General features: G+C 43.2%; 7 protein-coding genes, 1 long non-coding RNA gene and 6 other non-coding genes across 15 annotated transcripts in view; 11 read left to right on the forward strand and 3 right to left on the reverse strand.

Moving 5' to 3' along the window:
- The first annotated feature begins 16,065 nt into the window (after positions 1-16,065).
- Positions 16,066-16,285, forward strand: LOC138963367 (small nucleolar RNA U3). Its single transcript, XR_011454828.1, has one exon. It is a non-coding gene; the product is annotated as a small nucleolar RNA U3 (small nucleolar RNA).
- Positions 16,286-21,289: 5,004 nt separating this feature from the next.
- LOC138962797 (tetraspanin-33-like) lies at positions 21,290-35,139 on the forward strand. The gene is made up of 7 exons (XM_070334759.1): positions 21,290-22,059; positions 24,997-25,188; positions 25,627-25,812; positions 26,242-26,421; positions 27,773-27,928; positions 30,954-31,070; positions 32,076-35,139. The coding sequence occupies exons 2-7, from the start codon at positions 25,027-25,029 to the stop codon at positions 32,145-32,147; spliced, it is 873 nt and encodes a 290-aa protein (XP_070190860.1). The 5' UTR covers positions 21,290-22,059; positions 24,997-25,026; the 3' UTR covers positions 32,148-35,139.
- Positions 35,140-36,978: 1,839 nt separating this feature from the next.
- Positions 36,979-40,301, reverse strand: LOC138962805 (uncharacterized). The gene is made up of 2 exons (XR_011454604.1): positions 39,728-40,301; positions 36,979-38,962 (listed from the first exon to the last, which is right to left on the reverse strand). It is a non-coding gene; the product is annotated as an uncharacterized lncRNA (long non-coding RNA).
- A 4,986-nt stretch (positions 40,302-45,287) lies between these two features.
- On the reverse strand, positions 45,288-64,508 carry LOC138962799 (zinc finger protein 76-like). The gene is made up of 10 exons (XM_070334761.1): positions 64,283-64,508; positions 62,333-62,473; positions 61,094-61,173; positions 58,787-58,937; positions 57,612-57,743; positions 57,010-57,083; positions 51,525-51,635; positions 49,895-50,001; positions 48,793-48,886; positions 45,288-48,248 (listed from the first exon to the last, which is right to left on the reverse strand). Exons 1-10 carry the CDS (start codon positions 64,489-64,491, stop codon positions 47,404-47,406), a joined length of 1,944 nt encoding a protein of 647 aa, XP_070190862.1. The 5' UTR covers positions 64,492-64,508; the 3' UTR covers positions 45,288-47,403.
- Positions 64,509-64,645: 137 nt separating this feature from the next.
- Positions 64,646-79,830, forward strand: LOC138962804 (small ribosomal subunit protein eS4-like). Its single transcript, XM_070334765.1, has 7 exons — positions 64,646-64,721; positions 65,008-65,088; positions 65,616-65,796; positions 70,299-70,396; positions 70,641-70,812; positions 79,012-79,141; positions 79,614-79,830. Exons 1-7 carry the CDS (start codon positions 64,719-64,721, stop codon positions 79,735-79,737), a joined length of 789 nt encoding a protein of 262 aa, XP_070190866.1. The 5' UTR covers positions 64,646-64,718; the 3' UTR covers positions 79,738-79,830.
- Positions 66,055-66,189, forward strand: LOC138963323 (small nucleolar RNA SNORA16B/SNORA16A family). Its single transcript, XR_011454788.1, has one exon. It is a non-coding gene; the product is annotated as a small nucleolar RNA SNORA16B/SNORA16A family (small nucleolar RNA).
- Positions 67,176-67,310, forward strand: LOC138963324 (small nucleolar RNA SNORA16B/SNORA16A family). The gene has a single exon (XR_011454789.1). It is a non-coding gene; the product is annotated as a small nucleolar RNA SNORA16B/SNORA16A family (small nucleolar RNA).
- LOC138963326 (small nucleolar RNA SNORA16B/SNORA16A family) lies at positions 68,029-68,164 on the forward strand. The gene has a single exon (XR_011454791.1). It is a non-coding gene; the product is annotated as a small nucleolar RNA SNORA16B/SNORA16A family (small nucleolar RNA).
- On the forward strand, positions 68,831-68,966 carry LOC138963327 (small nucleolar RNA SNORA16B/SNORA16A family). The gene has a single exon (XR_011454792.1). It is a non-coding gene; the product is annotated as a small nucleolar RNA SNORA16B/SNORA16A family (small nucleolar RNA).
- Positions 69,110-69,240, forward strand: LOC138963325 (small nucleolar RNA SNORA16B/SNORA16A family). The gene has a single exon (XR_011454790.1). It is a non-coding gene; the product is annotated as a small nucleolar RNA SNORA16B/SNORA16A family (small nucleolar RNA).
- A 3,161-nt stretch (positions 79,831-82,991) lies between the features above and the next one.
- Positions 82,992-102,961, reverse strand: LOC138962801 (uncharacterized). Of its 2 annotated transcripts, none has more exons than XR_011454603.1 (13): positions 102,854-102,961; positions 101,938-102,000; positions 98,772-98,942; positions 97,867-98,017; positions 96,297-96,597; positions 93,956-94,070; positions 89,664-89,803; positions 88,699-88,860; positions 88,192-88,344; positions 87,055-87,225; positions 85,835-86,012; positions 84,384-84,546; positions 82,992-83,916 (listed from the first exon to the last, which is right to left on the reverse strand). XR_011454603.1 is itself a non-coding variant. In XM_070334763.1 (13 exons), exons 1-12 carry the CDS (start codon positions 102,930-102,932, stop codon positions 84,467-84,469), a joined length of 1,764 nt encoding a protein of 587 aa, XP_070190864.1. In that variant the 5' UTR covers positions 102,933-102,961; the 3' UTR covers positions 82,992-83,916; position 84,466. The 2 variants fall into 2 exon arrangements, 1 of the variants encoding a protein (XP_070190864.1); XM_070334763.1 differs by having other exon boundaries at positions 84,466-84,546.
- A 146-nt stretch (positions 102,962-103,107) lies between these two features.
- LOC138962798 (uncharacterized) lies at positions 103,108-111,811 on the forward strand. The gene is made up of 6 exons (XM_070334760.1): positions 103,108-103,230; positions 103,515-103,666; positions 105,147-105,531; positions 106,706-106,888; positions 107,570-107,828; positions 110,997-111,811. Exons 1-6 carry the CDS (start codon positions 103,218-103,220, stop codon positions 111,076-111,078), a joined length of 1,074 nt encoding a protein of 357 aa, XP_070190861.1. The 5' UTR covers positions 103,108-103,217; the 3' UTR covers positions 111,079-111,811.
- A 4,353-nt stretch (positions 111,812-116,164) lies between these two features.
- LOC138961257 (uncharacterized) lies at positions 116,165-118,224 on the forward strand. The gene is made up of 2 exons (XM_070332858.1): positions 116,165-116,298; positions 116,845-118,224. Exon 2 carries the CDS (start codon positions 116,845-116,847, stop codon positions 118,222-118,224), a length of 1,380 nt encoding a protein of 459 aa, XP_070188959.1. The 5' UTR covers positions 116,165-116,298.
- Positions 118,225-119,051: 827 nt separating this feature from the next.
- The window catches only part of LOC138962800 (tubulin--tyrosine ligase-like protein 12), a 35,287-nt gene continuing 11,620 nt past the window's right edge, over positions 119,052-142,718 (forward strand). The window contains exons 1-11 of the mRNA XM_070334762.1: positions 119,052-119,332; positions 121,898-122,013; positions 132,259-132,423; positions 132,927-132,963; positions 133,902-134,055; positions 134,444-134,583; positions 135,247-135,437; positions 136,409-136,624; positions 137,141-137,252; positions 137,785-137,936; positions 138,443-138,521. Coding sequence (XP_070190863.1) covers positions 119,177-119,332; positions 121,898-122,013; positions 132,259-132,423; positions 132,927-132,963; positions 133,902-134,055; positions 134,444-134,583; positions 135,247-135,437; positions 136,409-136,624; positions 137,141-137,252; positions 137,785-137,936; positions 138,443-138,521 — 1,518 coding nt within the window. The 5' untranslated portion in view covers positions 119,052-119,176. The remainder of the gene's footprint in view (positions 119,333-121,897; positions 122,014-132,258; positions 132,424-132,926; positions 132,964-133,901; positions 134,056-134,443; positions 134,584-135,246; positions 135,438-136,408; positions 136,625-137,140; positions 137,253-137,784; positions 137,937-138,442; positions 138,522-142,718) is intronic.

Consider the following 142,718-nt stretch of genomic DNA (forward strand, 5'->3'; position numbering starts at 1 on the left):
TGATGTTTTACCGGGAAAATCTACCGGTATCCTGCCAGCTGTTATATTGCCGGCCTGATGATTGATGCTGATAAAATCGTTTATTTAACGTCACTCTGGAAAACCACTGGCGACATTTGTCGTAGGGCTGATGATGGATGATGAGCTTCCTTCTCAATGGATAATTTTTAGAAGAACAAAAATACCGGTATCTCGATCAGGCTCTGGCTTAGGTCATACCCGGTATTGTTAGGAAAGCATATCACACAACTCCACTGATACCGATACATTGCTTCCAGAACGACATACTTTGCCAGTAAAAAGAAAAAAGAAAAAGTCAGCGCTGGCTCAGTTCCACAACGTAAGGGGTGGGGGAGGGGGGGGGGGTGGGGGGAGCCGTCGCTATGGCCGCTAAACCGGTATTGTTAATTAACTTGAGAGAGAAGATCAAGTCCAGAGATACCGGTATGCTACGACTAGGATTCTACCGGTAAAAAGTCAGCTTCAGCGTTCCATAAGAACTAGCATTCTAGTCGTATTTGGATAAACCTATAGACACGGATAATTATAACGCGCGAAAACAATAGCGAAACTTATTAGGTCATGTGAAGAGAAACCAGACGGTGTCCGCATCCTTGTGTATGCTACGACTAGGATTCTACCGGTAAAAAGTCAGCTTTAGCATTCCATAAGAACTAGCATTCTAGTCGTATTTGGATAAACCTAGACACGGATAATTATAAAGCGCGAAAACAATAGCGAAACTTATTGGGTCATGTGAAGAGAAACCAGACGGTGTCATTCTTCCCAAGATTGGCCAATTAGTGCTAAGAGGACTGGCGTCAAACCCAACCGGTTAATGCGGGCAGGCAGTGGGGACCAAAGGCCGATCGAAGATGGCACCCAGCGGAGACAGCTTTGGGACCCGTTACCGTTGTTATCTCTATCCATGGGTACAGTGAAACCCCCCCCCCCCCCCACCCCACCCCCCAATTTAAGACTTCCTCCATTTTAAGACCTTGCTATTTCAGATATTTTGTTCATACGCTCTATAAATATACCACCATTTTAAGACTCCCTCTTTATTAAGACCTGGTTTTCTCAGATTTTTGAAGGTCTTAAAAGGGGGGTTCCTCTGTAACTCAGTGGTCCAAGTCTGGTCCAAGTCTGGTCCAAGTCTGGAGAATAACCTTCAGATGCCTGCATGTGGTGTAGTCCTAGCCGTTGTCTCGGACGCGGTAATGACATAGCAACACTTTTCCAGTCTAACCACACACGCTAATGGGTGACGCCCAAAATGGCAAATTCAGGAGATGGAAGTGAGATCGAATGAGAGTTCTTGCGTGGGTATAAATTGGGTGTGTACTTCTTTAGTGGGTAAATGTCAGAATAAATCTTCGCCGTGAGAAATATATGGTCCAGTTTACATCTGTGTGTGTGCCGGTGTGTGTGTTGGTGTCAGTGTGCATGTGTGCGTGTGCCGTGCGGGCGCGGGCGTGTTTGACTGTGTGTTAGTGCATTCGTGCGTGCGTCAGTGCGTGCGTTTGTGTGTGCCAAACAAAATAGAATCTAAAGCTAACAGCAATGCTGGCATTCCTCTGGATACTGTTGAAAAATTATACTGATTCAGTGTGACAGGTTGAATACCGATGAGACGTCTTACTTTCATACCGGTGTAACACCCCGTTCTGACCCTCACCTGGAAGTGTCCCCCGGGGGATTGTTTGCGTTATTGAAGCGTCCCCCGTGGGACCACTTGGTCTCACCGGTTGGTTTTGGACACCAAAGTGCCCCCCCCCCCCCCCCCCCCGGGCTGGATTTGTCCCTTACTCAACTCTCCCCACACATTTGTTGTTCACGCACACAAACACACACGCATAGACACTCAGACAGACAGACAGGCACACACACACACACACACACACACACACACACACACACACACACACACACACATACACACACACACATTCTCTCTCTCTCTGCCTCTCTCTCTCTCTGCCTCTCTCTTTCTGCCTCTCTCAGTCTCTCTCTCTCTCTCTCTCTCTCTCTCTCTCTCTCTCTCTCTCTCTCTCTCTCTCTCTCTCTCTCTCTCTCTCTCTCGCTCTCTGTCTCTCTGTGTAACCAAATCGATTGTCACTGGGAGTAATTCTTACAAACGCAAATAGGCACCTCCAAAAAAGCACAGTAACTGTTTACAATGGAAGTTGGCAGGTGTGAATAACGTCGAATGAAATGAGCAGAGTTCACTAGCTGACAGTGACGAATAATTTTGTTTTAATGCGCTCATGCTCTACAACGAGGGCTGAATGTTAAAGTACACATTTTCACTTGTATTTGGTCGTTTTATCGATTGGAGAACATTTAAATTGCTCAAACAAAAACGACAAAAGTCATTAATACCTTTTGTGTCAGTAACGATGATGTTTTTCGAGAGTGTCTTTTCAGAGACACGCTAACCGTTCGGTTTCTAACAAGATGTACCGTAGTCACCTGGCAAATTTGAGAAAGGCATTTTGGTGGGGTATTTGTTTCTGACTAAGAGAGAGCATAGAGGGGGCTCTGTCAACCCTTCCTAAATCTTTCTCCCCTGCACCCATCTCACAGAGACGGATGGGAAGGGATGGGTAGCTCCCCTCTAGCCATGAGATCCGAGAGAGGGGGATCTGGCAACCCAACCCCTCCCTTTGCAAAGGGTTGGTGGGCAGAGCCCCATTTCCTTGGACGCCCCTCCCCACCCTCTTCCTGATAGAGGGCTAGGAGGGGTTTGTAGGGGATGGGGTGTAGGGAATGGGGTGTAGGGGATGGGATGGGGTGGATGGGATGGGGTGTAGGGGGTAACAACAAAAATAAAGAATTACTTTCGTAAAAGGCACTATATAGTGTCTTTTTCGGAAATGAATTCTTTAAAAAAAATCCCAGCTCACGACAGAAAGCAGTCAGGGTGTTGGTATTTGGTATGTGACGAAGTGAAGGGATGGTCTTATCCCATGTAAACTCCTGGTCAGATCTGAGATGGCGATCGAGTCGAAATGTTTTCACTGGAAGGACTATGCCTTTGATGGCCCCCTTTTCTTTTTTTTTTTTTTTTTTAGCTTTAGTGTCCGTTTATCGATTAGTACGTGCTGTGACAGAGGCAGGCGAACATTTAACTTGGTTGTCCCTCCCCCCCCCCCCCCCACCCTCCTTCCCTTGGGTTGAATTTCACGTTGTGAAACGCTAATTTATTGAGCAGTCCCACAGGCTCCGAAATCATTTTAAGGATATTTAATAACTCCTTAAAGCTCAAATGTACAAAACAGCCCGGGGACTGCCGTCTTCAAAAGAAATAATATTGATGAAAAAAAATGGTAAAAATATGAAACGAAATATAAAATATAATTTTTTAAAAACTGCTTAGACTTGCGTTTAAAACAAATGGCCACGCTTGACCTATCACGCCGAGAATCGACAGACCGGCAGCAATTACGTACATACGGGAAAAGCTTTTGTGTCCGTTTATCGATTCGTACGTGATGTGACAAGGGCAGATAAACTCAGCATTTAGTCTAGCCAGCGTTGTCTCCCGTCGCGTTGAAGTCCAAGGTGTTGAATGCTTAAATAATGTATTGAGCTAATAGAAGGTTCGGTTGGTCTCACGGGTTCCGAAATCAATTAAAGACTCCTCATTACTTCTTAACTTTCTAACTCGTTTACGTTTGAGCGTGATGGGTCAATACGTGCGTAAGTCCTTCAGGGAAGAATTTTCTTTCTTTATTTGGTGTTTAACGTCGTTTTCAACCACGAAGGTTATATCGCGACGGGGGAAGGGGGGAGATGGAATAGAGCCACTTGTCAATTGTTTCTTGTTCACAAAAGCACTAATCAAAAATTTGCTCCAGGGGCTTGCAACGTAGTACAATGTATTACCTTACTGGGAGAATACAAGTTTCCAGTACAAAGGACTTAACATTTCTTACATACTGCTTGACTAAAATCTATACAAACATTGACTATATATATATTCTATACAAGAAACACTTAACAAGGGTAAAAGGAGAAACAAAATCCGTTAGTCGCCTCTTACGACATGCTGGGGAGCATCGGGTAAATTCTTTCTCGTCCCAATATGGGACACCCCCTAACCCGCGGGGAGGGGGCGGGGGGGGGTTCAGGGAAGAAAAGCTTGACTGTAACCTGGTTTTCGGGGTTGAACGTACAATTCGGCTCTCAGTCCCGTGTAAAGTAAGAGTAGGCTTGTTGTTTTATAAATGTATGTACACTTTATGTACAAGTAAGTGGACATAAAACTCAGCTTAAACCAAGAGTGTACACTGTATACACTTGAACGTGTCTTTAACGACCACCCAAGAAACAAGCCAAAGGTGGTCGTTATAGGCAGGCGGTCGCTATGGAAAGGTGCGTTTTAACTCATTTGGATCCTTTCGGGTGGTCGTTTTGGGCAGGTGGTCGTTATCAAGAGGTGGTCGCCAGGGCAGGTTTCGCTGTATTATAGAAGAACAACTCTGTTGGGATCCTTCAGAGTGGTCATTGTGGGCAGGTGGTCGCTTCCGAGAGGTGGTCTGTGGTTCGACTGTACCTTCGTCAAGAGCATCGTGGGTCCCAAAGAACCTTCCCTGGTAACCATCAGGCGAAGACATTTGGCGTTGTCTGAACACGTCATGAGGAACACTGCAAGAAAGTCGAAGGAGGAGGCAGGTGCGGGGGACAACGCAAGACAACATCCTGAACTCGTGTCGACGGCCATGCAGTAACAGGACAGCCTGGAGAAAGGTGTCTGCAACTTCTGCCTTCGAGATCACCCCCCACACACACACACACACACACACACACACACACACACACACACACGATATCCCCCCCCCCCTCCAACCCCACCCGACGACTGTCTCAGTCAATGATGATGATGATGATGATGATGATGATGATGATGACGATGATGATGATGATGATGATGCTACCGCACATTTGTCAAAGCTACTACGTTCTTTCACTTGGGCACATAATTAAAATCAAATCAAATGATTGTTTTCTGTTGAAAATGGAGATTTTGTTTGTTTGTTGTTGAATCTGTATTTCACTAAGATATTATGGGGTGCTTTGTTTGGGTAAACTCCCTGCTCTGCAGCCGGCCTGTTGATCTTTGACATGTGTCTTGGGCAGAGAATGTTCATACTTCTTGCAGAAGCCTGGGCATATCCTTGGTGGTGAACACGACTGTTTATACGGGAAGGACAGTACCTTTGAGCACGCAATCAGCTCTTGCAGCGTGTCAGTCCAGCAAATATGAATTTTTTTAAATATTCCCATTCTGAGTCATGCTTTATCATATCAACGTCATTTCTGTCAGCATGTTCGAACCGTATAAAGAATACAGGCTATTCACTCGAAGCATATGTGTATAATGCCCCCTTCCAGCCCCTCCCGCAAGCATGCACATATGAACCCCCTTCCTACCGCCCTGTCCCCTTCCGCTCCGCCATCGACCCCACCCTGTCCCCACCGCCAACTTGAAGTGATTGGTCCCACAAATATACATAGTGCACATAAGCAAAGGAACGTGGAGTTTTGGCTTCAAGTTTCGGGGGAGGGGGGGGGTGATAACTTGCAGACTTTTTTGCAAAACGGGTACAGTTGGTAAAACTGATATTTCAAGTACAAAACATGTTCTTCTGCCTCCCTTCAGAACGAAAGTGGGCTCAGTCGCTCCTTCATGCATGCCCTCACGATACACCCCCCCCCCCCCCAAATAGCACCTCTTTGTATCTTGCGTGTCTCCTACGTCCCTATGACTCGTATACGGAAGCCAAATAAAAAAAATTGAGAGGGGGAGGCAAAACTAAAACAATCATTTCTACTTTCGAAACGGAGCAGCCATTTCCAGCTCGGAAAGCTTTTTTTTTTGCGAAAATGCAAACCTCAACCACCACCACCACAACAACACAAAACACCACCACCAATAACAACAAAACCAGCAAAAACAGATCCAAAAACAAAGAGACTGCCAACGTTCCAAAATTCAGAATAAAAAACATAAGAAAGGTAGGTTGTTGGAACGTTTTGTTATTGACAAAACTGTCATATGAGCGTTGATGCGTTGAGCTGTCGTTATGCGCCATACATGGCCCAGCCTCATCCGGCTTCAGCGTGTTTTTATATCGGAGTGATCCTTCTCCTAGATTGGTGGCTTTACAGGGCTGTCGAGTCCAGTCTACCCGGCTATTTGGCCATAGCTGGCTTGTTTGTTTATCTGAGGTGACCTTCCCCAGGGCTAGAACTTAAAATGCGGCTCTTGTTCGCATGATGCTCCCGTCATTGGACACCTGGGGTATTTCTTGAGTGTAACAGTGCCACCTGTTACCCCGCCCCATCCTGTTGGAAGCACCGCCAGTTGGTCCGCGACTGCTTATTCGTCCTGGCAAGCCTGGCTTATTTCGCAGCTAACCTCCATATCTGAAGGCCATCACACTATCCGCCACCTGTGAACGCGCCTGGTTGGGGGTGGTCGCCCCTACTGTCCCAGGATTGACAAAACAATACATTCACAAATATATCGACCCAACGGTCTTTGTGCACAGACAAACAATAACGAAAACTTATCTGGCCGATTTTTTCTTCCACCGGCCACGAAGCCGCAAGCGAATGAATTTTTTTGAATTCGCAAGAGAATGATATATTTGTGAATGCATTGTTTTGTCAATAACAAACGTTCCAACAACCTACCTTTCTTGTTTTTTGAATCAGCAAAAACAGAGTTAAATTCCGCCTGTATCCCAGTGACATTCGTCCTACTGACACTACAATGAGAGAGCAGCTCTTTTTGGACCGACCTTTGGAGAGCTTCTAGCGTACAACGGCATTCGTCAGGGCCTCCGGAGTTGCTGTATGAGCGAATATAGAAAAAGAAAAAAAAGTGAAACCCAAAACAAAGGTTGCTTATGACCTCATAGCGGACGTCAGTGTGGCTCTGTTTGGTTTTACTACTTTTAGCATGCTTTTCTAAAATTTCTTTTGTGATGACGACGATGATGACGACGACGACGACGATGATGATGATGATGATGATGATGATGATGATGATGATGATGATGATGATGATGATGATGATGATGATGATGATGATGATGATGATGATGATGATGATGATGATGATGATGATGATTTTGTTTTGAACATGAAAATGATGGCTTACAAATTCATCCGACATCAAAGTCAAAATAAACGCTTTTCACCACGGTTTTGCCTCATTTTCAACAAAACGAACATTTTCTAATTTGGCATGTCAAAATTAATACTGTACCTCCACAGTCAAATTTTCCAGACCCCGCTTAATGTATCAGGCAGAAAGGTTTTAAAGCTCACCTCGAATAACAACGACTCATTTGCTTGTTTTGAAATTCAAACTTATTTTGTTGTCATGAAGAGAATTATGTTTTCATACATTTTTCTGAGACTGAGCTAACACACACAGTAGGTAAGGGAGGGGGGTCCGATTTTAGGCATGTTCCTAAGTTGGGACCACCGCCTCTATTCACACTCTTCAGAGAGAGAGAAAGAAGTTTCTTTATGAATGCAAAAAGCATCTCGATTCGAAGAAACAGGAGACACAGACGGAATTAATTTCCCAAGCAGGAAAGCGGCCACTTTGCCGATATCGTACAACTTCTCGGCCTGTCTGGCTCTACCCTGTTAAGATTGCTCTCTCTCTCGACTCTCTCTCTCCCTCCCTCCCTCTCTCTCTCTCTCTCTCTCTCTCTCTCTCTCTCTCTCTCTCTCTCTCTCCTTCCCCATATGTTTGTCTCTCTGTGCGTACTTTCTTTGTGAAAACGAGAGAGAGAGAGCACTGAGAGAGAGAGAGGGAGAGAGCGAGACAGTGAGAGGAAAGTTTAGTGCAAGGGAGGTAATTCTACAAAATGATAAATTCGTGATAGTGATGAGTACGTTACTGCCCTTATTAGGAGCTTTCAGACACGACAACATACGCACGCCCACACACACGCACGCACGCACACACATATATACACACGAACACACACACTAACACACACACACTGACACACACACTAACACACACACCACACACACACACACACACACACACACACACACCGTCACACACACACACACACACACACACACACACACGCCGCGCACCATATGTGTTCGATACATGTTGTCGTTGACGTCATATCCGGCTTTAAGTTGGAGCGGCACTGTCACGCCCTCAATGTTCAATCAAATTGAAAAGTTGACACGAAGTCTGTAATGTTACTAAAAAGAAGCCTGTGTAACTTAAGTGTAGCTGACAAGTTGCATCTGGTATTTGATATTTTGGACATTTAACTATCCTTGCAGAATTTCCTAAAGAAAATTCTAATGGCTTTCACAGGTGATAACGGGCAGCAACACAATCGCGCTACTCAGTCTTTTTTGTCACAGTACGCATCTATATATATATATATACTAGAGGAATACCCGGCTTTGCCGGGTGAATCGCGAAACAGAGACAGACAGCGTCAGTGGCGGTTCGCCGTCTTAGAGCACGTGTGAACATTTTCATCCACCAGTTTGTGCCCACTCAAAGGAAGGTGCAGGCAGGTTTCATGGTATTAGGCCATTTTGATAGTCTCAGATTTGCTTAGTCTTTTAAATCCATATCTGTGAGAATCTGCTGTATTTGTTGTATTAACATGCAAACTAGTTGTTGTTTAAATACTTTTTTGAAAATAAAAGTTGAAATTTTTGATAATGTGTTTATTTATGTGCGTGTGAATGGTGGCGATCGTCAAAATACGGACGGATGAATTTACTTTTGCCACAGCATCACTAAACAAAGAACTAAATTCCAACACACACATGCACAAGTATCAATGCTGTGGTGGTTGAGAGTGCCAGAACACATTGAAATGATTGTTTTTCAACAACAATCGATATCCATAACACAAATTCTAACTTATACTAGCTCCGCAAAAAAAATGTATGGGGATTCGGATCTGTCCGTCCGCATAGCGATATCAAGAGCATCGAAACTAATTGTGATTTCACAGGACAAAAACACAAGTTTACCTAATTTTGTATACTGTAAATACAAGTTTGTGCACCCTTGAAGTGAGTTATAATGTTGCCGAGGTCAATTTGCCCTTGATCGACGCACGGTGACCCGAGTTTCAAAGTTGCGATCCAGTCCGTCTAAACAATGTAACGATCGCCACATTTTTCTTTTCATTCAAAAACTAACCGTTTGGGGAGGAAGTGACCTCACGTTGTTTTACGTTGACGCTCGCGCTCGACAGAAAAAGACCGCAACAGTTTTTCAGTTAAAAAAATCGCAAAGTAATTACATTTTCTGAGGTTTTCTAGTGTCCGTCTAGTAACAATCGCCACTCTAACGATCGCCACTGAGTGTTGAAGTCACATTTAACTCCATTTTCGACTGTTTTAAGAAACTATTTTGACGCTCAATCGTCACGTTTCAGTGTCGAAACACGTACTGTGCATTTGCAATCAGCCGGTGTGTCCAAACTGAAATGCGAGTGATGCCTCGATTTGTGGCGATCGCTCACGTGGTTGACGGACAGAAATACCTTCTTAGGGGGTAGGGGAACAGTTACTCCTCCATACAATAATGGTGTTTACAAATGATTGCAAACTTGTCTCTTTATAAACTGTTCAGACATGTCTTCTCTTCAATAATTTTCAGTTTTGCTCGGTTTGTTAATCAGGAGCACCCTGCAGTAAATGTTTCATCTGTGACAATGCTCGAAATGTTGACGTAATTCCAATGCCCATATCCTTCTCTTGTTACCTCATCTAGCCAAAACCATTGAAGATAGAAAGACATTTATTGAACAAACTAGATGCACAACACCAGTCTTAACACGTTTTGGTCTTACATATGTATATGAAAATATTGATGGCCAAGAAATGGTTTGAAAAAAAAGACGGTTTTTCCCTTCAAAACGGTCTAGGTCTGCCGGAAGTCGTATTTTTTCAAACCATTCATTTGAGAATCAATATTTTGATATACATACAAGAACAAAACTTGTTAAGAATGATGTGGGGCATATTTTTTGTTCAATAAATGTCTTTCTATCTTCAACGGTTTTGGCTATATGAGCTATATGCATGCATAGGATGACCGTATTGCTTTTTTTGCGTTTTCAGGGTATGCCGCTTTGCGCCTGGTTTTTAGATATAAATAAGGACCAGGACTATAAAAAAATTACTGTTTTTAGTTGTAACAAACTCACTTTGTTGGAAAAACATGTCCTTTGAATTGTGTGCCAACATTTATTTTGTAGAATTTGAGTGTGTAAATAGTAAATTGCTGAACACAATACTGTGAAACCTGCCTGCATGTCTTTACAGGGCGACGGTAGTCTCCCTGTCACACTCGACCCCCTTTGAATGAACTTTGTCCCCAAAGTTCCCGCCAGGTTGGTGGAATGGGAAGACTGAGCACGAAAATGATTCACTGAGTGGCCTGAACATTTCATGTCGAGTCCTATCCCTGTCGACGACGTCAAATGTAACCGAGTGCCGAAACACCACAATTACCTTTGAAGGCAAAGTCCTCTCAAACGGGATTGAGACTAAGCCCTATAATAACTGTTATGGCTTCTCAAAGGAAGGCCAGAACATACAGTGAGACAAAAGCCGCCAGACCCCATCACAATCAGAACTCTACAATCCACAGGTGTTGCCTACACACACTCACACACACACACACACTCACACACACACACACACACACACACACACACACACACACACACACACACACACACACACACACACACACACAGAAGCCGTATATATCTATGTATATATACTGTGCAAAAAAAGTATCGCATAGTTAGTTTGATGAATACTTTTATTGACATTTCATTCTTTCGAACACACAATACATAAGTCGGACAGAAAAGTTTTTGAGCTTTTTCGATAGCACAGATGCATGTCTTTATTTGCTGGACTTTGCAGTTATTCATTGAGCGTGACCTTCACACAAACCAAGGTCAAAGTCAGTAACTCCAGTTATTTGTGACAATGGGAGGTGACAATGAACTGGATTTTCCAAAACTCCAAACTAAACTTAACAAAAATCATCGAAAAACATGTTCCATATGCACTTTAGCTGAGTTTATTTTAGCATTTTCAGAGCTTACCTCGGCAACTTCGTCCATGTTTACAATCGACACCGGATATGACATCCCCCTGATTTCTGAAAGGCCATGTAAGCGTCATCTTGGCCTTGGCAGGGAACGATTCAAGGGGGGGCAATCTCAGTCATCTCAAAGAGGGAAATCCAAACGTAATCCGCCTTGTTCGATTGTATGGGCTTGGACGATAGAGAAAAATAAGAAAAGCAAAAGCTGGAGTCAGTCTGGACGAAATTGCTATCAAGAACGCAGAATTGATTTTTTCTGAGTTTTTTTTTTTTTTGCCGTATGCGCCATGTTTATCGGAGCAGGAAACTCTTCCAGAGTGAGGCCCCTTGTTGGTTTCACTGCGGCCGCATTGTGAACAGCAGTTATGAGAAATTCAGTGCTTCAGTACATGGCGCTTACGGCAAAACAAAAACTCAGAAAAAAATCAATTCTGCGTTCTTGATAGCAATTTCATCCAGACTGACTCCAGCTTTTGCTTTTCTTATTTTTCTCTATCGTCCAAGCCCATACAATCGAACAAGGCGGATTACGTTTGGATTTCCCTCTTTGAGATGACTGAGATTGCCCCCCCTTGAATCGTTCCCTGCCAAGGCCAGTTTCAGTACTGGCCGGGTGTCCAAGATGTGTAAGCGTAGGTTCCTAAATGCGAGAGGCCGCTACCTCGTAGTAGAGAGAAAGAGCGGAGAGAGAGCTAGTTGGCGGTCCAGGATAAATGGTCTGTGCCGGACCATAGAAGTGGATGAAGGGAAATGCTGTGGAGGGGTTGGCTGGCGTTTTGTAGGTTTTTGGCATACGGCGGCCCACTGCTCGTGTTTGTTGTAACAGTTGGTTAACTGTATCTCCAGTCTTGAGTCGAGCGTTTGAAAATGCCTGAGCCTGAAGGCGGGTGTATCAGTATCAGTCCGCCTTAGAGATGAGGACGACAGTTGGCCAGATGGCCAGAATAGCGCGCTGCATTTTCCTGCATAGAACATAGGCGCGTCTGCCGCGACGGTGCCTGAGCTAACCATTGGCGGGCACGGCACACAGCACTGTAAACATTCCCCGTCCAGTCATCTCTCTCACCACCATCCGCCCTACCCTTGGTCTCATGCCTGTCTCGGCGATACCCCCAAAAAGCACACAGGGTCATCGTTTCGTTCCTACGAGGCAGAAGGAAGGCTGGGTTGGAACCGAGTCGATGAAACGCCATGGTACCGCCTGTCCACTGGAGTATGTTCCTGTACCTATCACAAAAAGGCAATTAACACACAGTTAATACACATGGCGTGAAAGGGAGAGAAAAGACCGAAAATGAGAGAGAGAGAGGGAGAGAGAGAGAGAGAGAGAGAGAGAGAGAGAGAGAGAGAGAGAGAGAGAGAGAGAGAGAGAGAGAGAGAGAGAGAGAGAGAGAGAGAGAGACCATAGTGGAATGAGTAAGGAGAACCACAGTAAGCCCGACAAAGAAAGGCACCCGCCGCCATCGTTCTGGTTTCAGGGAGCGTATGACGTCTTCGTAACGTTGCTCCGTGTTCAGCACGGCCAGGGTGTCTCCGCGAAGCACACAGAGGTCCGACGCTGCCCTCCAGTCTCCCTCCTCTTGTGACCACTCAACGGTCAGGCACGCGTCTCCTGCCCTGAAGTAGCCAAGGGGACAATGCTCGTAGTGCGACCCTGTCAAAGTCAAATATAATTTATTTCCAACAACAAAGAAACCAACATTATCCGACCCGGCCTGTCAAAATCAAAAAATGTATTTCTAACTACGAGAAACCAACATTATCCGACCCTGTCAAAGTCAAATATGATTGATTTCTAACTACGAGAAACCAACATTATCCGACCCTGTCAAAGTTAAATATAATTTTTTACCAACAAAAAAGAAATCAAAATTATCCGACCCTGTCCCTGTCAAAATCAAATATAATTTATTTCCAACAACTAAGAAACCAACATTATTCGACCATGTCAAAGTTGAATATATTTTTAACAACAGAGAAACCAACATTATACGACCCTGTCAAAATCAAATATAATTTATTTCCAACAACAAAGAAATCAACATTATCAGACCCTGTCAAAGTAAAATATAATTTATTTCCAACAACAAAGAAACAAACATTATCCAACCCTGTCGAAATTAAATATAATTTATTACCAACAACAAAGAAATCAACATTATCAGACCCTGTCAAAATCAAATATAATTTATTTCCAACAACAAAGAAATCAACATTATCAGACCCTGTCAAAGTCAAATATATTTCTAACAACAAAGAAACCAACAGGAAACAAGGAAAGACCCTACTTCCAAAAAAAAACATGACACGAGCGGCTCGTTTGAAAGAGACAGAAAGGTCGAGCAGCAAAAGACGAAAAACATGGACCGAGTCACAACAACAAAACCATCATAAAGTCACGCACTACGCACAATCACAACCAAAAGATTTAGAGCCAACACAGGCGCATACGTCATACACAAACATGGCAACAGGGGGAGAAAATGCGGGGAGCAGAGAGAGGGAAGAAGATAGTCAGACAAAGAACGTGGACACTGGTCGCCTCACTGACCGTGCTAATCTCGTCAAGTAGGAAGCGTCGAGTGGCGGTGATTTCCTTTAATAAGGGTGTTTGTGCGCATGCGAACAGGGGAAGAAGCGAGGTAACACACTCATTATCTAAAGGGGTTCAATAATGGTCTCCTGTATGCCAGTTAAAATCGAAAATAACACCGTAGTAGCTAAAACGGCTTCAGCATCTGAAACCACCTCAAATATTTAATTTTCCTGTGTACCACTCCTGGGCGCCTCGAGGGGAATAACCGGGACAGGGATGGACAGAGAAAAAAAGACTATAGCCGTGAAATCTCCACATGGCTACATTAACATTGTTGGTTGTATCGAAATTTTTACCAACAAAACGCCTTTTGATTTTGAAGAAAATTGTTGATTCTCCACTCTGCACCCTATGTCAAATTTATGAGGATACCTCGCAACACTTTTTGTGGGACTGTATTAAAGTACAACACTTTTGCAATGATCTTTTGCAATGGTTGAAGCAACATTTTTTTGCATTGTGCACAAGTCGTGTTTTCTAAGAAATTGATTAATTTTAGATATGCACAGAATGTATATACCGATACAGTCTTTGATTTGATTTTGTTATTGGCTAAACATTACATCTACACTGTTAGATTGAATGATAAGGTCCCGAGCATGTCTGTTTTTATGATAATTATGCACCAAAGATTTCAAGTTGAAAAATATAATGCATAATACTCACAATGTCCCCAACAAATTTTATAGTTATTGGAAATTATACCTATCTTTTTTGAAGATCAATAATTAGGTTTGGTAAAAAAATAATTTGTTTGATAATGCAAATTTATCCCCACTTACATCCCGGCTTTGTGTGCATATAATTATATAGTATCATATATATATGATATAGAACGGGGAATAAAAGGGCTAAACCGCACAACAACCTAATAGAGTCCAACACAAGTAAACCAACCTATAAACTACCGATAACAAAAGCTTTTATTAATGTGTATGCCACCAGTTTTATGGTTATGTGTGAAACTGCGTGTGAGAAAAGATTCTTTACTTGATTTCTGCCATCCAACAATATAGCTATTCTGATGGACACGTGGGGGAATTCGGGGGCTGTGATTGGATGGTCTCACACATCCCTTTTCCGATCATCAAAGCATAACGATACAAAAGTTGGCCATTTTTGCCGATATCCAAACGATATCGGCAATAACAAAGACGCGTGGTTCCGGTTTCTTCCACGTGTATAAAGTACACGCATACCTCGCCAGGTTTGTTTCTGTCACTCTGTGACTAGTCGACAGACGATGCCATTTGCTTTGTGTGTGTTTTTGTTGTTGCTTACTGTACATGACATAGGCCCTACATTACGTGTAAAATCCAGTTCTTTAACAGGCAACAAACCTTGCAAATTTCCAGAAGCTGCAATCTGAAGCGACCTATCTCGGATTCTAGCAGACGATCTCTCCAATGTTTAACACAAAATCAGCAAACTCTCCTGTCACATAGAACGTCCATTGTATAGTGCAATGTTGAAATGAAGTTACCGGTCTGAAACATTTCGTCGTTTCTTCTGAGACAATCCTTGTTCTCTTATCATCTACAGATTTACCGCTGTCTTCACCACGCGAATTCCCAACACAAGTCAGACTTTCGAACATACAATCTACGTAGGCAAGCATGATACGTCATGACGTCATATGATTCCTAACATATTGACGTAATGCTAAGCATCCGGTTATCTCGAGTTTTCTCCGTAATACATGTCCGTGGGTTTTTCAATGTTCGGTTATTTCCGTGGCTTCATGCGGAAAGGGAACCGTCGTCTGCAATCAACGACATGGACCATTCTGGTACTTGTCGCTGACAAAAACATGATTCTAACACAGAATTTAATGTCAGAATAGCTATATAAACGCTATTGTGTTTTCAGCGTAGCAATAGGGTCCGATATTTAGACTCGAACAAGTATAATGCGACTCGTCTTCGACTCGTCGGCATTATACTTGTCTCGTCTAAATATCGGGCCCTATTGCTACGCTGAAAACACAATAGCTGTTACTGAGGCGAATTTTTTATCTTGCCAGGGGAGGCAACAATTACACACAAATTCGTGATCCGGAGCACTACAGCACGAGTCTCAACCCTTGTTACTTTACCGAAAGGTTTTATATTTAAAGGTAATGTAACCACAATACTCAATTTGCGTGTTTTTTTAAATAATGGACATCACTAACAAATATATGTTATTATCATTTTAATTATAGATTACAACTGTTGTTTTTAAAAAAACATGTAAAACTTGTTTCTCTATCATTTAAATTGTACATACCATTTTAAAATAGAAATATCCCTGAATTGGGGTCATTTTTATCCCGAAAGTAGGTAAGATCATACTTTTAGGGATCACTTCAAAAGTATGTTCTGCCGAGACGTCAGGTAAAACTGACAGGACCGTAACCCGCGAGGACGAGAAGCAGCCTCCCCTTCTGAGCGCGAAGCGGGCATGGCTGACTGCTGGCTCTAGCGGTTGGCTTGTGCCATTGATGAACGTTCCTCTCCTCCCTTCTGTGGGGAGTTGGAGGAAGGGATGGCATTCTGAGCGGTTACGGTTCAAACAAACAACTGTTTTACAAACAAAACGGCAATTTATTCTACCTCCACAGCATTCTAATCGCTCACGGTTAAAATCTTTTTCTCTCAACCAAATGGCATTTGCAGCGTTACCACCTTCCCAACCCAAACTGTACAACTACCTCGTTCGTTATCCTCAAAGTTTTACAACTCGGGATACTGTACAGACACAAACTTGTTGGGAAACACTAATTATGTTCATGAAATATCTTTGATAAGGGGGAGCGTACAGACCTCCATGTTTGCACAAGAAATGCGAAATGTTTGTCAATAACGTTAATTGAGTTTGTGTGATTGTTCTAGAGGAAATCAGTTTTTACTCCATTTGCGATGTGGTGTCAAAAGACAAATTTCCATGTTTTATGTCAAATAAAAATGAACAAAGTTTTCTTATTTTATCTTATTTTCATTTCTGTTTCAACAATGTCAATATTAATAGTAAAGATAGCTTGAGGAAAAGGCAAACCCTTCCACCTGTACCAATTTCTGCAAATTGCCATTTCCTCAATCTTCATCCATACATTCATTGCACACAGAAGGGGGGGGGGGGGGTAGGGAGGGAGAGTGGAGGGGAAGGTGGCGGAGGAAGGAATGATATTCTGAGCGGTTACAGTTCGAATGCTGAAATACATTGTAAATTATCCTAATCTTAAAATGTATCCTAATTTACATTGATGCATTCAATAAATGCACACTATGCTGGTAAAACTCCCTGCCACCTTACTTATTTTGATCATTCCTCCGTGCCAATCGATTGAGAGGTGGGTAATCAACCCCCCCCCCCCCCCCCACCACCACCACCCTTAACACCAGTTCTTTCCCTTTCGTACTGAGGAGGTGTATTCAAATAATAAGTTCGGTCAGCCACGTTAGCATTAGTTGTGTCTGATAAAATACCGGACATATTGAACATGTATTTGTTCTTTTATTGGTATCTGGTTGCTCACACACCCACACTGAACGATGTGTAAAAGGATACTATGAGTGTTGTTTAAAAGCTTTTGTTGGTATGTGGTTGCTCCCCGCCCAACAAACACGCACACACACACGATTGCACACACACACACACACACACAAACATATACACACACACACACACACACACACACACACACACACACACACACACACACTGCGCGCACTCTGTTTCCTCCGTATTTCTACGTCAAATGCCTGTGTATTAACAACCTCAGACGTTCAAATTTGGTAATAAAAAACAACGTGAAAATATCGACAAAGTCTGCCCGAGGACACACAACAAAACGTGCTGCGACCACGGGGAGGAACAAGAGGTTAAAATGCAAAACAAAACGCAACGAAACACTCAAGAATGATTGCGAGACCCCATACTGGAGTTGTGCCCCTCAAACAATTTATTTGTTTAAATCTTTTGAAAAAAATAGCTTCAACCCTACCCTTCCCCTTAACACATGTATGTGCTGTTGACATTTTGTCAGTTAAACCCGTCTGATTTTCCGATTACAAAAGGTAGATGAGTGTGGCACTAACGACAGCAATCAGTTTGTCGTCTTATTGGAGTTACCAAGTGTCCCCCTCCCCGCCACCCCCCCCCCCCCCCCCCACCCACCCCACCTTTTTTTTATTATTGTTTTGGTTACTCAGTTATATGCAACCAAACTGTTGAAGATACACAACCATGACAACCCCAACAGATCTGTCCAAGCTTTTACATTGAGCCGTATAAGAGCAACCCTCCATTTCGACACATACCGAAAATCAACATGCCTGGTTATATTCGTTGCACGGGGGTAATCTTTGCTGAATAGAATTATCAGATTGACGGGCGCAGTGGCGTAGTGGTAAGACATCGGCCTCCTAGTCTTTCGGATGAGACGAAAAACCGAGGTTCCTACGTGTACACTACATTGGGGTGTGCACGTAAAAGATCCCACGATTGACAAAAGGGTCTTTCCTGGCAAAATTGTATAGGCATAGATAAAAATGTCCACCAAAATACCCGTGTGACTTGGAATAATAGGCCGTGAAAAGTAGGATATGCGCCGAAATGGCTGCGATCTGCTGGCCGATGTGAATGCGTGATGTATTGTGTAAAAAAATTCCATCTCACACGGCATAAATAAATCCCTGCGCCTTGAATAAAAATTGAAAAGAAAAAAAAATCCCTGCGCTTAGAACTGTACCCACGGAATACGCGCGATATAAGCCTCATATTGATTGATTGATTGATTAATCGGAAGGTCGTGATTTCAAATCCCGGCCGCTGTCGTCGGTCTGGTGGGTTCAGGATGGAGATTTGTCCGATCTCCCAGGTCAACTTATGTGCAGACCTGCTAGTGCCTAATACCCCTTCGTGTGTACACGCAAGCACAATACCAAGTGCGCACGGAAAAGATTCTGTAATCCATGTCAGAGTTCGGTGGGTTATAGAAACACGAAAATACCCAGGATGCTTCCCCCGAAATCGGCGTATGGCGGGGGCAAAAACGGTCATACACGTACAAAATCCACTCGTGCTAAACACATGAGTGAACGTGGGAGTTTCAGCCCATGAACGAAGAAGAAGAGGAATAGAATTATCAGATTGATATTGCACGGTGTAACACAATTAATTTAGCCCCCTTCCCCCGAAATGTCAACTCTGCAGTGAAAGCTGCCAGACTGTAGAATTTGGGTATGAGTCCAAGTGGAAGGCTGCTCTTACCCTATGGCATAGACCAAATAGCCTGGACCGCCAACTCGTCACGTGACCCTTCGAGGTTACGACGCTCGACTTCAGTCAGGGGCGCTTAGCGTCCGGTTTGAAAGGCCAGCGATTCGAAGACAGTGAAAAGAAAGCACGCTCCAGTTATTTGTGACAATGGGAGGTGACAATGAACTGGATTTTCCAAAACTCCAAACTAAACTTAACAAAACTCATCGAAAAACATGTTCCATATGTACTTTAGCTGAGTTTGTTTTAGCATTTTCAGAACTTACCTCGGCAACTTCGTCCATGTTTACAATCGACACCGGATATGACATCCCCCTGATTTCTGAGAGGCCATGTAAGCGTAGGTTCCTAAATGCGAGAGGCCGCTACCTCGTATAATAGACAAAAAGAGCGGAGAGAGAGCTAGTTGGCGGTCCAGGATAAATGGTCTATGCCTCGGGTAAACCCAGGACGGATCGAGTGTAATCTACAAAACTGTTAACCTTTTACAGAAATGTGTTCACTTCTGATTAGAGTGCTGATGCCTTTCATCAGTGCACTGATAAGAGACGACTCAATCTGCACCTGAATGATTTGAAATTCTGGTCGTAGTTTGCTTCGATTTAAGAAAGAGGCTAGCTAGCATCCTGAACTCAGGTCAAAATGAGTTACTTACCGTCTTCGGGTCTTCATTTATCAGAGCGATAGCGTGGACCGATGAGTATCAGAATGGCTAGCTAGCTGCTGCTTCATTCAATTTAATCAGGTAGTAGGAAAGACTGAGCTACCATTACGTGTTCCGATGTAATCCTAGTGAATTATTTTTCCTTGTTCCGGTGTGATCCTAGTCTTTTTACATTTAGTCTTCAAGTTTTGACTAAATGTTTTAACGTAGAGGGGGGAATCGAGACGAGGGTGTGGTGTATGTGTGTGTGTGTGTCTGTCTGTCTGTCTGTCTGTCTGTCTGTCTGTGGCTGTGCGTGTGTGTGTGTAGAGCGATTCAGACTAAACTACTGGACCAATCTTTATGAAATTTTACATGAGAGTTCCTGGGAATGATATCCCCGGACATTTTTTTCTTTTTTTCGATAAATGTCTTTGATGACATCATATCCGGCTTTTTGTAAAAATTGAGGCGGCACTGTCACACCCTCATTTTTCAATCAAATTGATTGAAATTTTGGCCAAGCAATCTTCGACGAAGGCCGGACTTCGGTATTGCATTTCAGCTTGGTGGCTTAAAAATTAATTATGACTTTGGTCATTAAAAATCTGAAAATTGTAACAAATTTTTTTTTTATAAAACGATCAAAATTTACGTTCATCTTATTCTTCATCATTTCCTGATTCCAAAAACATATAAATATGTTATATTTGTATTAAAAACAAGTTCTGAAAAATAAAAATATAAAAATTATGATCAAAATTAAATTTTCGAAATCAATTCAAAAATACTTTCATCTTATTCCTTGTCGGTTCCTGATTCCAAAAACATATAGATATGGTATGTTTGGATTAAAAACACGCTCAGAAAGTTAAAACGAAGAGAGGTACAGAAAAGCATGCTATCCTTCTCAGCGCAACTACTACCCCGCTATTCTTGTCAATTTCACTGCCTTTGCCACGAGCGGTGGACTGACGATGGAGGGCCCCAAAGGGTTTAAAATCGTGATCGTGATTGGCGTTTTTTGACCTTTCTGTGACCGTGATTGCCGAAATTTCCATTTCTGTGATCGTGATGGGACTTTGCCCGTGATCCGTGATGACAAAAAAATCAAGTCTCGTGATCGTGATCGTCATTTGTTTTTATCATTGGCTGCGGTGATCATTGACAAAAATCAAGGTAACTGTGATCGTGAAAGCTAAAATTTCCCTTCCCGTGATCGTGATGATACCCCCCTTTGAGGCCCTCACGATGCTACGAGTATACGGTCTTGCTGAAAAATTGCATTGCGTTCAGTTTCATTCTGTGAGTTCGACAGCTTGACTAAATGTTGTATTTTCGCCTTACGCGACTTGTTTTTACATTAATTTTAGTCCATTTTGATTTTTTTTCTTTTCTTTCTTTCTTTCTTTCTGTCTGTTTTCTGTTTTCTTTCTTTTTCTTTCTTTCTTTCTTTCTTTCTTTCTTTCTCTCTTATGTAAAAGACGCCGCAAGAAGCCTGCAAGCGCAAGTTTCTCTTTCTCTATTGCTTCGTTGCTCTTGCCCGTGTCAGATCTTAACCCGACCAAGAACGACAACAGCTGCGCGGAACTCAAACATGTATCCGGCATACACGATCATCGATCTTTCTGCCCGCTCAGTATAGCTCGGCTCATTTCCACTACCGGAGTTGCAAAAGCAGAGCGTCGCTGATCGATTCGATCACAGCGCTGCACGGGTCTTCCTTTAGCCATCAAAGCCAGTGACGAGCATTTCCCCTCGTCGTTAATCGTGTCTGGTGATTATGACAATAGGATGACGTGCGCATAGACGCAAAAGGCGTTATGGGGACTGAATGTGTGATACGTGATTATATCCACCGCATAGATTGGGGCTTCGATGATAGACAGTTTTGATTGTGTACTGCAATTGTTGACAAGAAGACGCCGTCCGCATAAGACTGACGTGAGGTGTGTTACTTACTGAGAGTGTGAAATGTTATTATATTCACCGCACTGATTGCAGGCTTCGATGATCGACAGTTTCGATTGTCTGCGGTGATTAGCCTACTGTTGTAGCGGTGACAGTTTCCCGCTTGCAGTTTAAGGTGACTTAGTGTAATCGTTTCCTTTCATTCGCTGCACCTGCCAGACACGAGAAGCGTCAACGAGCAAGTATAAGCCTGTTCATTGAGAAGGCGAAGGCTGCGTCATGTACCCTTGTCCTTGTACAAGTATAAGCTTGTTCTTTATTGGATGATAGATTCGATTTTTAGATGTTGGACGTTAAGTCGAGATATGTCCCAAGCTGTGCACAGTCAACACTACCCGAGGGAAACACAGTGAGAATGAGACTTCACTGATTCATTTTCGACATGCTCAGTTGTTCCGTACTGGGACTGCATGCGGATTAATTGAGTGTTTAACTACACAGGTAAGCATCCATGACTGTGGTTAGTTAAGTTGTGTTGCTGTTGTAGAGGTTACATGCCGAGTCTCAGTGATTATTAAAAATAATGGTCGAAGTTGGCGGATCATGAAAAATGCGAGCTTCAGCGAGCTTTTTCATGACCGCGAACTGAGACCATTATTTTTAATAATCACTGAGACGAGGTGTGTAACCTCTTTATTCCTCCTTTCTTCAGTTATTCAAAGAAAACAGGAGTTTTTGTGCGAAAGTTTGATCGAATCCGAATTACTCAACCAGTCAACCTGCGCAGGCGATCGATTAATGCGCGGTTGTATAGTTCCGTGCAAATCATTCCATTCTGTTAACACTTCTTGTCAGTTTCCCTGTTTTAGACTAAAATCAAGTACACAGATATGCTGTTATTCTGCTGTGGCGGTAAAGGCAGATATTGTGTGTTCTGTTTATGTTTTAGTATCGCTTAGGATAATGTTCTTTCGTCAAATGGGACTAGCAGACGAACTTTTGCACCCGTGTTCCAACGTTAATTACTGTATGAAGTTCAGTTTTCTGGGGAAAATAGTGTATGAAACCGCTTAATGTTGTTTAAATTGATGAGATGTGTGCATTTGGTTGCGTGTGATCTGTTTATAAAATGAAATATTGTTGAAAACTGACCGTCGGATTGCAGTCAGTGTTGTCGAAGAAACTGCGTTAAAAGAAGGGGAACTACTCTTGTCGGCAAGAGTATGAGTTACTTGCCTTGGAAATTTGCTTAGTGATGAACGGTGTGTGCACGGCAGATCTAGATTCAGAAAACAACCTAACTCATGGATTTTATATGGAGATTCATGTGTTCAGGCCTGTAGTTGTTAATTTAAATGCGGTATGTTTGTATTGTTTGCTCCAGAGATGTATATTTCGTACGTATAGAGCGTTCGGAACTTTTCAGTCGTAAAAGTAGTACCAAAACAGAACAGCTTCTCAACCCATTGCACTATCGAGGATTCAGGCTGTTGCTGGCTCGTTATTTGTTTGGTTGCTGGGTCATTATCGAAAAATAACTAGCTCTACAAGTTTACAGAGGTAAAGAAGCAGAGGGGGGAATAAGTGATGTTATTGGCTACTCTGGTTAAAGATGTTGCTTAAAAATCCCGACAGATACGCCAGCTGTAAGTATTCGCTGGTGCCATTCTTCTTCTTCTTCTTCGTGCGACGGTTGTGTCAGACTCGGAATCTGGAGGATGCCATGAACATGGACGTTCTTTCCAGGTCCTCCAGTGCTCCCCACATTTTGGTCCTCAGATCTGTTTGGTCAGGCCATGTCTGGATCCGCAGTTGGTCGAGGAGGGGACATGCTTGGAGAACATGTTCTGGAGTCTGATCTCCCTCTCCACAGTCACATGTGGCTGGTGCCATTAAAGACACAGGCCTTCCCGTGTAAACAACTCGACTAGCCAGCTGTAAGTGATCGCTGGTGCCATTAAAGACACAGGCCTTCCCGTGTAAACAACTCGACTCGCCAGCTGTAAGTATTCGCTGGTGCCATTAAAGACACAGGCCTTCCCGTGTAAACAACTGGACTCGCCAGCTGTAAGTATTCGCTGGTGCCATTAAAGACACAGGCCTTGCCGTGTAAACAACTGGACTCGCCAGCTGTAAGTATTCGCTGGTGCCATTAAAGACACAGGCCTTCCCGTGTAAACAACTGGACTCGCCAGCTGTAAGTATTCGCTGGTGCCATTAAAGACACAGGCCTTCCCGTGTAAACAACTGGACTCGCCAGCTGTAAGTGATCGCTGGTGCCATTAAAGACACAGGCCTTCCCGTGTAAACAACTGGACTCGCCAGCTGTAAGTATTCGCTGGTGCCATTAAAGACACAGTCCTTCCCGTGTAAACAACTCGACTCGCCATGTCAGACTCTGGCCAGGCTTTTACATCGAATAAGACCGACCCTCCCCTTGGACACACACAAAACATCAACAGCCTGGGTGCTCTGCGCAGAAATTGGGTGGGGGTGTATGGTTGAAACATTTCTTAAAAAGACACTGGTGTCAATTTGCAAAATTATTTCATCAAAAAAGTCAACTCTGCACAGGAAGCAGCCACGCTGTTAATTTTTCGTATACAGTGGAACGCCCCTTTTAAGACCCCCCCCCCCCCCCCCCCCCCCCCCCAATTTAAGACACACCCCCACTGTATGGGTCCAAGCGGAACAACGCACTTATAACATGTGTAAGCATGGACATATCTGAGATAGTGAACCGAAGGACTGCACCTTTAAGGGTTTTGTTGTTGTTATGTTATTGCTATTCAGGTTAAACGATTTTGCTTCAAAATGACGGTGCGCCAGCTGGTAATGTGTGCTGATCCTGTTAAGCAAGTTAAAGACGTGGGATCAATAGTCCAATACATAAACAGGACCTACTCGATGGTCTCCGTGTTTGCATTGACACGGCTGTACGTTGTTAGCTTAGTTCGATAGATTTGTTGCGATAACGTTGTTTTTTTTTTTTTTTTGGGGGGGGGGAGGGGGGGGAAGACGCTTAAGCGTGCCCTTTTAATCGATAAACAATAACATTATATAACACACTTGGTATCTGTATATTTAACTGTACGTTAATCTGTGGCACAGAAAATTTAACATTTACTTTTGGCGCGAATTCTTACAGTCCATAAATGGACAAGAATGTGATAACGTTTATGTTCCGTAATACAGTGGGACAACCCTCCCCCCCTCCCCCACCCTCACCCCCCCTCCCCTATTTAGGACCATCAAGTTTTAGACTCCATCCCTTTTTAGACCTTTTATACGATAAATACACAGGGTAATGACACAAAATCAGACAGAAGAAAAACGCGTTCAAAATATAACTCGACAACAATTTTTTTTTCTTTTTAAGTGAGAGAGAAAAGCTTTCTGTCACCCCCAAAAGTATTTAACACATCTTTATTTTTGCAGTCGCGAACCAACGAATACAACGAAACCAAAATGGCATCCCACAGAGAGAGGACTACCTTACCACGTCAAAACCACGTCACAGAAAATGACGCCAGGGATTCCATCGTGACGTCATTCACGAGTTCACCAAAGTGCTGCTCCAGAGGGGGATGCGCCAAGTATGGTCTCTTCGTGGTCAACTTTCTTGTGTGGGTGAGTATATCAATGACATCCTGATCAAAATTGTACACAGATACTATTGAAGGCAGTACATGTATCTGTGATGTAAAGCTATTTCGTTGAGACGAGAGGAACTTCTCAGTAAACGACATCTTCTCTTGTCAATTTGACTATTAACTTTAGCAAAACGTACCTGTCATGAAAGGACACCTGCAACATGGGGACACTTCTGCCTTACCCCACTCACGGGCATCACAGTACATCATATAGGTGAACATGACTTTTCAAACCTGTTTCCGGTTTGATGTCACAATGCCCATTTAACTTTTAAATGCGCATTTAAATTTGAAATACCCATCTAAATGTTGAATTCCCATTTGAAATTTAAATATCAATTTTACTTCCAAATATCTTTTTTTTTTTCAAATACCAAATATGATTACAAAAATCCATTCTCATATAAAATTTCAGGTGGCGGGAGGAGCTTTAATGGGCGTGGGCACGTGGTCACACATTCAGAGAACGTCATTGGCTGCCTTCGATCACGTGACTGTCGACATAGCCTACCTGCTGATCGGCATCGGTGCCGTCATGTTTGTCGTCAGTCTGTTTGGCTGCGTGGGTGCTCTCAGAGAAAATCTCTGTCTTCTCAAATCGGTTAGTATGTGCGTCTGTCAAGTCAATCTTTGTTTTCTCAAAATATGTTGAGCATTTTGTAATAATGTACACCACCAGAAATCTGTAGAGTACAGGTTGTAACATACACTTCGTGTACCTTTGCACTTAAATAGTATGCAACGATGTTGTTGTTGTTGTTGTTGCTGTTGTTGTTGTTGTTGTTGTTGTTGTTGTTACGATATAGCCTACTACAGTGAGGAACCACAAGCAACGATCATGCACCTTCCACTGTGTGTTTTACTTTTTAGTTTTGCTATGTGTTTCACTGCGTGTTTCCTTGTGTGTTTTACTATGTATTTTACTGTATCATTTCGTGTTTCAAGGCTGTGTTTCACAATGGGTTTCACAATATGTTTCACTGTGTGTTTCACAATGGGTTTCACAGTGTGTTTCACTGTCATGTTTAAGTTCATCATCGCCGTGGTGATCGTGTTCGTGGCCCAGATGGTGGCCGGAGTGCTGGCATTCGTCCTGCTGGACACGGTTGAGGACAACATGATGGACTTTGTGCAACGGGCTGTGACCACCTATCACACTCCGCTGGCTGACGACAACGTGGACACTGCTATGGATACATTACAGAGAGAGGTGGGTGTGTCTGTGTGTGTGGTGTGGGTAGGGTGCTGACGACAACGTGGACACTGCTATGGATACGTTACAGAGAGAGGTGGGTGTGTCTGTGTGTGGGGGGTGGGTGGGGTGCTGACGACAACGTGGACACTGCTATGGATACATTACAGAGAGAGGTGGGTGTGTCTGTGTGTGGGGTGGCCCGGGTGGGGTGCTGACGACAACGTGGACACTGCTATGGATACGTTACAGAGAGAGGTGGGTGTGTCTGTGTGTGTGGGGTGGGTGGGGGTGCTGAGGACAACGTGGACACTGCTATGGATACGTTACAGAGAGAGGTGGGTCTGTCTGTGCGTGTGGGGTGGGTGGGGTGCTGAGGACAACGTGGACACTGCTATGGATACGTTACAGAGAGAGGTGGGTCTGTCTGTGCGTGTGGGGTGGGTGGGGTGCTGACGACAACGTGGACACTGCTATGGATACGTTACAGAGAGAGGTGGGTCTGTCTGTGCGTGTGGGGTGGCCCGGGTGGGGTGCTGACGACAACGTGGACACTGCTATGGATACGTTACAGAGAGAGGTGGGTCTGTCTGTGCGTGTGGGGTGGGTGGGGTGCTGACGACAACGTGGACACTGCTATGGATACGTTACAGAGAGAGGTGGGTCTGTCTGTGCGTGTGGGGTGGGTGGGGTGCTGACGACAACGTGGACACTGCTATGGATACGTTACAGAGAGAGGTGGGTCTGTCTGTGCGTGTGGGGTGGCCCGGGTGGGGTGCTGACGACAACGTGGACACTGCTATGGATACGTTACAGAGAGAGGTGGGTATGTCTGTGTGTGGGGGGTGGGTGGGGTGCTGACGACAACGTGGACACTGCTATGGATACGTTACAGAGAGAGGTGGGTCTGTCTGTGCGTGTGGGGTGGGTGGGGTGCTGACGACAACGTGGACACTGCTATGGATACATTACAGAGAGAGGTGGGTCTGTCTGTGCGTGTGGGGGGGGTGGGGTGCTGACGACAACGTGGACACTGCTATGGATACGGGTTACAGAGAGAGGTGGGTATGTCTGTGTGTGTGCGGGATGGGTGGGGGGGTGGGGTGGGGTCGGGGGTTGGTTGTGTGGTGTGTGAGTGTCAGTGTAGTTGGGTACACTCGTTGTAGAGCAACGGAATAGACGTTGTGCAATGGGCAGCGACCAAATAACCACGCTCCATTGGCCGACTTCCACGTGGACACCGCCATGAATAGCGTAAAAAGCGAGGTGCGCCGGTGTATGTGCGTGAGTGCGTGCGTGCATGCGTGTGTGCATGAGTTTGTTGTTTTATTTTAACAAAAATGTTACCGATATTCATGGTTGTTTACAGTACTCATGCTGTGGGGGTGCTTCGTACCGTGACTGGGAGGCCAGCCCACTGTACAACTGCTCATCCCTCTCCTCCGTCACGGCCTGTGAGGTTCCCCCCTCCTGTTGTCTGGAGAAAGGGGAAGTCTGCAGCGGTAACAGAGTCAGGCAATACTCGGTGAGTTGGATTGGAGGAAGGTGGGTGGGGGAGAGGGGAGGAGGGGGAGGATAGAGTGAGACCGAGAGAGAGGGGGAGGGCCTGTGAGGTGCCCCCCCTCCCCCTCCTGCTGTCTGGAGCCAGGGATAGTCTGCAGTGCCAGTGGTAACTGAGTCAGGCAGTACTATTCGATGAGTTTGATTGAAAGAAGGAAGGGGGCTGGGAGAGAGAGGGGTCGGGGGGGGGGGGGGAAGAGACAGGGGGCACACTGCCCCGTCACGGCCTGTGAGGTCCCCCCCCCCCCCCCCTTCCTGGTGTCTCGAGTCAAGGGAAGACTGCAGCGGTCGTGACAGAGTCAGGGAGTACTCGGTGAGTGGGTGATGGTTTTGCAAACCCGGTTTGTCCTTACAGGTGCTAAGTGTTAACATTGTAAAAAAAAATCCACAAAATAGGACAGTCTCCGTTGTTTCGTCTCTGTCACCTTGTCTGCCTCTTCGTCTGTATGCCTGTCTGTCTGTCTGTCTGTCTGTCTGTGTCTCTCTCTTTCTCTCTCTTTCTCTCTCTCTCTCTCTCTCTCTCTCTCTTTCTCTCCAGTTATGTGCAATCCTATTTTACACATGTTACGAAGAGGTATGGGTCTCAAAATTTACTTCCTCCAATTCCTCGTATAGATCTTTATAAATCCAGCTTAGCTTTTTCAGGATCATCTCTGTGGAATTCTTTGCCAATAGAAATCAAACGATCCGCATCCTTAAAGGCCTTTAAAAGGCAGTTGCACACACATTTGATCACACTATAAACTGCCCCTGATGTTTAGTTTCCATTGTGTACTCGGATAATGTATGCAATGCTCTTAAGTGTTTGTTTGTTTTTTAAATATTGTATATGTAGTTAATCTGAATGTGTAATCCCTCGTCCCCCTCCCCCTTCTTCTTGAAACTTTAGCTGCCTGTATATGGCCCTGTTCGGCAATACATTGCTGTACTTTTTTAAGAAATTTAAAAAAAACATTTACGTTTGTTTGTGTCTGGTTTTGTTTTATATGACTTTGTGAGTCCAATATTTTTTATGTTTATACTCGACCATTATTTTGATGTTTTATTAGTTTAATACTTTGATGAGGTATGTGCGCAGTCTTTGCTTTTGTTTACAATTATTCTCTGTATATGTTCCAAGGACAGGTTGGAAGATTAGGCTAAGCCTAAAACCTTTATCCTTATGTAATAAAGTTCTGAGTTCTGAGTTCTCTCTCTCTTTCTCTCTCTCTCTATCTCTCTCTCTCTCTCTCTCTCTCTCTCTCTCTCTCTCTCTCTCTCTCTCTCTGTGGTGAAAGCAAGTACCAGCTCAAGGCGAATATCTTTAAGATAATGTCATTCTCATTAACACTCTACGGTTCTTCTTCCTGTTCGATAATGTCTGCTACGAAAGCGCCGGTCTTAGAAATAGCCTTATACTGGTTGCCATTAAGGAATACCCGAGATCGACAGACATAGGCTGATGTTTTTGCCTGAGAGGTCGGCAAACCAACCATCCAAATTTAGAGCTGTAATGGCCATCCTCAGACACAATCACAATTCCTTTCGGACAGCAATAGTCTATTTTAAGAACATATTTATTTGGCACGATTTTCAAGAGCATTTGCCAAGCCGATCAACCTTACCACGGTCAAAGGGTGAGGTCTAGTGGCAATATTTAAATGGGTCATCGCGGCCTTGAGGCTAACTTTTTTTTTCTAAAAGAATGCAGAGGAGAAAGAATGTTTGTTATGGTACGCTTTGCACCGACAATTATGCATAAACTGTGCAGATAATGGTGTCGACATTTAGAATTTCTTTTGAAGTAATCTCTGTACTCAAAAAAGTGACTTTCTGTGTCGTAACAGAACCCGTTCTTCCTCAGTTTAGACAAATTATTTGAAAGCGATCAAATGTTACACTTAAATCTAAAGCATGTACACTGTGAACTAAGATTAGCGTTTCTCTCATTTTGGCTTGGAACCTAAGGAAATTTGATCGATATAAAGCACCACTCGCATATATATCTCAACGAATGCTTGGACATACATGTAATGACCTTCGGATCCTTCAAAGTCTTGATTTTCCAGGATCCATCGAGGCGACCCCATCAGAATGTTGTGAAAAAATTTGGGGCACGGTAGCCCAGTTGGAGGCCGGAACACTAGACTTGTGATCCTTTTGCCACGGATTCGAACATGGATCGGGACGGACGCGAGTCAACTTTCTGTCCACGTATCCACGTCTCATCCTCAGTCGGGGTGACTCTATCAGAATGTAGTGAAACAAAATTGTCGAACGGTAGCTCAGTTGGAGGAGCACTGCAGGACTCCTGATCTTCGAGTCACGGGCTCGACTACAAGTCGGAATGCACGCGGGACAGTATTCTGTGCAGACTCAAAGACGGTATCCATGTCCCCTCCTCGGGTCACCGCGTGAAAACCCGATCATTCTGCCCATAGACCATTTATCCTAGACCGCCAACTAGCTCTCTCTCCGCTCTTTCTCTCTACTACGAGGTAGCGGCCTCTCGCATTTAGGAACCTACGCTTACATGGCCTTTCAGAAATCAGGGGGATGTCATATCCGGTGTCGATTGTAAACATGGACGAAGTTGCCGAGGTAAGTTCTGAAAATGCTAAAATAAACTCAGCTAAAGTGCATATGGAACATGTTTTTCGATGAGTTTTGTTAAGTTTAGTTTGGAGTTTTGGAAAATCCAGTTCATTGTCACCTCCCATTGTCACAAATAACTGGAGCGTGCTTTCTTTTCACTGTCTTCGAATCGCTGGCCTTTCAAACCGGACGCTAAGCGCCCCTGAAAGTCGAGCGTCGTAACCTCGAAGGGTCACGTGACGAGTTGGCGGTCCAGGCTATTTGGTCTATGTTCTGCCAGAGGAGCAGGTGGCTGATTACACCAGTAAACACGCACACTCCCCGGTAGCGCGACTCTTGTTGCTGCTAGTTTTCCACGCGATAGAATAACAAAGAAATGAAATAAAAAGGTGTTGTTTTTTGTGCCATATTTTCAGGAGCAGTTCGCCGAGCTGACCATTCACACACGGGGCTGTATTGGAGCCCTGATGTCCATCTTCAAAGACAATCTAATCGTCATTGGTCTCATTGCCTTTGCTGTAGGGTTCTTGCAGGTGAGTTGTTTTATTGGCCTCATTAGGAGAGGAGAGGTGGGGTGGGGGGGGGGGGGGTGGGTGGGTGGACTTTTCCTTAAATCAATGGATTTGAGAGATCCTTCAAGTACCATGGACCTCTTGTCTGGGAGAAAATCCCCCGGATCATTAGGGATTCCCAGTCACCATCTGCCTTTAGAACAGCCCTCAAAACACACATGTTTAAGTTAGACCTCTGAAGGAGATCCCATGATCGGTGAGTCATTGGCGCTGCCACGTGTATTATCTACTAAAGTGTGGCGTTCGTGAAGATGTGTATGTGCCTGTGTGTGTTGTACTAGTATAACGTATGCGTACATGGAATGACATTGCGGGTTACCTGAACATTGACAATGACGAAAGAAAGATTGTGTGTGTGTGTGTGCGCGCGCGCGTGTGTGTGTGTGTGTGTGTGTGTGCGTGCGTGTGTGTGCGTGCGTGTGTGTGTGTGTGACCATGTTTGAATTTATTCGAATTTAGTTCTCTTTCCTTGTTTGTATTATGATTATGTAAGTGTAAAGCGCTCTGGGCTTGTCACCACGAGGGTTTACGCGCTATATAAGTAATCGTTATTATTATTATTATTAAATCGAAAAGAGTCCACATATACATTTTAGTGCACTGATGAAATACTCCCCCCAACTGTGAAGTGTTCCAAGATTATAATATATTATAGCCTACCTCATCAGTTCCAATTCACTCCCAGACGTTCATGATTACGTTTGTCGATAGAAGATGTTCGGAAATCGGAGACAACTCGGGTGTGTAAGGGTTGTGAAAGAGTTATTGCTCTTGCTTCTGTTGAGTCAAACTTTCCCGACCACATGATATCATATATATGCCAGCCCCTACACGTGGACAAGGAGCACGTGTTGAAAGTTTGCCTCGCTGAAAGCAAGCGTATATATTCACTCTTTCAAAAACGCATACAAACCCGACAGAGAACTTTCTTTCTGGAATGTGTCTATAATTTGCATTGTGTTTCAGGTGTGTTCGCTGCTGATGGCTCACTGTCTGATGAGGTTCCTCGTCACAGATGGCAAGCTGTCCTCCTCGTGATCACCGCTTGGTACCGGGTGTGCATTCCTACCTACCCGTGTAGACGATAGTGTCAGTCACCATATATAGACCTTCATACACTCAATCAATCAATCAATGAGTCTTATATCGCGCATATTCCGTGGGTACAGTTCTAGGCCCTCTGCAGTGATGCCGTGTGAGATGAAATTTTATACGGCCAGTAGATTGCAGCCATTTCGGCGCATATTTACCTTTCACGGCCTATTATTCCAAGTCACACGGGTATAGGTAGACAATTATTAACTGTGCCTAAGCAATTTTGCCAGGAAAGACCCTTTTGTCAATCGTGGGATCTTTAACGTGCACACCCAATGTAGTGTACACGGGGGGAGGTTCGGACACCGAAGAGAGTCTGCACACAAAGTTGACTCTGTGAAATAAATTTCCGCCGAACCTGGGATCGAACTCACGCTGACAGCGGCCAACTGAATACAAATCCAGCGCGCTACCAACTGAGCTATATCCCCGCTATATCTGAGCTATATACACGCGGTTTTACCGCAGGGACAAGAGCATCCTTTCACTGACCTACAGTCTGGCTGCTTTCTGTGCAAATTATGATTTTGTTGTTATTTAATCAATTCATTTTGCAAGTGACGCCTATTTTAATTAATCTCCGAAATTATTTCAGCAAGATATTCTCATTGTGTACAGAGTGCAATCTGACCGTGGATTGTTTGGTAAGTTTGTGAGTACAACTAATAGAAAGCTCTTATCCCGTGCTGTTGTGGTATAGCCTACATGATCGTGTTCCCAGAATGTAAATCCTACCTTCCACACTGTAAGTGAGGGGGCTTGTCAGGTCGATCATCAGCCGAAACTGACTTGACTATTATTATTCGGGGTTTTGCGTCACTGCTTCAGTTCCGATTGGCCGAGATCATCCACACAAACTGACTGACTAATTCGGGGTTTTGCACCCCCCTTAGCCCGGGTTCCAACTGGCGGCCGAGTTCATGAATCCAAACAAACTGACCATACCCTCAGTTCTATCTGGCCGTATCTTCAAGATAGGGTCACATGGTTGAAGATCGCCATGAGTGCAGTACAACCTTGACTGTTGTGCAGTGTTGCCAGATGTTTTCTCGAAGACCCCAGGAACTTCACTGCGAAATACGAAATATTTGAAACCTTTGTAGGTCTTCTTCGAAAATCTACTGTCACGACCCTTTTCTTCGATGACAAGAATACCCTAATTTGCTTTTGAGGCAGTCTCAAGTTTGACGTATCAGTCAGATGGTGTTTTTTTGTGTGTGATCTGGCCAGTTGGGTCATAATCGTACAACGAGATTCATACTGGGTGGGGTCAAATTACTGGGCATTTGGCCATGATTTCTATGCTTCCACTGTTTTTCATAGATTTTACTCACCAGCTAGTGGGGAATTGGTCAAACTCATACAGGTCCAGGAGCCTGCTTTCAAGGCACAGCCATCTAATACCGGCATCAAAAATCACGAAGAAGTCAGATTTGTGATGTTTGGTATGTATCCAAGTGGAAGGGTGCTCTTATCGAATGCAATAGCCTGCATGGGCAGACATGTGATGATGTACCTGGTGGATTACACGACCAGGTATCTAGAAAGGATCTCGGCGTTCATTCTTCAGCTGGGCGTTGTTGAAATAGGGAAAAAGACCTAACAGCTCCATCAACAGTTTGTTTGTTTGTTTGTTTAACGCCCAGCCGACCACGAAGGGCCATATCAGAGCCGGCGGTGCTGCTTTGACATATAACGTGCGCCACACACAAGACAGAAGTCGCAGCACAGGCTTCATGTCTCACCCAGTCGCATTATTCTGACACCGGACCAACCAGTCCTAGCACTAACCCCATAATGCCAGACGCCAGTGTAGAGTTTATACTAGATCAACGAGGCCGAGAAGCGAAATATCAACACGACGAAAGATGAAAACGTCACACCGGCCGGGCATGGTTCGAACCCACGACCAGTCCCGATCACGGGGCGGACGCCTTACCACTAGGCCAACCGTGCCGGTTCTCCATCAGCAGGCGAGCAACGTATACATGAGATGGTGCTTCTGCAGTGCAGCTTACGATCATTCTTGGGACGTCAGGATGAGTGTGTGTTACTCGTCTCGCAAGCTTTGGCACCTGAATGTCAGTGCACACCAGTGATAGACTAAAGGTTGTGAGATCTGGACTTAATTACGCATGTGAAGACATCTGAATCTGAATCTGAAACAGTACGTTGCAGCATCCAGATAACTGGCGTTGGTGCAACGGGTGGGGTGCGCAGCGTGCTTGTTATCGTCCTCTAGCGGGTCACCGGGTGCCAGAGCCGACTTTAAGGCCTCAGTGCTGTCTGAGTGCACTGTCCTATTATTGACATCATATCTTTTGAGACTTCAACGAACTACATATAGTACAAACACCTGCTTGAGTTCGTTCCCCACTTGTGTTTTACGTATTATTGTGATGTCAAGATTAGATCACCACAATTTTGCCTTAGTTTCAACACACTGTGACGGTTGTGATCGTCTGTGGTGTTTGGTACCTTGCAAAAGCTTCCTTGCATAGTTGAGTCTGTTAACACAGAGCAGTGAACAGCAGAGGGTGTCTTGTATTGGGAGTTGTCCTCTTACCAGGGGGGAGTGGGGCGTCACACAGTAGCACCTGTGATGAAAGGACACTCTTTGGACCAGCCATAAGTGTCCATCCGTGACAGGTGGACTTTAATAAAAGGTGTATTTTGGTGAAGATGGTAGTCTTAGGGACAAGAGAAGGTGTCCTTTCATGGGAGGTGTCCACAGAAGGGCATCGCATCCCAGATACCACTTACTGTACATTTCGGTTGTACATCACTGTACATATTGAGAAATATATTATGCATCACCGCTTGGCGTCCTGTTGTCATAACAATGTTAGTGCACATGACATGCACACAAATGTGATATGTTTGGTGTCTAGTACAGTAAATGTTGCAAAAATAACAAATTTGTGTGCAAATCTTAGACTTTATTGGTGTGATTCTTATTATTAGTGCTTGCTGTGTGTGTGTGTGTGTGTGTGTGTGTGTGTGTGTGTATGTGTGTGTAAGAGATGGAGACGTGTAGGGAAATAAAGACTTGTATACGAATTCTGTTCTCCGCTTTTGTTGGGGGTTACGGATTACAAATTTGAAAGCTTGATTTTATTCAAAAGTGAAATCTGTCCAAAAAAGTTTTCACTTTGCTTTCTTTTGTGACCACGTACTGCTTCGTTAAGCACTTTAGTCTGCATGAATGGATGCATATCAAATGTATACCAGTTTTATTACCACAAACTCAAACAGAAGGCAACACACAAACACACACACACAGATGAAAAGCAAAACAAACACTCTGAAAGACACCAAATGCTGAGGTGAACGAACCGAAAGTGGGTGCTACCCAAACGGGAGAGAGCAAACCGCAGGGTCTGATTGGTCGAAATCAAAAGGATTTTTAGCATTTTAGGGACGGTTTAGGTGGCCTCTCCCGACTTGTACATTTTAGAACAAACAAGCTTTTTGGAGATGCATAATATATATATACATCTTGTAAACTTGAAGGTTTTTGTAACTGACCAGCTGAAAATTAATTTTAGCATTTCATGAGCCTCTGCTGGCTTTAAAACTGATAACAGCAAAGAAAAACAACAACAAATGGGGGAGGAGAGAATGCACAAAATCAAAAACCTCTATACTTGAAGATGTTTGGTTGTATCACTCTTGCTGGGTCTACAAAAACAAGTGGTAAACATTTCAAGAAGGGCCTTTAGAAGCTCCTATAAGCTTAAACAAAATCTTAAAATTGGAGATGCACAAAAGTAAAAAATCTTGTAAACTTGAAGGTTTTTGTAAGTAACCAGCTGAAAGTGAATTTTTAGCAATTCAAGAGTTGCTATTTAAGTCTCTCCTGGCTTTAAAACTGAAAACAGTACACACTTTTTTTTTTTTTTTTTTGGGGGGGGGGGGGGGGGGATGAATGCACAAAATCAAAAACCTCTATACTTGAAGGTGTTTGGTTGCATCACTCTTGCTAGGGGGTCTACACAAACAAGTGGTAAACAAATTTCAAGAAGGGCTTTAGAAGCGGCTTAAACAAAAACTTAAAATTGGAGATGCACATAATTAAAAAAATCTTGCACACAGGTAAAAACACCAGATATCCACCCACATGCACACAGGTAAAAACACCAGATATCCACCCACATCCACACAGGTAAAAACACCAGATATCTTTCTTTCTTTCTTTATTTGGTGTTTAACGTCGTTTTCAACCGTTCAAGGTTATATCGCGACGGGGAAAGGGGGGAGATGGGATAGAGCCACTTGTTAATTGTTTCTTGTTCACAAAAGCACGAATCAAAAAAATTGCTCCAGGGGCTTGCAACATAGTACAATATATGACCTTACTGGGAGAATGCAAGTTTCCAGTACAAAGGACTTAACATTTCTTACATACTGCTTGACAATAATCTTTACAAACATTGACTATATTCTATACAAGAAACACTTAACAAGGGTAAAAGGAGAAACAGAATCCGTTAGTCGCCTCTCACGACATGCTGCGGATCATCGGGTAAATTCTTTCTCTTACCCGTCCCAACCAATATGGAACTTCCCCATACCCGCGGGGGGCCACCAGATATCCACCCACATGCACACAGGTAAAAACACCAGATATCCACCCACATGCACACAGGTAAAAACACCAGATATCCACCCACATGCACACAGGTAAAAACACCAGATATCCACCCACATGCACACAGGTAAAAACACCCGATATCCAACCACATGCACACAGGTAAAAACACCAATCAGCAAGAACAAAGTCTGGATTTGTATTTGTGTATTAGCCTACACACACCAAAAGTGAGCAAACACACGCACACATTCTGCAGTTTACATGTCATATTATTTCATATTATGCCTCCTACACTGTAGACTGGCAACTCCAACACATCACGCATATCTTCAACAACAACTATGTACAATCCTCCAACTACAGGGAAAAAACACTCGCTCAGATATAAATTAAAAAGTGCACTTTTCCCGTCCAGTGTCGTCAAAATAACAAACTTCCATCTTCCCTGTTGCATAATTATTCTCCTTGTTTTGCATTTTTCGAGTAAAGTATTCGGGTCGTTAACAGCTAATGTCGTTATAGGGTGTTGCAGTGCAGCGTATAGTCAAGAGTCAGGTAGATATCGAAAATCACAGATATATTAATATGCAAAGAATAACAATTTTCTTTACAATTTTACTTGAAACATTTTCAGAAAAACAAACAAAACAACAGACAATATATAGGTAAAAGAGAATGACTTCAGAATTTTAAAAAAAACACACCTGAGAAATAATGTGCTAATGATTAAAAAAACAAAAACTCCCCATGCCCTCTCATCCCTAAATGAAAACAACTCTACCTTGGTCATACCTCCAAAAACATCAATAAAGTTTTTCTTAAGAACAAAAAGCAATTGAATTTAATATTGAAGCTGATACTCTCCAAATAGGCTAAGTTAACGGTTGAGACCTCAAGGAATTCACAACAAAACAAGACAATGTATTCACACAATCACGCAGGCACAAACACACACACACATGTGCAGTATGAAAAATGGCATGATAATACACTTAAACAGAAGAGAAGCCAGTGCAAAAATGACAAAGAACCAACAGTGGTTTTTGCTTGAGCAACAAATTGGTTCAGTATTTGCATCTGAAGCAATTTGTTGCCTAAAATCAGCCCATTTTTGATACTCCATTAGCAGTGCTGTTTAGAACATTTTGTTTTAGCAACTTTTCGAGAGATCGACCTTGAAAAAGGAATTAAGATGCCAGTTTAACTTCCTATCAGTTGAAATACAGAACTCAATTTGAACTAGAACTGATACTTTTTTCATCCCATTTTCAATTCACCGGTAGTTTCCTTTCCTTTCCTTTATTTATTGTGTAACGTCGTTTTCAACCATTCAAGGTTATATCGCAAAGGGGGGGAGATGGGATAGGGGAAAGGGGGGAGATGGGATAGAGCCACTTGTTAATTGTTTCTTGTTCACAAAAGCACTAATCAAAAAATTGCTCCAGGGGCTTGCAACGTAGTACAATATATGACCTTACTGGGAGAATGCAAGTTTCCAGTACAAAGGACTTAACATTTCTTACATACTGCTTGACTAAAATCTTTACAAACATTGACTATATTCTATACAAGAAACACTTAACAAGGGTAAAAGGAGAAACAGAACCGTTAGTCGCCTCTTACGACATGCTGGGTAGCATCGGGTAAATTCTTTCTCGTCCCAACCAATATGGGACTCCCCCTAACCCGCGGGGGGTTTCACCGGTAGTAAACTATTGATTTAATAATCAGCAAACAAAAGAACAGTGATAACATAGGAAACTTATATGAAACAAGTTATCCTTACATACAAGCACAGGTTTGTACACATTCTGATTTCTTGTTAAATTGTACATAATCAAGATACATGTATCAAGATATATATGTGAGTAATTGCAACAGGCTTACATCCTAGGCACTTACTCATTCAAAGTTACTAGATCAAACAGGTTGCATAGCAACAACATTTTGCTTTTGAGACATAACAAGTTGAAAGAACAGCTCATTTTACTAATATTTGTTGGGTACACTCTTTCAAAAGAGCAATAAGAGCAGGATTTCAAGTGTTGGTTTTTTTATGCTATTGTGGCTTGACAAATAGAAATTGCAGAAATATGTTTCAGTTGTATAGGTTTTAAGATGACACGCTCTTTGTTATGCTTTGAACATCGCGAGAACTTGGAACCTTGGCTTGTGCAGCTCGCACGAGATCGCTGTACTTTGCTATGCTCTACAGGCTGTTGATCTACTGGCCGATGTGAATGCGTGATATATTGTGTAAAATATTCCATCTCACACGGCATTAATAGGTAGACATGCGCCTTGAGTCGCCTTGTGTGGTGAGATATGTGCGCGATATAAATCCTCGTAAATAAATAAATAAAAATTGTTTAGATCTGTGTTTTTAAGAGCCGACAAACCAAACTTGTCCACCTATTTATTAACTGTATTGACAATAAATGATCTTATGTTTTACAAAGTACACAATCTCTTGTGTACAGAAAATCCTACTCTAGCTTCATTCTTATAACTGTGATCTCTGGCCAAAGACAATGCAAACTGCACCTTCTTAGCTTAACTTTGTGTGTACAGGGGACTTCCACTAAATCGCGGTCCACTATATCGCAAATTCCTCTACATCGCGAGGACCCCTTGGACCCCGAAAAAAACAGGACCAACCTTTAAAAAAAATTAAAAAAATGCTTTTTCAGTTTTTTTGGTTTTTTTTGTCTGCTGTGCCGCTTAAATTGCTTTGTGAAGAGGAACGTATTCGAATTCTTTTATGGACTTGTACAGCAGCCTCAAACTGTACACCCCATCGCACATCACAAGATACCCCTTAGGCAGCATGGTTAGTGGGTGGCCATCCTTTATAGACCTTTTCGGTATCTGAGCAGCTCTCGCGAGACACGCTCTTTGTTATGCTTTGAACATCGCGAGAACTTGGAACCTTGGCTTGTGCAGCTCGCACGAGATCGCTGTACCGCATGCTTTGCTATGTTCTGAAGTTTGCGAGAGATTACGAGAGCTTGGAATACTGATAGGGTCTATTGGCAGCAGTGTCTGCTGTGCAGTCAAGCATGCTGATTTTGTACTTGTGTCAGAGACTGCAGAGTGGACAGTGTACTAGCCTTCTCTTTTCAACTTTATCTTTAAGTGCCCACCCAACCCCCTCCTCTTCCTCCCTCCCTTTTATGGTTCTTTGGGTTCTTAGCGGTGGTGGATGAGACCCCTGCAGAGAAAGGTGCTCCACAGTCTCTCTTACTAGCAATCCCTCCTCCTTTACATTACACTGGCAAATATGCTGTACAATATTTTGCCCTTGTTTTTGGACTGGGGTTGTCAATTGCAGAGTGTAAGAATGATGCTTTTTGCAACAGCAGAGGTGAGAGTAGTGTTTTTGTCTTTCTCATACAACACCAAGAAAAACTCTGACAGTATTCATCAAAATCAAATTCGAGTTCACATGTCAAAACCAATACATTCAAATGACTAATGACTTTTTTTCTCCGCGGACCCCCCCCCCCCCCCCCCCCCCTCCCCCCCCACCCCACCCCACCACAAATCTTTGGACCCCAAAGTCCGCGATATAGTGGAAGTCTACTGTATTAATATCCTCTTGCTACATGTACTGAGAACAGGTTAATTTGCCTTCTAGAGAAAAGTGCCATATGGAACTTTTTGAGGAAAAAAATGGCCCAGGAAAGTGCGATGCATATCCACTGTAAGTTTGGCATTTAAAACTAAAACAATTCCTTTGGTTCTGTACTGTCTGCTCACAGTAAGAGCGTAAGAGCGTTTGTAGTTTCAAGATGAAGCAACTGAAAGGTTATGCAAACACACACGCGCATGCACACACACACACAATGCCCGTAATGTTGTGCAGGTGAAAAGTCATCAATCAAGTCATGTCCAAATAATGTACATGTATCACAATCAATTATCTTCAAGGAAAAAAAGTAAAAGGAAAATGTTACATTTTCACACACATACAAAGAGGTAGCAAAGATGTGGGGTATCTAAACATGATACACAGACAACATTTATACACAGAAAACCTATACAAGTTTGTTTGTTTGTTTTGTATACAAGGACTTCAGCAAATTGAAAAATGGGTGTGTGTCTGAATCATTTGCTTTCTAGGTACTGAACCTGAATATGAATTCTTTCTTTATTTGGTGTTTAACGTCGTTTTCAACCACGAAGGTTATATCGCGACGGGGAAAAGGGGGGAGATGGGATAGAGCCACTTGTTAATTGTTTCTTGTTCACAAAAGCACTAATCAAAAAATTGCTCCAGGGGCTTGCAACGTAGTACAATATAATTATGACCTTACTGGGAGAATGCAAGTTTCCAGTACAAAGGACTTAACATTTCTTACATACTGCTTGACTAAAATCTTTACAAACATTGACTATATTCTATACAAGAAACACTTAACAAGGGTAAAAGGAGAAACAGAATCCGTTAGTCGCCTCTTACGACATGCTGGGGAGCATCGGGTAAATTCTTCCCCCTAACCCGCGGGAGGTCTGAATATGAATTGCTGTACTCCTCATCAAAGTTCTCTACCTGACATGATAAAGTATCATTACTGCAACATTTATTGTAAATTTTTCCTTTTCAATTTCCCACTGGCACTGCAAGCCAAATCTTCCTGCTTTAAAGTTGCATCACAGAATTGTCATCAAGTCAAAGAAAAAAAATTCAACACATCAGTTCAACCAAAAAACAATTAAAAAAAATCCCTACATTAACTCTGTACAAACATGCAAAACCTCCCTCTATCTTGAATTGTTCACACATGTAAACATAATGCATATTCATGACTTAGAGCATTGCAAAGTACACACTTTTCAAAAGTGCGGCAGAAACTCTGATTAATCAGAAATAAGCAAATCTCTTCAAAATGAGAATTTTATGTGCAAGTTCACGATGAAACAAATCATGTAAATGATATCTCTGAGTATGTACTACGTCTCAGTTTGTAAGTCGGATAGATCTCTGCTCGAATGCAAGTTTAAGACCTTCCCCTTTGTGGAAAGGCACACTCCTTCTTGTAAAACAGTTTCGCTCACCATCTTAAACTTGGTCAAGCTTTTACATGGTATTAGACCATCCTTTAGGGGCGGGGATGTAGCTCAGTCGGTAGCGCGCTGGATTTGTATCCAGTTGGCCGCTGTCAGCGTGAGTTCGTCCCCACGTTCGGCGAGAGATTTATTTCTCAGAGTCAACTTTGTGTGCAGACTCTCCTCGGTGTCCGAACACCCCCCGTGTGTACACGCAAGCACAAGACCAAGTGCGCACGAAAAAGATCCTGTAATCCATGTCCGAGTTCGGTGGGTTATAGAAACACGAAAATACCCAGCATGCTTCCTCCGAAAGTGGCGTATGGCTGCCTAAATGGCGGGGTAAAAACGGTCATACACGTAAAAGCCGTGGGAGTTTCACCCCATGAACGAACAAACAAACTAACAGACCATCCTTTTCCTCGGTCACAAACCAAAAATCAACATGCTGATGGCTTGTTACGGCGAGTTGGAATTTTTTAATAAATTAATTTTGTAAATCCGCCAAATGTAGTGGCTTTAATTCTACAAAAATAATGTATACAAAAACACAAACTGTGCACACAGAGCACTCAGGCTGTTAAAGGCACAGTAAGCCTCCCGTAAACCATCACAGATATACTGTCAGGCTTTTACACACAGTACAAACACCCTTCCATTTGAACGCTCACCAAACGGGAACATCCTAGGTGCCCTACGTAAAGAGCGAGCAATTTTCAAAGAATTTATTTTTGCGTGGTTTATCTTACCCCTGAGCCATCGTGAACCCGTGTGATCCAGTTTCCCTTTTTCACAATGCAGTCGCCAGTTTGTAATTTGAATGGGGCTCGCTGTGAGCTTATCTGCAATAGCACGTTATGTACCTCTGACTTTTCACAAAACAAACGAATGTGATTCATAAGAACTCGAGCGATGGCTTTTGACTGCCTATGAACCGCCGTCTGCTACGAAAATCACTACCTTGCGTGACCCTGCTTTCGCGCTTTTCAAACTTTCAAAACTTCGAATTGTACTGATATTGTCTTGATGAAAAAAGAATTCTTTTATGATTTAAGAATGTTTGTTTGGTATGTGACCAATTGGAGGGATGGTCTTACCTCATGTAGAAGCTTGCCAGATCTGAGATGGTGAGCCACACTGGCAGAAGGACTGTGCCTTTAAAACAACAATTATGACAAACTAAGCATTCAACTCTAGGACTAACATTCTCTTTTTCATGTTTTATGCTGGAAAGTACCGATTTTTTTTAATGGCAAACACATAAAACGTTCAAAGAACGTTTCACACTTCTTTGATATCACACTAATAAAGATAAACACACTTTCACTCCAGTAACTAACTTAATCCTACATAGGTGACAGAGACGACTCATGAGATAACAATATTGTTCAAACCACATGTGTGACACATGTGTATATCATGTAAATGAGGTCGTGTCAAACTAGTCAGGCAGCGACCTGTTTTCCCACTACTTATGATGCCAAAGTCACCGAGACAAACGTCATTATTGAAACACTTTTGCGCCTACTGTTTCATCTGGAAGAGTGTTTAGAACTAACACGTCACGCTTCACTTTCTAAAGTGACGTTTCTTTTGTTTGACGTGAAAGATTGCACAAGGCTTTGGAAAAGATCGAGGTTCCAAAAGAATCGTCTTCTATTTGAATGCCTAGACTGCGGGACGTTTGGAGTAAAATACACGTTAGTACAGTATGTAGGATAAACAGAATACTACATGGCTTACTGTGTCGTACCAGATTTACCCTCGTTGCTTTTTCAAATATTGTCTCTCAATATATATTTTGTCTCTCGCTTTCGCTCGCAGTTCAATATTTAAAAAAGCAACTCGTGTAAATCTGGTACGACACAGCCACCATGTAGTATTTTCTGTATTGCTGGTGACTGGCGGCAGGGATGTAGCTCAGTCGGTAGCGCGCTGGATTTGTATCCAATTGGCCGCTGTCAGCGTGAGTTCGTCCCCACGTTCGGCGAGAGATTTATTTCTCAGGGTCAACTTTGTGTGCAGACTCTCCTCGGTGTCCGAACACCCCCGTGTGTACACGCAAGCACAAGACCAAGTGCGCACGAAAAAGATCCTGTAATCCATGTCAGAGTTCGGCGGGTTATAGAAACACGAAAATACCCAGCATGCTTCCTCCGAAAGCGGCGTTAGGCTGCCTAAATGGCGGGGTAAAAACGGTCATACACGTAAAAGCCGTGGGAGTTTCACCCCATGAACGAACAAACAAACAAACAAGCTGGTGACTGGCCTATGTCACAAGCGAAAGTTTGCCTCAATAAAAGCATGATACTTCCTTAAAGGTCATAGACTAGCACACACATTTTGCATCTGGTCGCTCTTTTGTAAAGAAAATTCAGCTTGCCCCAATGGGCAAAAAAACAACCCCCACAACAGGTCAGAGAGAGAGAGAGAGAGAGAGAGAGAGAGAGAGAGAGAGAGAGAGAGAGAGAGAGAGAGAGAGAGAGAGAGAGAGAGAGAGAGAGAGAGAGAGAGAGACAGAGACAGATAGAGGGAGAGAGAGGGAGAGAGAGGGAGAGAGGGAGAGAGAGAGAATCAAAGTTTATTTTACAAAGGTAATGGAGAGAGAGAGAGAGAGAGAGAGAGAGAGAGAGAGCGACAGAGAGAGAGAGACAGAGACAGACAGACAGACAGTGACAACTACATGCAAGAAGTGTCCACCCCTGGTTTTTGCCTCTGGCAAGAAATCAAGATTGTCATTTTGATAATCGTTCTTCCGAGATTGATTTTCCATTGTTGAACACAAACGGTTTTGTGACAGTGCAAGTCAACCTCATAATGTGGCCATCACTAGTAGTTTTTTTTATTTGCTCACAGCAATGCCCCAAGTGGTGTCTAAAAGTTTGTGAAAAAAATCATGTTTTAAAAACAAAATAAACATTTAATTTTAGTGAGAACCAGATACTAGTCTTAGTTTACAGTTGAAGAATAGCCTCAGGCATGCTCAGGGCACAAAACTTATCAAGAAATGAAAAGCATAAAGTACAACAACCTATCATCACCTTAGCCCCCCCCCCCCCCCCCCCCCCCCAAATCGAGAAAGCCAGTACCCCATCTAATTTAATATCAAAACTTTCAACACAGATTTATTCATCTGTGTGTGTGTGTGTGTGTGTGTGTATGTGTGTGTGTGTGTGTGTGTGTGTGTGTGTTCCCACATATGTGGGCATATGAATGTGAGTGTGTGCATGCAGTTTTCAATGTTCTTTCTTTCTTTATTTGGTGTTTAACGTCGTTTTCAACACAAAGGTTATATCGCGACGGGGAAAGGGGGGAGATGGGATAGAGCCACTTGTTAATTGTTTCTTGTTCACAAAAGCACTAATCAAAAAATTGCTCCAGGGGCTTGCAACGTAGTACAATATATGACCTTACTGGGAGAATGCAAGTTTCCAGTACAAAGGACTTAACATTTCTTACATACTGCTTGACAAAAATCTTTACAAACATTGACTATATTCTATACAAGAAACACTTAACAAGGGTAAAAGGAGAAACAGAATCCGTTAGTCGCCTCTTACGACATGCTGGGGAGCATCGGGTAAATTCTTCCCCCTAACCCGCGGGGGGTAGTTTTCATTGTCAAGAGCACATTCTTCAAACATTTTAAATAGAAAAACATAATTAACAAATAATATATGCATAGGTGCAGTAAATGCAGCATATACAACACAATCACAGTATTCAGGGAAACATCAAATCACATAAAGATATGACCAACCCTTCAAAACATCCACACTGTCACACACTTTGACACAGATGTGTGTCTACACATATATATGTATGACACAAACACTTCTTTTCAAACACACACACACACACACACACACACACACACACACACACACACACCCACACCCACACACACACACACACACCCACACACACACACACACACACACTCTCTCCCTCCCTTGCTTTCACATGTGTACATTTGTAGACCACACAGGACAAAAATCTGCATGCAATGTTGTAAAGACGAGGAAATAAATCTATAGGATTCTCTGTAGCTGTACACAGCTAGGTAGGTGCACTGGGACTGAGAATAGAGTATAGCAAGGACAGTATTGCAATTTCAATCCAAACTTCTGTCTAAAATGCAAACAAAAATCGGCACCGTGCAAGTTTTAGCAGGATAAAGCCAAGGCAAAGATGAGACAATGGACCACACTGGTGCCTTGCACTGAAGATGCCGTACACACCACTTCTCATGGCATTATGAATCCACCTTGCTCTTAAAAAAAATTAAAAGAAAGCGGGGGAATAACGTTGATTGGAGGAAGCATACACAGCCTTTGGTGAAATTTTTAGCAAACACTAGCACACAGCCTGATGTTATTGTTTATTTTGTACACATTGAAGGGGCACATTCTTTTCTTTATTTGGTGTTTAACGTCGTTTTCAACCACGAAGGTTATATCGCGACGGGGGAAGGGGGGAGATGGAATAGAGCCACTTGTCAATTGTTTCTTGTTCACAAAAGCACTAATCAAAAATTTGCTCCAGGGGCTTGCAACGTAGTACAACGTATGACCTTACTGGGAGAATGCAAGTTTCCAGTACAAAGGACTTAACATTTCTTACATACTGCTTGACTAAAATCTCTACAAACATTGACTATATTCTATACAAGAAACACTTAACAAGGGTAAAAGGAGAAACAGAATCCGTTAGTCGCCTCTTACGACATGCTGGGGAGCATCGGGTAAATTCTTTCTCGTCCCAATATGGGACACCCCCTAACCCGCGGAGGGGGGGGGGGGGGGGGGGGGAGGGAGGGACATTCAGCTGGTCCCAAGGGTGCCCTCCTTGGAAGGTACCGCTAGAAGATCAAATTACCCCAGCATTAAAGTGTGTAAAGCAGGTTACCAACTACTACTCCTAACTCTTCTTCTTCTTCGTTCATGGGCAGAAACTCCCACGATCATTCATGTTTTTGCACGAATGGATTTTCACATGTATGACCATTTTTACCAACTGGTTAACTCTCCTCCTGACTGTTAAGCCTGATATCAATTGGGCGACGTCAACTTCGTGAAGTCTACTTCTCGAAGCTAGCTTTGGCACTGAATTTTCAGTAAAAACACATCGCAAAGTATTTGCAAAGTCAACTTCGGGCTTAATTAATCAAGGAAGGCCTTGAATTAATCTTACTTCTTACTGCTCACCATAAGCGCCTGGAGCCAATTGCTGGGACTCGCGCTATAGAAAAGTTATTTAGGCCAAATAAAAATATATGTGGTTTAGGGTAACGTGACCAAAAAAGATAGGGTGGGTAGGTCGGCTTTTTTTCCCTCTTTTTTTCTCTCTAATTTAGTCCATATTAAAGGAGGTAACTTCCCTGTCTCTGTATGGTTCACAAAATATGCCAAATGTTTTTGTTTTTCTTAGAAATGAAAAAAAAAGTTTTAGGGTCGGAGAGAAAAAATAGTCGGTCGGGTTACCCTAAGCCAAGATATATTTTGTATTTCGCCTTATTATTACTATTTTATCATTATTATTATCACATTCTTTTGCTCACTGTGATACCTGAGGCAGGGAGTGAGGTGACGGGGCGGGGACAGGTACAGAGACAGGGGTGGGGTGTGTTTTGAAAGGCACCAGCTCAATCACCGGCCCTTTGTCCGTGTTGCTATAAATGGGCACGAATACTTGATTGATGGCCACAGGGCCGGTCAGCGTCGACGGGTCAATGGTGACGGGAATTCCACTCTCGATGGCTGCCGTAAGTGTGGTGTCGTTGGGAAGTTGGGGAGCTGAATTACACGAACAATGTTCCAGGGTGGGCTGCGTCACGGTGGCCACAGGCTGTGTTTCTATAGCAACAGGGGCCGCAACCTGTAAGGCAGGGTTGACGATGCTGGGTGGCGGGACTTGTTGCATGGCGACCTGCTGTAAGGAGTCGGCGGGACACTCGGGCTGCTGGGACAGAACCAGCGACTGCATCAAGCCAGGGGGGACAGAGAGAACGTCACTTCCCGGTAACACAGTCACCAGGTCGTTGCCAAGAGTCACCATTTCACCGCCAGGCACCACCGAGATCACCTCTCCTGTACACTCCTGTTTGGGCTCCAGGACAACCGTGGGGTTCATTGGTACCTGCCCCCCTTCCAGCGACAAAGACGCTGCGGATACACCAAGGGGTACTGTGGACAAGGCTTGTTGTACTCCTGCATCGGACAACACCTGTGCCGGGTTGGCTAGGCATAGAGAGCTGGATTTTGATTCTGCGCCAGTGAGAATGACCGGCTGCGTGGAAACCTCTGGGCAGTGCGTTGAGACCCCTGCGCCACAGACATGAGATTCACCGGATAGCACGGTGATGATGGGAGCCATGTAGTCTTGTGCCCCGGCAGCCGCAACTGTCACACACAAAGTGAAGATCAGATAGAAACTCATTTTTTGGTTTTCAATCAGGCATCGGAACTGGGATGCACAAACAAGTCTATAATAATAAGTGATCTATGATTCTAAACTAATGCGGACATACTGGTACCACTCACAAACGTGTTATAAAGTTTATGGACCCCAAGAGCTCACCAAAAAGTCTGACTGAAGATTCTCATGTAGTGTTAAATATCACTGTTTGATTGGTAGATATCTTTAACTGAGTACTAAGCTCCTCTCTTTGCTATATTCCTTTTCTTCTGCAGTTCATTCAAACGCTTTGTAGTGGAGACAGACAATGACATTCCATTTTCTTGAGCAGATTACATTGAAATATTCGAGGCATATTTGAACTTGAACAAGAACTGTAACATGTTTCTCATCCCAGTTAATCTTACACACAGGCGTTTGAACGAAAAACCGTCAACACGTTTTGTAAGTAACTAACTCTCTTATTGTCCATATCAGACAGGACATGACTCAATCAAGAATAACGAAGCAAAACAAAGTTACAAATACCTGTTGCATCTGTTTGTTCTTCACTCTGGGCATACAAGGAATTGAGCAGCTCCTCAGCAGTCATACTACATGTATGTTCAACTCCCTCAGATATCTGCAAAGGCAATAATCAGGCATGGGAATTGAGAATTGGGGGGTCCGGGGGGGGGGGGGGGGGGGGGGGGGGGGGAAACAAATTTCTCCAAAGAACCCAGATGGTGCAATCTGGTGTCATCTGAGCTCCAAGTTTGCCATTAAATTCTGTTTTTAGAATCAACCAATTTTTGCTTTTTTGAAGAACAAAAAAATATACATGTATTATATGGTTTAAATTTGTTACAAAAATTGATCTGTTCAGACAAACAGGAAAATGTAACTTGTAACACAATCTGTGCAATATGGTTTACTTTCAAACATAAAAGTTCAAGTAACTGAGGCGGGCGGTAGCAGTGCGTGAACAAAGTACGGAAAGTTTTCGCGGGCTTTTGCGCAAAGGCAAAAGTAACCGGTGCTTTTTTTGTGTGCCTCCCCCCTTTATTTTTTCGGCGGACACTTTTGCTTTTTCGGCGGAACAAAAAAAAAATTCGGCGGAACGAATTCCCATGCCTGAATAATCATTAGTCAAACCTTTGATTTACTGGCAGTGGCATTAGCTGGACTAATGTGACAGGCAGACAGAGAATTGAGGTATCTAATTAAATACAAATCTACCATGAGACCACCATAAACACCATGAGCCATGATTTACCTGTGTGGGTGCAGGTGTAAAAGTACAAGTGTATATATACAAGAGCTTCTGCACCTACAACCATACAAATAAAACTACCCTCATATTGTCTGGTTGCATTTCTGCACTTAGCCACTCATAAGCAAAAACAGAAAATAGTTTTCCTTTTTTAACATACAAATTGACGCTCCAAAACAATGAACATTTGTTCATTTTTCAATGAATGAATGTTAAGAGTGTCAATCATGAAAATGTTCAAAAAATTAACCATTCCTGATAACTGATTTTGGGAATATAAGCAGTCTTTCTGTTAAGATTTGTTTAAAAGCTACACAATGCCTTTCAAAAACGTTCAATTCATACTTTAACTGTTTGAAAAGTGTTAAAAGTACTTACGGTGGCTGCCTGTGGTTCAATGTTGGTTATCGTGACATATTCTGTGGGTAAGCATTGCGACGTTTGGCACGTGTGAGAATGAGTGCAGGCTGATGTGCAGGTTTCATCTGAAATGCAAACACATTGTCACATTATTCACTCAATAATATAATAATACAAGATAATCTTCTTCTTCTTCTTGTAAAATCACACTAGTTATATTGTCAGCGATACGAATGATGCTATCTTCTCCAGGTCTTCCTTTCCTCCGTACAGCTTGCAGTGGAGGGAGACTGCAGTTGGCCACACGGTTTTTCTCAGACTCTCAAGGATGGTGCATCGCTGGAGGATGTGTTCAGTGATCTGGTCCTCTAGTCCACAAGATAATCTAATACCAGTAGCAACGACATACCTTCAACAAAACCATCACACTCTTGACACCACATGCTAATAGACGATGTCCGGAAATAGCTCTGTCAATTTTCTATGGGTTTCTAGATGAGTTGCTTTCCCTTGTTTTCATAGAAACACTGAGGTAAGCCTACAATGTCACGTGTAGCTTGCCTCAGTGTTTCTAGCAAGGGAAACAGGGTTAAGCAACTCTTCCACAACCAATACAAACCTGAAAGAGTTATTTCCGTAAGTTGTCAATTCTGTCCTTTCTTATTGGAACTGGACGGGCGCAGTGGCGTGGTGGTAAAACGTCGGCCTCCTAATCGGGAGGTCGTGAGTTCGAATCCCGATCGCTGCCGCCTGGTGGGTTAAGAGTGGAGATTTTTCCGATCTCGCAGGTCAACTTATGTGCAGACCTGCTAGTGACTTAACCCCCTTCGTGTGTACACGCAAGCACAAGACCGGAAAAGATCCTGTAATCCATGTCAGAGTTCAGTGGGTTATGGAAACACGAAAATACCCAGCCATGCCTACTCAACGAAAGCGGAGTGAGCTGACTATGCTCTCAGAGTATAGTGTGGGTAACCCAAATGGGCAAACGAGCTCACACGTAACCAGAAAAATTCTGGAACGCTGAAGAAGAAGAACTGTCCCAAGTTGAAAGCTGAAAAGTACTGATTCTGTACAATAAACTAATGTTTAAAGGAAGAACTGCACACCATACAGCCCGAGTCTGTCTTTAACTAGCCTGGATAGCGTTCTCAGATGTGTTTGTGTGTGTGTGTCACAACTGTCCTTTCCAAGTCTCCCACTGCACGCCCTATAAAAAGCCAGAGCGGTCGAACAACTTCTCAGTCTCACTGCGCACCTGTCACGCTTATCAAAAGAAAGCCACGGTGAAAGATTCCTTCCTAAACTGTACAGCAACTGATATACTGAGTAGCTGTTTGATTGCTCTGGCTTTCTTTAGGGAATGCCGTGAAAGACTAGAGGATGACAGTTCAGACACGCACATACATGTCAGGAGACACTATCCAGGCTAGTCAAAGGTGGACTCTTTCTTCATTCAAACATTAGTTAACCGGAAAAAAAACAATACTCCTTTAAATTATTCTGTACTGACCGCCAAAGTAACAACCCACAAACAAGCACTTCATTAGCATGACTACACAGACCCAAATGCAGCAAACTCTCTCACACACACACACACATTCTCTCCCCCCCCCCCCCCCCACTTCTTTTGCTTCACAGCTCTTACCTGATTTCTTGGCTTGGTCTCTTTCATGCCGATGCATGTGGGATTTCAGACTGTAGACGGTGGTGAAGGCTTTTTTACATCCATCTTGTTGGCAGGAAAATGGTTTATCACCTAAAATGAACACCTGCTTGATAACTGTACGGTTTTGATCGTTATTACTATGACAAGGCATTAGTTCTTCCGGCAGAAAAAGATCCACATAAAACATAAATATCAAACATAAATATTTGACAAAATCCTCACTCCCTGGCCAAACAAGAAGGGCAAAGCCCATACAACTCACATGCTTGACCTTGACCATTACATGACCTTGACCTTCAGGGTCAAGGTCAAATAACTAAACCTAGCAATGACATCATACACTAAGAACTGCTTTACACATTTTCCCTACCAAAATACATGTGACCTTGACCCAAGGTCAAGGTCATCCAAGGTCATGCAACACAAAGCTGTTAATTCAAGACATAGGAAGTACAATGGTGCTTATTGGCTCTTTCCACCATGAGATATGGTCACTTTTAGTGGTTCACTACCTTATTTTGGTCACATTTCATAAGGGTCAAAGTGACCTTGACCTTGATCATATGTGACCAAATGTGTCTCATGATGAAAGCATAACATGTGCCCCACATAATTTTTAAGTTTGAAACAGTTATCTTCCATAGTTCAGGGTCAAGGTCACTTCAAAATATGTATACAATCCAACTTTGAAGAGCTCCTGTGACCTTGACCTTGAAGCAAGGTAAACCAAACTGGCATCAAAAGATGGGGCTTACTTTGCCCTATATATCATATATAGGTGAGGTATTGAATCTCAAAAACTTCAGAGAAAATGGGAAAAATGTGAAAAATAGCTGTTTTTTAGACAACATTTATGGCCCCTGCGACCTTGACCTTGAAGCAAGGTCAAGATGCTATGTATGTTTTTTGGGGCCTTGTCATCATACACCATCTTGCCAAATTTGGTACTGATAGACTGAATAGTGTCCAAGAAATATCCAACGTTAAAGTTTTCCGGATGGACGGACGGACGAACGGACGGACGACACGGCGGTGCCCCCTTTCACAGATAGCATGATTAAGTTTGCTGCTGGCACCTGCCCACGCAGCCCCTGCCCTGCTTATCTGTTATCATATTCCTGGCCCCGCTGGGGCTTCAGCCTTCTTTGTTCCACTGGCTGGCAGCAGAAAATGAGTCAATTTCCCACGGTTTAATTGCCTTCCTGCCACTGCCTCACAGCAGAACCAGATTTTTTATCTAGTTTATATCTTGAAGAGCCCTGTCTGGAGCACTTTCCATGTGGTTTCGTCTTAAAGACTTTTTGTCTTGTATTAGTTTCTGATCATCAGAGAACATGTACGCTGTGTGTTTCATTTGTGTGGCATTGTGTTGTGACAGGCAAATTTTTCACCCACTGTTCAGCAGAAAAGAAAGGATTGAATCATAGTATTATTACAAGTGACATCACACTCAGTTATTTTGTGCAGCAGTGTGACCTAATATTTCCAGTTTTCTTCTTTGTCTTCATGTGACAGTGTATGTTTGGTATGCAGTGTGTTTCATAATGGAGCATACTGAAACTGAACATCTAATTTGTGTTAATGCATTGTGTAGACTGTGTGGGGAACGCTCTGCAAGAACAAAAAAAGATCGACATTGTAATGTGAAACTGTGTGTGGACAATGCGGACAAACTGAAAAACTTTTTTAACATTGATGTATCTTCTGATATTAGTGCAAAACATTTGACCACGTTTTGTCAGAAGTGCTATTCAAAGCTGATTAAATTAAACCGTACGCCCTCAAACACAACAGCTGATCGTGTTAAGGAACAAGCTCAAGCCATTAGTAACATTTGGTGTCAGTATGATTCCAGCCTCCAAAGTAGTCAGTGTGAAACATGCTCCCACTTTCAAAGCCACAGAACAGCAGGGCAACCAAAAAAGGCGAATAAGGGGAGGCCAAAGAGAAAACTGGTTGAAACTGACTTGACAGGTGAATTATATTCTGATGTTTCCTTCTCAGTACCGTCATTGTCAACATCAACGCCTGCAAAGAAAGCCAGAACAGCTGAAATGCAAACATCACCTATGCAAACCAAATTTGTTGACATGGCAACTTCCCCGTTCAAAATAGACTTTCTCAGACCCGAATCTCAGTTGCGTTGGATGCCCCTTTATCTAAACCAGAGGAGAAATACCTCACGAAACTGACACGGGTCAAGGTTGGTCAGTCCGAAGACAGCATGACACTTAGGTGTAAAACTGGAGGACAGCTGCTGATTTTCCAAAAATGCACAAAGCCTCGCAAAACTTCAGCTCAAGCAAAATCGCCTCTGCTAAAAAAAAGGAATAGAGATATAGGCAGATATAGACTGAACACATCTGGAAATGACTCACAGTCAGTCATAAAACAAGAAGGGTCTGAACTGAAATCAAAACCAAAAGCACGGAAACAGCTTGTCCTGAAGTCAGCAGGCTATAGTCAGCCAGTTGTCACAAAACAACACGGGCCAGCTCTTCGATCACTTCTTGGCCTCAGTCTCACAAGCTACAGGGTTCACAGAAAGTTTTACAGAAGCTTGGGGGTGAAATTTGCAAGTGAACGAAAAGAGAGAATTGAACAGAAAAAAGCGATGTGTGGTGAGGTAAACGTTCAGTACAGAACACTCGCACACTGGAACGATACTGACAAACGAGGACTTAGCTTCAACACCAGTAGGGAGCATAAATGATGTCCCCCAATTTGTCACCGACCTGTTGGATGAGTACGAAAAACAAGACCGACTGACGTGGCATGCCAACGCATTACCAGATGACGAAATCTGGATCAAAATAGGGGGAGACCATGGTGGGGGGTCATTTAAAATGATGCTTCAAGTCGCCAACTTGAAAAACAACAACTCCAAACACAACACACACCTCATCATGATTTCAGAATGCAAGGACTCTGCTGAAAACCTCAGAAGGCTTTGTGATTCATACAGAGATCAAGTTTCTGCCCTTCAGGCTTTGAAATGGAAAGAAAAACGAATCAGGCTGTTCATGTTTGGCGACTACGAGTTTCTGACAAAAATGTATGGTCTGTCAGGAGCTCAAGGAATACACCCCTGCTTGTACTGCACTGCTTCCAAGGTACAAATTCACGCTCCCCCAGAACACAACCAGGGAAACATCACAAACAGGAGCCTGGAAAACATCAAAAGTGACAACACTCAGTACCGTCGGGCAGGGGGCAGAAAAAGTACAGCAAAACTATTCAACAATGCCATAAGGAAGCCTCTACTTGACATTGAGCTGGACCATGTATCTCCGCCTTATCTTCACATATTGTTGGGGACAGTCAAAAAACACCATGACTTGTTAGAACAACAATGTCACAAACTAGACGAGAAGCTGTCCAGAACAGCACTGAACCCAGAGGGCACATCCAGACCCTTCCAGCGCTACGTGCACCACCAAAGACTAATTAAAAGACGAGAGAGAGAGTGCCGTGGGTTGCAGTCGACACAATGGCACAGACAAAACAACCAGGAGAGAATAAAGGCACTCACAGAAGAAATCAAACTGCTTAAATCTCATCTGGAACCCCTGCCTTTCTTGTCTGGACCTGTGACAGCCAACCTGAACAACGTGCTTCAAGCCCACAAGATACAGCTGCAAGCCTACCATGGCAGGGCTTTTGTGGGGAATCACTGTCACAAATACCTGCAGCCGGATGTATACAAAAGCGTGTGCCAGAGTGTAGTTGAAAAAGCCAGAGAGTTGACAGACGACAGTAGTGTCACTGCTGCTGCAGGGGCACTGAGAAAGACATATTTAGAGTTAAACGCGCTGTTTTCTGAAGTCCACAAACGAATTTCTCATTCCAGACCAGTAAGCGAAGAAGACATTTCAGAGGCTGAAAGCAGCATCACAGCCTACATGTCGTTTTTCAGAAATGCATTTCCAAATGTGAGGGCGATTCCCAAACAACATCTGTTGGAATGCCATTGTGTGCCTTGGCTTCGGGCTTGGAGGTTTGGAATGGGACTACATGGGGAGCAAGGGGGCGAAGGAACACATGCTACAATTAACACACTGAAAAGGAGAATCTGGGCAATGAAAGACCCCATAAAAAGACTGCGTGTTCTCATGACGGAACATCAGACTCTGGTGTCACCAAAATTCCATGACTTGATGCTGTCCCTGTCAAAGTGCTCCTCAAAAAAGAGTGCTTAATGAAGCATTCATAACTGTTTTTCCTGTATGGTGTAGATATTCATTTTCACAATCCAGATAACCATGACAAAAACTGGATGTATGTACATGTGTACTGTTTATAAACATCTACTGCAGTTATAAAAACCTGCCGTGTGCTGGGAGCTTGGATAGCTCAGTCGGTAGAGCGCGTGGGCTCGTGATCGAAAGGTCGCGGGTTCGAATCCAGCATTGGGCAGTGGGTGTCCATATTATTTATCCCGTTGCCGACCCTGGTTTGCTGGTGTCAGTATAATGTGAACAGCCTTCTTTAAATCTACCCCAAGATACATGGAAGTAAAACTAGCTATAACAACAACAACAACTGCCGTGTGCTGACATTTTGGAATACTGTTTTCCTACTTGGATACCTGTAAGCGGGCTCAAGAAAAGATACCTCACACACACAAGGTAAAAGTCTTTAAAGTGTCAGCATGAACATCTGTTAACATTAACCTTGCAGATTTGTTTTTAATTTGTTCTGTCTTCAAAAGTTGACCGTGGCGCGATCTGTAGCCACTCAAATACATGTCATTAATTACATTGTGCCGTGTGTACTGTTCTCTGTCTGTCTTCTTTCAGCAGGCTACAGCAGTGGCACACCTACAGCATAGTGGTCATATTTAGTATCGTTTGAAAGTTTATGGTCTTGACTACAAGGCTATGTGTAAATAACACACATGCTGACATCGTAATTCAAGAGAACTAACAAGATAGAAGTGTTTTCAAAACACACAGCTTACTCGCAAGGCAGAGATAGCAGTGCGTAGCTGCCGAGAGGTTGAGCTAGGCCGCACTCTGGCCTGCTAGTAGAAGGGAGCTTTTCTCTTAGCCTTCTACTGCTGTGATGGCTTGTGTGGGTGATGCTATCGCGGGGTTGTACAGTCACTACTGTGTAGCCAGCGCTGAACCGGGGGATGGGTGATTAATTACCGCTGGCGGCCTGGCACTGAGGAAGGGGTGATAAAGGGGTCAGATTCCGGCTGTGCCTGTGAACTAAACCTAATAGCAGAAACTGCCGTGACAACTCGGGTGAGTACATAGACTCACTTTTGCTTCGCATGTGAGTCAAAAAAAGGAGAAAATTAATCAAGTAAGCAACATTCAATCTCTTTACACTCTTGAATGAGGGTGATCTCTTCAGGCATAGTTTCACACCTGGTCAAGCCTGAGAACAATTTTTCCTAGTTCTAGTGTAATAATGTCTTCAACTCCTGCAGAAAGAATGTGTGGACTTGCAAACTTACCTGTGTGACTTCGTGTGTGTGTTTTAAGATGGTGACTTGCAACAAATGCTTTTCCACATCCATCTTTTGCACATCTGGAAAAAACACATCACATCAGCACATTAATACTGGTCACAATTTCACAAGGACGATCGCATAAAGGCAGACTACAGCAGACTATTGTTTTCAGTTCAATGCTAGCCATACTACATTAACTGGATCAGTCACACCTGGAAAAACCACATCACATCAGCACATTAATACTGGTCACAATTTCACAAGGACGATCGCATAAAGGCAGACTACAGCAGACTATTGTTTTCAGTTTAATGCTAGCCATACTACATTAACTGGATCAGTCACGTATGTAAGGAAGTCTGGGAATCTGATTAATGATACTCTCATCTACATTCATATCAAATTAACATGAAAAAGTCATTACCAGTACATGTACTACCATGATAATTTTCTGACCCGATGCACACAAACTCACAAAACAGGTTATTAGCTATCGCAAAGCATGAATTCAAAAGGGCCTCCTGAGTACCCCACAACAAACAGTGGGACATCTATAACAGAATTACAACAACAAAAACAAAATTTCAAGAGACAAACCAACGCACACATAAGGTCTTTCCCCTGTGTGTGTTCTGAGATGTTTGCGAAGGTCGCTGAGTGTTGTGAAATACTTTGTGCAGCCGTCTTCATCACAGTTGAATGTCTGACCGGTGTGAAGTCTTTCATGGGCTTTTAATCTGAAAATATATATAGAAAAGGTTTTGTTCTAAATAAATAATTTTACTGCTAGTCACAGAATCACTAAGCACCATTTTGTAAAGTGGTATCTGAGGCCTCACAATACAAGGCCAAAAAAAATAATAGGTGTGGTTACGGTAACATAGCCAAAAAAAATAGGGTAGGAAGGTAGGCAATCACTTTTTTTTTTAAACTTTTTTTTTCTAATGTGTACAAATTAAACCTACTTGACAGGGAAATACGTGTGCGACTCGGGCGCTTTCGCTTTCATTGCGTTGTCTGCACTCGTTTACTTGTTTCTTTGTGTATTTTTTTGACAGATGTAATAAAAAGTTATAGGGTCGGCCCCCAAAAATAGGGTAGGTCGGGTTACCGTAACCACACCTTTTTTTTTTTTAGGCCCAAACATTGGTGTATTTATAACATAAGTAGCTGAAAAAAAATGCAAGATTTGCAAGCAAACTGTCAGAGTTTGTGTGATCTGTGGAAGAGTTGCATTCATTTCAAACAGTGAGTGCGAACAATGTGACTGATCCTTTGAGCCAAGCATTCAATTGTGAGTCACAGTAAAATATAAACTCTGTACATGTGCATTTAGTGCAGCATCTGCTTATTATGACACCATGTTCTCTTTACAAAAAAAATCACCTGTTTAATGATTCTGTTGTATTTATCACTGGTAAATATTCAATGTAACATTTGCAAGACACACTGCTCAGCACTGTACATGTACATCATAAATGCAGTCAAACCCCTTTTTAAGACACCCCCCCCCCCCCCCCCCCCCAAGATTAAAGACCCCCCTCCCCACTTTTTAAGACCTTGCCGTTTTAGTTATTCTGTGCATAACCTCTGTAAATTTACCTCCATTTTAAAGACTCTTTCCTCTTTGAGGCCTAATTTTTTCAATTATGTGGAGGTCTTGAAACTCAAAAGTTGGGGTTCCGCTGTACTCAGCCTTGGTGTCTTCTGGCCATGAAGGCCAAAGTAAGGAAAGGACAGCAGAAATAAAAATTATGAAAATACATGAAGAGTCTGGTACCTGTACAATGTGTTGAAGGACTTTTCACAACCGTGAGCATTGCATTCGTATGGTCTTTCGTTGGTGTGGACACGAACATGGATTTTGAGACTGTAAGACGTCAGAAAGGTCTTGCCACACCTTGGTTGGTCGCACACAAATGTGTATTCGCCTGAGAGAGGAAAATTAAACTGTTAAACAAAACTGCAGATTTACCAAAAACTATTCAATTAGGAAGAATAAGCCATGTGGTATAATACATTGGACAGTAAAACCAGATATATCCAGTAAAAACAACCTAAACTTGTAAAAATAATAATTCCAAACTTTTTTTTAATATCTAATGAATCATCTTCTTCTTCTTCTTGTCGTTCGCCAATTCTAATGAATCATGATACAGTAGAACCCCTCACAACGACCCCCCTCTCTAAGGACTACCCCGCCACAACGACCCTTTTCTTTTTAACCGATGTGTTTCCTTCTATAGTTGTCACCAGTGTAGCGACCACCCCGCTCTAACGTCTAAGGACCGACCTAACAGCTTGTGTAACGACTTTGTCAGACAAAGCCAAGACTCAGTCAGCGTAACGCATCACTGACAAACCGGTTATAACCAGTTATAACCGTCTTGCGTAAGCAAAGGCACTAATTAACCGCTGAGAGGTGTGATGGTTGGGTGGGCTGAGTAAATATCACAAACCAATCATCGAGAAAACAAACTCACGTGACCAACACACACCGTTCAATTCAGTCAGAATAGACAGTCTTTGGACAGAAGAGCAGTGGAGATCGACATGGCGTCTACAAAGAAAAGAAAATATTTAACTCTCGAGAATCGAGTGAATGTTGTGAACAGAAACAAAAAGGGAGAAACTGCCATCGCGATTGCAAAAAGTCTTGATGTTGGAAAATCGCAAATTCAAAGAATTATCCAACTCCAAGAAAACATTCTGAAAAAGGTGGGGAAGTGGTGACAAGGCAGTGAACGCACTCACCATGCACTGACATCATACAAAAGCAGCCACACAAACACAGCACAGAGGCAGAGGCAGGTGTGCAGATGCTTTGTGAGAATAAGCGTTGAAAACCAGTTTGAATAAAAAACCAGCAGATAGAGCCGCATGTCATAATCATTCTTCTTGTCTGGCTTTATTGACTGCATGCCGATCTTGTGGCAGTGACTTTTCACTCTTCAGTCGGACTGTACACAAACCGCTCTCACTCTCCCTCACCCTAAGCGCTGACAACTGATGTTTGGAAGAGTACACCTCTCTATTTCTCTCCAATGCTCTTCCTGCTGACTTCAGTGACACCGGACACCCCACTGAGTTTAGCCAGCTACCCCCCCCCCCCCTCTCTCTCTCTCTCTCTCTCTCTCTCTCCCCCCAGCCATGTACTGTTTGGTGCTGTGGCCAGAGAGGTGTCACCGGCTAATTGAGGCCAGCTGCACTGTTCACTCAGAGCAAAACTAGTTGACTGTGTCTAACTTTTGACAAAGCAACACAACTGAAGGGTTCACAGATTAGGTAACCGACTCACTGGTCAAGGCTGCAGGGAAACAAGAGTATCTTTTCAATGAAAGAGGTTACACACAGATACGCGATGCTGAGAACGGTGGCCGATTTTTCACTCTCTTTCTCGGAGGGCCTTCATCATTGCAGGGACTGCTGTAAAGAAATGCTTGCTCAGAAACTAACGCTTTTTGCATTGAAACATGCACCAGAACTGGTGGACACCATCGACAATGTCAAACATGAAATCGAAGCAGTTTGCTTGAGGAAACGGTCGTCAGCAACTCAAACTTCTCTGTTTTCTTTTTTGGAGAAAATCTGAGGTGACTTTCTTTGTGGCCCCGCCCCCTCCCTCTGTAAGGACCCCCCTCCATAAGGACCGATTTTTGTCAACATTTTCAAGGTCGCTAGAGAGGGGTTCTACTGTACCATGATACTGAAAGATGAATGTCAATGCTTTAGGGTTGCCATAAATTAATGTAATGCACTTGTACTGTAACTGAAGCCTTGTTATAGCAATCGGACTGGCTACTTTTTGTGTGAAGTGCGGCCTCCTCAAACAAACCATTGCTAAAAAATGCCACACATTTAAAAACACAGAGCTGTGACAGTGTTCAGAATGGACATCACACACACAGAGACACAGGTCACACACATACACGTGTACACACACAGGTGACACACATACACACACACAATGTCAACGGAACAAAGTTTAAAATGCACACTGAATTAATACTTTTAAGATTCTGAGAACAAAGAAGCACAAAGCTAGCTCAAACTACATGTGAATACTTGAAACAGTTTATGCCCTTACCTTTGTGTGTTTTCTCGTGTGTTTTCAAGTTGCCTTGTGTACTGTAGGATCGACCACAACCAGTAAACGTGCAATTGAACCTGCAAACGCAAATTTCATGTCAATCACAGCCACTACACAAATCCAAACTTAAAACAATGGCACAAGTTTACACTCAACACACACTTCTATTACGAACCTGCCCTGGCGACCACATGTCCATAAAGACCACCTGCCCATAAAAGACCACCCCAAAGGATCCCCCATGGTTTTTACTCTACAACTTTGCAATGTAAGTGGTACCCTTCTTTTAACACAATGAGTCCGGTGGTCTCACTTAAGGGGGGTTCACACACAGGGTAGGAAAGACAGAGAATGTTGAAGAATGGTAGTGAAACTGAGATTCTCTGGAGAATAGGTGGGGAAAGGTTTGTCCGCAGAGCAGTGAATAGAACACAAATCCTATTTTCACTACTGCAGAAAGGCTACAACCAATCAACACTTTTTATCCCTTTCTCTGGAAGTTGCCAATCTGTTGCTGTAAACTCACTTTTCACAGCAATCCGATTCCTCATCTTTCTATCCCTCTTCCTCATCCAAAATAATCGCGGCTGCAGCTACTGCAGAGAGTGTGTACAATTTCCCTTATGAGTTTGGTGTCATCAAGTCAATATGATCTTCTCACAATGCAGCCCGCTCTGAGAAGCAATGTCATGTGATCGGGAAACCTAAAACAACATCGTGTGATCGAAGAAACAACGTCACAAGATAGCCGGACTCTGCGATCGCTGAATGCGTGCGAGAGATTCCTACCCTGTGTGTGACCCTCTCCCCCACCATCCCCCCCCCTTTTTAGCATTAGACCTGCACTGTATATGATCTGGTGGATTCTGAAAAAGTATGGTGAAAAGATGCTTTGGTTGAGTAATAATAATAATAATAATAATAATAATAATAATAATAATAAATGAGCATTTTAAATGTGTCAAGCGCAACATCATAACTTTACAATTATGCTCTTTGCGCTTGACACATTTAAAATTAAAACACAGTTATACAAGCATTTACATCTACATTCATAGTCAACAACGCTAGGGGGGTTCGGGGGCAGGTCCTGCGAAAATGTTTGATAAAAACAAGGAAAATGGAGCAATCTGAGCCATTCTTTTTACTTTATGTTCAAATTTATTTCATTTTATTATTTATTTTTTTAGGCTGGGGGGGGTGTTTCACTTTCACTGTACATGTACTTCAGCTTACCTTGAAACTTCTCTGGCCTTGGTCTTTGGATTGTGACTGGTGATGGTGAGTGTAGCGTGGGAGGGATTACTGGGCATCTCTTGGCTGCCTGGAAATATGGACATCAGAATCTGGTCCTCAGAAATTGTGTGCTGGATCATACTGAAAGTGAAAGGACATAACATGTAAAGATATTTAGCTGTACACAAACACCAGTGTTGCCCCCACTCCCAGGCCTTGGTCATTTACATATATATACTTTTTTGATCTAACGAATTGTTCTGAGTTAGACCCAAGGCCGGTCGATTGTCCGATAGTTTTGACACATGGGATATATTTTGCAACAATTTGTTTCTGGCCAGGACATTTTGACCAATAAAATTGTAAATCCAGGTCGAACTGACCTGTTGTCCTCTCTGTCTCAGTTTCTGGGAACAATACTAAAAGTAAAACACCATATATATTTATATATTCAAATTTCTCTTTCATACTTTTGTCTTAAAATTTAAAAAAAAACATGTAACACAACAAGAAAAATGTAGCGGTACAGTATTGGGGTTAACCCGTAATTACCGGTTGAAATTAGAAAATACCAGATATGACCTACCAGTTCATTCTTAGAACTACCGGTTTTTTTTCGCTGGTAAAAGACTAAAACAACAAAACCAGTTGGACTCTTACTGGTTCCAATGACCAGCCTACCGGTTTCTTTTGGACAGTTTGCATCATAAACGTTTGTGTATCGGTTTGAAAACATACTAGCGCCATCACTGGTGGTAGTGGTACTGCTATCTCACGCTAGCTGCGACGTTCAAAGCATAAAAAAGAGGGTGTCTCGCGGATATCTCACGAGAGCTGCTCAGAATTATTCAGAATCAGATGCCGAAAAAGTCTATTAGAAAACCACCCTCCATTCTTTGCTATAATTATCCTATGGAAATGAGATTATTATTATTGTTCTCTTTGCCTGCGCGCGTATAGTATGTTGGTTATGTTTGGTCATAGTATGTTTGCTTATGTTTGATCGTTATCTTTGCCTGTGCGTGTATTGTATGTTTGGTCGTTTTCTCTGCCTGTGCATGTATAGTTTGTTGGTTATGTTTGGTCGGTTTCTTTTGCCTGTGCGTGTATAGTATGCTTGGTCGATGTATGTATTGTAAAGCGCTAAGAGTAGACATTAAATTCTAGAATAGCGCTATAAAAGTTTGCATTATTATTATTATTATTATTATTATGTTTTATCATCAATTTTATTGGAATGCCCAACTGTTAGAACTCAACTTTCGCTTCTCAGTAATAACTAATATCATTTACACCGTTATTTTTTAAGGCCTAAAAAAAAAATAGGTGTGGTTACGGTAACCCGACCTACCCTATTTTTAGGGGCCGACCCTATAACTTTTTATTACATTTGTACAAAAAATAAAAATAAAAACGAGTGCAGAAAACGCAATGAAAGCGACAGCGCTCGAGTCGCACACTTATTTCCCTGTCAAGTAGGTTTAATTTTTACACATTAGACAAAAAAGTTTAAAAAAAAAAAGTGATTGCCTACTTCCTACCCTATTTGTTTTGGCTATGTTACCTTAACCACACCTATTTTTTTTTTGGCCTAAGTACTGACTTTTCCCTTTTGATAGGACTAGGCCTATTCACTCAGAAGACTACACTAAGAGTAAGACTAGAGAGAGAGAGGGGGAATGAGAGGGAATGAGAGGGAATGAGAGAGAGAGAGAGAGAGAGAGAGAGAGAGAGAGAGAGAGAGAGAGAGAGAGAGAGAGAGAGAGAGAGAGAGAGAGAGAGAGAGACACACACAAGACTCATGAGAGCGAGAGATTAGTTCCGTGTGCAAAACCAAATGTCAGGACAACTTTCACTCTTTCCTGGTCTTTTTTGCGTCTAACAACTTGACATAACGAACTTCAAAAACAGAAAGACACAAAATACAAAAGAGCAATGTGTATTGTATACCCCGCATCGCCGACACAGTGATTGTCGTCGGAATCGGAGATGTGACGATCTTCGTTTGTGTTTGATTCGTCGCCCTCATCTCCGAGATCTCGATCCATGCATACTTGAGTGATTCCGCTCGTGTCCTCAATTTGTTCGTCTTCGTCCAGTCCCAAATAGTCCACGAAACTGACCTCACTTTTTTCATTTTCAAAACTGTATTCCTCCATCAGTTCCAGAATAAGTCACAGACACCTATCCTATGCAAGGAACACAACGAACAACTCCACTAACATCGAAACCAACCTGAAAAGTGTCTTGAAGTGACATAGACCCTGATTGGGCGGATTGAGGAATTTCTGCCAATCAAAACGACGGTGACATTGAAGTAATGGAAAAACGGAAGTTGTGACTGCGCAGCTCATCGTATAGCCTTTTCCGGTTTATCTGATACACCATGGTAGGTGATACAAAATACCCAACGTAAATCGAGAAAAATCGCATTGAAATTACTTAAATTGTCATCATCTGTTCATAAACTGGAAAGGTTTAGACCTTGATGATTTTGTTTTGAACATTAAGAAGTGCATCTTACGATTTCTTGTCCAGAAATGGATTGCAACTCTCTTCCTTGGTTTCGACTTCTGCAGTTCATCCATGTGTTTTGTTGTGTTTAGAATCGGCGATTAGGATGTATAATGACCATGCCCTGATGTGTAATTGTTTTCATTTTTTCTCTGCTTTAGGGTTACCGTGGACGTAGAAAGTCGCTGAAGCGCGTGACAGCGCCTAAATCATGGATGCTGGACAAGCTTGGTGGCAACTTTGTAAGTATCTCTCTCTCTCTCTCTCTCTCTCTCTCTCTCTCTCTCTCTCTCTCTCTCTCTCTCTCTCTCTCTCTCTCTCTCTCACACACACACATCTCTCTCTCTCTCTCTCTCACACACACACACACACACACACACATATCGCTCTCTCTCTCACACACTCACTCACACACACACACGCGCGCACGCATATCTGGTGTAAAAGAAACTTGGTCTGAAGTTGCAAGGCAACATTAAAGCAACATTCAGAAGATGCTCATGCCGTGGATCTGACGGCTGCATTCTCTAACTCTTCGTGTAGGTTATTGCTAAAAATGTATGAACGTATCCCCCCCGTCCCTCCCCTAAAGCACACACACATTATATACAATTATCGGTCTTGTTTGACAGTCATTTTTGATAGGCTTATGGGAGCTTCAGCCTTCTCTGCAGTCGCTCTCCGTGCGTTCATCTAACCAACATGTACCATGTTGTTGCACACAATTCGTAGACGTGAATTGTATTCGGATCACTTGTGACACTTCCAGGCCCCCAAGCCCAGCTCCGGACCTCACAGGTCGCGAGAGAGCCTGCCCATGGCCATCTTGTTGCGTAACCGTTTGAAGTACGCCCTCACCTATGACGAGTGCAAGAAGATCGTCATGCAGCGCCTCATCAAAGTGGACGGCAAGGTGCGCACAGACAAGACATACCCCTGCGGTTTCCAGGGTAAGTTTGCGTGGTCGGAGAGCCACACATTTCGTTTGCATACTGTAGATAGAGTCCCGTGGAAGTTATGTCACATTCTGAAAAAAGAGTGAAAATGTTTTGATTCGCGGGGCTACATTTGGATGATTTGTTTTGTTGTGCGTGTCGGGCGTTGTCGGTGAATGTGGCAAACCCTATTGTCAGCTTCACCTAAGTTGTAGACCATAGATTGCAGTGCAGTGGGTTCAGTGTGAATTTGCACCACGCAAATGCTGGTTCAGTGGCTCTTATCGAAGCCATGAGCGCTGTGTTTGTTAGTGCTGTGGTCAAAAATGAGCCTACATCAACTCTTCCAGACGGTCGCTATTTGCACACATCTGTGGCTTCTGGCATCACCAAATGGAAGACACACTGTTCAGTTTAACTTGTTTGGCCGTGTTCCTTGTGATTTTCTTGTTGATCTGGCTTATGTTTTCTTTCGGTAGTTTGTGACTGGCGTAGACAGCAAAAGAGCAGAAGATTTTTGAGTCACTTGAGAAAAAGTGACTATGTAATCGGTCAGTGTTAGTCTGTCCGGCCGGCCGGCCGTCCGTAGACACCACCTTAACGTTGGACTTTTCTCGGAAACTATCAAAGCGATCGGGCTCATATTTTGTTTAGTCGTGACCTCCAATGACCTCTACACTTTAACGATGGTTTCGTTGACCTTTGACCTTTTTCAAGGTCACAGGTCAGCGTCAAAGGAAAAATTAGACATTTTATATCTTTTCTCGGAAACTATCAAAGCGATCGGGCTCATATTTTGTTTAGTCGTGACCTCCAATGACCTCTACACTTTAACGATGGTTTCGTTGACCTTTGACCTTTTTCAAGGTCAGCGTCAAAGGAAAAATTAGACATTTTATATCTTTGACAAAGTTCATCGGATGTGATTGAAACTTTGTAGGATTATTCTTTACATCAAAGTATTTACATCTGTAGCCTTTTACGAACGTTATCAGAAAAACAAGGGAGATAACTAGCCTTTTCTGTTCGGCAACACACAACTTAACGTTGGGCTTTTCTCGGAAACTATAAAAGTGACCGGGCTCAAATTTTATGTGAACGTGACTCATTGTGTTGTGAATAGCAATTTCTTCCTGTCCATCTGATGCCTCATATAATATTCAGAACTGCGAAAGTGACTCGATCGAGCGTTTGCTCTTCTTGTTTTGTTTCCATTTTGTTGTTGGTTATTGTGACAAGCACCTATTGTCACCTTCTTCTAAGCTGTATACTATATGTTGCAGTCTGGTGGGTTCAGTATGATTTTCCACCACAAGGATAAAATAAGGATACTGTCATTGTTAATCAGACTTGCGCTTATTCATATCCATGTAGATGTTTGCAAATGCTGGTACAGTGGCTCTTATCGAAGCCATGAGCGCTGTGTTTGTCAGTGCTGTGGTCAAAAATGAGCCAACATCAACTCTTCCAGACGGTCGCTATTTGCACACATCTGTGGCTTCTGGCATCACCAAATGGAAGACACACTGTTCAGTTTTACTTGTTAGGCTGCGTTTCTTGCGTTGGTAAATTTTGTTGATCTGGCTTACAGTTTCTGTCAGTAGTTTCACAAACCCTACTGTGGGTCTGTGTTCATGTGAAGATTTCTGGTTCTGTAGTGAAATCACAAGCGTTTGTTCTGTGTAACTCGTTAACGATTGATTATTAATACTTTTTACTGTATATTTGCGTTTAGTGCATGCTTCCTTTGGCTGAGCAGTGTTTACTTTAAATTTCGGCTTATTCTGTTCGATTTTGGTATTCACTTAAGAACTGGACAAGCTTTTCCTGAATGTATTTGGATTGACTGGCTGATCTACTATAGTTATCATTAAGGGCTATGACTGGTGCCTGGCACCCGAACATTGTCAATATTTGTCTTCAGACACAGTTAATGTTCATGGCATTTCTACACATCTCGCCCATGCGTTAATTTCCACGTCAGTCCTTGGAACACTGTTTCTATGTTCTCAGGCCTAATTCTTCGGTCACTGACACACTCCTTTGGTCTAACTCCTGGCTGGTTGACCGTCGAATAGTTTTGACATGTACTGATGTAGGAGGCTGGAGCTATTCTGAAGGAACAATATTTTTGTGGCCAGGAAATGTGAACTTATGAATAATATTCTTTTTAGTCCTAGTCCAACTGACCTTTTTTTCTGAGCATTGGAACAACACTGCTGTTCGTACAAATCCTTGAGAAACTGTCATGGCTCTCATCGAAGCCATGGTTTTATTGATTGATTGATACTGTGGTCAAAACTGAGCCAAGAAGAAATTCTTTCAGACGGTCGCTGGTTGCACTGTCTGTAGCCTCTGGCACTACCAAATGAGAGAGATAATTTGATGTGTTTTATGAGGGAAAAGTTTGTTTGTGATGGCATTTTCATTCAGAGTAGAATTAGGGATTTAGTTGTGGCCTTCTAAAGTGATCCTTCTAAACCCAATATGGGATTCGAGCATACTGTGGCAGGGTTTAGCCTGGAAAAAAAGACTATGGGACCCCTCAACCAAATTCTCATGGGACATTACATAGTCGAAGGCAAAACACACAAAGCAGGCTAGGCGGTCCAAAAATGCATTTGTCGAAAGATGCAAAATAGTGCTGTTTAGTGCCATATGAGAATTTGCCAGTGTATCCGGTTAGTGTGTTTGTCTGTGTTTCGATCGATCTCGCTTCTGTTCAGTTTCCACAGAGGTAATCGCGCAAGCACAGATAGTTTGCAGAATTGGTTGAATACTAATGAATTACATTTTAAAAGCAAATCACATTGCAGTTTACAAACTCACAAGTTGCTCGGCTTGGCGCATGTTTTTGCCTAGCTGATTCCGAACATTGTACTCCAGTGAAAAGTGATGATGGGGTGGCGCAGTGGTACGTAATCTCAGTGCGCCCTTTGACGCACTGAAGGCAATTCCAATGGGACATTTTGAGATGTTATGCGCCAAGGCGCACTAGTAAATGAAACGCTGGTGTGGTTTAGGTATGAGTTCTTGTGAAACTCTTTGGAATGGCTCTCATCGAAGCCATGGTTTTATTGATTGATTGATGCTGTGGTCAAAACTGAGCCAAGAAGAAATTCTTTCAGACGGTCGCTGGTTGCATTGTCTGTAGCCTCTGGCACTACCAAATGAGGGAGACAATCTGATAAATGTTCAGAAAGAAGTGTTGGTTGATGACAGCGCTTCCATAGAGAATAAAATTGGGGATTTGGTTGTTTCTTTAACAGTTATCCTTGTGGGATTTGGGTATACGGTGGTTTAGGTAAGAGTCCTTGTGAAACTCTGTTGTGGCTCTCATCGAAGCCACGGTTTTATTGGTTGATTCTGTGGTCAAAACTGAGCCGAGAATAAACTCTTGCAGACGGTCGCTGGTAGCACTGCCAGTAGCTTCCGGCATCACCAAATGTGAGGACATTTGTTGCATAAAATTAAGTGATTTATGTTCTTTCGTTTGGCCATTTTCCTAAAAATGGCTTTGCGAGTCATGCAGACCTGCCTACCCTTACGATTTGGGCGTAATTTACAATTTTTATTCCAAACTACACCACTACGTTTTCCGCGATGGAAATACGATTTTCAAGAAACCGAAAGTACGATTTTTTTGATAAAAAGAACCCTAGACAAAGATCATGATATGCGTTACTTGGGGGAAAATTATGCAGTGACTTAATACGAAGCGGCAAAGTCCGAAAGTAAATGGAATCGGCTAAATTCCGGTGCGAGCACCTGTCTGCATAAATTAGGAATCTTTGCAGAGAAACCAAGCATCACTCATTACAACCAAATCCTTATAAACAAACTAAAATCATATGCAACATAGGTACGGGATATGTAATAGTGATACAAAAATGACAAAACAATGATTGAAAAGACAAAGATGAAAAAGACAAAGATGAGTTTGTGAGAATCGATTTCTCTTGACGATACATGAAAACCGGTCAAGGTCAAAGTGACGCTTTGGTCAGTTCGAAGCATTATCGTATTATACAATAATATGCAGCCATCCAGCCTAATCAGTGACTTCTATGCAAACCTAAATATAATTAGGACAATATCAAAGATAAAAGGGACGGCAAGGTGCGCGCGCATCATCGTATCGTCTGCTGTGGGGTGGGTGATCCCGTTTGTACTGTACACAAGGCTGTTTCGCTATGCAATGATTATTAGAGTTCAGGGTAGCGAAGTGCACTTGGCCACATCTTTATTTGGGTTCTCCTTTTAGTCACACCCACCGATGACCGTTACTTTTAGCAACGAAAAACTACTCTTTCTACCACCGGATTACTATTTTTGGCTGGGCTCATTACTCCTTGTAATTTTTGGGGTAGGCAGGTCTGGTCATGTGGTTTAGTCCTTACATTACGTGTGACTCGCAGGTTTAGTCGTTAAAATGCATGTTGACGGATCAACTTTTTGTGTAATTTGATTCCTGATTTTGGTGTATATGTTTGCTAATGACGGGCTTTCTGTTTCAGATGTGATCACCATTGATAGAACAAATGAGTTCTTCCGCATCTTGTACGACGTCAAGGGACGATTCGTTGTGCACCGCATCAAGGCTGAGGAGGCCAAGGTGAGGAGATGATCTTGATGTTAGTGTTATGCTATTAGTAGTTACTCTTCTCCAACATCCAGGAGACTCAGCTTGCATGATTTCCAGCCAATTAAAAGCCACATGCGCCTGTGTAAATAAAAATAAAAAAATAAAAATAATGAATAGATCAACCGATAAAGCCTAAAAAAAATTCCCTTGTCATCGGAAAAAAACTAATGTGTTTGACTTTTTCAAGCCTTTAAAGTGAAAGTGTGTGTTTCAGTACAAACTGTGCAGAGTGCTGCGTGTGTCTGTGGGCCCCAAGGGTGTTCCTTTCATCGTGACGGGGGATGGCCGCACTATCCGCTACCCCGACCCTCTTGTCAAGGTCAACGACACCATCGTTCTCGACATCGCCACAGGAAAAATGAAGGACTTCATCAAGTTTGACTCTGGTGAGATTTGAAATGTTAGTGTAAATGTGGGTGGTTGGTGCAAACAAGCATTTGATTTGGTGGTTGTCAGAAACTATGATGATACTTTTTTTATACGTTCTTGAGAGGTGCTTCATCTCGCTGAGAGCTACCTTCCTTGGACTGAGTTTCTGACAAACCTAAACCAGAACATTCGGATAATCCATATGCACTCGTGGCACAAGGCAGGCAGGCATGGATACAGTTTTCGGTTTTTAGAACAGTCCATTTTTGTCACTACTTATTTTAACTAGGACTGTTGTTTCTTTGTTTTAAAGTAGTAATGGGTGCTGCATCATTACATGCAAATATTTTTGGTACATGTAACAGATATGGGACTGGTCCGATTTTTATCGGAATTCCGATATTTTCCTTAGCTCACAGACCATTCTTGAGATCGATGCAAATTCGTTGAGAAAAAAGGGGGGAGGGGGGTGGTGGTATGAACCGTTCAGCTGAAGCTGTCTGCGTCTGAAGTCAGTGCATTCGCACCCCAGCACTCGCGTGAACCCATAGGTGGTGGTATGAACCGTTCAGCTGAAGCTGTCTGCGTCTGAAGTCAGTGCATTCGCACCCCAGCACTCGCGTGAACCCATAGTAGTATCATGGGTCGCGTTTGATTGGCTGTCGATCTCCGACGATTATCGCCGGGGCTTAATTATTCACCGATGGCGGTTTGTGGGTTGTTTTGATTGGCTGCCGATCTCCAAACGCCGAAGGTGAAAAAGGTAGCATCATGGCGTCTGGATTCCGTATTGTTTTGTCGGCTGTGGAAGCTCTTACGATCGACCACCAAAGTGTGAAAAACAAGTGGAAAGCCAACTGGCTGTCAGAAGAAGTGACTGTCACTATCAACAAGAAAGAAAGGCGCCAGCTCATTGGCGACAGTATCGCCAAGATATCCATTCCCGGTCAGGCCGTGTGCACGTGGTGCGACAACGGCCACTGCTTGGTGAAATACGGACTTGGTGTAGCATCTATGCATGGGGCAAGCTAGGAAAAGATAACTCTCGCTGCAAACCACGCCCACTCAAAAATCCGGTCGGCGATTTGGCTCCGGACCCCAGGGTCAGGTTACGGCAAAGTACGTCGATTTGAGTGGTTGGTTGTGGACGATACTGACCGGTACCACTAGCAGATACATAGGGCTAGAGGTGCATCGACTTTTTTTTCGCCAGGTCGCGAGAATTCTATAAAATAAATGCAAACGAACTTTTGTCATTTTTTGAGTCACTTGAGAAAAAGTGACTCTATGTAATCGGTCAGTGTTAGTCTGTCCGGCCGGCCGGCCGGCCGTCCGTAGACACCACCTTAACGTTGGACTTTTCTCGGAAACTATCAAAGCGATCGGGCTCATATTTTGTTTAGTCGTGACCTCCAATGACCTCTACACTTTAACGATGGTTTCGTTGACCTTTGACCTTTTTCAAGGTCACAGGTCAGCGTCAAAGGAAAAATTAGACATTTTATATCTTTGACAAAGTTCATCGGATGTGATTGAAACTTTGTAGGATTATTCTTTACATCAAAGTATTTACATCTGCAGCCTTTTACGAACGTTATCAGAAAAACAAGGGAGATAACTAGCCTTTTCTGTTCGGCAACACACAACTTAACGTTGGGCTTTTCTCGGAAACTATAAAAGTGACCGGGCTCAAATTTTATGTGAACGTGACTCATTGTGTTGTGAATAGCAATTTCTTCCTGTCCATCTGATGCCTCATATAATATTCAGAACTGCGAAAGTGACTCGATCGAGCGTTTGCTCTTCTTGTTTCTTTTTGCGATAGGGCGAGTGCACCACCGAAATTAGTTGATGAGAACGTAGTCGGGTGTTTCATCTTTCATTAGCAACTGAAAAAATAAGGGGAAAGTTTTGTGTGTGTGTGTGATTGTTATAAATCACACTTTTGTTTAAAATGCTAAAACATATTATTCTTGTGGGTTTTATAGCTTTTTAAAAAGGCATGATCTCATTTTTTGCTATCAGGAGAGGCCCCAAAATGGCCTTTATAATTCTAACATTCATTTTCCGAAGCCCCCCTGAACCCCCTACCGGGGCGTTGCCCCTGGACCCCGGCTCACTTTCCTACTTTTTGAACATTTGCTGGTCTCATGTCTGATGTAAGTGTGATCCAAGCTGCATTACTCTGATGAAACTCAACCCACAACAGTCGCCATGATTGTTTTCATCAGTGGGTTTGTTTGGTCCCCCTAGGAATTTATCATGAACCGGTGTGGTTAGGCCTAATAATTTAAGTGCAGGTTCCCCGACCATTCTTATTTTATCCAACTGGACCAAGAACTTTTTTCTTAATTTGAAACTTTGAAAAATCGTAGCACAGGTAGGCAGTAGAAATGAAAACAGATGTGTCGTAGGTAGCATTTTGTATAGTGGGAGTTTTGGGGATCTGCATATGGGTTGGAATGTTGCAAGTTCTGCCTAAATTACTTTTTTGTTGTCAGAAACAATGATGATATTTTTTTATTATATATCTTGAGAGGTGCTTCATCTCGCTGAGAGCTACCTTCCTTGGACTGAGTTTCTGACAAACTTAAAACAGAACATTTTGGATAGTGCAAATGCACTCATGGCTAAGGAAGGCATGGATAAAAAAAAATTAATTTAGAACGGTCCATTTTTGGCACTACTTATTTTACTCTGAACTATTGTTTCTAAAGCAGTAATGGGTAGTGCATCTGTACATGCAAATTTTGTTGGTAAGGCCTAAAAAAAAAATAGGTGTGGTTACGGTAACCCGACCTACCCTATTTTTAGGGGCCGACCCTATAACTTTTTATTACATTTGTCAAAAAAAGAAAAAAAACGAGTGCAGAAAACGCAATGAAAGCGACAGCGCTCGAGTCGCACACTTATTTCCCTGTCAAGTAGGTTTAATTTGTACACATTAGAAAAAAAAGTTTTAAAAAAAAGTGATTGCCTACCTTCCTACCCTATTTTTTGGGGGCTATGTTACCTTAACCACACCTATTTTTTTTTTGGCCTAAGTGCGGTGGTGTGATGATCAACCCACAACAGCCTACATGATTGTGTTTCCATCAGTGGGTTTGTTTGGTCCCCCTTGGAATTTATCATGAACCGGTGTGGTTAGGCCTTGTATTTTTTTTTATAGTTACCGGTTCCCCTGCCAACCTTATTTTCTCCTCCCGAACCAAGACATTTTTGACTCACATGCGAAGCAAAAGTGAGTCTATGTACTCACCCGAGCCGTCCGTCCGGACGTCCGTCCGGAAAACTTTAACGTTGGATATTTCTTGGACACTATTCAGTCTATCAGTACCAAATTTGGCAAGATGGTGTATGATGACAAGGCCCCAAAAAACATACATAGCATCTTGACCTTGCTTCAAGGTCAAGGTCGCAGGGGCCATAAATGTTGCCTAAAAAACAGCTATTTTTCCCATTTTCTCTGAAGTTTTTGAGATTCAATACCTCACCTATATATGATATATAGGGCAAAGTAAGCCCCATCTTTTGATACCAGTTTGGTTTACCTTGCTTCAAGGTCAAGGTCACAGCTCTTCAAAGTTGGATTGTATACATATTTTGAAGTGACCTTGACCCTGAACTCTGGAAGGTAACTGTTTCAAACTTAAAAATTAGGTGGGGCACATGTTATGCTTTCATCATGAGACACATTTGGTCACATATAGTCAAGGTCACTTTGACCCTTATGAAATGTGACCAAAATAAGGTAGTGAACCACTAAAAGTGACCATATCTCATGGTAGAAAGAGCCAATAAGCACCATTGTACTTCCAATGTCTTGAATTAACAGCTTTGTGTTGCATGACCTTGGATGACCTTGACCCATGTATTTTGGTAGGAAAAATGTGTAAAGCATGTGAGTCGTATGGGCTTTGCCCTTCTTGTTTCTGTCAATTTGAAACTTTGAAAAATCATAGCAAAGTAACCTGTGCAAGTTTTTCGAAATTATAAATGCTGAAACCTCACGCGAAGCCAGTAGAAATGAAAACAGATATGTGTCGTAGGTAGTATTTTGTATAACGGGAGTTTTGGGGATCTGCATATTGTTTGGAATGTTGCAAGTTCTGTCAAAATTACTTTTTTGTTGTCGGAAACAATGATGATATTTTTTTAATATATATCTTGAGAGGTGCTTCATCTCGCTGAGAGCTACCTTCCTTGGACTGAGTTTCTGACAAACCTAAACCAGAGTATTTTGGATAGTGCAAATGCACTCATGGCTAAGGAAGGCATGGATAAAAAAATTAATTTAGAACGGTCCATTTTTGGCACTACTTATTGTACTCTGAACTATTGTTTCTAAAGCAGTAATGGGTAGTGCATCTGTACATGCAAATTTTGTTGGTAAGTGCGGTGGTGTGATGATCAACCCACAACAGCCTACATGATTGTGTTTCCATCAGTGGGGTTGTTTGGTCCCCCTAGGAATTTATCATGAACTGTTGTAGTTAGGCCTTGTATTTTTTTTATAGTTACCGGTTCCCCTGCCAACCTTATTTTCTCCTCCCGAACCAAGACATTTTTTCTGTCAATTTGAAACTTTGAAAAATCATAGCAAAGTAACCTGTGCAAGTTTTTCGAAATTATAAATGCTGAAACCTCACGCGAAGCCAGTAGAAATGAAAACAGATATGTGTCGTAGGTAGTATTTTGTATAAGGCCAAAAAAAAAAAATTGTCTGTTTAGGGTAACCCGACCGACCCTATCGATTTGGCGCCGACCCAAAAACTTTTTTTTTGATTTCAAAAAAAAAAAAGAGGTAAAAATGCTAAAAAAAAGACATTTGGCGTTTCTTTCTCTCCCTTTCTCTCTGTTTTATTTATACGTTAGTTTTGAAACATGTATTCATCAAATATAAGAAGTGAATGTTCAGCCAACATAGCATTTACACACAAAAAACCAAAAAAAAACAAAAAAAAAATACCTACCTACCGACCCTACTTTTTTTGGTCATGTTACCCAAACAGACAATTTTTTTTTTGGCCTAACGGGAGTTTTGGGGATCTGCATATTGTTTGGAATGTTGCAAGTTCTGTCTAAATTACTTTTTTGTTGTCGGAAACAATGATGATATTTTTTTAATATATATCTTGAGAGGTGCTTCATCTCGCTGAGAGCTACCTTCCTTGGACTGAGTTTCTGACAAACCTAAACCAGAGTATTTTGGATAGTGAAAATGCACTCGTGGCAGCGGAAGGCATGGAAACATTGTTACTGTTTTAAGAACGGTCCATTTTTGACACTGCTTATTTTGCCTGGGACTATTTATTTGCTTTAGAGTAGTGAGGGGTGCTGCATCAGTACGGTACATGCACATTTTGTTGGCAAGTGTGGTGGTGTGAGCCCCTCATCACAAGTTGCGTTACTCTGACGAAACTCAACCCACATCACCCCCCGCGGGTTAGGGGGAAGAATTTACCCGATGCTCCCCAGCATTTCGTAAGAGGCGACTAACGGATTCTATTTTTACCCTTGTTAAGTGTTTCTTGTACAGAATATAGTCAATTTTTGTAAAGATTTTACTCAAGCCGTATGTAAGAAATGTTAAGTCCTTTGTACTGGAAACTTGCATTCTCCCACAGTGATGTACATTTTTCTAGCAGCCTTTAGGACAATTGTCCTGAAGACTGAAAATCAATAGGACACAGTGTCCTGAGATTGCAATTTCAATAGGACAAAAACACGACTCGTAAAACCGCATTTAAAAAGATTTTTCAGTTTAAATTCTTCGACCTTCCGCGACTGTCACCATCACTCTCCACTTCGACGAGTTCGTTCTCGGTTGACGTTGTTGTTGGTTCAGCTGAAGCCACAGTGGCTGGCGAACGCAGCATGGACATCAATTATGTCGGCTGATTTTTATCTGCTTTGAGCTTTTTTTTCGGACCCATGTCGTTTCTCTTTCGTTTAATTTTTGTTTGAACGCACAACGGTTTTTCCGGATATTATGACGAAAAGTAATGCCTTGCGCATGTGGGAACATGCACGGGTGGTTCCCATTGGTTTAAACGATTTATTGCTGAGCCAATGAATGCACTCGAGGCACCATATGGGTTCGGTTTTCTTTTTTTCTTCTTGATCCAACTTGAGGATAAATTAATTCAAAGAATCAGATCCCATATGGTGCCTCGTTCACTCAACAAACTGGTCACACGCAGTGCATACTTTCGCTTGGCAAAACCGAAACCAGCTTTCCTCACGCAGTGTTTACTTTCGCTTGGCAAAACTAAAACAAGCTTTCCTCTTGAAAATTGAACAGTCCGCATGTCCGCTTCACTGTCAAAAAACGATCGGACCCTTGACCACTTCTTCTGTAGGTTAATCGGACCTGTGTCCTGCTGGGGTTAAAGCTATAGGTCCTGGGGAAATTGGATCGGTCAGAGACCGGAGACCGACTAAAATGTACATCACTGCTCCCAGTAAGGTAATACATTGTACTACGTTGCAAGCCCCTGGAGCAAATTTTTGATCAGTGCTTTTGTGAACAAGAAACAATTGACAAGTGGCTCTATCCCATCTCCCCCCTTTCCCCGTCGCGATATAACCTTCGTGGTTGAAAACGACGTTAAACACCAAATAAAGAAAGAACTCAACCCACATCACCCTACATGATAGTGTTTCCATCAGTGGGTTTGGTTGGTCCCCCTAGGAATTTATCATGAACCGTTGTAATTAGGCCATTTAATTTTTTCTATAGTTGCCCGCTCTCCGACCGACTTTATTTTTTCCTCCCAAAACCAAGAACTTTTTTCTGTCAATTTGAAACTTTTAAAAAATCATAGCAAGGTAACTTCTGCAAGTTTTTTGAAATTATAAATGTTCAATCCTCACAAGGAAGCCAGGAGAAATGAAACGGAAATGTGTCGTAGGTAACATTTTGTATAGCGGGAGTTTTTGGGATCTGCATACGAGTTCGAATGTTGCAAGTTCTGCCTAAAATGACTTTTTTGTTGTCAGAAACAATGATGATATTTTATTTTAATATATCTTGAGAGGTGCTTCATCTCGCTGAGAGCTACCTTCCTTGGACTGAGTTTCTGACCAGACCGGCACGGTTGGCCTAGTGGTAAGGCATCCGCCCCGTGATCGGGAGGTCGTGGGTTCAAACCCCGGCCGGGTCATACCTAAGACTTTAAAATTGGCAATCTAGTGGCTGCTCCGCCTGGCATCTGGCATTATGGGGTTAGTGCTAGGACTGGTTGGTCCGGTGTCAGAATAATGTGACTGGGTGAGACATGAAGCCTGTGCTGCGACTTCTGTCTTGTGTGTGGCGCACGTTATATGGCAAAGCAGCACCACCCTGGTATGGCCCTTCGTGGTCGGCTGGGCGTTAAACAAAGTTTCTGACCAACCTAAACCAGAACATTCGGTTAGTGCATATGCACTCATGGCACAGGAAGGCATAGAAACGGTTACTGTGTTTAGAACGGTCCATTTTTGAAACTACTTTCCATCTGGGTTTGTTTGGTCCCGAAGAAATCTATCATGAACCGTTGTGATTGGGCCTTATAACTTTTTTTTAATAGTTGCTGGTTCCCCGACCGACCTTATTTTTTTCTCCCGAACCAAGCACTGTTTTCCTGTCAAAAAAGTAACTTGTGCAGGTTTTTCAAATTTATAAATACTCAATCTTTGCAGGCAGCCAGTAGAAATGGAAACGGATATATATGCGACATAGGTAGCATTGTGAATAGCAGGTATTTTGGGTATCTGCATATGGGAGCTCGAGCGGGCGATATGGGGCACTCTTACCTGCACGGTTGGCCTAGTGGTAAGGCGTCCGCCCCGTGATCGGGAGGTCGTGGGTTCGAACCCCGGCCGGGTCATACCTAAGACTTTAAAATTGGCAATCTAGTGGCTGCTCCGCCTGGTGTCTTCGAACCCCGGCCGGGTCATACCTAAGACTTTAAAATTGGCAATCTGGTGGCTGCTCCGCCTGGCGTCTGGCATTATGGGGTTAGTGCTAGGACTGGTTGGTCCGGTGTCAGAATAATGTGACTGGGTGAGACATGAAGCCTGTGCTGCGACTTCTGTCTTGTGTGTGGCACACGTTATATGTCAAAGCAGCACCGCCCTGATATGGCGCTTCGTGGTCGGCTGGGCGTTAAGCAAACAAAATAAAAGTGGCACTCTTGGAGGAAAAGGGTTAACTGTGATATTGTTTTGTGCAGGTAACCTGGTAATGGTGACTGGCGGCCACAACTTGGGGCGAGTGGGCACCATCACCCACCGTGAGAAGCATCCCGGTAGCTTCGACATCGTTCACATCAAGGACACCCTGGGACACAGCTTCGCCACTCGGTTAGTATTGGCTCTTGTTCACATATCTTAGAACCCTTGTATGGGTGGTTTGTTGTCCACTGTGTGGTATTTGTTGAGCGTGATTGTGTGCATGTAGCTATGCTGGAACCCATAATACCAGCACACAGTTGCTTGAAGAACATTGTCACCCAGGAAGTGTTCTGGAAGAGGGTTTGGCATGGTACATCTTCGCAAACAATGATAATCGCTTAAGGAGAAGGCAGAAACTGGTGTTCAGAAGTAAAAAAAATAAAACAAATTTCAGGGGCACTTCTCCCTTGGACCCCTGGCAAACTGTCGGGGAAAAGTTCTTTTAGCTCAGTATCATGCCTAGAGTGTTCATACCCTATTTATCATATGTGTTAAACAGTGTAGGTTCTGTGATTATATGGATCCATGAGTTAAGGACTGGTTAAAGTTGTTTGCCACTGGTTTGAAAATATCTTTACAAAGGTTTTATTTTTGCTTGCAGTCTGTCCTACGTGTTTGTGATCGGCAAGGGTTCCAAGCAATGGATTTCACTTCCCAAGGGCAAGGGTGTTCGTCTGACCATCGCCGAGGAGCGCGACAGAAGGCTGGCAGCTAAGACCCAGTAAAACAGCCTACAGATCCAGCAAAATACATGAACTGAATTTACCGGACTTTCCGTTTGAGTAAAGTGAAAATAAACAACTGGGGAAATAAATTAATTCTTGTTTTTGGTGTGTCAATATTTCAGTGTGCGTTGAGCGTGTGTTGAATTGTGAATTGAGTATTGTTTCTTACTTGTGATGGTTTTTTGCTACCCTGTATGGAAGACATTCCTTTACGCTTCACAATCACACTTAATTCAAATCCAAAACTATATAGACTGCTATCATTCCAAAATCAAGAATCAACATGGGTGCAACTCTGCCGGCTACACGCTGGCAGCCGGTTTTCGACTCGCATGCGAAGCAAAAGTGAGTCTATGTACTCACCCGAGTCGGCCGGCCGGAAAACTTTAACGTTGGATATTTCTTGGACACTATTCAGTCTATCAGTACCAAATTTGGCAAGATGGTGTATGATAAGGCCCCAAAAAACATACATAGCATCTTGACCTTGCTTCAAGGTCAAGGTCGCAGGGGCCATAAATGTTGTCTAAAAAACAGCTATTTTTCCCATTTTCTCTGAAGTTTTTGAGATTGAATACCTCACCTATATATGATATATAGGGCAAAGTAAGCCCCATCTTTTGATACCAGTTTGGTTTACCTTGCTTCAAGGTCAAGGTCACAGGAGCTCTTCAAAGTTGGATTGTATACATATTTTGAAGTGACCTTGACCCTGAACTATGGAAGATAACTGTTTCAAACTTTAAAATTATGTGGGGCACATGTTATGCTTTCATCATGAGACACATTTGGTCACATATGGTCAAGGTCACTTTGACCCTTATGAAATGTGACCAAAATAAGGTAGTGAACCACTAAAAGTGACCATATCTCATGGTGGAAAGAGCCAATAAGCACCATTGTACTTCCTATGTCTTGAATTAACAGCTTTGTGTTGCATGACCTTGGGTCAAGGTCACATGTATTTTGGTAGGAAAAATGTGTAAAGCAGTTAATAGTGTATGATGTCATTGCCATTGCTAGGTTTAGTTATTTGACCTTGACCCTGAAGGTCAAGGTCATGTCAAGGTCAAGCATGTGAGTCGTATGGGCTTTGCCCTTCTTGTTTGTTTCATCGGCTGCCGATGTTTTTGTTCCAGGAGAGTTTTTTTTTGGCATTTTAAATACTAAAAAAGCTGGACCCCAACTTTTGCCGGTTTTTGGAATTTTCCAGGTTGCACCCATGAATCAACAAACGGGAAAGAAGAGTTAGTGGAATAATTAATCGGACAAAAAAGAACATTCAGTAGTAACTCAACCTGATGAATCATGATCTTTCCACTGGATGGAAAAAACACGATGAACCGGGCAGACCGGTGCACATCTACGGTTTCTCCGTAATTTCTTCGATTTTTATATACAGAATACGGTGCTACGGATTTTTAATTTAAATTCCGAAATTCTGATGTTTTACTTTAAAAAAAAAATGTTCTGTACTTTTTTTCTCTAAGATGTTTTGACCAATTAGTTGGCCCTTGCGCTGAAGACATTTTCTGATTTACCGGAAGCGCGCGTGTTCTCAGCATTGAGTCTTTGGACTTGGTTCGTCCAGCGTCTGCGTGGCAACTTGTGATTGAAGTGAAACATGGAAAAGAAAAATGTCTTGAACTGTCGTTACAGCTTACTACTGAAACATTTTAAAAACTACTGAAATTTGGTTTGTTTACTACTGATGAGCGTTTCGAGTGTGCACAGGTCTGACCGGGTGCAATTTCTTAAATCTTACTCAAGCTCTTGGTTCTTTTTCTGTTCATCTCATTTATTTGTTTGTCCTCTTCGAAGATCTCTAGGCCAAAACACTTCATGTATCATTATGTATGAGAAGTGCTCCAGTGAACAGCCTTTCTTGATTTTGAAATGTGTACACTGAATTCCGTTATTCGGCATCTTGTTGCTGTGCAATCATGCCCTAAAGTAAAGACATTGAAGTCTCTTCTGGACCCTCTCTTCTAAAGTAAAATCTCTCGATGTCAAAAGCAAGACAATTTGAGAAGACGTCATAAGGTGGGATAATGATGTTGCGTAAAATTTCGGTCGTGTCTGATGCACGTCTTCGAGGAAATCACAAGAATAAAATAGTATGTCTGGGTGACTATTATACCAGTGGAAAATTTCTGTTCAGTCAGTGGCAGGCTGTGTATGTATCGGTACCTGCTATTCAGACTTGGTCATGTGACAGACGTTTTCTTCCACACGAGATTACGTTGATTGTCTAACGAAGCCGTCAGGCTGAGTTAGACATCAGCTAATCGAGTGTGGAAGAAAACTGTCACACGACCAAGTCAGAATAGCATTTATGTCTCACAGCTTCAACAGAGGAGAGAACAAACACGTTTTGCGTACTCAAGCTTGACAAACCTAAACACAGGAGCAGCCATTGTCGAGAGATCTACTTTTTGACGGAAGTGACCGAACAACTATGAATGACGTCTCAGTATATGTGAACGACGTCACAGTCATCGTCACAGTCTGTATCTTTTGAAGCATCGCATTCTTCATGACGTCTTTCTGTGTCTGCATCCGCGAAATGTTTGTTCTTTCCGGGATCTTTGTCATCTATGTTCAGAACTCTGTCCTTCTAGTTTCAGACTAACAGGCCTCCTGAGCGAGCCACTTTCCAAGGTCAGCTAAATTCGCGTATGGAAACAGTACTGTCGTCTGGGATGTCGTTTTCAGTATTCTCAGCGTTGAAGAATTTGTAAAGAGAAGAAACGATAACAGCAGGAGAAATAAATGTCGTGTGTGCATTTTGGGGCTTTTGGAGGGACGATTTCGAGTTTGAATCCATTCTTGCACATGCTCCAAAGCGTGTAACATACAATCTTGCACACGTTTGCTTTAGTAGTGGCAAAGAAGGAAAGCGTGTGACATTATTGCATATAAGTAAAAGTTTTGAGGGCACTTGTGTTGTTGAAAAGAGACGAAAGCTAGTCTGCATAAGCAGGAAATTTTAAATGTATTCTGAAATGCCTGTCGTTTAGCTTGCACGCACAACCCACTGGACGTCAGTTTATTACCCGAGCAGTTGTTCCACAATGTGATCTTGACCAGGTACTGGAATATATTCCTCCAGCATGTCCAATTATTTACGCTTTGGCTCAACTGAGTGATCTTTTTCATATTATCTCCGGTTATACCATTTCACTTCATGCACACACACTTTCAGCCATTCATTCTGATTTCATGCATACCCAGAAATATATGCCAAGAACACATTACCTCTTCCCCCCCTTTTAATGTCATATCTACATTCATTTACAGACATGCACATAAACTGACTAGCCAGCTGCTAGCCTTGTAAATAACATACACAAAAATAACAAAGTGCATGAAATTTACAGAGCTTTTACTGAAGAACAATTGAAAGCTAGAAAATGGAAGGGGAGATAAAACCATAAACCACATTCAATTTCTAGATTTTCATCTAATATGTTCTCTCAGGGATGGGAATTGTCCGCCGTTTGGCGGATTTCCGCTTTTTTTTTTTAATTTACCGCCGAAAAAAATCGCATTTCCGCTTTTTTTCTCAGCAAAAATGTTTTTTTTTTTTTTTTTTTTAAAGTCGGATTTCCGCCGTTTTTTTTTAATTTTTGCAGTAGAAATTCCTCTTTTTTTCGTATTTTAGTGCGAAATATGTAGTGTTTTACTTTTAGTGACAACCCCCCCCCCCCCCCCCCCCCCCGGTCATCAAAAAATATTTTCTCTTTTTTCCTTAATTTTCAGCCGTTTTTACAATTTTTAATTCCCATGCCTGTCTCTGTACAGTCTTCCTTAAAACCCGTCAGCTTAAGAATATTGAAAACGCTGGCTGGCCTAGTACATGTAATAGTAAGCCTTGAGTACTCAACACTACGTAAAGTTATTCGGTCCTTCTGACCACAATCCCTCCTTGTGCAAGCCTGTTACAGTTTTATGCATTCATTTTCGGTTCAGCCACTCTCTGTGGCAAAAACAGTCTTAAATTGATTCTGGTGCTGCACTGTTGCTGTGTTGCTCGACTGGATGTAATATTGTCTGGTCATCGATACTGCAAAGGGAGAAAGATGAAAGATGTGCGTCCTTTATGTTGGCTGTCTTTCCCTCTCGTAATCTCTTGCAGTTACACAATCGCCCTGGTAGTTTTCTGTTGGAAGTCTTGTCCTGAAAAAGGGAAAAAATTCACTCGAGATCAGCAAGAGATATTCTAATGTTTAATGCCTAAGAAACCACTTTTTACGGTAAACAGTTACAGAGTTATACAGCCAAATTAAAATTTCACAGCATTTAACACTTGGGCGCAGAGACAAACACAACTGACCAACAACATGAGCCAAAAAGACTAAGAATAATATTGCAGGAATAGTCTAAAATGTCACGCTGCGAAGCTTTTCCAACTGAGTTATTTCTGAAATTTGTCTATTCAGCCCAAAGTCAACTTCTCAAAGAGTGCATAAAGTCTTTAAAAAATTTTTTAAATGCCAAAGCTTTGTGCAGCCATCTTTGTGAAGTAGAATACGCAATGTAGACTTTGCCCAGTTAATTTTAGGCTTCAGACACTACCCTATACAGAGCGAGTTTCTGTATCCCTATTTGACAACCAGCATGTACAAATACGGTTTTGTGCATACCTCAGCCTCTCCTCTTGAAGTTCAGAGAGTTTCTGTATCCCTATTTGACAACCAGCATGTACAAATACGGTTTTGTGCATACCTCAGCCTCTCCTCTTGAAGTTCTTTGACCTTGAGGACTGGTATCCTGCACCCTTGTCTTTCTTCTTGCGACAGTGAACGTCTGATGTGGGTTAAGGAGCATCAAGTGAAATAAACAGAACATTTAAACCAAACTACAAAAGCACGTATCAATAATAACAACAATTCTCTCTTAATCTATCATAAGCAAGTGTACACAAACTGATTCAAAATCAACGCAAAACATCATCACCCTCAAACTTAAAAGCAAAATAGATTCTCTTCGTATTTATAGCACGTGTTGAAATATCAAGCCAAAAATTAAGTTTCAGTGTAAAGTCACACTCTTGTTAATGTACTCTTTCCTAGATATCTGCCAGCAAATTTTGTTCCTGGTATTTGTGGCATGTCATGTGTTGAAATATAAAGCCACGAATTAAGTTTTAGGTTAATGACACACTCGTATTGCTGTATTCTTCCCAAGGTATCAACAGGCAAAAAATATTATTGGGCTCCTTGCAACCACAAATCCTTTTTTCTTACAGAACCCACACAAAAACGCCCCTGCAATGTTAAAAGCCTTTTCCGCATCAAATGTAAGCGCAAAAGAGAGTATTAGCTGTGTTGATGACTCTGCTAAATCACCAAACTTCAGATTTTGTAACACAAGAAGAGCAAACGCTCGATCGAGTCACTTTCGCAGTTCTGAATATTATATGAGGCATCAGATGGACAGGAAGAAATTGCTATTCACAACACAATGAGTCACGTTCACATAAAATTTGAGCCCGGTCACTTTTATAGTTTCCGAGAAAAGCCCAACGTTAAATTGTGTGTTGCCGAACAGAAAAGGCTAGTTATCTCCCTTGTTTTTCTGATAACGTTCGTAAAAGGCTACAGATGTAAATACTTTGATGTAAAGAATAATCCTACAAAGTTTCAATCACATCCGATGAACTTTGTCAAAGATATAAAATGTCTAATTTTTCCTTTGACGCTGACCTGTGACCTTGAAAAAGGTCAAAGGTCAACGAAACCATCGTTAAAGTGTAGAGGTCATTGGAGGTCACGACTAAACAAAATATGAGCCCGATCGCTTTGATAGTTTCCGAGAAAAGATATAAAATGTCTAATTTTTCCTTTGACGCTGACCTGTGACCTTGAAAAAGGTCAAAGGTCAACGAAACCATCGTTAAAGTGTAGAGGTCATTGGAGGTCACGACTAAACAAAATATGAGCCCGATCGCTTTGATAGTTTCCGAGAAAAGTCCAACGTTAAGGTGGTGTCTACGGACGGCCGGCCGGCCGGACAGACTAACACTGACCGATTACATAGAGTCACTTTTTCTCAAGTGACTCAAAAACTAAGTTAACAAAGCCAGAAAGGATACTGAGGTCAACGAAGGGCGGCACAGAGAAACCAAAGGACTTGGCCACACCCTTGAGGTCGAGTTTCTCCACGTCAAACAGTCGCTTCTCCTTGTGGCTGGCGTACGCTCTCACAAACGCCTTGTACGCTTCCTGCGCGCTCTTGTGAAGGAAATAGTTCTTGGAGATGAGGAGCTCCAACTAGATAATGGAGAAAATGAAGAGTTGAGATCTTTACAAGGAATGGATTGACATGTTTAATCATAAGATCTTTACAAGGGATACATTAAATTATCTCCCACACAGACGACTACCCGTGTGGAACAGGTAGTACTTAAAGGCCCATTTATCCCATATTTAAGCCTGACCAGATCTGAGACGGTGAGTGCGGCCTTTAAATTGAACTAACATTAACAAAATAACTTATCCTATCCACAAGCTGCTGATACTACTGCAAGAGTAACAGACGAAAAAATGTACTCATCATAAAATTAAAAATTGCACATCTTTTGATCCAACAATCTTGTCAGCATTTTAGGAAGGAAAGAAATTATGCGAAGAGAAAATATTTAATGGGAAGTAAACACATGCCAGCAGTTACCCCCCTCCCCCCCAAAAAAAACCCCACACAAAACAACCTGATAAACAAAGGGAAGTAAGAGCATAGGACATATGTAATAAAAGTGAGAGTTATACGGAACAAGTCTCCTGGCATCTAAGAGAATAACAAGCATTGAAATGAACAAGCCACTTTGGGGCGGGGATGTAGCCCAGTCAGTAGCGTGCTGGATTTGTATCCAGTTGGCCGCTGTCAGCGTGAGTTCGTCCCCACGTTCGGCGAGAGATTTATTTCTCAGAGTCAACTTTGTGTGCCGACTCGCCTCGGTGTCCGAACACCCCCGTGTGTACACGCAAGCACAAGACCAAGTGCGCACGAAAAAGATCCTGTAATCCATGTCAGAGTTCGGTGGGTTATAGAAACACGAAAATACCCAGCAGCATGCTTCCTCCGAAAACGGCGTATGGCTGCCTAAATGGCGGGGTAAAAAACGGTCATACACGTAAAAATTCCACTCGTGCAAAAAACACGAGTGTACATGAGAGTTTCAGCCCACGAACGCAGAAGAAGAAGAACAAGCCACTTTCATCATCATAAAAGGATGATGTTCCTCATTCTTTAAGGCACTAACACAAACAAAAACCAACAACAACAACATTCTGGAGTTGGTCAGTACACACCCACCTGTGACTGGATGTTGGCGACTTTGGACCAGGAGAAGTCAAACTCGTTGAGCTGCACCCTGGCCTTCCTGAGGTACATGAGGAAGCCCAGCTCTTGCGGCTGAAGTATCAGGAGAGCTTTGCCTTGACCCCCCTCTCCTCTGGCTGTGCGGCCCACTCTGTGAATGTACTCCTGCAGAGTAGGAAGAATTGCAGTTAAAACTTGTATAATGAGGGCAAAGAGGGAGCCTCAAATATGGACATCAGATATTTCACACAAAACTTATCTTGATAGAATCTTTGTTTTTGGACATCAGATAGATTGGAACAAATTCCTTCCACAAAACATGATATGAACTGAGCTTTCCCAGAACATTCAGGATCTAACAGAAGTCACTATTTTGTGCTCTTGTCTCTCTTCTGCATTGCTGTGTTCCTGTAGCTTCTGTATCACACACAATACAAGGCTTTTCTCTCAATTTTTACCCATCATCAGCAAATAGTATCCCTCACACAATCAACGCTAAGATTCGAGAAATCAAAAACAATTGAGTCAAGCTTAGCTGAAGATCAGTGACATTTTTGTATTGTACTTTGAAGGAAATGAAATCAACCATAACTCAACCCTTCCCTATTTTGAGTCTGAAAATGCGAGCAAACTAGTTGGGAGCACTACTGCTGTCTGTGTTGGAGCACAACTTGTATTGTTTAATGGGGTATCACTGACACTGGCCCAATCCCACTGAGCTGTAGGCAGAAATATGAGCCAGACTTTTGTATGATGAAGTGACGGGCGCTGTGGCGGGGTGGTAAGACGTCGGCCTCTTAATCGAAAGGTCGAGGGTTCGAATCTGGTGGGTTAAATGTGGAGATTGTTCCGATCTCCCAGGTCAACTTATGTGCCTACGTGTGTACACGCAAGCACAAGACCAAGTGCGCACGGAAAAGATCCTGTAATCCATGTCAGAGTTCGGTGGATTATAGAAACACGAAAATATCCAGCATGCTTCCTCCGAAAGCGGCGTATGGCTGCCTTAATGGCGGGGAAAAACGGTCATACACGTAAAATTCCACTCGTGCAAAAAACAGGAGTGTACGTGGAAGTTTCAGCCCACGAACGCAGAAGAAGAAGAAGAAGAAGTATGATGAAGTTACTCACTTTTGTTTCATCTGGCGGGTCATACTGAACGATCCAGTCAACCTGTGGAATGTCCAAGCCCCTGGCTGCCACGTCAGTACACAGCAAGATTCCTTCTGTCGCGTTGCAGAATGAGAAGAATGTCTGAGACCTTTTTGCTTGTTTTTGCTTGCCCTGCAAACAATACAAGGAGATAATGAAGGAATCATCATTTTCATACTTACATAGCAATGAAAAGGCACAAGTTCTAACCTTTGTAGGTATTCTGATACACAAAGTGCACAAGCTACATTTGTTTTACACATTCAGCCATCTGTAGTAATGGTTTCAAGTCATCTAACTAAATTAAGTACCAAAAGCAAATAAACGTTTGCGCTACTTTGCACAGAACATGAAGCGATACTGTGAAGATCTAGACTACATAATAACCTGGACAAATTTAAAATGAAAGGAATAAAATGAAAAAAATTAAGAAACAAAGAAACAAAACGACACATAACAGAAATCCAGGTACTTTGACCAACTCACATGAATATTCATCACAGGGATGTCTATGTAGTTGAGAAGTTCGTGGAAAAATTTGACGGCCATGCAGCTGCTGAAGAACACCATGATCTTCTTTTTCTTGTTCTTCTTCAGGAAGGTGAACAGAAGCTGGAACCTTTTTTCTGGCGGACACACTACATAACCCTGCACACACACAAAGAAAACAAAATTGTGAACTTGTCAGCGAGAAAGGGGTCAAGAAAGCTGTCATTCAAATTTCATGAAGTAACTATGTTTCTGCAGCAGGGGCGGATTAGGGGTGGGGGGGTGGGGGGTTACAGGGGTTCCGGAACCCCCCCCCCCCCCCCTGGCTGTCAATTTTGTTTAAAAATTAATACTAACTTTAAAAGAAATAATGAGTGTCTGCTGACACCAGTTGATCATGTTTAAAATCAAGGATAAGCCATAAATTGTTCATAAAATAGCTAAAACTCTTCAGCTTCGGGGGGGCAAAGCCCCCCAGACCCCCCAACGGGGCCTTGCCCATATATCCCACAAGGGGTCTACCCCCGGACCCCAGGTTGTAACCCCCCCCCTCTGGCTTAACTGCTCCGCCCCTGTGCAGGATAACATATGCCATTCCTTTAGAAGTTTGGCATGCACACACATAAAGTGCCCAATTTCAGTCACACTGTGGCAAAACATATGTACAGGACCCTGCAAGTGACAATTTTATGCTCTGTATCTCTCTTTTGCATACCTTACTATTCTCCTCACATGTAACATCCTCATTGCGGAAAGTCATTTTCATCAACTCTTTTTTATCATCAGCAATTAGCAACCCTGACCTAACCACTGCTATGATCTGAGAAATTCAAAAACATTTGAGTCAAGCAAAATTTTATTGACACCATTGTTGCTGTCAGCTCAACTGTCCATTAGCACCACTGCATCAAACTACACATATACTCAGACGGACACATACAGTCCAACAGCATCACACAAACCTGTTCCAAGCCGTCCACTGTTGCCTCATCCTTGCTGTCGTCAACGCCCACATACAGTGGCTGTTTCTTCAGCGACACCTTGATCAGGTCCTGTGTTTTCTGTGTGGGGGTGGCCGAGAACAGCATTGTCTGGCGTTTTTCTGAAACGAGAGATGCAATCATGATTAACAAAAACAAACATCTGTAATACTTATGTTTCATTAATAAAAGATAACTAATGGCCATTGACCATTCATTATACTTTGAACCAGATCCTCCGACTGAACTAGAGAATAGGGCAATGCTATGTAGTCATGGGGGTTTGCAAAGGCGTGAAAATAGTTTGATGAATCCATTTTCAGATACAGTGGAACCCCTCTCTAAGACCCCCCTCTCTAAGGACTACCCCGCCACAACGACCCTTTTTTTTTAACCGATGTATTTCCTTATATAGTTGTCACCAGTGTAGCGACCACCCCGCTCTAACGTCTAAGGACCGACCTAACAGCTTGTGCAACGACTTTGTCAGACAAAGCCAAGACTCCCAGTCAGCATAACCCATCACTGACAAACCGGTTATAACCAGTTATAACCGTCTCGCGTAAGCAAAGGCACTAAACCGCTGAGAGGTGTGATGGTTGGGTGGGCTGAGTAAACATCACAAACCAATCATCGAGATCAAAGGCAGGTCCATTGTGATAGCTGGGTGGCCTTGTTAAAAGACACTGACCTTCTTCCCAGGGGTCATTGACCCAGTTTTAGCTACGAGAGGTGGTTCCCCTTTCATATCTGAGAGAGGAAACACTTCCTGCACCCGGGTCAGTGACCGAGTTTAACCTATGGGGAGTTTAACCTATGGCGCGGTCTCTTTGATGTCTTAAGAGGAAACTTGGCCAGGGTACTGAGATCTGAGGGTAGTACATGCACCAAAACTGGTGGACACCATCGACAATGTCAAACATGAAATCGAAGCAGTTTGCTTGAGGAAACGGTCGTCAGCAACTCAAACTTCTCTGTTTTCTTTTTTTAAGAAAATCTGAGGTGACTTTCTTTGTGGCCCCCTGACCCCGCCCCCTCCCTCTGTAAGGACCCCCCTCCATAAGGACCGATTTTTGTCAACATTTTCAAGGTCGCTAGAGAAGGGTTCCACTGTACTTCAGACTAGTATGCAAAATTTAAAAGTGTTTCAAGTTTTCATTCAATAAATGGAAGATAGCAGAGGTCATTTGCAACATACAGATGACATCACAAGACAAACATCAAGTAGAAACAGGTCCTCCCTCTCTCATCCCTTGCCTTAAGGGAAGCTTCTAGCATGAAAATCGACCAAAAATCACTTCAAATTGCTCTTCAGTATGATGCCCAAATAACTTGAATTTATGTGTGTGTGTAGTCCAACTATTGAAGATTACAAACATAAAAGGGAAATTGGCCTCAGGTATTTTATTTAATTTATATAAATATTTTAAAATAGGGTATAAATACGGATTCGCAAAAATTGATGTTTGGCATTTCCCACATAATTTGGTCATGAAAGGTAATACAAACTTAAAATTTTGCATATACAATTCTAAATACATGAACTACATTATCACATAGGATAAAATGTATAACTTGAAATTTAGTCGCAATTTTTAGTAACGGTTTAACGCCAAAAAATCTAAAAAATGAAAATTGGTTTAAAATGATTGCATCAACTAAATCCTATGTGGGATTATAGCTTTATGTGTCCTGAAACACTGTACAAAATTTTATAAGCATATCTGCAAAGGTTCATGAGATATTCAAGAAACGGTCGGTCAAAATAAACTTAAACGCGTTTTGAGAAAACGGTCAAAATGTAAGCTCTTTACTTCAGAAGAGGAGATGCATGCATATATATATCTGTCATGGACAAAAGTTTTTACAGGACATCACATGTGCATGTGTACAACAATCTGTGACTTACCTAGTCTATTCATGAGCCCCAGATAAGTAATATTCCTCCCCATCTACATTCTGTTCAGCGGCATGAAGGGACCGAAGTCGACGTGCAAACTGCACAGCCTCACTTGCTTGGATTTGTCCAGCTGACACTCTGCTTGCATCCACTTTTTTGAGAAATTGTCTTGTCCATGTGCCAGCTTCCATCCCAAGAAGAGGGAAAATATCCAGCCTTCCACATTCTCCATCATTATATACAATAGTTGCGTCCGCTACAGCTAAGCAAAGTCGCTTTCGGCCGACAAAAACAGTCTTCGGACATCTTTGCCAGATGAGATTGTGGAAGCTCTCATTGGTATTCTGAGAGCCCCCATGAAGACATCTTTCCAGCAGGCTATCTTGGGTCAGGGTCACAAAAATTGGACGGATGGCTTCGCACACAAAATCTGGAAAGGCATTTTTGTCTGGATCTCCTCTGCCAGTTTTGGATGGACACCAGGTCCCACAGTTGTCATGTTTTTTATTACGGTGTTGCCAGATGGCCCAAATGTCCTTTTTCATCTGTCCTAAATTGCCAGAATTCTTCCTTATAGCTGCACCAAAATGAGCTTGAATTTTGAGTATTGCTTTTTTTGTCAACCCACCCCCCTTTCCGCCTATGCCTTTGACAGATTTGCCGTTCTTATTGAAAGTTTTGTTTTTTAGTTCATTCACTTTATTCAAAAGTTGGCGACCCATTCTTTTTTGCACATGCCCACAGCATTCTAACTTTTCTATTCTAACTCCCTCATACACAGGTGGCTCAGAATTTTTTAGACAACTATATGTCTTGCTGTCCCCGTCCCCAAGAAAGTTGACATATCTAAGACCATGTAGCTCCTGTGACCTTCTAAAGATCTTCAATGCCCCAGCAGGTTCCATAGCTGCAGCACTCCCCTCGTGGTTTTTGTCACATACATTTCTCTGTCTGTGTTCATCTTTCCAATCCAAAAGTTCTTGTCCTTGTTTCTTTTTCTCTTGTTTTTTACAGCTGTCACAGTGATTAGACAGCACCTCGGTGTCTACAACTTTTGACTTTTTACCATTTACACTGAGCACAGTTACCACTCCATTTTTGCTCTGAAATCCCCGTCTATGATAGGTGCCATCCCCAGATACAGTCACATCATTCCCCTCACAGGCCTCAGAAACCTCATGTGCAGCAACAGATTTGCTGATATCGGCTACTTTTTCTGTGGCCTTCCTGATCTGATTCTTGTGATTGGCCCACGTGCTATTGTTTAGTGAGCATGGTATGTTCATGTTGCCAAGGAATCTCTTAGCAGGTGCTTGGTCCCGACCGATAACAAACATAGAAAGAGGGAACCTTCTATTTACCTCAAAAACTTTGTTACATTTTTTAGATGTAAACAAAGTCATGTTGTGTTGACAACCACACTCGAATTTCAGTTCAGATGCAAGATCTGTCCTCACCTCAGTCACAGAAGAAAGCCGCGCAGCACCGATCGGTCGTTTGCACTCAGGACACAATAATCCGTTGATGAATGTGACTAAAAGTTCACAGTCAACGAATCTAAACCCAGTAAGTTCATCTTGGCTGTCAAAAGGCACAGATTCTTCTTTATTTGTGTCCAATTTTCGCAGTTTGGCACTCGATGCACACAAATGCAGAGGTGCAGACGACGCTTCTTCCTCTCCACGTTTTCTCTTTGCAGGCCGCCGACACTGATCAGGCACATTTTCCACAGTTGAATTGCTTGCATCCAAGGGAAGCCTAGCCAAAACATGTCGATTCCTTGGAGGTGTCTTTGTCTTTTTCTTGTAGCAATCCTTTCTTTTACCCATTGTAAGCTATAAACAAGTTTTGATGGCAAACACACTGACCCAATCGAAAGTAGCGTGGAAGACACAGACAGAGGCTGATTTGACCCACTTCTCAACTGGGTGGGCCGCAGCCGAAGCCCTTTTAGAAGAAGGCTTGTGATTGGTTTGTTTTCAGGTTGGCCTTCTTTGGGCCATTTGCCAAACAACCAATGAAAATCGTTGTAATGGAGTTTGTTTGGCGTTTCTAAACGGGGCTAGAAGGGATTTTGCTGTTCATATCCCAGTTTAAATTTTGTTTCTATGTTAGGTAGAAGAGAAGATATGGCCTTTCAAATTTTTTGCATAGTTAATGAGGGGTAGACTGGTGTTGTTTTTAAAACATTTACCTCAGAAATAAAATAAATAAAATATTTAGGGTTGCAGAAATAACTAATACGGTTGATAGGGGGGTTGGAAAGGGTTTATGGAAACAAAATCACATGAAAACTCAAATCACACCAAAAAGCGTTTTTTGTCATTTTTTCATGCTAGAAGCTTCCCTTAAAAAAACACATAGGATAACTTACTGGGCAAAAGACGAATGATCTGTGCCAGTTCCTCCTCAAAACCCAAGTCAAGGATTCTGTCCGCTTCGTCAATGATCAAGCAAGCAAGGTTCTTGTACATGAACCCTTCTGTGTTCTGCAACAACAACCATACACCAAAACAATAAGTATGAATGTCTTTTTATTAATTTAGGCAAAGAAGAAGCAAACAATGAACAGGAGGTGGGGAGAGATGGGTTGGAGGGGAGAGATGGGCTGGAGGGGAGAGATGGGTTGGAGGGGAGAGATGGGTTGGAGGGGAGAGATGGGTTGGAGGGGAGAGATGGGTTGGAGGGGAGAGATGGGTTGGAGGGGAGAGGTGGGTTGGAGGGGAGAGGTGGGTTGGAGGGGAGAGATGGGTTGGAGGGGAGAGATGGGTTGGAGGGGAGAGGTGGGTTGGAGGGGAGAGATGGGTTGGAGGGGAGAGATGGGTTGGAGGGGAGAGATGGGTTGGAGGGGAGAGGTGGGTTGGAGGGGAGAGGTGGGTTGGAGGGGAGAGATGGGTTGGAGGGGAGAGGTGGGTTGGAGGGGAGAGATGGGTTGGAGGGGAGAGATGGGTTGGAGGGGAGAGATGGGTTGGAGGGGAGAGGTTGGTTGGAGGGGAGAGATGGGTTGGAGGGGAGAGGTGGGTTGGAGGGGAGAGGTTGGTTGGAGGGGAGAGATGGGTTGGAGGGGAGAGGTGGGTTGGAGGGGAGAGGTTGGTTGGAGGGGAGAGGTGGGTTGGAGGGGAGAGGTGGGTTGGAGGGGAGAGGTGGGTTGGAGGGGAGAGATGGGTTGGAGGGGAGAGGTGGGTTGGAGGGGAGAGGTGGGTTGGAGGGGAGAGGGTCAATGGCTGTCAAGGAATCGGCAGCAGTGATGACTTTCCGCCAACTGTTTGTGTGCGTGTATGTGTGTCTTTAGCTCATTTGAAACCGGCACGGTTGGCCTTGTGGTAAGGCGTCCGCCCCGTGATTGGGAGGTCGTGGGTTCGAACCCCGGCCGGGTCATACCTAAGACTTTAAAATTGGCAATCTATAGTGGCTGCTCCTCCTGGCGTCCGGCATTATGGGGTTAGTGCTAGAACGGGTTGGTCCGGTGTCAGAACAATGTGACTGGGTGAGACATGAAGCCTGTGCTGCGACTTCTGTCTTGTGTGTGGCGCACGTTAAATGTCAAAACAGCACTGCCCTGATATGGCCCTTCGTGGTCGGCTGGGCGTTAAGCAAACAAACAAACAAACAAAAGAGCTCATTTGAAATAATGACAGGATTTCAGAGCTCACTCACTCTCACTGGTCTCATAAGCCACCAGTATCATAGGGGCACTACACTGACAAGCGCTGCACCAGCTGTCTTCACCTCTGCCGCTTTCAGAGCAAAACTCTTAAAAATCACTAATGATTCACAAAAGCAGACGCCACTGCAGATTAAAGTCAGCATGAAGAAGAAAGCCAACCTCATCGCCAACATCATACTTTATACCCACAAAGTGTTCCTCTCATATGGACACCAAGTTACCAAAATGATCAAATAGGCAACAAGGTGCAGCACCAGCAAGTTCATGCCTCTATTCAGCTTCTTCACCTAGTACTGACGATTGACTCCGTCCACAATCAGACCAGCAATTTGTACCTGACATCTGCATGGGTGTTACTGGGAAAAATAAAAAAACCTGAAAGGCAGGGGTCCAAAATGCTCAAGTTTGAAAGAAAGTTTCTGGACACCGACGAAACCAAATCATAATAAGCAAGATGGCGGCAAATCCAAGGGAACGAACCGAGAAAGCACGCGAACCGGTGTCAAAAGTCGGATCGGAACCGCTGCTCGTTATTTCAACTTAGCGAAACGAAGCTTTTTTTTGTTTTTTGAAAACCCGGAAAACCGGAATTTCCGGCTTCAGATTTTTTCAAAAACCGGAAATCCGGCAAAAGCCGGAAGAGTAACACCCATGCATCTATCTGTCTGTCCCCTTGTGGAAAGATATCGAAAAAAACCTCTGTTGTCAAACAATCGGACTATGAACAATAACATGGCACACCATGCTATTCGACTCACGGTGCACATGTTATCATTGTACTGTCGCGTTTCTTTGAAGTGTTGTGTCTCTTATTACATATCTTTTTTGTCATGTTTATTGCAATTTTGTTTTTATTTTTTAGAATTCATGTAACCCTAGGTTTTTTAAAAATATAAATATGGACTTGACTTGAAAGTGATCAAAGAGATGACCAGGTGTAGCCACAAGGATGTCGTTACCCTTCTTCACCTCCTCATGACATATGACTCCGCCCATGATCAGACCCATCAGTTGTACATGAAATCTACCGTAACATTTATCAACTCACCTGTAAGTGATCAAGAAGGCGACCAGGTGTAGCCACCAGGATGTTGATACCTTTCTTCAGTTTCTTCACCTCGTCCTGTCGATTGACTCCGCCCATGATGAGGCCGAATGTGTGGTGATGGTACTTGAGCAGCTCTTTTAGCACGCCAAACGTTTGCATGGACAGCTCGCGTGTTGGAGAGATGATGATGCAGCCGGTACCGTTTCGTGGCATGAATCGCATCTTGTACATGAGCTCTATGGCAGGAACCAGGAACGCGAGCGTCTTTCCGCTACCTGTTTTGGCAGCTCCGACTAAATCCCTGTGTAGGAGTTGAGAAATGAGGACATTTTAATTCGCGAAATTTGAGATCAACAAACATAATAATGTTTGGACAAATTACATGAGAAGGGCAGCCTCAAGAAGAGGTCCACAAGAAGAGGACTTATTAAGTAAATTACAACAAAAAACACATAAAGAAATAGTCATGGAAGTTCAATCCATGCTACAAGCTCCCAGCTAGATTCAGTTATGAGGCAAATGCTTCTCAAGATCCACACATACAACAAGTTTTACAACTGCTTACGCCCTGGAACATTATCAACTCATGCTCATAGTTGCCTCAACAGGTCCACCCAACATTATACAAACAGTTCTGCACATTTGACTATGAATCTGAGATCTAGTAAAGATATAGCAATTACTGCATTAACACCAAAATGTCACCATGATAGATCTGATTAAAACAGGTCCCTCTAATAAAGAGCATCCTGTAAAAAAAACAGTACAAAGGAGATGGGTCGTTTTATAAAGCTGTTTACCAGCAAAAATATTTCTTCGACGCGGTACTTTTAATCATTGAACTTTAATTCCTGAATCAATGGTGTTTCCAAAGAAATACACGCAGGGAAAGAATGAGAAAATAATGCACAGATTTATTGGTTAAGTTGGTTAATTACAAGCATTTAAAAATAAAACATGTCTTGCGTTACACGGAAGGGAAAGGGTTGTGACATGGATTTTGAATACAAAGAAATGATCTTAAAAAACAGCAAATATCAGATGTGCCTTTTGCTCTTCTTTGAACCAATCATTGACTGGAGCGTCACCGAAACAAATTATGAGACTGCAGTATAGTCCCCGTTTAACAAACATCACAAATACTAAAAATAAAATGAGTTTGTTTGTTTGTTCGTTCATGGGCTGAAACTCCCACGGCTTTTATGTGTATGACCGTTTTTACCCCGCCATTTAGGCAGCCATACGCCGCTTTCGGAGGAAGCATGCTGGGTATTTTCGTGTTTCTATAACCCACCGAACTCTGACATGGATTACAGGATCTTTTTCGTGCGCACTTGGTATTGTGCTTGCGTGCACACACTGGGGTGTTTGGACACCAAGTTGACTCTGAGAAATAAATCTCTCGCCGAACGTGGGGACGAACTCACGCTGACAGCGACCAACTGGATACAAATCCAGCGCGCTACCGACTGAGCTACATCCCTGCCCTAATAAAATGAGTAAAAGTGCATGTCACAAAATGGTACACAGCTTTATAGAACCACCCAGAAACAAAGGTAGGGCAACATACCGCCCTTCCAGTAGAGGTCTGATGGCCCCTGCCTGTATCTCCGTCATGTCAGTGAAGCCCATGTCCTCAATGCCTTTCAGCGTCAAATCAGACACTCCGTCTTTCAACGAGGAGAATGCAGTGTCCAACTCTGCTGTCCCCGGGGATGTGGCTGTCAGTAAGAAAACAGCAATATAGCACTCGCATGCTTAAAATCACGTTTAATATTGTGTTTAAGAATCTAGATAAATATAACATTTAGAGACAAAGTATTTGGCTTGCAATAAAACTAAAATTCTTCATCAGTTCTGAATAAAGTATTCTAAAGAGGGAAAAAAAAACCTAACTTTTTAATCAAATCTGAAAGCATTTATTCAGTTATTCTATTCTGAAAAAGCAACTTTTTAATCAAATTTAAAAGTATTTATTCAGTTATTGTGTTGGGATTATTCAGTGAAGTGGGTCCTTATAACAGACCAGGTCGGTTTGCTTTCTTTGCTTTGAACTTGGGCAAGAGTCTACCACTACCACTACCAGCGTTGGGAGAAAAGCCTCTTGCCAATCCATCTGGTTGTACAACACCGATGCATACTCTGTTCATAGGTGGCTGCGCAAAGTTTTTTTATGGGCTATAACAAATTACTTCAACTTAACTTAAGCCAAAGTTTCATTGCCCTTGGCATTACAGGCTTATCTGATTCTCAGTTTTACTGCAGACTCAACAAGCTAAAGTCTAAATTATATTTCTACCAATGCCTGTAACTTAGTGCAAGATAAAAATTAACATTTTTTTTCTCTCAATGAGTCAATTTTTATATTAAAAAAAAAATCATCTGTATGGGGCGCAAAACAGGCAGTGCCTCGACAGCATTGTTTGAACCCTTCTCATGTCTTATTTGAAAACGCAGATGACAAAAATTAAGCACCTGCTTTGGGGGAATCAGACTTAGTTTTTGTGTCCTTCTTCGCTGTTTTTTCTGTAGCCTCCATTGCTTCGTCTGCTGAATCTTCTTCCTCTGCTTCCCCATTCTCCAGTGGCTCTTCTGTGTCTTTACCATTGATTTCAAGCAGTGGCTCTTCAGAAACTGCTGATGCCGCTGAAAGAGAAGATAACAAACTTTAACACTCACAAAAGGCATATTATACGTTTGAAAATCAAACAATAATTTGGATGACAATGTCACTTTAAAAGTACCTTATCTAATGAACTAGAGATGATGAATTCAGTGGTTTTTAATTTTCTATACTATTAATGTATTATCATGGGTGAAACCTATGAAAATCAAATTGACTGAAATTTTTTTGAGGCAGGGGTCCAGGGGCCGCCCAGGCCCTGGCGGGGTACGGGGCAAAAACGAATTTTTGCATTATACATTGTGATTTTGTGGCCTTACCTGGCAAAAAATACACTTTTTGTCACTATCATGCAGGTCAAAAAAATACCTTCAGATTCTAATGATATGGTAAAAAGGGTAAACAAAATCAAAACAATTCACAGAAGTAATCATTTTTCTTTTGTATCTTTTCACACTTGCATCTTCCAACACAACGACACAATTGATAACAATTAACATTGACAACAGCCAATTACTAAATGAAATAGAAACTGAACAACTGAACAACTGAAATAAAAGTTCGAAATATTTAATTATAAGAAGCAAACATTGCCAGACAGGCATTGAAATAAATGATGAAACAGAATGTCACACATGCAAACAGCATGATGTAGCACTGCACAAAGTAGCAACTAAGCAGTAGCATCTCTTATAGTGCAAAGTTCTCAAGGAAAAGCACTTGAGTTTCAAGCACCAAACTTATCACACACAGTTTTAGTTTCATGAACTCCAACCAGTCCCATCGCCATTTGTTGGCTAGACCAGCATCAATAAGATCTGTCCATGCGTTTTCCGTCAAAACCGGTATCTTTGTCGCAGAAATCGTGTCACCACTTCGTAATGCCTGCCAAAACGCGAGAACTTTTTTTTATCGTGATGCAGAGCGAATCCGAAAGCGAAGAAACCTCACCTACGGGGTTTACCGCATAGCAGTTCGAAAACGCGTTCCGCTTAAAAATTTAAATAAAAAAAATAAAAAAAATTTAATTTTTTTTTTTTTTTAATAAAAATTGCGGATTGACGGAATTTCTGTCAGACTTATTTTCAGATTGACGGATTTCAGTCAATTGACGGGCTACTTTCACCCATGTATTATAGAACAAGTCGCGTAAGGCGAAATTACTACATTTAGTCAAGCTGTGGAACTCACAGAATGAAACTGAACGCACTGCATTTTTTCACAATGACCGTAGTCCGCCGCTTGTGCATAACGGAGTGAAACTGATGAGCCTGTTCAGCGCGGTAGTGGTTTCGCTGTGCTGCATAGCACGCTTTTCTGTACCTCTCTTCGTTTTAACTTTCTGAGCGTGTTTTTAATCCAACCATATTATATCTATATGTTTTTGGAATCAGGAACCGACAAGGAATAAGATGAAATTGTTTTTAAATCGATTTCGGAAATTTAATTTTGATCATAATTTTTATATTTTTAATTTTCAGAGCTTATTTTTAATCCAAATATAACATATTTATATGTTTTTGGAATCAAGAAATGATGTAGAATAAGATGAACGTAAATTTGGATCGTTTTATATAAAAACAAAATTATTACAATTTTCAGATTTTTAATGACCAAAGTCATTAATTAATTTTTAAGCCACCAAGCTGAAATGCAATACCGAAGTCCGGCCTTCGTCGAAGATTGCTTTACAAAAATTTCAATCAATTTGATTGAAAAATGAGGGTGTGACAGTGCCGCCTCAACTTTTACAAAAAGCCGGATATGACGTCATCAAAAGTATTTATCGAAAAAAAGAAAAACATTTCCGGGGATATCATTTCCAGGAACTCTCATGTCAAATTTCATAAAGATCGGTTCAGTAGTTTGGTCTGAATCGCTCTACACACACACACGCACAGACAGACACACACTGACACAGAGACACACAAAACTTGACTAAATGTAAAAAAAGGAAAAGAACCCGATCACTGACTTACATGGCTTGAAGTCAATTTTGTATAAGATACTTACAGCTGTACGATTGATGACTGTTCATGCTTTGCAATTATTATATGAAGTCTTATATCGCGCGTATCTCCAGACTCGGACTCAAGGCGCAGGGATCTATTTATGCCGTGTGAGATGGAATTTTTGTACACAATACATCACGCATTCACATCGACCAGCAGATCGCAGCCATTTCGGCGCATATCCTACTTTTCACGGCCTATTATTCCAAGTCACACGGGTATTTTGGTGGATTTTTTTTATCTATGCCTAAACAATTTTGCCAGGAAAGACCCTTTTGTCAATCGTGGGATCTTTAACGTGCACACCCCAATGTAGTGTACACGAAGGGACCTCAGTTTTTCGTCTCATCCGAAGGACTAGCACTTGAACCCACCACCTAGGTTAGGAAAGGGGAGAGAAAATTGCTAACGCCCTGACCCAGGGTCGAACTCGCAACCTCTCGCTTCCGAGCGCAAGTGCGTTACTACTCGGCCACCCAGTCCATTGTTATTCCTGTCAGAACAGTGACAACCTGGTTTGGGTTATCTGAGGTAAAGCACTAGCCTTTTCTAATTTTGAACAACTCAACAAGGTGCTGATACGCATAACTGCTGCTTTGCGTTTCACCCCCCCCCCCCCCCCCCCACTGTTTCTCTTTTCCCCTGCCCATGGTCCTGTAACTAAGTTTAAGCAAGTAGACTAGTACAATAGCATCATTAATTAATTTTAACGATGACGCTACAGCAATTTCTGAACAGCATTAATTTAGTATTGTTTCCAGATTCACAGGATAATACTAAATTTGAAGAGAAAAAAATTCACCTATTCTGGCGTGTAATTGGTAGGAAAATTGATCATTGTTCATAAGACTCCCTACATGTCAAAACTATCGCACAGTCGACAGCGTTTTGCTCAGACCAATGCGTCAAATCAAAACGGTATGCGTCAATCACCAAAGACACAGGCCTGAGAACAACACTGAATTAAACTTTAATGTCTTTAGAAGAAGGAACAACGAACACTCACCATGTTTCACAGCTTTCAGCCGAGCAGCAATTTTCTTCTTGAGTTTCCGCAGTTTTAGTTTGTCTGAAAAGTGGAAACACAACCAACCTTGTGAAAGCAAATTTGCTGACATAAAAAAGTACAGTTTAGATAAAGAAGTACGATTTCTCACAAATTAATATCATTGAGTGTGACGTGAAACATTTCGTATAGATGTTCTATAGACCTTTTCGGTATCTGAGCAGCTCTCGGGAGACACGCTCTTTGTTATGCTTTGAACATCGCGAGAACTTCCAACCTTCGCTTGTGCAGCTCGCACGAGATCGCTGTACCGCATGCTTTGCTAGGCTCTGAAGCTTGCGAGAGATTACGAGAGCTTGGAATACCGATAGGGTCTATTTAAACTCACTGATAAAAGCACTCGTACGATTAAAGAGAGTTTAACACATAAAGTGGTCAAGGGACTGGTGCTAGCCATGCCAAGTGATAGCTATCTGACCCCTTCTCGCAGTAAACGCCTTAGAAAAGCGAAACGGTTTACTGACTGTGTCTCTACAAACATTATTGAAAGACAAGAAATTAATAACACAAACAGTTTTGAACTCATACAGTCCAGGACAGACTTTTATACAAATTCGTTCTTCCTCAAGACTGTGATTGACTGGAACAAGTTGCCTGAGGCGGCTGTGCGTGTGGGATCGCTAAAGGGCTTCAAGTCAGCCCACCTCCTCGCGTCTAACAAACCTGTGCTCACTCTCTCCCGTTGCGCATATGCCTTATCGGCCCTGCAACGTATAAATCCAGATCCAGATCCAGTACACCACGTGTTCTGCCAAACACTACTCCACGCACATATCAAAATTCAACTATGAAATCAGTGATGATGAATTAAATTCTAAGCATAAATTGATATAACATCTATTGCAGAATTCCCCACCTGTGTTTGAAATATCATCAGCTGACAGTAAAACCTTTATTTCGCGAAGTTTTTCGCGATCAGCTTCTAGTGTAGCCATCGTGTTTAGGAAGTCTGTGAGCGGAAGTGTGCTTCCAACCGGAAGTTGACAAACCAAGACCACAAGAGAATTATGCAGTCATTGTTGTCCTTTTTAACACCTTTTTAACATGTAATGCAGCAAGTGTTTAATTATAACAGAAGAATTGAAGCGGAAAAAGTAAAACTGTATTACTGAGCAGAGTTAAACAATCACGAGGAGTAGTTTTAATAAGTATTCTGGTAAAAAGACGGCGCAATAGTGTTTGGGATTTCGGGACAAGCATCACCAAGAGAAAGCGTCAAAATGGCGGACGATGGTAATAATTCTACACTTTTCTTTTTGAATGTAATCTGTAAGACCATAACTAATTTTTCGAACAGATTTTCACAGATTTGTATGGGTCTATGAGTCCTTCCATTCTTAGCAGAATGGTCCAATTTACTTGATTCAAAATTTGAGAAATCCTGTGGAGATTGCATGGATGTCTCTGCTAAAAGTAAAAGCAAGTAAAATAATAGAAGAAATCAAGGACCTATATATACATGTATATTGTATGCTAAAAATGTGTATGCTTTATATATTTATTTTTCTTTCTTCAAGATATGCCCCCACCCCTAGAAGACATGTCTGCTTCACTTGAGCAGGCGAAACGATTGAGAGACATCAAGTTGGGTACACACGGTCAGGGACGATCAACAAGTACTGCCACTAAACCTAAAAGCACATCTTCACCACAAATCAGCAACACTGTGGTAAGTTTATGTGATCCTTAGGGTTTGATATTTGGAGCCAGATTGAGGTTGGCTCTTTGAATAGAAAATGGCTAGGATTAGAAGTCATTAAATGTTTCAACTTTCACTGAACTTCTTATTCTCCTGTTTTCTTGAGTTAGGGACTTTGGAGTCAGAAGACTACATACAGAATTTATTTGTTAGACTTTTATTTATCTATTTTTTATGGGTTTTTTCTTTTTGATGTGCTCCTATTTTTTTATTTTTTTTTATTTTTTATGTATTATGCAGTAGTAGCTGTAGCACTAGCAGCGGGTAGTCAGAATTATATCTTTTTTCTCAGATTTAGATTTGTTTTTGGCGGGGAAATTGCTCAGTCGGTCGCGGTGCTGGCTTCAAAGTCAGTTGTCACTATCGGCGTGAGTTCGATCCCCAAGTTTGGCGAGGGATTTATTTCCCAGCGTCAACTTTGTGCAGATTTTCATCGGTGTCCAAATACCCCTGTGTGCACGCATGCCCACATTAAACAACCCAAGTTCACAGCGAAAGTCTCAGGGCTTGGAAATATGAATACACGCATGGGTAGCTGTCGTGTACTGAGCAAAGAATGAACACTGTCACCCATTAAAACGGTTCAATAGACTTTTATTGAACCTAGAATGAAGGCATGAAACAACACTTGACAACTCTGAAAGATGGGGACGCCATGCTCCTACAACGGTTGTGCGCGGGAGAGGAGAGACACCACGTGACGGTGTGACGATTTTACTCTGGGATTATGTCATCTGCTGTGATGACATCATTTACATGACAGCAACGCCATATTGTATGGCAGCTTGCTTTTCCCGATGAGAGAGCAGCCCGAATTTCCATGAGGGTACCTTACAGGACTGTATGAAATCTTATCCTTATCATTATCCTAGTCCTCTTTTAAAAAATATAGTCGATCCTGCCCTGGCTACAACCTCTTGGTATGGACCCCCTGCCCTTTATGACCGAAAATAAACGCTGTAAAGTTTTCAACAACAACCACCTGTCTTTAAAGGACCACTTTTGGTTGGTCCCGTGAGACGGGCGCTGTGGCGGGGTGGTAAGATGTCGGCCTCTTTATCGGAAGGTCGTTAGTTCGAATCCCGGCCGCGGCCGCCTGGTGGGTTAAGTGTGCAGATTTTTCCGATCTCCCAGGTCAACTTATGTGCAGACCTGCTAGTGGCTTATCCCCCTTCGTGTGCACACGCAAGCACAAGACCAAGTGCGCACGGAAAAGATCCTGTAATCCATGTCAGAGTTCGGTGGGTTATAGAAACATGAAAATACCCAGCATGCTTCCTCCGAAAGCGGCGTATGGCTGCCTAAATGGCGGGGTAAAAACGGTCATACATGTAAAAATCCACTTTTGGCCCAGGAACGCAGAAGAAGAAGAAGAAGAAGGTTGGTCCCGTGGGTAGTCCTTAAAGACAGGTTCCAATGTCTTACAAAATCAGTCTTCTTCACATTTCAGATTGGCAAAGCCACACATCACAAGCCTTCACCCTCACCTCCACCACCTCCAGCACCAGCAGCAGCCAACAGTCAGTCAAGTTCTCCACCTGTCACAGAAAAATCACACTGTGCTAAGCCCTCTCCAAACACAAAGACTGGTTCCGGAGACTTTGGGGGCCTGAAAAAAGGATTCTTGTTCGGTGGATCGTCTAAGTCCAGCGGTGCTTCTCAGAAATCAAAGGCAGACTCTCAAAAAGGGAAAACAGACAGTGTGCAATCTGACAAGAACCAGGCAGATTCCATTCCTTTCATCAAGCCAAAAGAACAGGAAAAAGACTCTGGACTGAAGTTAGATGAAGTTCAGCAAGCCATGGAGTCCACAAAAGGATTTTTGCAAGATAAAGGTATTGTGACACGGTGATTAGAAGTTGTGTACCAGTGGGGTAAAGTCTTTGAAGAGGAAAGTTTTTGATGATCAGTTATGGGATTCATTGGAATAAAAAACAAGTCGCGTAAGGCGAAATAACAACATTTAGTCAAGCTGTCGAACTCACAGAATGAAACTGAACGCACTGCATTTTTTCACCAAGACCGCATACTCGTAGTTTCGTCAGTCCACCGCTCGTGGCAAAGGCAGTGAAATCGACAAGCCAGAATAGTGCGGTAATGGTCGCGCTGAGTAGGATAACACGCTTTTCTGTATCTCTGTTCTTTTTAGCGTACTGAGTTTGTTTTTAATCCAAACATATCATATCTATATGTTTTTTGAATCAGGGACCGACAAGGAATAAGATGAAATTGTTTCTAAATCGATTTCGGACAATTAATTTTAATCATAATTTTCATATTTTTAATTTTCAGAGCTTGTTTGTAATTCAAATATAACATATGTATATGTTTTTGGAATCAGAAAATGACGAAGAATAAGATGAAATTGCTTTTGGATCGTTTAAAAAATAAAAAATGTTAATGACAAGTTTCCGATTTTTTAATGACCAAATTCATTAATTATTTTTTTAAAGCCACCAAGCTGAAATGCAATACCGAAGTCTGGCCTTCGTGGAAGATTGCTTTGCCAAAATTTCAATCAATTTGATTGAAAAATGAGGGTGTGACAGTTCCGCCTCAACTTTTAAAAAAAGCCGGATATATGACGTCATCAAACACATTTATCGAAAAAATTAAAAAAACGTCCAGGGATATCATTCCTAGGAAGTCTCATGTCAAATTTCATAAAGATCAGTCCAGTAGTTTATTCTGAATCGCTCTACACACACACACACACAGACACACATACACCACGGCCCTCATCTCGATTCCCCCCTCTGGCTCTACGTTAAAACATTTCGTCAAAACTTGACTAAATGTAAAAAGGAGGGAGACAGGGGAAAGCTGCTGATATATAATATGAGTACTGGGCAGAATTTTTTTGTCAGTTGACTCAGTAGAGGTAGGACTGGTTATAGGCATACACAAGAAGTCGGACACAGGTGGAAAAGAAAATAAAGTCTTGTGACCATGCCTTCACCCTCAGCTTCCTGATTTTTCAATATTTACCAAAACAATATTTGCTTCCAGAGTGGGTCACAGAGGACTTGCTTGAAACGGTTCAGAAGAATGAAACCCTGAGTCGACGGCTGGGTGACCCTCGCTTCATGCAGGCTGTGACAGAATTCCAGACCAACCCCATGGAAGCAATGGCCAAGTACCAGAACAACCCAGAGATGCAGCAGTTCTTGCAAGAATTCTGTGGAATATTAGGTACTGCATGGAAGAGAAATTCTTGTCTTTGTAGTCGCACTATCACAGGGAGGGAGCGAGGGAGGGAGGGAGGGAGGGGAGGAGGGAGGGAGGGAGGGAAGGAGGGAGGAAGGGAGGGAGGGAGGGAGGGAGGGAGGGAGAGAGAGAGGGAGAGAGAGAGAGAGGGAGAGAGAGAGAGAGAGGGAGAGAGAGAGGGAGAGAGAGAGAGAGAGAGAGAGAGAGAGAGAGAGAGAGAGATATATGTGTGTGTGTGTGCGGAGGGAGGCTTTATAAAGAGACAGAGAGAGCCTTTTTGTGTGAATGACCGTGTGTCTGTCTATGTTTTTCAGTTATATATATCTGCCAAAATGTTTAAGATATACTTTGAGAGAGAGAAAGGGAGAGAGAACGAGAGACTTAGCCTACCTCTAAGCGTATCGCTATAATCACTAACTTCAAAAGGATGATGTGTACAAGAATAATAAGGGAAAAGAGATGTCTTAACTCAGCAAAAAAGCTGTTCCCCATTGATATATATATAGAATTTTTAACTGTAATCTGATGAATTGTAGTTTGTTTTTAAATGAAAGAATCAGTCACAGCAGTGACATCATCAGTCAGTTACATTTCGGTTTTTTTCTCTGAAGGGCAGTCACAGCAGTGACATCATCAGTCAGTTACATTTGGTTTTTTTCTCTGCAGGGCAACACTTTTCAGGTATGGGAGATAAAGATGTTTCCAGCACGCCACAGAAACCAGCACCAGCACATGCAGGTCCAAAAATCACAGAAGTGACGAATCAAGACAACAAAGCATCTTCAGGAACACAGCAATCTGCATTTCCTGTGGATCCGCATGTGCAACAGATCCTGTCGGATCCTGCCAACCGGGAAATCCTGATGGATCCAAAGGTGCAGCAGTTGATTGAAAACCTGCGCAGCAATCCGGAAAAAGCACAGAAGTAAGCTTTGTGTGTGTATGTGTGTGCATGTACAGTAGTCCCTTCCATTTCCAGCCCTTTCGTGGGCGTGAACCTGCCTGGAGCGGCCAGCTTTCCCATGACTAATGAGTTTTCCTTCTATAATTGACTCTTAATGGCCGTTAACCTGTCTGACGCGGTCAACGGTCACTGATTTTTGCCCTAAGGTGCCCCTCTTACTCGACAGGAGCGGCCACTTAACGGCCACTTGTCACTTTCGCGGGCGAGCGCCTGTGGCTCTCCCCGCCCACCCACCTCCCACCTGCTATCTGGCCGTTAGAAATCAGCACCTGTCCACTTTCTATAACTGTTAACACATGTATCGCCTGTTAATAAAGCTGACGAGTCAAACTCAAGATTGTTTTTGTTTACATTGGAGTGTGAGCGATCGCTGCGTGTTTGTGTTTGTTTGTTTCGTGAATGAAGACGTGAGTGATTGTTGAGTGATTATTTGAAGCCTTTGCAAGCCCGTCAAGAATTTGTTCAGTCAGTCAGTCAGTCTTTCAGAATGGCAACACAAACTCCAACAAAGAAAAGACTGGTGCTGACTTTAGAGCAAAGAGTGAAGGTTATTAAGGCAGCAGAGAATACTTACGCATGCGCAAACTGTAAATACAGACATGCGCATACATGTACATTTACGGCAGTCACTTCCGGATCGATCACAGCTGATGTGAGTTTGAAACACTTGTTTATCTGACACTCAAATACATATATAATAATCCAAACAACACACATAGAAACATACGAAACAATAGCTTAGCCAGGACGATCGAGTTAAACACGCAAATAATTAAGATGTATAAACAAAAGCAAAACTAACAGAGACAATGAATCGGCGGCTCGTGGATGATCGCTTTCTTTTCTTCATGAAAACTTGATCGTGTTTTTGGGGTTTTTTTTGGAGGAGGAGGGGGCCTGTAATGAACGGCCACCTGATATTTGCGGTCACCTTTGCAATGACTAATGGGTGACCGGATATGGCAGGTACTACTGTAATCATGTGTCTGTGGAAGAGTCCAGGAAAGTTCAGGCAGAGCTTTTGGCCCTCACATGCACCCATGATGTGGGGGGGGTAGGGGGGGGCAATTTTGTAGTATGTACAGTGGAACCCCCCTTTTAAGACCCCCTCCTTTTTATATTTAGTCAAGTTTTGACTAAATATTTTAACATCGAGGGGGAATCGAAACGAGGGTCGTGGTGTATGTGCGTGTGTGTGTGTGTGTGTGTGTGTGTCTGTGTGTGTGTGTGTGTGTGTGTGTGTGTGTGTAGAGCGATTCAGACTAAACTACTGGACCGATCTTTATGAAATTTGACATGAGAGTTCCTGGGTATGAAATCCCCGAACGTTTTTTTCATTTTTTTGATAAATGTCTTTGATGACGTCATATCCGGCTTTTCGTCAAAGTTGAGGCGGCACTGTCACGCCCTCATTTTTCAACCAAATTGGTTGAAATTTTGGTCAAGTAATCTTCGACGAAGCCCGGATTTCGGTATTGCATTTCAGCTTGGTGGCTTAAAAATTAATTAATGACTTTGGTCATTAAAAATCTGAAAATTGTAAAAAAAATTAAAAATTTATAAAACGATCCAAATTTACGTTTATCTTATTCTCCATCATTTGCTGATTCCAAAAACATATAAATATGTTATATTCGGATTAAAAACAAGCTCTGAAAATTAAATATATAAAAATTATTATCAAAATTAAATTGTCCAAATCAATTTAAAAACACTTTCATCTTATTCCTTGTCGGTTCCTGATTCCAAAAACATATAGATATGATATGTTTGGATTAAAAACACGCTCAGAAAGTTAAAACAAAGAGAGGTACAGAAAAGCGTGCTATCCTTCTTAGCGCAACTACTACCCCGCTCTTCTTGTCAATTTCACTGCCTTTGCCATGAGCGGTGGACTGACGATGCTACGAGTATACGGTCTTGCTGAAAAATGGCATTGCGTTCAGTTTCATTCTGTGAGTTCGACAGCTACTTGACTAAATATTGTATTTTCGCCTTACGCGACTTGTTAAGACCTTGTTTTCTCTCACTTTCTGTTCATAACCTCTGTAAAATTACCCCCAATTTAAGACTCCCTCCTTTTTGACTCACATGCGAAGCAAAAGTGAGTCTATGTACTCACCCGAGTCGTCCGTCCAGACGTCCGGACGTCCGTCCGTCCGTCCGTCCGGAAAACTTTAACGTTGGATATTTCTTGGACACTATTCAGTCTATCAGTACCAAATTTGGCAAGATGGTGTATGATGACAAGGCCCCAAAAAACATACATAGCATCTTGATTTTGCTTCAAGGTCAAGGTCGCAGGGGCCATAAATGTTGCCTAAAAAACAGCTATTTTTCACATTTTTCCCATTTTCTCTGAAGTTTTTGAGATTCAATACCTCACCTATATATGATATATAGGGCAAAGTAAGCCCCATCTTTTGATACCAGTTTGGTTTACCTTGTTTCAAGGTCAAGGTCACAGGAGCTCTTCAAAGTTGGATTGTATACATATTTTGAAGTGACCTTGACCCTGAACTATGGAAGATAACTGTTTCAAACTTAAAAATTATGTGGGGCACATGTTATGCTTTCATCATGAGACACATTTGGTCACATATGATCAAGGTCAAGGTCACTTTGACCCTTATGAAATGTGACCAAAATAAGGTAGTGAACCACTAAAAGTGACCATATCTCATGGTAGAAAGAGCCAATAAGCACCATTGTACTTCCTATGTCTTGAATTAACAGCTTTGTGTTGCATGACCTTGGATGACCTTGGATGACCTTGGGTCAAGGTCACATGTATTTTGGTAGGAAAAATGTGTAAAGCATGTGAGTCGTATGGGCTTTGCCCTTTTTGTTAAGACCTGATTTTCTCAGATTTGTGGATGTCTTAACAGCACGTTTCGCCCTGCAGTCCGGACTGACGATCTAACAGCGAACGACAAGAAGAAGAAGAAGAAGAAAAGGGGGGTCCACTGTATAACAGAGGTAGATGGATGTTAAGAGCAGAAAATAAGAGAAAACAGGGCCTTAAAGTGTGTGTGTAGGGGTCTCAAACTGGGTAGTTTATAATTATACAAGTTACAAACATTTTAAGCAAAACATCACTCAGAGAGTTTGTCTTTTTATTTCATACAGGATGCTTCATGAGGGAGACACTGCTTTCCGGCAGAAAGTGGACATCTTGATTTCCTTGGGCTTGCTCAAGTTCCAAGGGTGATCTTACATCTGGGCAGAAAGAGCATGGTCTGAAGATGGTTACCAAAGAAGATTGGGGGGAGGGGTGGTGGAGATGGGGGGGGGGGGGGGGAAGAGACTGAAATGCATGCTATCCGTCCAGCTCAAGCATGTCAATTGTATCTTATTCAGTATTTTTATCAAACAAATAAACAAAACAAGCAAACACACAAACAACCAGCAAACCATTTAACCATTAACCTACCAACCAACCTACCGAACAAACCATGTGGCAGCTTCTACAAATGCCTTGAATGCAAGTTCATTGTGCTGACAGTATTGGAATATCTATTTTGAATTTGTATTACGTGTGTATCAGCGATACAGGAATTATTCTGTGGCACAGGAATGTAACCGTTCAAATTGTGTTAGTATTTCTGTGTATGTGTTTGTGGCATCTCTTTACCTAGTTTCAGTGAACATGTGTATTACTATTGTTGTGTTCGTCTTTTTATCCAGTTGGAGAAGTCACCCTTTGTACATTGTGTGTTCTGAAATACTGAAACTCGGTCATAATGTATCTGATATTCAGATGGATGTTGAAATTCCGTCTTACACTTCAATTGTCATAATTTGAAAGTTTGTTTTGATATTTGTTTGTGAGAACAAAACATGTTTTACTCTTCCTGTATTTTGTTGGTTTTGTTTTGTTTTCTATGTTTGAAACTGATTACATACATGTACATATATATTAAACTGTCTCAAGGTATTTTCTGACAAATCAGCACGTGTGTGTGTGTGTGTGAGAGATAGAAAGAGAGAGAGAGAAAGAATCGGAGAAATCAGTAAAAACAAGCATTGACCTTAACGGAGGGCAAGATAGCCGCCTTGTGGCCGTGGTGACACGGGGGTGGGACATGGATACCGTCTCTGGGACTGCACAAACAGTTGACCCGTGACCTACCCATGCCGATTCTAATCAGCGAACTTAAGTCTTGCAAAACGGTTTCAAACCATACTGAGAGTGAGAGAGAAAGAGGGAGAGAGACAGACAGAGAGAAAGAGAGAGAGCATGATGACACGGGGGGTGGGACATGGATACCGTCTCTGGGTCTGCACAAACCGCGACCTTAAGTCATGCAAAACTGTTTCAAACCATACTGAGAGAGAGAGAGAGAGGTTAGCAACAGAGAGAGGAAGATACAAGTCGCGTAAGGCGAAAATACAATATTTAGTCAAGTAGCTGTCGAACTCACAGAATGAAACTGAACGCAATGCCATTTTTCAGCAAGACCGTATACTCGTAGCATCGTCAGTCCACCGCTCATGGCAAAGGCAGTGAAATTGACAAGAAGAGCGGGGTAGTAGTTGCGCTAAGAAGGATAGCACGCTTTTCTGTACCTCTCTTTGTTTTAACTTTCTGAGCGTGTTTATAATCCAAACATATCATATCTATATGTTTTTGGAATCAGGAACCGACAAGGAATAAGATGAAAGTGTTTTTAAATTGATTTGGACAATTTAATTTTGATAATAATTTTTATATATTTAATTTTCAGAGCTTGTTTTTAATCCAAATATAACATATTTATATGTTTTTGGAATCAGAAAATGATGGAGAATAAGATGAACGTAAATTTGGATCGTTTTATAAATTTTTATTTTTTTTTACAATTTTCAGATTTTTAATGACCAAAGTCATTAATTAATTTTTAAGCCACCAAGCTGAAATGCAATACCGAAGTCCGGGCTTCGTCGAAGATTACTTGACCAAAATTTCAACCAATTTGGTTGAAAAATGAGGGCGTGACAGTGCCGCCTCAACTTTTACAAAAAGCCGGATATGACGTCATCAAAGACATTTATCAAAAAAATGAAAAAAACGTTCGGGGATTTCATACCCAGGAACTCTCATGTCAAATTTCATAAAGATCGGTCCAGTAGTTTAGTCTGAATCGCTCTACACACACACACAGACACACACACACACACACGCACGCACATACACCACGACCCTCGTTTCGATTCCCCCTCGATGTTAAAATATTTAGTCAAAACTTGACTAAATATAAAAAGAAATGAAAATAAAGTTTTGTTTCAGTCTGCGTATGTGTGCAGGGGGGAGGGGGGGGGGGGGGTTCTGGGGTTTCCGGAAACCCCCCCCCCCAAGCCAAAAAAAAAAATTGTTTTTTGGGGGTATTAATCAGTGACAAAATCTGATGCCTGAAACTGGTAATGATCATCCTCAAAATGTACCCGATTGCACCATTTTGCATCCTTTTTTTCACAATTTTCCGAGGGGGCATGCCCCCGGACCCCCCTAGCAAGCTAGGTGCTTTGCGCCGTCAGCTCGGCGCTTCGCGCCTTCACACCCATATCTTCACAATATACTTTTGGAAACCCCCCCCCATAAAATGAACTGATCCGCCCCTGGTGTGTGTGAGTGTGTGCAGACTTGTGCAACAGAAATACCAACACAAGGAAATCAGTGATGCAAATCAAACATTTAGTTAGCAAAAGATCACTTGGATGAACCACTGCATCACTTTATCAAAGTAGTGGTACTAATACAAATTTGCCTTCCAAGAAGGCAAGTTTTACAAAAAGGAATAATTATGCACATTTAACTTTATATATTTTCTATTTATACAGCAGGATAAAAATAACTCTCCACGATCACTTTGATCTCAATGTCAAGTCTATCTGAAACGCAAATATCCCAACGCCAATTACAAGGCAGGAACATACCTCGACCGATGACAGCACGAATATATAGCTCGAGCAATGACACACGGTAATGCGCTTGTGCCCAGATAATGGAATGCAACCACACACAAAAAGAAGAAACAGAGTGAGAGACTGAGAAATGCTGCAGAATAACTTGAAATTTTTTTTTAAAAAGGGAGAGCGAGACAGACAGTGAGAGAGAGAGAGAGAGAGAGAGAGAGAGAGAGAGAGAGAGAGAGAGAACGCAGTGCAATAAAAAAGAGAGAGAGAGAGTGACAAAAAAAAGAGAGCGAGACAGAGCAGAGGGAGAGAGAGCCTAGGAGTGCAAAACTGAAAACAGACAGACAGACGGTAATCCGCTTGTGTCCAGACAGACAGAGAGAGACACTGACAGACAGACGGCCGGTCAGTAATCCGCTTGTGTCCAGACAGACAGAGAGAGACAGACAGACAGACGGCAATCCGCTTGTGTCCAGACAGACAGAGAGTCAGTCTCAGGCTGATCGCAAACGTGCTGCATGCTCGAATGAAAATAATAAACTAAAAAATGTTCCGGTCATGACGCGATTCGAACCCGGCATCTTCGCCTTTCCACGTGAGCGCTCTTACGGATTGAGCTACTGTGTATTCTGCAAAATCTAGCCTCTCTTAGAGTATAAGACAAAGCATTATTTAGCTAAATAATTCATTATTTAGATCAACACGAAAAAACGTAATTGCCATAAAGACGCGCGTCCTAATGTGAAACCGTGGCCTTTAATTGAGCCGCCTTGTCGGGGTGTCAGCCAAGTTAAGAGTTTAGAACGGCGGAGACTCGTACACATTGAGTACACATTCACATTATATTGAAAACGTCTTTGAAAACGTGACAACTGAAACGAATTAAAAATATATATTATCTGACTAGTGTACACACCCATGCTTTGGAAAAGCACCCATACTTCGTGAATAAAGGTCTCAAGTCTCACTAGCACATTTCTTCGACGTCAAGTCGGTCAGACGGTCAGTGTTACCTTGAGACGTGCATCCTCATTTCAAATCCGGCCTTTAAAATAAAAAAGTTCCCTGACTGGGCGCGTAAATTAAGGCGTGTAAAGCTAATAATTTTATCTCAAGTTTGACTGACCTCTATGGACTGACGTTCAGAACCTAATCGTTTTGCACACACCCTAGGCCCCACCGAATTTCAAGCCGGCTACTCACCGTAAATTTGAGCTCAATTGACCCCAGAGTACCAGGGGAGATACAAGTCTAAACCATGCTGTCGTGGGACAACGGACAAACATCCAAACAGACACAGTGAAACCTAATAGCCGCTTTAAACACAAAGGCGGCTTAAAAAAAAAGGGGGAAAAAAGAAGGAAAATGTATTGTACTAGCTACTTCGATCAGTACCTCTGTTTTTTTCTGTCTGTCTGTCGAGTCTCTCGTCTCAGTCGCTAACACACAGACACAAACAAACACACACACACACACACACACACACACACACACACACACACACAGGGGAGGGAGGGGTAGGGTGGGACATGGGGCAGGGTGGAACAGGCTCATTTTGACAAAATATTTTAACATCGAGGGGGAATCGAAACGAGGGTCGTGGTGTATGTGCGTCTGTCTGTCTGTGTGTGTGTGTAGAGCGATTCAGACTAAACTACTGGACCGATCTTTATGAAATTTGACATGAGAGTTCCTGGGTATGAAATCCCCGAACGTTTTTTTCATTTTTTTGATAAATGTCTTTGATGACGTCATATCCGGCTTTTCGTGAAAGTTGAGGCGGCACTGTCACGCCCTCATTTTTCAACCAAATTGGTTGAAATTTTGGTCAAGTAATCTTCGACGAAGCCCGGGGTTCGGTATTGCATTTCAGCTTGGTGGCTTAAAAATTAATTAATGACTTTGGTCATTAAAAATCTGAAAATTGTAAAAAAAAATAAAAATATATAAAACGATCCAAATTTACGTTTATCTTATTCTCCATCATTTCCTGATTCCAAAAACATATAAATATGTTATATTCGGATTAAAAACAAGCTCTGAAAATTAAATATATAAAAATTATTATCAATTTTTTTTTTTCGAAATCAATTTAAAAACACTTTCATCTTATTCCTTGTCGGTTCCTGATTCCAAAAATATATAGATATGATATGTTTGGATTAACAACACGCTCAGAAAGTTAAAACGAAGAGAGGTACAGAAAAGCGTGCTATCCTTCTCAGCGCAACGAATACCCCGCTCTTCTTGTCAATTCCACGGGCACTGCCTTTGCCACGGGCGGTGGAGTGACGATGCTACGAGTATACGGTCTTGCTGCGTTGCGTTGCGTTCAGTTTCATTCTGTGAGTTCGACAGCTACTTGACTAAATATTGTATTTTCGCCTTACGCGACTTGTTGATGATGCGATGCTTTATCCGGGACTTTTGTTTTCCCGCCAAGCTGTGATTTCCCAGACCAGTGTCTGGCGCCAAAGTCCTGCAGACAGTCGTGTTTGGTTTTGATGAGGCAGAAAATATTATCCAGATTCCAACCGTAAGTAAATTTTTAGCTCTTTAATAGGCGCAAGCTTTGTATTATTTGTTTTGACTTTACAAGAATGAAACTTGACACCTGCAGAGAGAAATTATTCAGGCATATTATGCTGCCGGATGCTACTTTCAATACTCTGTGTTTTCTTGACAATTTTAGATTTAATTGCACTGATCCACTGAGGGGCAGGGTGGGACGGGGCAGGGTGGAACAGTCCAAGCCTGCCCCTTCAGTGTTCCACCCTGCCCCTTGGGTGTCCCACCCTACCCCTGGGGTGTTTCACCCTGCCCCTCTCCGTAAATTTCTCCCAGTCTATAAACAATGAATAATATATTGTTTGTTTTACATGCATATCACTAATTTTATCAATATTTTTTTCAGTTGAAACTTTTATAGTTATTATTTTTCTTTTTTCTTTTTCGGTATTGTTCTTGTTTGTCTAAAATCACTATTTGCAAAGGATGTGAAATTGAAATACATAAATAAATCAATAGATAAATAAGTAAACAAATAAGTAAATGTTTCCTTTTATTTTCTTTCCACTTTCAGATGGTGAGAACATACAAAAGAAAGTCAGACCGGACAGAAAGATCTACTGAGAATGTCCAGCAACTCCACAAAGCAGTGATGGCTGTCAGAAAAGGCCAGTCTTTCCGACAAGTCGCTGAAGAATTTGGAATTAAAAAATCCTCTTTGAGGCGAGCAGTGAGGAAAGATGGCGAAGGAAAGAAGCTGGCCTCATATAGTGAGATGTCCCAGTCAAGGCTGATTTTCACCATTGAAGAGGAAGTTGAGTTAGTTCAGTACTTACTGACCGCATCACGCATTGGATTTCCTCTGGACACTGCGACTGTAAAGTCATTAGCTTACACCCTAGCCATTCGAAATGGGAATCGTGTTCCAGACAACTGGGAGAAAAACAAACAAGCCGGAAAAGACTGGATGACAGCATTCAAGAGTCGCCATCGTCAGCTCAGCATCAGAACCCCTGAGGCGACCAGCATTGCAAGAGCAACTGCATTCAATAAGCACAATGTTGGTACCTTCTTTGAGAAATTGAGGCGGCTGTACCAAGAACACACCCTAACGCCTGAAAGAATCTACAATGTAGATAAAACGGCACTAACCACCTCCCAGAGGCCTCAGAAAGTGGTTGCTGAGGCTGGTGTCAAGCAGGTCGCACAACTGGTCTCGCATGAGCGTGGAGAGACAGTTGCGATGCTGGGCATCATCAACGGCATCGGGAACTGCCTGCCACCCTGCCTCGTGTTCCAAAGAAAGAACTTCAAGAACCATATGCTCTTCGGTGCACCACCAGGCACCCAAGGCTTTTGTAACCCAGGCGGGTGGATGACGCAGGAAATCTTCGTGCAGTGCCTCCACCATATTCAGAAACATCTTCGATGCACGGTGGAGAAAAAAGTCTTTGTCATTCTAGACAATCATGTATCCCACATCTCAGTGGAAGCAGTTGACTACTGCAGAGACAACGGCATTGTGCTGTTGAGTCTCCCTCCCCACTGTAGTCACAGGCTCCAACCGTTGGACAAGACCGTCTTTAGCCCGCTGAAGAGGCAGTATAACGCAGCGATCACCTCATGGATGTACAACAACCCTGGAAAACGTCAGACGATCCACGACGTCGCAGGAATCCTTGGCGCTGCATATAACCGTGCCTTCACAAACATTTTCAGAACATCCCCAGTGGTTTCAAGTCCACGGGCATCTGCCCACTGGATACCGAAGTCTTTTCAGAAACCGACTTCTACCAAAGCTACATCAGCGACAAACCCTGTCAACAATCAACCACTCCCATTGAAACTTCAACACAAGCCGCCCAAAACGCTGCTGTTGACGGTCCACCTGATCCAAGCGCTGCTGACTGTCCACCTGATCCAAGCGCATCTCGTTCCCCTGACTCTATTCTGATCTGCTCACCTGGAGTTATCAGGCCATACCCAAAGGCTACCCAGCAGAGGAAGCGTACCGGTCAAGCGCTTGGCAGAAGCCGAGTGTTGACGGACACACCACAAAAAGCAGAGATGGAAGCGAAGAAGAAAAAGGTGGCCAAGAAACCTCGAGCTGTGCCCAAGAAACCTCGAGCTGTGGCCAAGAAAGCCAGAGCTTCAAAGAAGCGTTTGTTCAGTGAGGACAGGCGGTGGACTCTACAGGGATCTTATCACCAATCATCGGAAATCTTCAATGTCAATGAAGACTCACGAGGGCGTTGTTTTAGCTGGTACAAGGTTCTTAACTTCACACACAAATTCATATGTCCCACCCTGCCCCGTCATGTTCCACCCTGCCCCAAGCAATGTCCCATCCTGCCCCGTCATGTTCCACCCTGCCCCACATTTGTTTGCGTTTTTAACTGCGAATTCTCCTGAGTCGGTTAAATAAATCTATTTTTTGTTTTCTTTGTTTTGTGGCAAATTCAATAAAGTTTCTGATGACACCAGTTTTGTGTTTTTGTCTTAAGTATTGAATGAGATATTCCAATAAGGATTTTTTGTCCCACCCTACCCCTCCCTCCCCCACACTGACACACACACACACACACACACACACTGACACACACACACACACACACACACAGATGAATCCTAAATGAACACATCACACTGTCAATGTGTCAATAGGCTATGTGCTTTAATGACAATAAATTCTGATTCTGATTCTGTGTTCGCAAAGCTCAGCGCAAGGCAAACTTAGTTGCAGAGCAATTTTGGTGTGTTTTCGGTGAATAGACAATTTACAAGGGGCCGTAATTCTCACAGACAGATTTTTCGCGAACATGCTGTCTCTGTTTCGTTTCATTTACATCTAGTTCGACGCATCTCTGAACTCATCAACTTGTGTTTTAGTCAAGCATATCGTAAATATGGCAGACAAAAACAATTCTAACGGAGAAGTTGCAGACAACAACGGTATGAATTTGACGGAGGAGGAATTTTTGGAAGCTTTCAAACCACAGTTCCTCGCGTCTGGTGTCCCAGAGCATCTCTGGAGAACTGTGTACATCAAAATCAAAGAGGAGGTCTGTATCAATACTTCACTTTGAAGCTAGATTTAGTTTGTTTAGACGGGGTTTTCGGGGGTTTTCGGAGAAAATAAGTACCCGACAAAATGGCGGCGCACATTGTACAGCGGTACCTGCGATGAAAGGACGCCTTTGGGACCAGCCAAAAGTGTCCCTACAGTGCAGGTGGCCTTTCATGACAGGTATACTTTGGTAGAAATAATATAGAAAGGGAAAAAAGAAGGTGTCATTTTAATAAGGGAGGTGTCCTCTCATGGGAGGGTCCATACATCGCAGGTACTGCTGTTACATAGGCTGTTTCTGTTAGCACATTTGCAGGCTACAGCAGTCCCTCTCATGAACGGACACCCTTGGGCCATAGCAAAACTATCCGTACATTGCAGGTGTCCGGTCACGGGAGGGGTGACCACACCCACCCCCCCCCCCTCCGCCATACATTCACACAGAGACACACAAACAACAGGATTGAATCTATGCTAATCACTTCTTGTGGCTACTAAACAATAACAATAAACTCCTAATACTTCTTTAAACGTTCTGTAAAAATGATTTGTATGAAAAGTGTTGAAAAGAAGAGATAAAATAAATCCTCAAGGCAGTGAACACACTCACCATGCACTGACATACGAAAGCAGCCACACAAACACAGCACAGAGGAGCGTGTGCAGATGCTTTGAAAGAATAAGCTTGAAAACCAGTTTGAAGAAATAGCAGCAGATAGAGCTGCATGTCATAGTCATGTAATTTATTTTCTTCTTGTCTGGCTTTATTGACTGCATGCCGATCATGTGGCATGGCAGTGACTTTTCACTCTTCAGTCGGAAATACACAGTACATAACACAGCTCCCACTCTCCCTCACTAATGCCTACCCCAAGCCGTGACAACTGATGCTTGGAAATTGTGTGGAAGAGTACACCTCTCTATTTCTCTCCAATGCTCTTCCTGCTGACATGTAGTGACACCGGACACCCCACAGAGTTTAGCCAGCTACCCCTCCACCCCCCCCCCTCCCCCTCTCTCACTCCCGCCAGCCATGTACTGTTTGGGGCTGTGGCCAGAGAGGCCAGCTGCACTGTTCACTCAGAGCAAAACCAGTTGACTGTGTCCTAACTTTTGACAAAGCAAGACAACTGAAGGGTTCACAGATTAGGCAACCGACTCACTGGTCGAGGCTGAGGGGAAACAGGAGTATCTTGTCAATGAAAGAGGTTACACACAGACACACATGCTGAGAACTGTGGCCGTTTTTCACTCTCTTTCGCTCAGGACCTTCATTGACTGTACATGTGGTTTCTGTTGTTTACGTCCAACAGACAAGAATAAAGAGCACAGTGCAGTTTCATGTTGGCATCTTCGCATGTACTCCACTCCTGACCAAAACTACCCCCCCCCCCCCCTCTCTCTCCTGATGGGTACACGTGCACTCAAGTTATCAGTGACTGTCATCACGCCATTGCGGCTGTGATCTTTGTACCAAGAGCCGGACTGCTCTGTTATCGACTTTGTTGTGGTGAACATTTGACGATGGTCTGTCCGTACATTGGAGGTATGACCTGCTGTTGGGACCGAAAATGAGTGTCCGCGTCCACGTTTTGCAGGTGTCCGTTTAAGGGGGGGGAAATATAGAAGGAAAACACTCCGTGCCGAGCAAATGTGTCCGTACATGTCAGGTGTCCGCTCACGCCGGGGGCCGTACATTGCAGGGACTGCTGTATCTCTTTTGTCTGCACGGCTTCGGTATGTCAGACCTGTTTACCCTTACGATTTTGGCGTAATTTATTACGATTTTCTGCAAAAAATACGCCATTCCGCTATCCGTGTCAAGACTACGATTTTCATAAATAAAATAAAAATTAAAAAGATTAATTATTTTTATTTTTATTTTTTTTTTTTATTAATTCACATGTTTGGCATTGTTTTTTTCAATGGCAAAATGGGGTGAAAAAGCACAGGACTGACCAGAGATCATGTCTGTCTGATGATTCTAGTGGTGAAGTCTCGCCCTCACTCATTCGGCAAGCGCAAGTACAGTAGAGAAGCGCTTGACACACTGAAAAAGGCCTACTACGAGCAAAAGAAAAAGAATCAGTGATGCATGTGCTTTTGATGTGATCTTCTTTGAAATTATGATGACTACAAAAATTGACTGATGTGTTTTGTTTGTGAATGATGGATATATGTGCATGATTGCGTTTCGCAGACACAGTTGTCATGTGCGTTGTAATTGGCGACGAATGCTGGATGATTACTATTTTTGTGCCAGGATTACTATTTTTGGGGCTGAGCATTACTCCAAAACACTTATGGGGGTAAACAGGTTTGGTATGTTACCTTTGTACGTCAGCCCTTCACGTGATACTCAAGAATTTCCACACTACATTAACATACACAACTGACAGACCTCAATAATATGTTATTCTCATACAAGTATTTTTTAACTAAGAATATTCGCTTGAATTCCATTCGAAAGGTAGTAATTAAGAATGACCTAAAGTGTCCAAAACAGCTCTGGAAAAAGAAAAAAAAAGTTTTGAGTTCTCCTGTTGTATTTTATTTCCAGACATATGATATCGGACAGTATGTGGTGGAAGTCCAAGAGCAGTTTGAAGACCGACCGACTGAATACGGCATGATGGTCCACAATGAGAAGGGCGTCAAGGCACAGGATTCAACAAGGTCAGTGCTCTGTGTTACCACGCTAATGTTGTTCTTAGACTGGTACATGTATTATTAAATGTACAGATCTCTGTTGTTTGTGATATTTAGTTTTCTACTCAGAGGTTAATTGCACTCATTGCACAATTTTGTGTAGGTATTGTATTGTAGCGGGAGAGCCCTACTAGCTCAGTTGCAGGTACTCAGTGACCCCACCTTCCTTTTGTCTCTCAGCGTTGAATTTAAATGCTGTGTGTTCTGCTTGTTCGTTTTGTCCCTCAGCGTTGAATTTAAATGCTGTGTGTTCTGCTTGTTCGTTTTGTCTCTCAGCGTTGGATTTGAATGCTGTGTGTCCTGCTTGTTCGTTTTTTCTCTCAGCGTTGAATTTAAATGCTGTGTGTTCTGCTTGTTCGTTTTGTCTCTCAGCGTTGAATTTAAATGCTGTGTGTTCTGCTTGTTCGTTTTGTCCCTCAGCGTCGTATTTAAATGCTGAAAGTTTGCTCGTTCGTTCGTCTCTCCGCGTTGTGAACGCCGTTTGCATGTTCGTTCCGTCTTTCAGTGTTGAGTATACGTGTTGTTGCCGTGTCTGTCTTGTGTGTGAAACAGAGCAGGAATGATATAAGCTTACACAAGAAAAGAGCCGTAGGTGCTAGTTACTGATCGGACTGAGTTGGGGGTAAACACTAGGTAAAGTTAAGGATAGTTTGGTGCTTTGTTTGATGGGTTTGTTACTTGCTTTTCATGTATTATAGTGTTAATAAAACCTTGTAACTGTTCTCTATGAGTTATGGTGAACATCACTGTACGTACGAGAGGTGAGCGTGAACATGCGTGTGTCGGTGAAAGAACGTAAGTGTGCGAGCTTGCTTTGTGTCATGTATTGTGACTTCTGCCTCTCCTTGACTGTTGTCCTTAGGCCTAAAAAAAAAATAGGTGTGGTTACGGTAACCCGACCTACCCTATTTTTAGGGGCTGATCCTATAACTTTTTATTACATTTGTCAAAAAATAAAAAATAAAATAAAAAAAAACGAGTGCAAAAAACGCAATGAAAGCGAAAGCGCCCGTGTCGCACACTTATTTCCCTGTCAAGTAGGTTTAATTTGTACACATTAGAAAAAAAAGTTAAAAAAAAAAAAGTGATTGCCTACCTACCTACCCTATTTTTTTTGGCTATGTTACCGTAACCACACCTATTTTTTTTTTTGGCCTTATGTGTTGTTAAAACTACGTGGCAAGTTCTAACATCCAAAACACACATCACAATATTTATGTAACACACAGTCTAGATTACTAAGAAACACACAGGGTTTCCTCTGAATACCGAGGTCGGCTAGTATTGTAGGCACATGTATTGAACACAACGCGAGGCATAGACTAAACTGATTGTGCAACTACATTACATAGGGCTAGAGTAAAGGAAGATAAATAGTTGCTCTCCTCGGCAATCTTCAGCCTCCCCCTGAGAACAAATAATGAGGATACGGACCCTCTCTAGGGCTCCGGTTACAAATTGGTGCCGTGAACCAGGATTTTTTGTGTTTCCGTTTCAAAATCATCCCGTGACAGTAGGATTTTGTTAGTGTCTAGGTTACAAAAGAGGTGTTTTGCGATTGTTAGAGTTTTGCAGAAGCGTTTTCATTACGTACAGTTGTGTTTTGTGTGTTCTTGTGACTTGGCAAGATGGGTGCTGTTTTAGGCTTTCTTAGGCTTTCGGTGCCAAGTTGGTTGACGCAGAACAGTAGAGTTCCAAAACGGGTGAAAAGAAGTTCGAAACGTAGTGTTTCTTACTCTTCTAGTAGTAGTGATGAAGAAAGCTCGTCCAGCAGCTGCAATAGTCGCTGTTCGAGAAAAAGGTCAAATGTGAGGCAAAGGGCAAATAACAGGTCTTCTTTCAACAACACATTTCTGAACAACAGTTCGTCTCGCAGCTGGAAAGAAAGGTTGCGTTCACAGGCACAAAAATTGATTTGAAAGATTGGCTCTGCCACTTTGAAACTTGCTCAAGATGGAACGGCTGGGACTACACCGAGAAGGGGGTGAACCTTGCTATGCTGCTCAGGGGAAACGCACAGCAGGTGCTGCAAGAACTTGGCTTTGATGAGTTGGAGGACTATGACACAATAAAAACAGCCCTGGGGCGAAGATTTGATCCCGCCGAGAAGGAAAACCTCCGGCGTGTAGAATTCAGGTCTAGATTCAAAAAGAAAGAGCAGAGGGTGACTGAGTATGGGTTCGCTCTAAATCGAATTGCGTCCAGTGCATACCCGAGAATGCCCCATGAGGCAAGGGAAACAATTGTAATTGACCAATTTGTCGGCGGTCTCCCTTCAAAAGACCTGAGAAGGCACGTACAATTTAACCACCCCTCCTTGATACATGAAGCCAATACATTAGCCAGCAAGTTCGAGTCCTTCGATAACACTAACAGGTTTGATGGGAGAAAACCAGAAAACCAAGAAAACGTTCCTGTCAGAAACATCGCTGAACAAAGTACGAAGAATAGTAGTGAGCCGCTCGCTACCGTCTTGAAAGCTTTCACAACCATGAGCGAACAGGTAGCTGCAACCCTGGAAAAATTTGCAAAATCTGGGAAAGAGGGACACAGAGCTAGAAACACGGATTCAGTCACTTGTTCACAGGTGTGGTTTCAGGGGCCACTACTCTAGAGACTGCCCGAAACAGCGACCCAGAGACTATGGGCAAGGCACTAACGTAGACAGGTCAGGCGGTCAGGGAAACTAGCCGGGGCTGGGTCTACGGCATCGCTTCCAGACTCAGCCCGAGCGCAAACACCGGGAGATAAAGGACCGAGGGGTATTGTCCGAGCAACAGATGCCGAATCACTTATTCCTACAAGGGAGGGAGGACCGTGTTTGTGTGTTCTGTCAAAGACCGGATGTTTGTTGGTACCGGTAATATTAGAGAGAGAGAGTACGGCTATTGACTTCTTGGTAGATGGTGGTTCTGCTGCCACCGTCATTAGCACTTCAGTCTTCGAGAGAGCAGGAAGAGAGACACAGTCTAGGCTGAAAACAAGTCAGCTTAATCTTTGTACTGCTAGTGGTCAGAGTTTGAACATTTTGGGTGAAGTTACGCTATCTTTGGGGATAGGTGATGCGATTTTTTCGCACAATGTCGTTGTTGGGGACATCAGGAATTGTGAAGGCATTCTAGGGACAGATTTCATGCAGAAACATTGGTGTTTGTTGGATTTGGCACAGGGCTCCTTGAAGATAGGAGACCAGACGGTTGTGTTGAAAAGAGAAGTGACAGACACGTGTGCGAGGGTGTAGGTGTGTGACACAGTCATTGTGCCACCTAGGTCCGAGGCGTTTGTTAGAGGTTTCCTTGTTCGGTCCAGGTTTAAAGATAAAGCTGATGGATTAGTTGAAGGCCTTTCTTTATTTGGTGTTTAACGTCGTTTTCAACCATTCAAGGTTATATCGCAACGGGGAAAGGGGGGAGATGGGATAGGGGAAAGGGGGGAGATGGGATAGAGCCACTTGTTAATTGTTTCTTGTTCACAAAAGCACTAATCAAAAAATTGCTCCAGGGGCTTGCAACGTAGTACAATATATGACCTTACTGGGAGAATGCAAGTTTCCAGTACAAAGGATTTAACATTTCTTACATACTGCTTGACTAAAATCTTTACAAACATTGACTATATTCTATACAAGAAACACTTAACAAGGGTAAAAGGAGAAACAGAACCGTTAGTCGCCTCTTACGACATGCTGGGTAGCATCGGGTAAATTCTTTCTCGTCCCAACCAATATGGGACTCCCCCTAACCCGCGGGGGGTGTTGAAGGCCTAGACAGTTTCAAGGAAGAAACAAATCTCGAAGTTCCCAGGTGCTTAGTACGAGTATGTAAGGATGAGATTTTTGTTCCTGTCACCAACCTCTCAAACGAGGAAATAACAGTTAAAGCGAATGCTGTCATTGCCACTGTAGAAACTGCCGTCTCTTTGAATTCATTGTCGAAAGATGGTGAAGTAAAAGAAAAGAACGTTTCTGACAGGTTACCCGGTCACCTTGAAAGTTTGCTTACTAATGTCTCTTCAGAAGTCAGCGAGGGCATGAGAACGGAACTGAGAGATACTTTGATTGAGTTTCAAGATGTTTTCATGAGTCCAGATGGTCAGCTTGGTAGAACTACAAAAGTGCGTCATACGATTGATACTGGAGAAAATAGGCCTGTGAGGTTGCCCCCTAGACGTCTGCCTATAGCACAGAAAGAGATGGTTGACAGAGAGTTAGAGAAGATGTTGAAAGAAGATGTCATAGAGCCTAATGACAGTCTGTGGGCAGCCAATGTTGTTTTGGTTAGAAAGAAAGATGGGTCTGTCAGGTTCTGTGTTGATTACAGGAAACTGAATGAACTAACAAGGAAAGACGCTTATCCACTATCGCACATAGGAGATTCGCTCGACGCTTTGTCTGGGTCGCGTTGGTTTTCAACTTTAGACTTAGCCCAAGGTTTCTTCCAGGTAGAGATGGATGAAAGAGATAAACAGAAGACTGCCTTTGCAACGCACAAGGGCCTCTATCAGTTCAAGGTTATGCCGTTCGGGCTCTGCAATAGTCCTGCGACATTTGAAAGGCTAATGGAGTTAGTTCTTAGTGGTATTTTGTTTGAAAGGTGTCTAGTCTACATTGATGATGTCATTTGTCTAGGAAAGACAGACGACAGGGCACTAGAACATCTCAGAATGGTACTGCGGAAATTCAGAGATGCAAATCTCAAGCTGAAACCCTCAAAATGTTCGTTGTTCCAAGATGAATGTACCTTTTTGGGACATACTGTGAAACGTGACGGGACGACTTGCGAGAAATCGAAAGTTGAGGCAGTAGCGAGTTGGCCTGTGCCAACTTGTGTGACAGAAGTTCGTTCGTTCTTAGGAACTACGTCGTACTACAGAAAGTACATTTCTGGCTTTGCTGAAATAGCAAGCCCGTTGACAAATTTGACAAAGAAGAATCAGAAATTCGTGTGGTGTGAGAAGTGTCAGAAAGCTTTTGAAAGATTGAAGCAAGCATCAGTTTCTGCCCCCGTGTTGGCGTACCCTACTAGGGAAGGCAAATTTGTGCTCGACACTGATGCTAGTGCAACCGCGATCGGCGCGGTTCTGTCACAGATTCAAGATGGGGAAGAGAAAGTCATTGCTTACGCAAGTTCTGCTTTGAGCAAATTGCTAGACAAAACCACTGTACAACATACAGAGAGCTGTTAGCTGTGGTGATATTCGTGAAACATTTTTCTCACTATCTTTGGGGAAGGCCGTTTTTGGTTCGCACAGACCATAGTTCGCTGAAGTGGTTAAAGAACTTTAAACAGTCCGAGGGGATTGTGGCTAGGTGGATAGCTTCGTTAGACACCTAGGATTTCCAGATAGAGCACAGGAAAGGTGTTGCGCATGGGAACGCTGACGGATTGTCGAGAATTCCGCGGAAGCGTTGTCAGAGAGAAGAGTGCAGTCAGTGTAATCAGAAACCAGTGAGGGTAGTGACTCGTAGTGATGCGAGGGACCGGAACTTAGCTGACAGGGGTTTAGCCGGCGTTACGCAAAGAAACTTTGGCTCGCCGCAAGGCGAGAAAGTTCCGTTGGTTGACCCTGAGGTCGTAAGTGAAGACGAAACTACTCAGTGGGGGAGGGATGTACTGGTCAGGGCAGATAAGGCGGAAGAGGAAACCCCGAAGTCTGTTCAGTCTTCTACATTTTGTCCTGGTGGGCAGGGAGACGGATGTGGTAGATCTCTAGTGATAGGGAAGGAACGAGTTGGCATTCAGACAGGAACTGACCCCGAGAGGTCGGGCAGTGACTCTGATAGTGTTCCTCGGTTACCAATTAGGTCTAGGCCCTGTAGGAGTAATTGGTTTTCTGTATGGTCTCATGAGGAGATGGTTATGCTCCAACAGGGGGATCAAGTGACAAGCATTCTGTTAGCTCTGAAGAAGAGAGAAGACAAGCCTCCAAAGAACGAAGTTTCACAATACAGCTCGGCTATCAGAACGCTCATAGCTCAGTGGGAAAACCTGAGGGTAGTGGATGGGTTGTTGTACGTTGTGTCAGAGGATAAACTTACAAAGCAAGAGACATTTCTGTTGGTTGCCCCAGCTGGAGTTAGACAGAAAGTGTTGACGATGTCGCATGACGATAAGACCGCTGGTCACCTTGGTCGTGACAGAACACTAGCAAGCGTGAAGCATCACGTGTACAGGCCAGGTATGGCAGAGGATGTTGCTAGGTGGTGTAGACATTGTGACATGTGTACTGGCCAGGTATGGCAGAGGACGTTGCTAGGTGGTGTAGACATTGTGACATGTGTACTGGCCAGGTATGGCAGAGGACGTTGCTAGGTGGTGTAGACATTGTGACATGTGTGCACGAAGAAAACCAGGTCCAGGTAGAGCCAAGCTTCCTATGCGACATGTGAACGTGGGGATGCCTTTAGAAAGCCGGATAGCTATTGACATTATGGGTCCCTTACCTATGTCTCATGATGGGTACGAGTACATTATGGTGGTAGAGGATTACTACACCAAGTACGCAGAAGCATACTGTTTGGTCGATCACACCGCCCGGTCCGTAGGAGACAAACTTCTCACAGAGTTCATCTGCAGATTTGGAGTACCTTTGACAATCCATACGGATCAAGGGAGGGAGTTTGAGTCTCATTTGTTCCAGCACTTGTGCACAGCGCTAGGGGCAGATAAAACTCGAACCACTCCTTATCATCCACAAAGCGATGGGATGGTCGAAAGACAAAACCGTACTATACAGCAGATGCTGTCAGCTTACGTAAATGAGCAGAGGGACAACTGGAGCGACCACTTGGATTTGATTATGCTAGCATACAGGGCGGCTGTTCATCAGTCAATTAAACACAGTGTATACCAAATCTGGTCTGTTCGGTAGAGAAATCAATCTCCCCTTAACTGTAGAGCTGGGTACGTTCCCTGTGGGCGACGTGCCTCTGTGTCCAGTCGAGTATGTGGAGTGGATAAAGAACACCTTAGAAAAGGTATTCTGTTTTGTACGGGAACAGTCAGAAGTTAGCGTACAGAAACAGAAACACTATCATGACCAGAACTGTAAACTCAGGGAGATAGAACCAGGAGATTGGGTCTGGAGATGGTACCCGCCAAAAGCTAAGCAAAAACTTGGCCTGGGCTGGACGGGGCCCTACAGAGTTGTAAAAAGGGTTGGTGAAAGTGCTGTTAAAATTGAGGGATTTGGGAAGACGCTAGTAATTCATATCAACGACAATAAACCTTATGAGGCGAGGAATTTGCCAGAGTGGGAGTGACGAGCAAGAAAGCAGTGAGGACGAGAGTGAGAATGAGAGTGAGAATGAGAGTGAATGGAGTGGGAAGAGTGACGGGGAACGGCCTATCATCAACACTAGGGCGGGAAGGACAGTCAGACCCCCTAACCGGTATTCCCCCTCATAACCACCTTCGCCATTGTCATCATTACCATCCTCATACATTTTTGCAGTGGCAGAACTCGTAATTACAGAAGCCGAGCTAGACTGCAGAAACCTCCACAAAAAGTTTCAATGCGGCGAGTGCGAGCTATGGCTGACCACTGGGTGTCAACTGCGGCGGCACCAGAGGCGACATCACCAGGGTGGCACCAGGCCGAAAGGTGTGGTCGCTACCCTGCCAGCGTCCAAGGCTGCCCATACAACTAAACCCGGAGAGAAGGACGAGGCCCCAACCACACCCCAAGAGGATAGTCCACCTGTGTCCCGGACCCCAAGCCCCGATGTCGGCCTACCCACTTCCCCGTGCGTGGTTGAAGACGACGTCCTGACCTGCGCTGACTTTTTGCTGGAGGAACTCCTCGACGAGTTCGATGTGTCACCACCAGAGCCGTCTCCAGCGAGGGGAAGCCAGAATATTGTATGGTGAATTTAATAATACGCGTTAGAAGGGTGCAGTCGAAGGCTCTTTTGACGACCCTACCTCTTCGTTACAACTGTGGTAAAAGCGTAGTTCAAGTTTCGGTTGTGAGTCATGCAAGATGTTCAGGAATAAGTATATGGTGTACTCAATGCGATTTTGTACATTTTTTCAATTGTGTCACGTTCTGGAGACACTTATGCCATTAAACCTAAGCGGGGTTTGTCATGAACTGTCGATGGTTTAAAGAGCAGTTCTCAGCATGTGGGTTTGAAATAGACAAATGGGTTTCGACTTTCATTCTGTTGTTGCCACTCATAAGTGGAACTGATCAAGATTGGATTTTTGCTGTAGTTGTGTTTGGGTTGTTTTCCCATGGATATACAGCATTGTCTGATTGTCAAAATATTGTCTAATAAAAACTGGTTCGATTGTTGTTGATGTTACTGTGTTTAAACATGACTGTATTATTTTGATTTTTGTCGATGCATTTACTGATGTCTAGTCATTTGTTTTTGATTAATGTGAGGGCACATTAGGTCTAAGGAGGGGGGAGTGTAGCGGGAGAGCCCTACTAGCTCAGAGTTGCAGGTACTCAGTGACCCCACCTTCCTTCTGGTTACCACCACCTTTCCTGTAGATACCCCCATCCCCTCCCTTACAGCCAGCCCACAGCGATCACAGAGGATACTGAGTCTTTGAGAGAGTATAAAAGAGGCCGGCTCTGCGAGTCTCGTCAGTCAGCGCTGAATAAGTGCTTGCTCTCTTTCCCTCGTCCCTTTCTCTCTCTCTTAATAATAATAATAATAATAATAAGAACATTTATATAGCGCTAAATCAAAAACTTTCGTTAAAAAGGCTTGCTCTAAGCGCTTGACATCTAAACTAAAAACGTCATTCACACTCTTTACAATGATGTACAAGAACTTCATAAGTGTGTACTCTCTATCACTTTCATCTGTCTCTGTTTCGTTGTTCGTTTTGTCTCTCAGCGTTGAATTTAAATGCTGTGTGTTCTGCTTGTTCGTTTTGTCTCTCAGCGTTGAATTTAAATGCTGTGTGTTCTGCTTGTTCGTTTTGTCTCTCAGCGTTGAATTTAAATGCTGTGTGTTCTGCTTGTTCGTTTTGTCTCTCAGCGTTGAATTTAAATGCTGTGTGTTCTGCTTGTTCGTTTTGTCTCTCAGCGTTGAATTTAAATGCTGTGTGTTCTGCTTGTTCGTTTTGTCTCTCAGCGTTGAATTTAAATGCTGTGTGTTCTGCTTGTTCGTTTTGTCCCTCAGCGTCGTATTTAAATGCTGAACGTTTGCTTGTTCGTTCGTCTCTTTGCGTTGTGAACGCCGTTTGCATGTTCGTTCCGTCTTTCAGTGTTGAGTATACGTGTTGTTGCCGTGTCTGTCTTGTGTGTGAAACAGAGCAGGAATGATATAAGCTTACACAAGAAAAGAGCCGTAGGTGCTAGTTACTGATCGGACTGAGTTGGGGGTAAACGCTAGGTAAAGTTAAGGATAGTTTGGTGCTTTGTTTGATGGGTTTGTTACTTGCTTTTCATGTATTATAGTGTAAATAAAACCTTGTAACTGTTCTCTATGAGTTGTGGTGAACATCACTGTACGTACGAGAGGTGAGCGTGAACATGCGTGTGTCGGTGAAAGAACGTAAGTGTGCGAGCTTGCTTTGTGTCATGTATTGTGACTTCTGCCTCTCCTTGACTGTTGTCCTGTAAACATGTGTTGTTAAAACTGTACGTGGCAAGTTCTAACATCCAAAACACACATCACAATATTTATGTAACACACAGTCTAGATTACTAAGAAACACACAGGGTTTCCTCTGAATACCGAGGTCGGCTAGTATTGTAGGCACATGACGTATTGAACACAACGCGAGGCATAGACTAAACTGATTGTGCAACTACATTACATAGGGCTAGAGTAAAGGAAGATAAATAGTTGCTCTCCTCGGCAATCTTCAGCCTCCCCCTGAGAACAAATAATGAGGATATGGACCCTCTCTAGGGCTCCGGTTACAGTATTTTTCAGGTGTCATGCACATTTTAGGCATATCAATGCACAAAATGGGTCTTTTTTGTGTGCATCAACCCACACATATATATCTTAAAGTATCCACTCTTGATCACTTTCTTTTATTTGAGTCTTGCCTTGCTAGTACAGTTGAACCTTTCCTAGGAACCACCATTTGAAAGAGGATCCGCGACAAGTTTTTCTTCGATATAATTCAACTTTCAATAGCTTTTTGTCGGTCCATTTAAATTAGTAGTTGTTATGGACTGGTTCAACTGCGTTATGAGCTCTAATGCATTGTCATGCAATGCTGTGCCTTCATTCTTCTGCAGCATTTTCCTGGTGGACCATGCCTGGACGTTTGAGCTGAAGGACGCTCGTGGACACCTAGCGGCCGTTCCCAGTCTGCTGCAGCGAATGTGTCAGCTGATGACCGTGGACTATGACTCCACAGAGACACAGCAAGCCATTGATTTGGTGATGAGGCGTATCTGGAAGTATGTCAGATGCAATGTTTGTGTGTGTCACTGTGTGTGTGTGGGTGTAGGTTTGTGTGTCACTGTGTGCGTGATTGTGTGTGTGTAGGTGTGTATGTCAGTGTGTGTGTGATTGAGTGTGTGTGTTAAGGGAGAGTTAGTTAGCGAAAGGTTGGTGTATGTTGGGTGGGGGGAGAGTGGTGGGATTGTGTGTGAGAGTGTGTGAGAGAGTGTATGTGTGTGCTTGTGTGTGTGTGTGTGCTTGTCTGTGTGTGTGTGCTTGTCTGTGTGTCTGGCATCTTAAAAGTATGTTTTCTGAATTGGTTTATACTTCATTTTGTTGGTGAATGTGTGTGCAAGTTTGTGTGTTAATTAGTCTTTAGGCATGTGAACTATCTTTGTTTTGGGGAAAGGTACATATTTTAGAATCAATTTACTCTTTGTTAATGTATGTGGGAATGAATATTTCTGGCAAATGATGATATGTTATGTCTTACTAAGTGTTTTCTGTTGTTTTGTTTCAGATATGTGCAGACATACAAGATTCGAACGGCTGATATGGTAAGTTGAAATCAAAACCCACAATCTTGAAAGGGGGGTTGGGTTTGGGATGTAGCTCAGTCGGTAGCGCGCTGGATTTGTATCCAGTTGGCCGCTGTCAGCGTGAGTTCGTCCCCACGTTCGGCGAGAGATTTATTTCTCAGAGTCAACTTTGTGTGCAGACTCTCCTCGGTGTCCAAACACCCCCCCGTGTGTACACGCAAGCACAAGACCAAGTGCGCACGAAAAAGATCCTGTAATCCATGTCAGAGTTCGGTGGGTTATAGAAACACGAAAATACCCAGCATGCTTCCTCCGAAAACGGCGTATGGCTGCCTAAATGGCGGGGTAAAAAACGGTCATACACGTAAAATTCCACTCATGCAAAAAACACGAGTGTACGTGGGAGTTTCAGCCCAGGAACGCAGAAGAAGAAAAGGGGGGTTAATTTACAGAAGTTATGAACAGAAAAATCTGTAAAAGTAAGGTCGTAAAAAAGAGGAAGTCTCACATGGAGGGGGGGGGGGGGGGTCTTAAGGGGGGGGGGGGGGGGGGGGTCTTAAAGGGGGGGGGGGGGGGGGGTCCACTGTATTCCTCAATGGGGGCCTGGTAACTCAATTGGTAGAGCACTGGACTTGTGATCGGAAGGTCGCAGGTTCGAATTCGGGCCGGGACGGACACGGGTCAACTTTATGTGAAGACCCAGAGACGGAAGCCATATCCCACCATATGTCGCCACAATGGCACGTAAAAGACGTCGGTCATTCTGCCATAAGTGCAGATGGCTGATACCACCTAAACACACATACACTTGTGTATCTTATCAAAAGCCGTGAGGGCGTAAAAACTCGAATGATCATATAACCCATATCATGTCCTTAATAGGTGAAATATTTAGCCTGTAGGACATTAAGCATTCTCTCTTTCCTTTTATTCCTCAATCTGTGGAACCATTGCAGGATGCCAATGAAGCCTTGCCAGTGTGGTACATGATGGATGAGGTGGGGTGTAAGTTGCGACACAGCGACGAACCCAACTGCAAGATGGTACCCTTCACCACCCTACAGTGCACGTACTCCCTGCTGTGGCCGCTCAGAGACATCAGTAAAGATGGTGAGTGACACTGGGTGTTGGAAATATAAAAAATAAAAATAAACGCAAGAAAGGTAAGTTTATTGAATGTTCAATAGACGTTTTCCAAAAATAACTCGTCAGGATTTTTCAGTGGTCTGGTAGAGTAAGAGCCCCTATACCTATGGTCCATGCTTTTGATCGGCTGTATCCTGCAATCGGGGCGAACAACTAACTCTGATGTGTATGCTATGCAGCGTCCGCTAAAAAGGATAAATTTCAAAACAATGTCACGGCGTATGTTGTCTGTTTTGTGTTGGTATCGTTTTCTGTTTTCTCTAAAAGGTGTCAGTTTTTAAAAATTATTATTTGACCATTTAAAAAATTTAATTCACTGTAAAGATACTTACAAAGTAACCTTTTCTTGCAGAGGAACTGACAGTGAACCGTGTGTACGCCTTAAATGCTAGCGACCCCTTGGTTTACGAAGCTCGTGCTCAGCCCTGGGCTCCTACTGACATGACCCGCATCCCCTTCACACAGACAGAACCATCTGCTGAGTACTTTGAGGTGAGCTTATTTTTGACAGACTAACATTGTGGCTTAGGGATTAGTGTGAGGTCTTTGTTTCCAGGTTTGATTCCTGGTCAGGACGGAAACAACTTTTCACAGAAACTCACTCGGACTAAAGGCAGAAACTTCAAGGTTTTCTATTGGCGAGAACTACAACTGTGATATGATTTCTTATTATTAAAGGTCTGAAAAACAAGAATGAAGGCAATAATATTTGTCAGGAAACCCTCTGAAGCAATAACTAAAGGGGCACAACCCTGCTTTCACGCTTTTAGTGCAGGAACTTTTAGAACTGGGTATAGGGGCAAGCATAGACACACTGAATGCGGGAGGATGGGGGACATCCCTCCCATAAAAAGCCACCTGCGATGTAGGGACAGATTAACAAATGCTCAAGGGTGTTTATGAGACAGAGTGCTGTTCCACTGAATACGGAATGTGATAAATCAGGTCTCTGTATGCAGTGGAACCCCCTTTTTAAGAACTCCCAAGATCTGACAAAATTAGGTCTTAAAAAGGAGGGAGTCTTAAATTGGGGGTAAATTTGCAGAGGTTTTTAATAGAAAGTCTGTGACAACAGGGTCTTAAAAGGGAGGGAGTCTTAAATTGGGGGGTCTTAAAAAGGAGGTTCCACTGTATTTCTCTTTTGATACTGTGCAGAAATTCAGATCAGCGGAAACGTTGCCCGACCCAAACTTGATGTACAAGCCACTCCCTAAGGATGGCAAGTTGAGGGTGTTTGTCAGCTACCAGAACTTCAAAGACTTTCTGACAGACGACAGGTTCATGATGGTGGAGTCGCCAGAAGAGTCTGACATTGTGTGGATTTGCCAGTCTTTTAAGGACTTTGAGTGAGTGTTGGGGGAGACTTGTAAATTAAGAAGCATTACTTTTGTTTCAATTTTTTGAGTCACTTGAGAAAAAGTGACTCTATGTAATCGGTCAGTGTTAGTCTGTCCGGCCGGCCGTCCGGCCGGCTGTCCGGCCGGCCGTCCGGCCGGCCGTCCGTAGACACCACCTTAACGTTGGACTTTTCTCGGAAACTATCAAAGCGATCGGGCTCATATTTTGTTTAGTCGTGACCTCCAATGACCTCTACACTTTAACGATGGTTTCGTTGACCTTTGACCTTTTTCAAGGTCACAGGTCAGCGTCAAAGGAAAAATTAGACATTTTATATCTTTGACAAAGTTCATCGGATGTGATTGAAACTTTGTAGGATTATTCTTTACATCAAAGTATTTACATCTGTAGCCTTTTACGAACGTTATCAGAAAAACAAGGGAGATAACTAGCCTTTTCTGTTCGGCAACACACAACTTAACGTTGGGCTTTTCTCGGAAACTATAAAAGTGACCGGGCTCAAATTTTATGTGAACGTGACTCATTGTGTTGTGAATAGCAATTTCTTCCTGTCCATCTGATGCCTCATATAATATTCAGAACTGCGAAAGTGACTCGATCGAGCGTTTGCTCTTCTTGTTTTCATATTGATTTATACCTGCAAATGAGGGGTCTGGTATCTCAGTTGGTAGAGCACTGAACTTGTGACCCTTGTGTCACAGGTTTGAATCCAGGCCGAGACGGATAGGGTCAACTTTATGTGATTACTTAGAGACAGCATCTGGTTTTTGTTTTTGTTTTTGATTTGCAAGCAAATAATTATGAAAAGATATCTTCAAACAGTCGGTCATTTGAAAAGTTAGAATATTTTTTTTTCTGCTTCTTATACTTATGTAGGCCAACATATTTGTAAGCATAACATGATAAAGTTTCAAAATGTATGATTGTTAAAGTGATCAACTACATCTCTCCCTTGCAGAGAGTTAAGCATAAACCACCCAGGTCGCCACATCAACCAGTTTCCCTGTGAGATGGTGCTGACAGTCAAAGACCTAGTGGCCGTTGTTGGTCGACGAGCTGCCAAACAGTCTTCATCTGACCCCCTTCAGCTTGGACCAAAATGGCTGCCTGTGACCTTCAACCTGGAAACGGAGCTGCCCCAGTTTGTTTCGTACTATCAGACACGAGAGAAAAGGTTAGATCTGTCACACACTCAGAGTTAACCTTTTTGTGACACTAATCGTTTCAAAGAACTCACTGATGTTGTGTGAGTGGCCGTTATTCAGGCCGCAAACATGTCTTCCTCTTCCATCATTTTGCAGAGTTGATGATTTTGATTTGCACATTTTTGCTTTGCACTTAGTCATAAACACTTATGAACTATGTACAATGTTTCACTAAGTATGTATTCATGTAGTAGTAGTTATTATAGTAGATTTAGTCCCTCTTTAGGGCGAGGGCCAGATGCCAAAAGGTATACCTATGCTTATTCTGTTACCCTCGTAAAATAAAGAATTGTCATTGTGATTGCCTCTCCCTCTCAGAAAATCTGAAAAAGCAAGGATATTAGAAGAGGGAAGTCTTTAATATGGAATGGGGGGGGGGGGGGGGTATGTGGTCTTTAAAGGGGGGTAGGGGGGGGGTGGTTCCACAGTATTGACAATTGTATTGTGGTACATGTATTCACATGCAGTAAACTGTGTTCTTACAGTGGTGTGGACAACACCTGGATCTGCAAACCGTGGAACCTGGCGCGTGGCATGGACATCACAATCACCGATGATCTCAACTGTATCGCCAGGCTGCCGGAAACTGGGCCAAAGGTAGGATGTCAGTTGTGAGGCAAACACAAATTGCGTAATGGGTCTTTCTTCTGCTGTCAGAAGCAGGGGTCTGTTCGTGATGAATGAACAGAAATCATCGCCTTCTTTGCCTGTAAAGACTAGACTATTGTAACAACAAATTGATTTGCGTGTGTCTACACTTCTACACTTGCACATGCATGTGCACAGGCATGAACACGCACATAAACAAATACGAACCAGAAAGCAAGGAAACAAACAAATCTGCACAAAACATTGGGCAGATGTTTAGGGAGAGAAGAGAATGCTATCAAAAGGAGTGAGAATTAAGTCTTGCTCATATTCCATTCAGGTAGAATATTTTTAATGTTTTTATTTATTTATTGGATTATTTATTTATCTATTTATTTATCTATTTATTTATTTATTTATTTACTGGACAATGAATGAGTTTTTTGCAACATTTTGGTTGTCTTCATTGACATTTGCAAGACTCGTATTCTAGCATTTTGTCACATCCACCTCAACCTTGTACTGTACTTCATTCACACAGGTTGCATGCAAGTACGTTGAGGACCCAGTGTTGTTTGAGCGTCCTGAGGTCGGAAAGGTCAAATTTGACATCCGCTATATCGTCTTGCTGCGCTCAGCACAACCTCTGAAGCTCTACGCCTACAAAGTCTTCTGGCTGCGATTCGCTAACATGTGAGTGACCTCTGGTTGCAACATCTATTTGACGCAGAACAGAAACCTATACAAATCAGAATTGGCGCGCAAACGGATGAAAATTTGATTTATCTTCAGGTTTTCTCCTGATACGTTAAGTGTCAAGGGGATGATAACCAAATTTAAACAAAGACTTAAATTGTATTGTGTGACTGCCAGTCTTTTTGTCTGTATGTGTCTGTGTTACTGATTTGAAAAAAAAAAAAAATTGATTTATTATTTATTTTTAGAGTGTTTTCTTCAATTGCTTTTCAAACACAACCTGAATCTTATTCCCTCATGATTTTAGCAGTATCTAAACTGAATCAAAATACAAGAAAGGTTACTCATTTGAACAGCAAATGATTCACAAATAGAAACATTCACTAGTATGTCGACCAAGCAGTTGTTGAATTTAACGGACAAAAAATAATGAGACAATGTATAGAAAAATGACTTGGCTGAGTTTAGTGTTGATTGTATCAAAGTTAATGGGTTTTTTTCAGTGCCTATTCACTGGACCACTTTCACGAGTATGAGAAGCATTTCACAGTGATGAATTACATTCCTACAGAGCTGAAACAGGTGAGCACACAATTTGTCAAAGAACACAGTTGTTTGAGGCAGCTGTTTCGAGAAAAAGCAAAACAACAATCAAACAAATGTACTTTGTTTGTTTGTTTGCTTAACACCCAGCCGACCACGAAGGGCCATATCAGGGCGGTGCTGCTTTGACATATAACGTGCGCCACACACAAGACAGAAGTCGCAGCACAGGCTTCATGTCTCACCCAGTCACATTATTCTGACACCGGACCAACCAGTCCTAGCACTAACCCCATAATGCCAGACGCCAGGCGGAGCAGCCACTAGATTGCCAATTCAATCACATATTCTTACCTCAACTCACATAAATGGCATTAACTTCAGTTCATTGCTAAGATATTGAAGTAGTACTCGACCCTGGTAAGGGGGGAAGTAACTCCCTAAGAAAAACAATCCGTAGTCAAGGACGGGAGTCACCTCCCCTACCGGTAACCCGCACATGCGCGGTCCTGCTACCGGCCGTCATTCCACCCACTTCAACACTACTGCACAGACGTGTTGTTGTACTCCGGCATATTTTTGCCTTGGCCTTTCGTGGAAGGCCATTTGACCCTGGTCTTTGCGTTGCTATCTTTAGGTAAGATCGTTTCACTATCTCTTCGCTGCGCGTTGCGTTCGTTTGAGTATTTTCGCTGTTGTAATTCATCTCCACGTGCGCGTGTTCGATATTGCAAATGGCGGACAAAAACTCAAAAAGCAAGGGCAAACTTGTTTCCCTACTCTCTTCACCGGGAAAAGAGAAGGATAAAGACAAGTCTAAGTCTAAATCAAAGACGCGTGCCTCTGTGTCTTCTTCACAGCCTACTTCTTTAATTCTGGTTACTGACCCGGTGACTAAGAAGACAGAACGGGTGTCGCTCGACTCTACGTCACCGTCTCCGGTTTTCCCTACGCGGGAACGTTCTACTTCTCCTCTCTCGCGCTCGCAGACGCCACGGTCTAGCGAGTCCGTGTCGCGGGAAGAAAGCGGGAAGAAATTCTGGCTATGTTTGCCACTCTGAAACATGACCTAGTTGCCTTACATTCGGCTGAAAGGCCTGTCGCTCCCCTCCCGCCTGGCGTGGGGGGGGTGGCTTCTCTTTCTAGGCTGCGGCCGTCCGCGACGATCACGTCGGCTGATCTCGGGCCGGATTTTTCTGGTTCGGTTGCGGATTCCCCTGCCTTTTCAGGGGGGTTCGCGGCCTTAGCGCCGCCCGGTTCCAGCGCTTCGGCGTTGGGCGGCGTTTGTGGGAGTCCCCATCTTTTTGGGGGCTCACACTTGCCTGCGGGCCCGGGTTACGCTCTTGCGTCGCCGGGTTCGCAGACGGCTCCTCCCCGGCAGTACACCGTCCATCACGTGGCGGGTGCGCTAGGGAGCGGCGTAGCGCGCCAGCCTGCCCCCCTGGGATCAGTTTCGGCTGTCCCGGCCTCTGGGGGGCAGGCAGCAGCGTCTTGTTTGCCCAGCTCTGGCCTACAAGATTCTGTCGGCGGTCATCGACCTGTAGCTCTTGGTTCGGCTGCCGCCGTTCCTGGTTGGAGTTCGCAGGGGGTAGGCTCCTCTGGTTGCCCCTCGGGGCTTCCGGTCGGGCCTGCCCGCGGATTGTCGTCCTCGACTTCCGGTTGTGCTGTGGCAGGCACTTCCGGTGGAGGACAGCGGGCTAGTGGTTCCGGTGGCAGTGTCCCTGCTATCCCGTCCCTGGTTACGCATCGACTTCCGGCCCCGACTTCCGGTTCCGCCGCGGCGGTTCCGGTTGTCGGCGGTGCTGTTGGTGGACAGTTTGCGGCGCTTCCGTCTATTGTTCAACCGACTCTAGCCACTTCCGCTTCCGTGGACGGGTGGGTTTCCGGTTTACCGGACCCTCCTTCTGATGGAGATCAGGAAGGTTTTGGAGAGGAACAGGAAGGGGATGAGGATTGCTCTGAATCTGTTACCCCTTTACGGATTCCCAATAAACTGGGCCCTACTCTGGAGTTGGCTGCGGAGATAACCTCACGGTATTTCCCTGAGGGTGTCTCCGCCGATTCTACTGTGGTCGCACCCCCTCCTTCTGCTTTGGCAGATTTTGCGGGCGCGGGGGACACGAAGGCGAAGTTCCGGTTCATTGAATCTCCTTCCGTCCCTTTTGTGATGGCTCAGGTGTTGGCGGACGCTAACACACCCTACCCTCTCTTGGCTGCTCATGGAGAAGCCCCCCCGTCTGCTCAGCCTTGGCTAGCCTCGGTTCAGGCAGGCGGCGGCCTCCCAGCTAATTCAAGAAGATCGCGGCTGCCTAGCAGGCCACATTCTCTTCTCTCCTCGTTTTCGCTGCCCACAGCTCCACTTCCGGTGACTCCGGAACTGGCTCGCTTACGGCAGGACGGTTATAGCCGAGATAGGACTGCCGTGTGTACGGAACAGAGTCTACTCGGGCTGGAGGAGAGCGGGCGTTCTTCCCTCGAACTGACCTCCTTAGCGGAAACGCTCATTCGGTCTCTCACGAGAGCCATCGCTTCGTCCATCGAACCTTTTAGGTTCCGTGACGATGCCATTGAGGCTGATGCTGCCATGCTCTTGGCGGCCCTCGCGAAGGTCACTGACAGTCAGATGACTCTCGCTGCTCGGCTCTACTCTCAGGTTGTGTTTTGGAGGCGCGAGGCTTTTCTTAACGGCTCACGCCTGACGGATAAGGCCACCATAGACTCTTTGAGAGTCTCTCCCTTCTCAGAGGGTGCGTTGCTGGGATCACGCTCTTTGGATGCCCTTCCGGCAGCAAACGGAGGAGGCTCGTGACCATCATGTGGTGCAACTGACGGAACTCGCTCTTAAGCAGCACGGTAACAAACCACGGAGTTCTGCACCAGCTGCAGGCAAGGCCTCGGGGCAGAAGTCGTCTCAGGCAGGTAGGGGTGGTTCACGTTCCCGCCCTTACCAGCGTAAACCTTCCTTTGGGAAGCGGGGGTCTGGGCGCAAGCCCAACCCCCAATGAGACCCCCCCGATCCAGTCACCCCCCCAGCCTCTACCCTTTCGGTAGCAGGCGGCCTCTCCCGGGCCCTTCCAGTGTGGCTGTCTCGGACAAGCAGCCTATGGATCATGGGGGTGATTCGATCGGGGTTCCGCCTTCCTTGGCAGGAAGGCAAGGCCCCTTTGTCCAGAGCGCCGGCCAATTTCCGGTTTCCGGCCAGCCTCGACGCTCGGGAGGCAATTCAGGCGGAAATCCTTCTCTTGCTGCAGAAGCAGGCTATAGAGGAGGTTCTCGACCACTCCTCCTTGGGTTTTTACGGAAGAATCTTCGTTGTTCCCAAGGACTTCCGGGGGGTGGCGGCCAGTCTTAGACCTCTCTCCACTGAACCGCTTTTTGCGCAAAATTCGGTTCACCATGGAAACGCCGGCGACCGTCAGGGAGGCGCTTCGCCCGGGCGACTGGGTGACGTCCGTCGACCTGACGGACGCCTACTTCCACATCCTCATGCACGAGGCGGACCGGAAGTGGTTGCGTTTTCTGTGGGGGGACCGAATCTTCCAGTTTCGAGCCCTTCCCTTCGGGCTGTCACTTGCTCCCTGGGTATTCACCATGGTGGTGCGCCAACTTTGTGCCCTCGTTCGGCAGCACGGGGTTCGGCTCAGGGCATACTTGGACGACTGGCTGATCCTTCATCAGCAGGAAGCGCTCTGCCTTCAGCATACCCAGTTTGTCCTTGCCCAGGCTCAGGATCTCGGCTTCCGAGTCAACCACACCAAGTCCGAGCTGACTCCGTCGCAGACCTTTACTTACCTTGGCATGGCGTTCGATTCACGGGAGTGGACAGTCCGTCCCACTCAACGCCGGGTGGACAAACTGCAGGCTCTTCTGTCTTCCCTGTTAGGGCTTCAGTCAGCTCCAGCCCGGACGCTTGCGTCTGTACAGGGCCAGATGGAGTCCATGTCGTCCCTTATTCCGCTAGGCAGATCCCACAAGCGCCCGTTTCAGGCGGCGCTCAGTTCAGTCTGGAATCCGACTTCACAAGGCTGGGACGTTTCAGTCCCGCTCGGGGTCTGGTTTCAGCAGACCACGCTTCAGTGGATGAACACCCCTTGGCTTCTGCAGGGAGTGCCCATAGCGCTTCCTCCTCCCTCCACGCATCTCTTTTCGGACGCGTCTCAGAAGGGTTGGGGGGCTCACGTGGACACACACACGACGTCCGGTCGGTGGTCACAAGAGCAGCGGCTTTGGCACATC

The sequence above is a fragment of the Littorina saxatilis genome, linkage group LG3 (genome assembly GCF_037325665.1).
Source record: "Littorina saxatilis isolate snail1 linkage group LG3, US_GU_Lsax_2.0, whole genome shotgun sequence".
Taxonomy (NCBI): Eukaryota; Metazoa; Mollusca; class Gastropoda; order Littorinimorpha; family Littorinidae; genus Littorina; species Littorina saxatilis.

What these genes read in the sequence shown, in the direction of transcription:
- LOC138961257 (XM_070332858.1), top strand. Translation starts at nt 116,845, where the DNA reads ATGGTGAGAACATACAAAAGAAAGTCAGACCGGACAGAAAGATCTACT.
- LOC138962799 (XM_070334761.1), bottom strand. Translation starts at nt 64,491, where the DNA reads ATGGAGGAATACAGTTTTGAAAATGAAAAAAGTGAGGTCAGTTTCGTG. An exon ending in TCCTTCAACACATTGTACAG is followed by an intron (nt 57,744 to 58,786) that starts GTACCAGACTCT and finishes ATATATTTTCAG; the next exon opens with ATTAAAAGCCCATGAAAGAC. An exon ending in TTGAACCACAGGCAGCCACC is followed by an intron (nt 48,887 to 49,894) that starts GTAAGTACTTTT and finishes TTGCCTTTGCAG; the next exon opens with ATATCTGAGGGAGTTGAACA.
- LOC138962801 (XM_070334763.1), bottom strand. Translation starts at nt 102,932, where the DNA reads ATGGCTACACTAGAAGCTGATCGCGAAAAACTTCGCGAAATAAAGGTT. An exon ending in AGACCTCTACTGGAAGGGCG is followed by an intron (nt 96,598 to 97,866) that starts GTATGTTGCCCT and finishes ACTCCTACACAG; the next exon opens with GGATTTAGTCGGAGCTGCCA. An exon ending in GCCTTCTTGATCACTTACAG is followed by an intron (nt 94,071 to 96,296) that starts GTGAGTTGATAA and finishes TTGTTGTTGCAG; the next exon opens with AACACAGAAGGGTTCATGTA.
- LOC138962804 (XM_070334765.1), top strand. An exon ending in ACAAGCTTGGTGGCAACTTT is followed by an intron (nt 65,089 to 65,615) that starts GTAAGTATCTCT and finishes TGACACTTCCAG; the next exon opens with GCCCCCAAGCCCAGCTCCGG. An exon ending in GGACACAGCTTCGCCACTCG is followed by an intron (nt 79,142 to 79,613) that starts GTTAGTATTGGC and finishes TTTTGCTTGCAG; the next exon opens with TCTGTCCTACGTGTTTGTGA.
- LOC138962797 (XM_070334759.1), top strand. Translation starts at nt 25,027, where the DNA reads ATGGCATCCCACAGAGAGAGGACTACCTTACCACGTCAAAACCACGTC. An exon ending in TGGTCAACTTTCTTGTGTGG is followed by an intron (nt 25,189 to 25,626) that starts GTGAGTATATCA and finishes ATAAAATTTCAG; the next exon opens with GTGGCGGGAGGAGCTTTAAT. An exon ending in TGGATACATTACAGAGAGAG is followed by an intron (nt 26,422 to 27,772) that starts GTGGGTGTGTCT and finishes GGTTGTTTACAG; the next exon opens with TACTCATGCTGTGGGGGTGC.
- LOC138962798 (XM_070334760.1), top strand. An exon ending in AGAATTCTGTGGAATATTAG is followed by an intron (nt 106,889 to 107,569) that starts GTACTGCATGGA and finishes TTTTCTCTGCAG; the next exon opens with GGCAACACTTTTCAGGTATG. An exon ending in AATCCGGAAAAAGCACAGAA is followed by an intron (nt 107,829 to 110,996) that starts GTAAGCTTTGTG and finishes TATTTCATACAG; the next exon opens with GATGCTTCATGAGGGAGACA.